Below are 129600 nucleotides of genomic sequence, written 5' to 3' on the forward strand. Positions count from 1 at the left end.
TCCATCAACACAGCATCACTGCATTGCACTTGTCCCTAATGTATGATTACTGTCCGTTTTAAGAAAGGTGTAAATATAATGTCAATTCCTCCGGCAAAAGCACCGTATAACTCCAATTCACTCTGTGTTTTAATTGACTGAAGAAGGAATGCCAAAGAACTTGTGATCAGCAACCAACCGACTAACACACTGTTTCTGCTGAAGTAGCCTTTTTTTGTTGGTTTACTCAATTGAGTCTTATTCTTAAGTGCCTAGTAGAGTAGTTTGCATAGAGACCCCAAAACAACATGATGATATGATGAAATTAGGACGACTGGTCTTTTCTGTTTTTCCGTGATAAAAATGTATAATAAAATACTAGGATGTATTCAGACAAGGGAACCTTTTTTCCTCTTTAGGCCTTTAAGTCATTTAGATACACTGTGAGTTGATTTGAATAGTTTGGGGTGTTTCCATATCCATGAAGGCTTTTTGTCTGTGAAAATTGTTAAGGGTTTTTCTGTTGTGAACGATAACTTTTTCTTAGTATTTAAGTTTAATTCTATGTTTTACATTTTTTATTTATACTGTAACAGCACATCATCTTAAATCTAGCAAAACACAAGTTCACTTTGAAATAAAATTAAATTGAAACACATGCATATAGATGCTGTTGTGCAAAAATGCCTGTGCTATCTAACCTGAAATAGTTATTTTTGTACGGTATTCTACTAATTGACTTACTGTATATGTACTTTCAACAAATCTATGATCGAGAACTACATATTTTAATGGCTGGGGAAATGATAGTAATGGTAACAACTCTAGAGCTCTAAGTATTTTTATATGTTGATTAATTTCACAGACTTGATAGATTCTTTTTTTACAGTTAGGAAGATTATTTTTTAAATTGGAAAGAAAAAGTTTGACTGTCATGCAGAGAAATACAATGTTTGTACTCATTGACTGGTGCTCAGTGAATAAATGTTTTGTTTGTTTTTTAAGACTGCTATTAATTTCATGTGGAGTTCTGCAACACACACAATCAATTACATTTGATCCTGTAGGTAAATAAACGCAATTGCACCAAATGGGCACTAGGTGGTAGCAAACCATCTCACTTTACCGATTGTTCTGTTGAAAGTGTGGCGAGGACGTGAACATCATAAAGAATAAAAAACATCAGCATAATTTGATATGAGCGTTCATACAGCTTCCTGGTTCTGGGTGGCGACATTTGAGAAATATTTCTGGTTTGTTGCTCAAAGGGTTATCAAATCTGTCTCACTGGATGACTCTGACTAGCTGTTTGTGACAGTATCTGTGCAATGACATGACTCTTCCGTGTTTCTCCTTTAAATTATTAATCAACCAGTCATTTTAATCATATTGATTTTTCTTCTCTTTTGTAAACAATGTTTTCTCTGAATGTTTCATTGTTTCCCTGAATCTAAAACCTTAATTGTTGCAGTACACAGCGCTGCTTTGTGCATACACTACCAGTCAAAAGTTTGGACAAACCTACTCATTCAAGGGTTTTTCTTTATTTGTACTATTTTTTACTTTGTAGAATAATAGTGAAGACATCAAAACTATGAAATAACACATATGGAATCATATAGTAACCAAATAAGTGTTAAACAAATCAATATATATTTTATATTTGAGAATCTTCAAATAGCCACCCTTGGCCTTGATGACAGCTTTGCACACTCTTGGCATTCTCTTTTTTTCAATACAGAAAGAGGGAAGGGGAATATAAAACTTACAGTAACATCTCCCTCAAGTTGGATCTTTCATCCCTCATAAAATCTATTGTATCCATAGTAATCATGTCAGGTTCAAGAAGTGCATTGGCTTGTAGTCATACGTTATTTCACATGTGACAGAGGAGGCCAGTTTCTCATGCGGCATGGCAGTGTGTGTGTTTGTTGTTTTCTGCATCATTACAGGCCTCTCTCAGGGTGTTAATGGGATGTTCACCTCCTGTCCCTACAGGTAGATCCAGAGTCCTGTGTTCATGACCATCTGCCCTCACTGTGCTCTGTGTCATTACAGAACCTGTGTGTGTGTGTGGAGATAATTTATACTCCCACCTGTCACCTGCCCTTGTGTTACTCTGCACCCCGCCACCCCAGACACCTGTCCAAGGCACTGACAAACTACAACAAACAACAGGGGATAATGTGCTCTCCCTGTACACTATCTACCATGCCACCTGATATCCTGCATGGTCCACTGTCATTACATCACTGTCCATTCAACAATGACAACAGTCTTCTCATTATCAAAGCAGAGCACAACCCAGCTCAGTCTCCTACATAAATGCATAATGGAGAAACTCTCCAGTTATTCTATCACTCCCCTAACCATAACATTCACCTTTCTATCCTGTAACTCTGTTGGTCGGATGAACGTTAGCCATGGAATAGTTTTTCAAGTTGAGTGTTATTGATGAAGTGGTGCCAATTTAAATCATGAATGAATGGATGACTGTGAATGGATTTAATCTTAGAAAGTCAAGTGACTCCAAATAGTATTGTGTTGTGTTTGTTTGCACCTCCCCAGCAAGGTCTGTTTTTCTGTCACTCTAAAGGCTATGTTTACTCAGCAGTCAAACAAACAGAAAACTGTGTTGGTCAACTAAAAAGGGCAGCATTCCACATTGATCCCCCTGTTTTTGGGGCGGAAGGGCCTGGGGGGAATTTGGTGCATTGCGTTCAGTCCACTACAACACACAGGCTGTATACTGGACAGCCAGGACAAGGCCTGTTGGCAAGTAGACCAGAGACTAGAGAGAATGTCCTGTCATCAATCTCTTCTGCCACTGGCCCAGGGAAGGGTGTAGAGGGGGCAGAAGGGGACTGGGTCAGATACTAGCTAGGATTGTGTATGTGGAGCCATACAACCAGTGGTAGGAGCAGATGGGAGAAATCACAATACAATTTTGAAGTCTTGAAGTTATTGACATTCATTATATGTCTGCTGCGTAATATAATACATTTTCAAGCTGATCTGATCAATAGGCTACCAATGGGTTTTAGTGTCCTCAATGTGACTGGATAATTATACATAATGTTTCTATAGGAATAGGCTACTCATTATTAAATTATTTAGACTAATGGATATGGTGAGGTTGGACAGCTGTGCCTGACATGTAAATAGCAGTGGATGGATAGGCATGCATTGTACGTGGCTACAAAATGGGATCAAATCAGTGCAAGTTAGAAGGGGGTGGGTAATAAGAGAGGGTTTAGGGGTGTTCCATGTGGGCGGGGTATTTTCGCGTTGTTGGCCAATCAGACAATTTTTTTCCTCCAAGCAAAGACTACAGAAGTTGAGTACGAGAAATTGCCGACTGACCAACAGCAAGTCAAGAGTAATTCCGTGCGACAATGGATACAATGCGCTCTTATTTAATATGTTGGGTCCTGTTTCTTGGAGCGGGAATTCAGATATCCATCGGTAAGTGATCCGGTCACTGCCGTATATGGCTTTAGACAGAATTGTGATTCTCAAGTTACATTTTCACACTTGTTTTTTGTTTTCAGGAATAGTGTTTTCAAAGATGGCGCAGGTCAGGGGTATGCGAGCTGTCAGGAATGTTTATTGTTAAGCGTATGGTCAGGCGAGAGGGGGAGCGAGAATAAAAAGTCACTTACACGAAAATGGCCTCAGTTGCCTGTAGTTTAGGACTAGGTGGTGGCCTGGCCAGACATGTATGTCCCGTTGTGTTGAAGTGGCTCATAGCCTATGTTGTCGAGCAAAAGAGAGAAACTCGACAATTGCTCTCGGTAGCCTATTTGGTCCATTTGTGGCGCGGTGAATTCAGTTTGTAAAGAATAATTGTTTATCTTCATGGCTTTCTTGTGTTTGAGTCGGGGGACAAGCAAAGCTGTAAACGTGGCAGTTTTATATTTGATACAAGGTGATACAAGTGCCAGATAAGTATTATCATGGAACAGCGATAACTACACTTGTCGAATACACAAAGTAGAAGACATTAGTCCAAAGACGACATTATCATCTAAAAGGTCGCTATATTGCCGATTGAAGCTCATTGATAAGGGCTCACGTGTGTCGATGGCTAACCCCATTTAGGGTATATGAAGATACGCTGTTAAATTGTTAATTACTGACTACCGAACGACATGTTTACCAGATACAAATCGTATGGACCGTTTGATACAGCAAATGGGAGACGTAGTTAGCTATCTATTCAAGAAATGTGTTGTTTTTGATAATTGAAAACAAGGAATTATTAGGCTACTAAACATTCTCAACGCGCGTGCTGATGTATCCATGAATGCTGGAGTCGCGTACAGCCTATGTTAACATTGTAACCCGCGAGTTGTCCGAGGCAACATAGTTTTTAGTTTTAGCAGCTTCTCGGTTGAAGCTCTGAGAGAGCCAAAATGCCTTGTAACACAGTATATCATTATCGCCATGTCTTATTCGAAAATCGTGCAGGGACGGATTTGCGTTTATAAAGGATGGATAGATGTAGCCTAGAGATGAGTCAAGGTCATAGGTAATGAAGCCACAACGTTTTTAATCAAATTCGAGATGCAGTTTAGGTAAAAGGGCAAATCCCATTCAAGGAGCACGCTTCTTGACACAAAGCATCCCATCTGTACGGGGAACGGTGATGCGCTCCATGAGTGCACGCTGATAGGCAGAGCTGAAAGCTGCTCATCCACACCCTCATACCTTCAATGTACAGATCACAGCCTATTCTCCAGCACTAGCATCCGTGTGTAGGATTTATTGGTGTAGATGACTAGAGGAGAGGAAAGCAGGGATATGATCAGAAACATTATCAAAATGTTTTCTATAATATGTCATATTTCATGTTATATGGTTAGGTCTCATTTCATCCATGACCATGTATATCAGAGTACTGTGCAGAGATGTGAATAGGTATGTGAGTGACATTTAGGAAATGACAGGCAATATGTAATTTCCATAATGTCACCCTCCTCAGTCATTCCACAATGTGCACAAACACCACTGTCACTTCAGAGCGATGGGATTCTGTGAACCAATTGAAAATGTCACATCAATTCACACAGCCAACGTTTAGATACTTTGTCAACCAATATTTATCATCAACAAAGGCTTTATGTGAATGAATGCTTCTGCTCCACATATAGAATAAACACTGTCAGGTTAACACTTATAAATATATAATTTCTTCATTTTTTCTTATTTTTGCAACAGCAGCCTCAAGGACACATATTGACCTCACAAAGGCTTTGTTAGCCACACAGAAAGCTTGAATATTTCAGCCACAAAGCATTTACCATCCTTTTTTGTGAATTGTATAGGCTGCCGTATCCTTGGCACTTCTGTTATGAAAAGAAGCTCAGTTGGTAGAGCATGGCGCTTGCAACGCAAGGGTTGTGGGTTCGTTTCCCATGGGGGGCCAGTATGAAAAATGTATGCACTCACTAATTGTAAGTCACTCTGGATAAGAGCGTCTGCTAAATGACTAAAATGTCAATTGGATCACTAAAATGTTGATGTAAATGAGAAAATAGTTCTGTCAATTTAGCTGGTAAAATAAGATTTTTGGACATTTACTTTCCCTGTCTCTAAATATTCAAATAGAGTGAAAGACAGGTTAGTTTGACACTGGTGATACTCTTTTTCAGGCTCTGTGCTCTAGTTTCTCTCTGTTCAATAGCTTTAGTCTCTTGAGGAAAAAGACAAGCTGTCAGGGCATTGCATATTCAGGTTTTATTCTCTGTGTATAGAACTACCTTGAGCCCAGTAATAGGGTATTAGGTAGCCTAATAGTAATGGGGCGGCAGGTCATATAGTGGTTAAGAGCTTTGGGCCAGTAACCGAAAGGTCGCTGGTTTGAATCCCAGAGCCAGCAAGGTGGAAAAATGTGCCATTCTGCCCTTGAGCAAGGCAGCTAATCCCCAACAACAACAACTGCTCCCCGGGCGCCGATGACGTGGATGTTGATTTAAGGTTGCCCCCCGCACCTCTCTGATTCAGAGATGAAATTAAGCTAAGCGGGTTAAGGCATTTATTGTACTTGGACCATCTTGGGAAATAATGTTTCCTCCGAAAGTGGTGGTGTTGGTTGGTGGACTATGGTGACAATATGGTGTACAAGGACAGGAGGTGTTGACATTTTAGGATTCCACAGTCACATAAATAAAATATCATTTTACCCTTGAGCAAAGCAATTAATATGAATTATAGATTCATATAAAATATGAATACAGGAGCTCTTTAGAGACTCAGACAACACAATTGGCTTCCTCAAATGCAATGACTGAGCTAGAAGAAAACAATAATACTTATGAAGCCATTGTTTTATACAGAAACTACTGTCCAGAGCAGGGGTGGGCTAACTCTTTGGCTCGAGGACAGGGCTCCAGACTAACATTTTCCCCTGGTGGCACTGGTGCCACAAACTTTTTCAGTTGGTGGCAACAGCCCATAATTTGGTGGCACACACAACATTTTTTGCAGTGATAGACTACATTTTAGTCATCTTATAAAGGAGCGGATGAAACGAAATTGGGATCGTTAACTTTTAGGAAAAAATCCCTAACCGAAGAACAATGTGTTTTTTTGGTTTTCACACAATTAAAATCACAGTGCAGTTATCACAAAGCTACCACCTAACAGGTCCCGATCATCATAAAGGGAAATACAAATTAAACAAATACCTAATGCAACAATGCTGTAACGTTAGTAGGAGGAGAAAAAGGCAAATATTTTATCTACTTTATTAACCGGAGCTGTAATGCACAAGGGAAAGCGAGAGGCTCAAAGCAGAGCAGCAGCTCAAATATGAGTGACAAGGGGAGCAGGGAGGGGGCGAGAAATGGCGCTGGTAGACTAACTTATTGCTAGTTATTGATCATCTCATCTGATTACATAGTTGCTGTCTTGACTGCATCAAACCGAGAGAAGCTAGTTAACTAGCAAATGTTAGCTAGGCTAATTGAGACTACATAACTTGAACGGTGCACTTTCTCCCCTTCCGAATCCTACAGTAAATAACAACTCCATTCAGATTATTAAGTAGCAGCCTACCTGTTGGCTCTTGGTGTTGTAGCCTGTCCTTCTCATTTGACTTTTAGTTCTGTCATTTTAATTCCATCTACCATTGATTAGCCAAGATATCTCCTAATAACTTGCCACAAGGAGACTAGCTGTATGACTAGCCTAGTGCTGGTTTGATGACTTATCATTGGAAAACAACAACAAGCTACACACGGCACTCTCGTGAAAAGCAGGAGCACCAGCAGCATCAATTATTAAATGTTCTTTCTCCGCGGGAAGCGTGATGTAGACCATCTGCATTGTGAATTCACTTGGAATTTTATAATTGATAAATGGCCATTTAAATGGCCATTTAAATGTTAAGATTTAACGTTAAGATTATTATTTATTTTTGTCACCTCCCTAGTAAAAAGTACACATTTTCTTTAGGAATGTAGTTGAGTTAAGTTGTCAAAAATAGAAATAGTAAAGTACAGATACCCCAAAAAACGATTTAAGTAGTACTTCAAATTATTTGTACTTAGTTACTACAGCACTGGCTGTTTGTGATTTTTCAGAGCACTTCAATTTATATGATTTGCAATGAATGGTGTGGGTGTATGAGTGTGTGCCAATACACCCCTGAAGGCAAACTTTGTGTTCCAGCTCCAAAATCAATCTAGGTTTGTGTTAAATTAGGCAATCTGTGTACTAGCAGCAGCTAGTCCGAATAAGCTCACACATACTGAATGACTTTGTCCCTAAAGTCATGAATGGGCAGAGAACAGGTCACGACCAGAGTGGTCACCCGAGACATCTGCTTTAGTCGGGGCTCGCCTCTCTCACACACACACACACATCTGTTGAGGACAAAAGAGCTGCAATCAGGGTGATGGAGCAGAGCAGCAGGGCCGAGCTGTGACCTGACTATGGAAATGTCTGTATGGGGGTTAGTTATAGTGTTAGCTACACTCTAAAAATTAGGGGTTCAACTGGAGTTCTTCGAAGATCCTTGAAGAACCTTGGGGTTCTTGGCAATGAAAAACAGCCCCAAAAGGTTCTTCAAATAACTTCTTAGGAGGTGGGGTTCATCGAGGAACCCCCTATTGTTGCTGGAGTTCTTCGGGGAAATTTGCAACTGAAAACACTCGTGCCACGTTTGAATGCGACAACAGTTAAAAAGGTAAGTTGGGTTTATGTTATGCTCTGAATATGTATCGAAATAATTGATATAATAATATAACATACTAATGAATAACGAAGACAATTATGGTTAGCTAGCTATAGTTCAGAATAATTAACGTAAATATTAGATAGCCGGGTTTGACCGTTGTATTAGCTACAGTAGCTAGCTAGCTAAAATTATGTCCTAACTAGGCAGAACTAGGTTTGTATTATTTCCTGAACTATATTCTGTCCCATATATTGTAGGTAGCATAGTGGTTAAGAGCGTTGTGCCATTAACCGAAAGGTCGCTGGTTCTTATCCCAGAGCCGACTAGGTGAAAAATCTGTCTGTGCCCTTGAGCAAGGCACTTAACCCTAATTGCTCCTGTAAGTCGCTCTGGATAAGAGCGTCTGCTAAATGACTAAAATGTAAATGTAAAATGTATATAGTTTCCATAAAGCAAACATGGCTTTACACTCATTAATGTAAGTTTTCAATCTAGAGCAGTTCTGACTTTTGTGAGAATGAACTGGCTAGCTTCGTTGACGCAAGCTAACTAAGGACGGTGACCTGTCCAGACAAGACTGAATCTGTCAATGTTGCGTATAATCTTTCAAGTCAGCCTGATCAAATATTGAACAATTTGTGTACAAAGATAGCTTGACATGTGATATTAGGCCTGTGTGGCAGTACTGTATTGGCTAGTGCTTTCTCCAATATGTTCTTCTCTTTTGCATTCAATTATATGTCGATGCCATTTATCTTTCAATATTTATTTAATATATATTTTTTTTAATGCTTGCAAGACTATTTTTTGACACATTTTCTCTTCCTTTGAAATTCTTATAGGACAGAACATGGACACAATGCAATTGGGATCAAGAAGAAGGTAAGGATATGTTGTAGGACAGCTGCATTTGAAGTGCATAGTTAATCTACGTAGCAGTCAATACAAACTTAAATCTATTAGCACACCAGTGTCTGGTGAGTTGGTTTTGATCATTTCATGGGTTTTCCTGGTGGGAACAGGGTATGTAGTGCCTTTGCATAGCCTAACTGGACTCTGGCATGAAACCTGATTCTGTTTCTTTTCAGAAATTCTGAAGTATATGGATGGTCAGTGGAGGATGTCTGCCAGAGGCTTCAGCAAAATCAGTTGGAGGACTACACCTCTCCTTTCCAAGGTTTATAATGTAAATATTTTTTTATCATAATTGCCTGCAAGGTCCAACCAAAACTTGACTTCCGCTTTTAACCCAACTACCGGGTAGCTCTTGTTGTGGAGGTCTTATAACTGCCTTGCTCAAGGACAGAACAACATTTTTTTCACCTTGTCGGCTGGACGATTGGAATGCTTAAACTGCTAGGCTACCTGCCAGTCAACACCAGTCAAAATGCTTGCTATGTATAACTGCCCAATATGCAACAAGCATTTTATTTTTGCTCATAAAACAGATTTGCCACATTGGTCTGTATCACCAGAGTGAGCCAAGGTTAACATGTGGACTTGGAAGTTGCATGAAAACATGTAAATGCTTTGCGTCATATAGGACACATATACAGTGAGGGGAAAAAAGTATTTGATCCCCTGCTGATTTTGTACGTTTGCCCACTGACAAAGAAATTATCAGTCTATAATTTTAATGGTAGGTTTATTTGAACAGTGAGAGACAGAATAACAACAAAAACATCCAGAAAAACATATGTCAAAAATGTTATAAATTGATTTGCATTTTAATGAGGGAAATAAGTATTTGACCCCCTCTCAATCAGAAAGATTTCTGGCCCCCAGGTGTATTTTATACAGGTAACGAGCTGAGATTAGGAGCACACTTTTAAAGGGAGTGCTCCTAATCTCAGTTTGTTACCTGTATAAAAGACACCTGTCCACAGAAGCAATCAATCAGATTCCAAACTCTCCACCATGGCCAAGACCAAAGAGCTCTCCAAGGATGTCAGGGACAAGATTGTAGACCTACACAAGGCTGGAATGGGCTACAAGACCATCGCCAAGCAGCTTGGTGAGAAGGTGACAACAGTTGGTGCGATTATTCGCAAATGGAAGAAACACAAAAGAACTGTCAATCTCCCTCAGCCTGGGGCTCCATGCAAGATCTCACCTCGTGGAGTTGCAATGATCATGAGGAATCAGCCCAGAACTACACGGGAGGATCTTGTCAATGATCTCAAGGCAGCTGGGACCATAGTCACCAAGAAAACAATTGGTAACACACTACGCCGTGAAGGACTGAAATCCTGCAGCGCCCGCAAGGTCCCCCTGCTCAAGAATGCACATATACAGGCCCGTCTGAAGTTTGCCAATGAACATCTGAATGATTCAGAGGAGAACTGGGTGAAAGTGTTGTGGTCAGATGAGACCAAAATGGAGCTCTTTGGCATCAACTCAACTCGCTGTGTTTGGAGGAGGAGGAATGCTGCCTAAGACCCCAAGAACACCATCCCCACCGTCAAACATGGAGGTGGAAACATTATGCTTTGGGGGTGTTTTTCTGCTAAGGGGACAGGACAACTTCACCGCATCAAAGGGACGATGGACGGGGCCATGTACTGTCAAATCTTGGGTGAGAACCTCCTTCCCTCAGCCAGGGCATTGAAAATGGATCGTGGATGGGTATTCCAGCATGACAATGACCCAAAACACACGGCCAAGGCAACAAAAAAGTGGCTCAAGAAGAAGCACATTAAGGTCCTGGAGTGGCCTAGCCAGTCTCCAGACCTTAATCCCATAGAAAATCTGTGGAGGGAGCTGAAGGTTCGAGTTGTCAAACGTCAGCCTCGAAGCCTTAATGACTTGGAGACGATCTGCAAAGAAGAGTGGTACAAAATCCCTCCTGAGATGTGTGCAAACCTGGTGGCCAACTACAAGAAACTGTGATTGCCAACAAGGGTTTTGCCACCAAGGACTAAGTCATGTTTTGCAGAGGGGTCAAATACTTATTTCCCTCATTAAAATGCAAATCAATTTATAACATTTTTGACATGTGTTTTTCTGGATTTTTGTTGTTGTTATTCTGTCTCTCACTGTTCAAACAAACCTACCATTAAAATTATAGACTGATCATGTCTTTGTCAGTGGGCAAACGTACAAAATCAGCAGGGGATCAATTACTTTTTTCCCTCACTGTATACAGAAAACACAAAGATTTGCTGACAGATAGGCCTAATGGTTCTGTAATTCCTGTGCCTGACTACATTGAGGAAAATGTGAATGACGATGACTCTGATCTCACGTGGGCGCCTGCAACTACTGTTATTGAGGCCTTGGACTTCAAAACTGAAGACCTGGTTAGAGGCCTTAAGAGAAACCTCTGCCTTTTTATGTTGAAGATCAGAGAGAAGCATTGTGTTCCTGCGACTGCAGAGCAGTATAGTGGAGGATCTTCATTCTATTTTTTTATTCATTTATGTCCCATTACAGTGATGCCTTGAAATTCCATCTTAGAAACATTCACATCAATGTAGATGGGGACAATGACTTGTGTGAGCTTTTAAACCAGACAGGTTTTTGAAGAGTGCATGAGAAGCATCAACACAGAGTGGATGCTGGAGCAATACTGCTGTGAAGAAATGGGAATGGTTAGACCGAGAGATACATCTGAGTGGTGAAGAACAGGACCGAGGCAGTTTTCAGTACATCCCACTACCTGACCTTTTGAAGAAGGTGGCACAAAAATGAAGATGTTTGGGCAAGTTTAAATAGAGAAGAACAACCTGCCAACGATGAAATCTTGAGTGATTTCACAGATGGGAATTTTTTCAAGATCAAGGCCTTGCTCACGCAAAAACAAACAATGTGGCTTCATTTTTATATAGATTAATTTGAGGTTGTCAATCCACTTGGATCAAAAAAAGGAAACACAAGCTTTCAGCTGTGTATTTCAAAATTGGCAATCTTGGCAAGAAACACATCTCAGCTGCAAAACATTTACCTCTCCACCCTGATACAACACAAGCTAATTCAGAAAGGAGTAACAAGTTATGATGAAGACTTCAAGCCTCTGCTTGATGATATCAGACTGCTGGAGACACAAGGTGTTTCTTTGGAGTGCAACGGAGAAAGCAAGGTATTTTGTGCCACCATTGCCACAATCTCCGCCGACAACCTCTCTTCCCATGATGTTGCTAAATTACGAGATCGATACCTTCCCCTATGGCAACTACGACAGATCATCCAGACCACCACGACAGATCATCCTGACCACCACCACTATCTGAGCATGTCCTGAGAAATCTGGCTTGGAGTGCATCTAAGAAATTCACCATCTTTAGTTTGCTTCCCCAAATGATTGGGTCCCAAATAGTTAGCTGTGATGCATGGGAAGTGTACCTGTTACTGAGAGACATTGTGGACATAATCATGACGCCTACCATCAGAAGGTCTTGGGTACCATACCTGGAAGAGAAAATTATGGAATTGCATGCTCTTTTTCAAGAAGTCTTCCCAAACAAGCGAACACCCAAGATGCACTTTCTGATCCATTACCCCCGACTGCTGATGGCATATGGACCATTTATCCATCTGTCGTGTATGCGCTTTGAAGCCAAACATCAGTACTTGAAGAGAATTCTACATGTCATCTGCAACTACAAAAACATTGCAAAGACACCAGATGAGACAATGCTGGGAGCAGTACCACTCTGCGCAGACACAAGAGATCCCAATTCGTGCCCTCCTGGTCTCTGTCACTTATCATTTGGGGAGCATCTGAATCCAGACCATGTCAGCAAAACAAAGTGCATCACTGTAGACAGCGTGTCATACAAGATTGGTGATTGTCTGGTGATTGGGATGGCGCACACTGAGGAGATTCTGGTGTTCTTCAAAGTAAACCACATATATGGCATATTGGGCAGCTGGTATTTGTGTGGAAAGCTCCCTCTAGTTTCAACAGCCATGCACATGCCTATGTGGTTGAGGACAGTCTCCAGTGGGCAGCCGTGGTGCCTGGGGAGGAACTGGCGTTCCATGGTCTGGACCGCTACCTTGACCCGAGGGGAGACTCACAATCCCTCTCCGGCATTGTATTTGCAGGTGATTTTGTCTAAAATATCCTGCGTCTTGTTTCAGCATTTAAACTGGTTGTGATCACGTCATAGCTTTTGAAATCCTGGTTCTTGGTTTTAAGAGGATGGGTCTTGGTCTGTAGACTTGGCTCCAGTCTTGACTCCAATGCAATATAATCCTGTAAAACAACTACTGCTATTAATATCTCATATCTAATAACACTTTCTCAACTTTACTCAACAGACCACCTCATCGATGGTGAGACACTCATGGGCTTGAATGACAGGATGATCGAACAGCTGTTTCCTGTCATGAAAACTCAAGTTCGATTTGCTAAATTAATTGGACATTTTAAAGAAGTATGTAACTGAGGTATGTCTCCCGAGTGGCGCAGTGGTTTAAGGCACTGCATCGCAGTGCTAGCTTTGCCATTAGAGATCCTGGTTCGAATCCAGGCTCTGTCGTAGCCGGCCCCGACCTGGAGACCCATGGCGCGGCGCACAATTGGCCCAGGGTAGGGGAGGGAATGGCCGGCAGGGATGTAGCTCAGTTGGTAGAGCATGGCGTTTTCAACGCCAGGGTTGTGGGTTCGATTCCCACGGGGGCCCAGTATGAAAAAATAAATAAAATAATGTATACACCCACTAACTAACTGTAAGTCGCTCTGGATAAAGAGCGTCTGCTAAATGACTAAAATGTAAATGTATTTATCAACTATTTTTCAATATAATTATGCCTTGTACAACAAAGCTATTGAACTTGTAATACCATAACAAGAATTCATACCTTGTTTCTTGCTGTATAGATTTTACAATCTGCTTTGTATTTGTAACGACAGGACTAAACATGTAAACGTATATGCTTCTATGTCTCAGCTCTCCAACAAGACCAACCCACCACAATTTTCTACCAGCCAACAACCAACAACCACCATCCACCAACCAACACGAAACTATGGCCCACAATATTCACCCTTCCTGAGTTCCCCACAGTCCTGCAGTGTGAACTCAACCAACAGAGTGAAGATTTCCACTCTCCCACTCATCGGTCCAAGTGAAGGAGCCAAATCATCCAAGTTTAATTTGATACCATGTGCACATATACAGTGGGGGAAAAAAGTATTTAGTCAGCCACCAATTGTGCAAGTTCTCCCACTTAAAAAGATGAGAGAGGCCTGTAATTTTCATCATAGGTACACGTCAACTATGACAGACAAAATGAGGAAAAGAAATCCAGAAAATCACATTGTAGGATTTTTAATTAATTTATTTGCAAATTATGGTGGAAAATAAGTATTTGGTCACCTACAAACAAGCAAGATTTCTGTCTCTCACAGACCTGTAACTTCTTCTTTAAGAGGCTCCTCTGTCCTCCACTCGTTACCTGTATTAATGGCACCTGTTTGAACTTGTTATCAGTATAAAAGACACCTGTCCACAACCTCAAACAGTCACACTCCAAACTCCACTATGGCCAAGACCAAAGAGCTGTCAAAGGACACCAGAAACAAAATTGTAGACCTGCACCAGGCTGGGAAGACTGAATCTGCAATAGGTAAGCAGCTTGGTTTGAAGAAATCAACTGTGGGAGCAATTATTAGGAAATGGAAGACATACAAGACCACTAATAATCTCCCTCGATCTGGGGCTCCACGCAAGATCTCACCCCGTGGGGTCAAAATGATCACAAGAACGGTGAGCAAAAATCCCAGAACCACACGGGGGGACCTAGTGAATGACCTGCAGAGAGCTGGGACCAAAGTAACAAAGCCTACCATCAGTAACACACTACGCCGCCAGGGACTCAAATCCTGCAGTGCAAGACGTGTCCCCCTGCTTAAGCCAGTACATGTCCAGGCCCGTCTGAAGTTTGCTAGAGTGCATTTGGATGATCCAGAAGAGGATTGGGAGAATGTCAGATGAAACCAAAATATAACTTTTTGGTAAAACCTCAACTCGTCGTGTTTGGAGGACAAAGAATGCTGAGTTGCATCCAAAGAACACCATACCTACTGTGAAGCATGGGAGTGGAAACATCATGCTTTGGGGCTGTTTTTCTGCAAAGGGACCAGGACGACTGATCCGTGTAAAGGAAAGAATGAATGGGGCCATGTATCGTGAGATTTTGAGTGAAAACCTCCTTCCATCAGCAAGGGCATTGAAGATGAAACATGGCTGGGTCTTTCAGCAAGACAATGATCCCAAACACACCGCCCGGGCAATGAAGGAGTGGATTCGTAAGAAGCATTTCAAGGTCCTGGAGTAGCCTAGCCAGTCTCCAGATCTCAACCCCATAGAAAATCTTTGGAGGGAGTTGAAAGTCCGTGTTGCCCAGCGACAGCCCCAAAACATCACTGCTCTAGAGGAGATCTGCATGGAGGAATGGGCCAATATACCAGCAGCAGTGTGTGAAAACCTTGTGAAGACTTACAGAAAACGTTTGACCTGTGTCATTGCCAACAAAGGGTATATAACAAAGTATTGAGAAACTTTTGTTATTGACCAAATACTTATTTTCCACCATAATTTGCAAATAAATTCATTAAAAATCCTACAATGTGATTTTCTGGATTTCTTTTTCTCATTTTGTCTGTCATAGTTTACGTGTACTTATGATGAAAATTACAGGCCTCTCTCATCTTTTTAAGTGGGAGAACTTGCACAATTGGTGGCTGACTAAATACTTTTTTCCCCCACTGTAAGTGGTTGTTGGACAAGTTGTTGTTGAACACACACACACACTAAGGCAACAAAATGCAATCTGTATTTAGCATCAAGTCTAAAATGTTGTTAGTTTACCTATGATACATTAAAAATGAATCAGTTGTTTTTATTTATTTAAAAACAATTGTAATGAAAAGCACTATACAATGTAAATGTATTATTTATTATGGTCTGACATCTCTGCAGAAATGTTGCAATTTTGTAATGTGTTTTCTTTGGTAAATTGTTTTGTAAGTATTAATTCACATGTGTGGTGCAACTAAATAAACAATTATTTAAATCAATATTGTCATTTATTCTAAAAATATTTTTTTAACAGGGAGTTTAAAAAAAATGAAACCAAAAAGGTTATTCCAAGAACCTTTTTCAAGGGTTCTTCGAATAACTTATAGCGGTTCCCCCACAGTTTGAAGAACCCCTAAAGGATACTCCAGGAACCTTTACTTTTTAGAGTGTAGTGCTAGTCGGCTGTACCTGCAGCAAAACTCTGGTATTTTTCATCCTATAACTTGTTCTCCATCTTCTTTTTAAATAGTGAGTCAACATGTTTTTAACACTTATTTCCATGACTGATCAAAACTCATTTTCTCATGCTCTCTCGTCTCTCTGCAGCAGATATGTAGTGAGCAATATGTTTGGAACATCAAATCACAATAAAATAGCAGTATCGAATCGCAATACATATCGCATCGGCACCTAAGTATCGTGATAATATCGTATCGTGAGGTCCCTGGCAATTCCCAGCCCTAGTCATTAGTGTGGATGGGTATTCTTGATTGTCACCTCTGAATCAAAGGTAATGGAGTTTGAGGTGAGGACTTGACTGGAGGAATTGACGGGTTGGTTTTTTAGCAACAAAACCGACGTGTGCGCAACTACAGTGGGGTAAAAAAGTATTTAGTCAGCCACCAATTGTGCAAGTTCTCCCACCTAAAAAGATGAGAGAGGCCTGTAATTTTCATCATAGGTACACGTCAACTATGACAGACATAATGAGAGAATTTCTTCCAGAAAATCACATTGTAGGATTTTTTTATGAATTTATTTGCAAATTATGGTGGAAAATAAGTATTTGGTCAATAACAAAAGTTTCTCAATACTTTGTTATATACCCTTTGTTGGCAATGACACAGGTCAAACGTTTTCTGTAAGTCTTCACAAGGTTTTCACACACTGTTGCTGGTATTTTGGCCTATTCCTCCATGCAGATCTCCTCTAGAGCAGTGATGTTTTGGGGCTGTCGCTGGGCAACACGGACTTTCAACTCCCTCCAAAGATTTTCTATGGGGTTGAGATCTGGAGACTGGCTAGGCCACTCCAGGACCTTGAAATGCTTCTTACGAAGCCACTCCTTCATTGCCCGGGCCGTGTGTTTGGGATCATTGTCATGCAGAAAGACCCAGCCACGTTTAATCTTCAATGCCCTTGCTGATGGAAGGAGGTTTTCACTCAAAATCTCACGATACATGGCCCCATTCATTCTTTCCTTTACACGGATCAGTCGTCCTGGTCCCTTTGCAGAAGAACAGCCCCAAAACATGATGTTTCCACCCCCATGCTTCACAGTAGGTATGGTGTTCTTTGGATGCAACTCAGCATTCTTTGTCCTCCAAACACGACGAGTTGAGTTTTTACCAAAAAGTTCTGACCATATGACATTCTCCCAATCCTCTTCTGGATCATCCAAATGCACTCTAGCAAACTTCAGACGAGCCTGGACATGTACTGGCTTAAGCAGGGGGACACGTCTGGCACTGCAGGATTTGAGTCCCTGGCGGCATAGTGTGTTACTGATGGTAGGCTTTGTTACTTTGGTCCCAGCTCTCTGCAGGTCATTCACTAGGTCCCCCCGTGTGGTTCTGGGATTTTTGCTCACCGTTCTTGTGATCATTTTGACCCCACAGGGTGAGATCTTGCGTGGAGCCCCAGATTGAGGGAGATTATCAGTGGTCTTGTATGTCTTCCATTTCCTAATAATGCTCCCACAAGCTGCTTACCTATTTGTTTGAGGTTGTGGACAGTCAATCAATCAATCAATCAATTTTATTTTATATAGCCCTTCGTACATCAGCTAATATCTCGAAGTGCTGTACAGAAACCCAGCCTAAAACCCCAAACAGCTAGTAATGCAGGTGTAGAAGCACGGTGGCTAGGAAAAACTCCCTAGAAAGGCCAAAACCTAGGAAGAAACCTAGAGAGGAACCAGGCTATGAGGGGTGGCCAGTCCTCTTCTGGCTGTGCCGGGTGGAGGTTATAACAGAACCATGCCAAGATGTTCAAAAATGTTCATAAGTGACAAGCATGGTCAAATAATAATCAGGAATAAATCTCAGTTGGCTTTTCATAGCCGATCATTAAGAGTTGAAACAGCAGGTCTGGGACAGGTAGGGGTTCCATAACCGCAGGCAGAACAGTTGAAACTGGAATAGCAGCAAGGCCAGGCGGACTGGGGACAGCAAGGAGTCACCACGGCCGGTAGTCCCGACGTATGGTCCTAGGGTGTCTTTTATACTGATAACAAGTTCAAACAGGTGCCATTAATACAGGTAACGAGTGGAGGACAGAGGAGCCTCTTAAAGAAGAAGTTATAGGTCTGTGAGAGCCAGAAATCTTGCTTGTTTGTAGGTGACCAAATACTTATTTTCCACCATAATTTGCAAATAAATTCATAAAAAATCCTACAATGTGATTTTCTGGATTTATTTTTCTCATTTTGTCTGTCATAGTTGACGTGTACCTATGATGAAAATTACAGGCCTCTCTCATCTTTTTAAGTGGGAGAACTTGCACAATTGGTGGCTGACTAAATCCTTTTTTCCCCACTGTATGGGGCAAAACAGACGGTTGGCTTAGATTTTTGACAACATGTAAACATTTGTCTCCAATGTTTATTGAAAACATAAATACATTTGCACAATGAGCACTTGTCTCTCAAATACATCGTTACAGTTGTTGGTTATCTAAATAGCTTTTATTTGTACATTTTTTTGCCTTATTAGCATAGACATGTCAGTCAAAACACCTCAAAACAAGACATGGTAATCAAGATCAAGATAAATCTAGCTGAAACGAACCACCTACAATTCCCCACATGGCAGCTTGTCATTGTTGGTAGCTATCTGGCCATCCAGCTTATTTAGAGAGAACATTTTTTTTTTAGATGTGAATCGCCCTTAAGTTAGAAAAATATTGAGCTGATTTTTAGGCCATATCGCCCAGTCCTAGCCCATCGCCTCTAAATTGTCGCCACAGCTGAAGAAAATATGCTGTAATTGTTTAAATATATATTTCTGCCAAGACGCGCTTTCAAATGGATACGATACAATACGATACAATATATTTTATTGTCCATTTAAATGGAAATTAATTTTGTGACGTCGACAAACAAATACACACACAATATCTTACATGCAGTACAGAAAACTGGAAAGTTAGTACACAAGTTAGACATTTACATATTCAAAGCCTCTACTGCCTAGTCGTTGGCTCAATGACTGGAAGTCTGTGAACAGCTAGCATGTCATTGTTACTAGGGGTGTAACGATTCGTTTTAACAACGATTCGATTTGTATCACGATTCGTGGTTGTCGATACGATTCAAGGACGATATTGGTTCATTTAGAACGATACGATCCGAAACGATTCAGTGACTTGAAATCGATTCAGTAACCTTTTAGCCAAAAATTCAACCAGTGTGACTGAAATAAATACCTGGATACTGGACAGTGCAGGTGAAGTTTCCTAGATTCCTGTTTCTTGTAAGGACCGCAATGGTGGCTTGATAATTTCTCGCTCGTCGGCTTCTCCTCTGTCTTCCGCCATGCTATGTTTTGTTGTCTTGGCACCTTTGCGCTGCTGCTGGCGCGATGACGTCACGGATAGGCAGACTGAATCGAGTAATGTTTAAAGCCTTTATCATTAAAAGTGCTAAGAAAAAACATCCATATAAAGTCTGACGTGCTTAAATCCAATGGGTTATTTCCTAGTATCGATACAATCGATTTATTACATTTTAAAACGATGTTAGATAGATATATGTTGTCCAAAAGGCCAACTCGCCGAGCACAGATCGATGTAGTTGGATCATAGGAATATAAATCGATACATCGATGTAGTAGATGGATCGTTACACCCCTAATTGCTACCGTTGCCACCACTGCTGAAAAAAATCCTAGGGTAAATACTGCTCAGAGGATAAAGAAACATGTCCCTCCCTGCTCTCTGCCTTGTTTTTGTCCTCTGTCCTTAGTGTGACCATTGGCCACTGTTTAGGGCCCCTGAAGTGCACACTTGGGCCTGAGAGAAGCTTTTTCCAACCAGGCCATTGACTAAGAGCTGCTGTAGCAACAGGCCCTACCTCTTCCCTCAGCTGGTGGAGATGTCTTGCATACCTCTCCTTTCTCTCCCTCTCTCTACCTCTCCTATTTCCACTACATAATTTCCTCTGGCAGTGTGCTTCTACCCAGGCATTTCAATCTGTCTGTCTGCTCCAACCTGCTGCTGCCGGCATTCACTTTTCCTCTCTAAAAACCTTTTAAGTGAGTTCTGGGCTAATAAATAATTATAATACATTTGTGGCTGCTTTATATTTGCCTATTTCAAATGTGTACAAGTGTAAATTGGATATATATATATTTTGTTGTTGTTGGCATATCCCAACTCTCCCGGAGACACCTTTTGGAGAGTGGGATCACGGCCAGGGTATGCCACTATCAACAGCGAAGCTGGAGCAATTAGGATTAAGAGCCTTGCTCAAGGCACATGTCGGCTTGGGGAATCGAACTAGCAACCTTTTGGTTACTGGCCCAACGCTCTAAGCACTAGGCTACCTGCCGCCCCTAACTTGCCCCAAGTGTGGTTCGGACTCATAATCATAGTGTCCCTCGTACTTCGGGTTAACTGCCTTTGCGGACTCTGCCACCAGTTTGTGATTGGGTTTATGGGCTTTTGACAGCAGTGGCTGAATTGGATAGTTTTTTTTAGGAATCCTGCTGGTTCAATGCTAGTTACTTGGTTTTGTTCATTGTGTGTATTGGAGTATTGTTAGTGGCTGTAGAGGTCATCCTGTTCCAGTGGGGCTGTCAATCATCCTCCTCTATAACATCTGGAGCACTGAGTAGGCCTATCCTCCCCCCAGAATTTGAGAAGGGAGCAGAAGAGAGAACGAGAGATGGGAGAGAGATTTGAGACAGTCAAGGCTACTGTCTGAGGGGAAAGGAACAGGCAATCATCCACGGCTCTCATTCCCTTTAGCTTGCCAAGGTCTCTTCTGCTGAGCACAGTATTACAGTGGCCATACTGATCCTATGAATACACCTCTATATGAGAACTGTTTTAGTTTATTTGTGCTGTTCTTTATTTGGTTGTCTCTATTCTGCTTTGTTCTCCTCATGACTTCAAGGCCAGGTTGTGTAACCTGTACACAGCCTCAGTACAGTGCCCAGTACATGTTTTCTCTTTCTCTAGATTGTAAACGTCTAGTTCTGCCTTGGATTTGTTTCTTTTCATTCCATAAATGGCTGACCCCATTTAGTCAACTGGTCGATGGTTTGGTCGATAGGCTGTTGGTCGACCGAGATTCTTTTAGTCAAGCAGTGGCAAATATACAGTATATACACTACCGTTCAAAAGTTTTGTGTCACTTAGAAATGTCCTTGTTTTTCGAAAGAAAAGCATTTTTTTTTGTCCATTAAAATAACATCAAATTGATCAGAAATACAGTGTAGACATTGTTAATGTTGAAATGGCTATGGAGCTGGAAACGGTTGATTTTTTATGTAAAATCTACATGGGTGTACAGAGGCCCATTATCAGCAACCATCAGTCCTGTGTTCCAATGGCATGTTGTGTTTGCTAATCCAAGTTTATCATTTTAAAAGGCTAATTGATCATTAGAAAACCCTTTTGCAATTATGTTAGCACAGCTGAAAACTGTTGTGCTGATTAAAGAAGCAATAAAACTGGCCTTCTTGAGACTAGTTGAGTATCTGGAGCATCAGCAATTGTGGGTTCGATTACAGGCTCAAAATGGCTTTCTTCTGAAACTCGTCAGTCTATTCTTGCTCTGAGAAATGAAGGTTATTCCGTGCAAGAAATTGCCAAGAAACTGAAGATCTCGTACAACGCTGTGTACTACTCCCTTCACAGAACAGCGCAAACTGGATCTAACCAGAATAGAAAGAGGAGTGGGAGGCCCCGGTGCACAACTGAGCAAGAGGACAAATACATTAGTGTCTAGTTTGAGAAACAGGCGCCTCACAGGTCCTCAACTGGCAGCTTCATTAAATAGTACCCGCAAAACACCAGTCTCAACGTCAACAGTGAAGAGTGGCGACTCCGGGATGCTGACCTTCTAGGCAGAGTTGCAAAGAAAAAGCCTTATCTCAGACTGCCCATCTTAATCTTTTCTTTTCATTAGCCAGTCTGAGATATTTACATTTACATTTTTAGTCATTTAGCAGACGCTCTTATCCAGAGCGACTTACAGGAGCAATTAGGGTTAAGTGCCTTGCTCAAGGGCACATCGACAGATTTTTCACCTAGTCGACTCTGGGATTAGAACCAGCGACCTTTCGGTTACTGGCACAACGCTCTTAACCACTAAGCTACCTGCCGCCCTGGCTTTATCTTTGCAACTCTGCCTAGAAGGTCAGCATCCCGGAGTCGCCTCTTCACTGTTGACGTTGAGACTGGTGTTAAAGTTTTAAAAAAGTATGTTTTTACATCCATTGAGAATGACAATACTTCCTCAATGTAGCCCATTTGAAAAATATTTCCAGCTCTCTCCTCTCTTTCGATAACCACTCGGCATGAAAGGGGGAAAAAATGTCATGCTCTGATCCAGTGGAAACGTCATAAAAAAGGCCTTCCTGATTACTTCTTATGCATTTACATTTACATTTACATAATTTAGCAGACGCTCTTATCCAGAGCGACTTACAAATTGGTGCGTTCAACTTATGATAGCCAGTGGGACAACCACCTTTTTATTTTTTTTATGGGGGGTGGGTTATGCCTTGCGCAAATAGCCTACAGATGTGTCTGTCTGTCTGGAGCCCAGAATTAAGGGCCCAGAATATTTTATACAATGTTTCAAGTTCGCTAGCAGGAGCTTCGGGGCTGGACCAAGTTAATAGTTGATACAATGTTTCAAGTTCCTTGCGAACAGGCCATGTCCAGCCCCGAAGCTCCTGCTAGCAAACATGAAACATTGTATAAAATATTCTGGGCCCTTAAGAGTGGGATTTATAGGATATTTATTTTTATGAGGATATTTTCTACCTGTGGGCTGCAATGTTTTTATTTGTTGGCTTTATGTAGGCTATTTTTACATATTGGCAATGGCAATAGAAGTTACTTTTAGATTTGTATCATTTTCATTTAGATAGCATTTTGATTAACCACATGACATTGATTTTGAGATATGAAGACTTTATTATAAATGAAATGAAACTGTTCGACGAAAATGTGCATATGAATATCATAACTGGCACGCTGATCATTAGAAATGGTACGATAACTTGGCACTCCAAAAGGGAAATGGTTGCCGAACACTGGTGTAGCCTATTACCGGCAACTTCTGAAGCTTAATGGCAGAATCTGAGAAGGCCAGCAGCAGCGGGAGGAGTCGGGTCGGGAACAGTTTTTTCTTCTTCTGGTTAGGCTATATTGATCTCTGGCTCCCTCCTTTAGTTATTTGTCTTAATTTTTAATTGCAGTGCTTCAAGCATCAGACAAGCTCAGTAGCCTACATATAGTTGACTTTATTCAAACATAGGGGCTGTGTATATATGGAAAAATACACATTTTAACATTTCGACCAATCGATTGGTGATTCTCAATACTAGCTACCTTTTGGGAAACAAGAGGAAAGATGGACTAGTTTGTAGCTAGAAAGCAGCTCCCTACAGATCTTTTGTTGTTTTTAAACTGCATGCTTTTAAGTTTAACACATTTTGATCAGTGCTGACATCAGGGTGTCATAACATCAGTAGTACCTTTCCGTCTATTGATAGGTCAGGCAGGCTTAAAGGGATACTGTGAGATTCTGGCATTTAAGCCCTTGTTATATTAACCCAGAGTCAGATTAACTTGTGGATACCATTTTTATGTCTCTGTGTGCAATATGAAGGAAGTTAGCAGTGGTTTCGCGAGCCAATGCTAACTAGCATTAGCACAATGAGTGGAAGTCTACAGGTACTAATTACTAGAGGGAGGTGTTGAGTGAACGGTTTATGGGGTTGTGAAAGAAACAGGGGAATGAAAGAAGAGTGCAGAGAAGGAAGGAGTCAGAGGAAGGGAGGAGAACCTGGGCCAGGCTGGTGAGTACAGTAATTGATGGTACATGGAGAGGACAGCCCCAGCCATCCATTAATTAATGAGTCAAGCACTCAGTGGAGAAGGACCCAGGCGCCCAACCACTCCAGTACCCAGGGAGAGAGAGCAGGCTCCAAGTAACTCAAAGTGCCTGCCACCTCGCATCTGTCTCCTGAGTGCCTGCCTCTTCCAGTGGACTGTGGTTGCGTCCCAAATGGCACCCTATTCCCCCATAGGGGCCCTGGTCAGTAGTGCACTACGTAGGGAATCGGGTGCCATTTGGGATAAAGTGGGACTCAGCGAGCCATGCAGGGGTCATCCTCAGTCCTTACATCTCCCTGGATGTGTGATGATCACACCAATTTAGAGGTTGTAGGGTACATGTGTAGGACATACATGAGGCCAAATCAAGCGGAGTTGTTGGCTGTGCTGGATTGATTCTGTTGAATCGATGTGTTTCGTCATCTTTTTATTAAACCTTGGTGCCTTATGGCTTTTTACTCTGCGCTCCAGTTGGATGTTGTCGGCTTTGCCTGACCCTCGATAACAGTTTTCTGAAGGCTTTTTTACTGCTCAAAGGACAATGTCTTTGCGTCAGTAAAAAAGCTCAAAGCCCAATTATTTTATTTTATAAGGTCTCAGAAAGCTCCTTTTGTTAACTTGCTAAGTCGTACACAACCCTATATTGATTGAAACCCAACTCTTCTTTGAATCTATGTCAAAATAGCACAATGTTAAGAGTTTGATAGATGGGCAAAGTTGTTTTGTAATGGGTTTTTTCTAACCTTTCTCTTTTGAGTGCAGAGTTTTAGGTCAATACTTTTGTTCTATGTTTTCAGCAGTCTCTGCCAAGCAGATAGATGAATGCCAGACCTGGGCAGAAAATAGTTATATTTTGTAGTTTATATGAAAATGCAACTTTTCAAATACTCTAGGTAGTTGAATATAAATGCAATGTTAAGTGTTGGTCCCATGTTTCATGAGCTGAAATAAAAGATCCTAGAAATGTTCCATATGCGCAAAAAGCTTATTTTGCTAAAATGTTGTGCACAAATTTGTTGACATCCCTGTTAATGAGTATTTTTCCTTTGCCAAGATAATCCATCCACCTGACAGGTGTGGCATATCAAGAAGCTGATTAAACAGCATGATCATGCCTCCCGAGTGGCGCAGAGGTCTAAGGCGTCACTATAGACCCGGGTTCAATCCAAGGCTGTGTCACAACCGGCGGTGACCGGGAGTCCCATAGGGCGGCGCACAATTGGCACAGCGTTGTCTGGGTTAGGGGAGGGTTTGGCCGGGGAGGCTTTACTTGGCTCATTGCGGGCCAGGTGCCTGCAGGCTGACTTGGGTCATCATTTGAACAGTGTTTATCCGACACATTGGTGCAGCTGGCTTCCGGGTTAAGGGGGCGGGTGTTAAGAAGCACGGTTTGGCGGGTCATGTTTCGGAGGACACATGACTCGACCTTCACCTCTCCCGAGCCCGTTGGGGAGTTGCAGCGATGAGACAAGATTGTAATTGGATCGCAATTGGATATCACGAAATTGGGGAGAAAAGGGGGGTACAAAAATAATAATAATAACCCCTTGCCATGCGGTAGAAGAGAGAACAGTCTATGACTAGGGTGGCTAGAGTCTTTGACAATTTTTAGGGCCTTCCTCTGACACCGCCTGGTATAGAGGTCCTGGATGGCAGGAAGCTTGGCCCCAGTGATGTACTGGGCCGTACGCACTACCCTCTGTAGTGCCTTGCGGTCGGATGCCGAGCAGTTGCCATACCAGGCAGTGATGCAACCAGTCAGGATGCTCTCTGGTGCAGCTGTAAACGTTTTTGAGGATCTGAGGACCCATGCCAAATTTCTTCAGTCTCCTGAGGGGGAATAGGCTTTGTCATGCCCTCTTCACGACTGCCTTGGTGTGTTTGGACCATGATAGTTTGTTGATGATATGGGCACCAAGGAACTTGAAGCTCTCAACCTGTTCCACTACAGCCCCGTCGATGAGAATGGGGGCGTGCTCAGTCAATTTTTTTTGTTCCTGTAGTCAACAATCATCTCCTTTGTCTTGATCACGTTCAGGGAGAGGTTGTTATCCTGGCACCACACGACCAGGTCTCTGACCTCCTCCCTATAGGCTGTCTCATCGTTGTTGGTGATCAGGCCTACCACTGTTGTGTCATCGGCAAACTTAATGATGGTGTTGGAGTCATGCCTGGCCATACAGTCATGGCTGAACAGGGAGTACAGGAGGGGACTGAGCACGCACCCCTGAGGGGCCCCCGTGTTGAGGATCAGCGTGGCAGATGTGTTGTTACCTACCCTTACCACCTGGGGACGGCCCGTCAGGAAGTCCAGGATCCAGTTGCAGAGGGAGGTGTTTAGTCCCAGGGTCCTTAGCTTAGTGATGAGCTTTGAGGGCACTATGGTGTTGAACGCTGAGCTGTAGTCAATGAATAGCATTCTCACGTAGGTGTTCCTCTTGTCCAGGTGGGAAAGGGCAGTGTGGAGTGCAATAGAGATTGCATCATCTGTGGATCTATTGGGGCGGTATGCAAATTGGAGTGGGTCTAGGGTTTCTGAGATAATGGTGTTGATGTGAGCCATGACCAGCCTTTCAAAGCACTTCATGGCTACAGACGTGAGTGCTACGGGTCGGTAGTCATTTAGGCAAGTTCTTGGGCACAGGGACTATGGTGGTCTGCTTGAAACATGTTGGTATTGCAGACACAGTCAGGGACATGTTGAAAATGTCAGTGAAGACACTTGCCAGTTGGTTAGCGCATGCTCGGAGTACGCGTCCCGGTAATCTGAGGAGTGGGAGGCCCCGGTGCACAACTGAGCAAGAGGACAAATACATTAGTGTCTAGTTTGAAAAACAGACGCCTCACAGGTCCTCAACTGGCTGCTTCATTAAATAGTACCCGTAAAACACCAGTCTCAACGTCAACAGTGAAGAGGCGACTCCGGGATGCTGACCTTCTAGGCAGAGTTGCAAAGCGTGCTAACATAATTGCAAAAGGGTTTTCTAATGATCAATTAGCCTTTTAAAATGATAAACTTGGAATAGCAAACACAACGTGCCAGTCCCTGCCACTGAAAAACATCCCCACAGCATGATGCTGCCACCGCCTTGCTTCACCGTAGGGATGGTGCCAGGTTTACTCCAGACGTGACGCTTGGCATTCAGGCCAAAGAGTTAAATCTTGGTTTCATCAGACCAGAGAATCTTGTTTCTCATGGTCTGCGAGTCCTTTAGGTGCCTTTTGGCAAACTCCAAGCGGGCTGACATGTGCCTTTTACTGAGTAGTGGCTTCCATCTGGCCACTCTACCATAAAGGCCTGATTGGTGGAGCGCTGCAGAGATGGTTGTCCTTCTGGAAGTGATGTGGAAAATAATCACTATACTTTATTAAAAATCTAAGTTCTTCCAGAGTTTTTGTATAATCAAGATTGACTTTATTACAATTCAACAAAGCCAGGCTGGTCTGCAGAGTAGCCTTTCTTCTCTCTCTCTGCTCCCCATCTATATAGTCCCATTCACATCCCTTCTAGCTCAAAACCCCTCCCTCTTCAGTTTCCCGCTCTCTATCGCTCCGCCCACTCCCTTTGTCTATGATGGCAGCTAAATTAAACTTTTATTCAGTTCAGAATCAATAGTAATACAATCAATCAATCCCTTATCTTGCAAAAACACTCATGTTTAGTTTAAACTCTGTTCAACCACAGCTCTCCCGAGCTTGACCTGAAGATTGATTGTTGGACATGACAGGTTCACACTTAATCTTTCAAACATACCCAAACCTACTCCTCTTCCCCTCCCGTCATGCTGTAATTACTCATGACTAGTCTAAACGCTGCTCAACTTTGGCTCCGCTCTCAGAACCTTTTGTTTGAGGAGAGATGCATTAGGCAACAGTCTGATTTCAGTCTCTGATAAGGTAAGACAGCCATGGATTTAGGTAAGAGTGAGCAATTCGACCCTAGGTCAGATTACCACTTCACACACACACACACAATCTTGCCTAGCAACAGAGAATCCTCATATAAACAGGTGTGTACCTTTCCAAATCATGTCCAATCAATTGAATTTACCAGAAGTGGACTCCAATCAAGTTGTAGAAACATCTCAAGGATGATCAATGGAAACAGGATGCACCGGAGCTCAATTTCGAGTCTCATAGCAAAGGGTCTGAATACTTATGTACATTTTATTTTTAATACATTTGCAAAAATGTCTAAACCTGTTTTCACTTTGTCATCATGGGGTATTGTGTGTAGATTTAATCTTTTTTAAAATCCATTTTAGTTCAAGGCTGTAACGTAAAGTTGCTTTCTCAGATCTGTATTTAAATAGGTTAAAAAAGTAGTTACTTTCTGAGATCTGTATTCAAATTATTTTCAAAAGTAGTCATTTCTAAAGTAACTATTTCGTCCCCCTTAAAAAATTGTTATCTTCCACAAAGCATAGTTAAAACTATAGTTTTCCCAGGTCTGATGGATGCCTCAGTCAGTGCCACAGGATAAATGATCGGACTGTCACTCTACCACGGCCCATTCTCTCTCACTTAACTACTCTCCTCCCCTGACTCTCTCTGCAGTACTGCTGCCATTACAACTCCCACTCAAGTACCGACACCAAGATCCTCTCTCTAGGAATGCAGCAGAGGTCGATTACGCCTAGCGTTCCTTTAATGGCCGCCCTCTCGCTCCCTCCCCGATCTTGTTTCAAGACAGAGATCTAGAGGTCCGTCTAGACGGCGTGCTATCCCACACTGCTTCTTTAATTGTAGCCTGTGGTTTGATGATAGGCCGTTTGAGGTTTGGCCTGTTGCGGCTCCGGTGTCTAGTGTGTGTCGCTATGTGTATCGCTGTGTGCGTTTTGTGTGTATCTTTGTAGTGTGTTTAGCCTATGTGTGTGTGAGATCAAAGGAGCGGTGTCACTCGCTGCAGCCTGAGTGTATTGCAGGGCCCACTACATCTGGTTTGTTTTAGCTGCAGCGCTGCATGGTGACACTGTTGTACACACACCTCCTCCCAGCCTCCCTGTGTAACCTGAGCTATGGGACCAAAGGCTGACTAATAAGAACTCTCTAGAGTCTGGACTCTCCTGTTGCAGTAAAAGCATTAGCAACACTTTCCAGCTACTTACTGTGTGTGTTGTAGCGTCTGTGGTTGCAACCCAGTATCAACCACATTGTGTAGGCTACTTACAAACCACAGCCGCTGTGATCACATTTATCCTGCAATTACTGCTCTGAAAGAACATCTTTACCTGTTGTGCACGAAGAATGCCAATTTTCATAAGGCTGGTTTATATTCCGGACAAACAGAGAAATGTTAAGGTGTTGACTTGGCTGTGCTCATTTCGTTATTTTGTTTTAATAGTTTATATAATTCAACGGGTTCTGTCACCAAAATCATTGACAATAATAACTAGTAATGAAATCATTATAATCAATAAACTCTTCAAGAATTGTGTGTGAGTCTGTGTGTCTGAAAACTAGCCGTCAAATTCTTGCTTCCTCTGTCCTTGTTTCCTCCACTCCTTGCCTCTGCTTGAAAGTGCATTGTAGCCTGAGGGGAGGAACCTTCACTACTCTCCCCCAATGTGCTTTGAGAAGGAGGTGAAGAATGGGGGAAACAAGGGGAGAATCTCAATTGCATTTCCTTGATTCCTCACGTCCTCTCTCCTCACTTTCTCAAAACCCATTGCATAAGAAGGTGAGAGGGAAAGGACCTCTGACCTTCTCATCCAATGGGTTTTGAAAAGGAGATGAGGAGAGAGGATGCAACGAATCAAGGAAATGCATTTGAACTCTCCCTAGGACAGAGGAAGCAAGTATTTGACAGGTATTAAAGCCCCCATGCAGTCTTTCAAATGTTATGTTTAAATCATCACTGTATGTCTAATAAATCACTGTTTATTTAATGAAAATAACTCCAAAATATATTTTGAATCATTTAATGTTCAGTCTGATCATGTGGGCATTAGGAAACAAATTGTAATATATTTACATACACAGCCCTGATTGGATGATAGGCTGTTCTAGAGTCCACCCCCTTACCGAGATGAACAGTCATTGGTCTATTATAATCAGATCAAATTGTGACGTCATGATGTGGGCCAAAGTTACATCCCACCTGAACAGGCTTTTTTATTTTTAAACAGCTCTTACACAAAAAGGGCATTATCATAATTTTCAAAATTTCTGAGTGTTATTTAGACTTCAGTAGGGCCAGGACGATACCAGTATCGTGATACTTGTTAGTATCGAGGCAAGGAAACAAAACATTTAGCAGATTTAACTTCTTCAGGAAAACAGCCCTAATGTTTGAAACAAACATCATTGTTGCATCCAGAGTCACATTTATAGCACACAATATTTTACATACAGCAGGTTTTTAAAGGTCAAAGAGTTCGGTCTGCTTCATGTTTTCATTTTTGTCATGTAAAAAATATTTTTGATACTGATATCGTCCCAGCTCTACCTGTGTGTGTGTGTGTGTGTGTGTGTGTGTGTGTGTAGTTTTGTTTAACTATCCTTGTGGGTACCAGAAGGAAAAATGCTATTTTAGGTTTAGGGTTACTATTAGGGTTAGGGGTTTGGGGTTAGGCTTAGGGTTAAAGTTAGGGTTAGACTTAGGGTTAGGGAAAATCTATTATTTGGTCCCCACAATGATAGAAACACAAAACTGAATGTGTGGAAATATCATAAGAAAACGGAAAATCTAGTTTTTAATTGCACTGCCCCTTTAACATTATAGACAGTACCAGACTGTCTGACTGTGCTACAATAATACCCATGGCATGTCCAGAAACGACCCCTAGCCCCTACTGCCCAGAGTCAAGACACTTGTGGAGATTTGAGAGGGATTGATGGGTGGTGACATGGTGAGAGCTCCACCTTACCCTCTGAAAGGCTTGGTGGAATTTTGGCGGTATTGCTTACACCTGTCCAATCCTCTCAGATCTCCACAAGTGTCTAGGGGTAGGGGCTAGGGGTTGCTTGTGGACAAGACCCCGCAACCCTTCAGGTGTGTGGTGGACCTACAGCATGACTTGGGGCATTGGTTGGATGTTTCATTCCATTGCTATACACACATGGATTTGCACAGGTGTAAGCTGGACACACCCACGCCACCCTATCAGTCTGTTAAGACAGTTCTGGGTATTTGAAGACCTGCTTTAAACAGTGAAAGGATATATTTACATGTCTACTATTCTGGACCCCAGGAAGAGTAGCAGCTAATGAGGATCCATAATAAATACAAATACAAATACACCCTTGCTTCATTCCAGCTAGTTAGATGTGCAACCACTGACTAATTATAGCTAGGGTATGTCTCTACTCTAGCAATAGATACTGTCGTGTTGGCTGTATGGCATCATTGAATAAGATTACCAATGGTTAGTTAGGTAGCTAGGATATATCAGTCAGCTAACCATTTACAGTAACAGCAGTTCATTAATAAGTCAATACACACTGAATCTTATGCAGAAATCGAGAAATCTTACTTTATCTTGGCACTGGCACGGTATGGGCAGCTATTAATCAATTAGATAGATTCATAGAATGTTAGAAGAGTGAACTCCTACTTTGAAAGGACAGGAAGTGTTTGCTGTGCACTTAACCAATGACAGGCATTCCACATTTAACCCCACCCACATGTGAAAATCGAAATAGCAAGTCGTTTTTTTGGTTTTATATGCAAAAATTATAATGATAAAAATGATAAAATGATAAAACATTACATGTTTTTTTGTTTTTTTATTCAGAAAGGAAAAACAAGCCGTTTTCACGTCCCCAATTGCTCAATTTTAACTCGGAAAATAAGACGATCAAAACGTACACGGACCGTAATCTTACCTCAGGAGTCTTGACATAATGTTGACCACAACATAGGCTAACTTTCTTGACTGCCGTAATAATAATAATAATAATAATAATATGCCATTTAGCAGACGCTTTTATCCAAAGCGACTTACAGTCATAACAACAGACACCAAAATGTTCCATATATTCTCCAGACCAACATTAATTCCCGCACTTTGGTTGTTGTTAAACTGCATGCAGTATTACACCAGCTCTTTATCACTTGACTGTCATTCAGAGAATCCTTTCCTGAATCAGCTGATGTAGCGCGATAATTTTCCCACGTAACTAAACAGCTGGACATCAAATGCACATCAAACAGCTATTTTGCATAATTATTGAAGAACCCTGTTAATGACATTATACTTTTTTTTATTCATCTTGTTAAAGTTACTCTTTCTGTTAGAAGCATTCAATTTTTTTCACACCGTAACATAGGGAGATACGAAATGTTACGAGGTTACAGTGCACTTCCCAGATCTCCATACAAAAAGAGTCCGACAGCAATATTCAGGAATTTTACAGGATCAAGTTCAATGTGTAATTCAATTGTATGATATAACGACAAACTGCAGTATCAAAAATGTAAGGAAAGAAAGGTAGTGTTTTATGTCACAATTTTTGCTAAATCTTTGAAGAATCCAAGCGTGAGAACGGGTTTAAACTAGAGATGTGAGAAATTAAAAACTTTGCTTAATGTTCAAACTGCATTATTTTTTAGCAGTTTTCTGTTAAAACAAGATACATTTTTTTTACAAATCCACGTCAATTTACAATCCAGATTAATGGTCCTATTACGTATGTATGACCGCTAGGGCTGGGCAATGAAGTTATATCTACCGCAGCCCTTTTACAGACAGAACGCAGCTACAGTAACATGTCGATAGCAACAATTGGTAACTTTTCAGACAACAAAAAAACAAAAAGTGACTAAAATTCTACTCCAGCATAACATTTTCTGTATTTTTTCCCTAACAATAAACGTCACTGATTGATGTGCAGCTGTTGTTGTTTTTAATGCTGTTTTTTATGGTATGGTAGCTAGATGGGTTTTATTTATACTAAATGTCTCAGTATATAACACACTTTTTAGGAGAGATTGATCTGCACACAGGCAGCAGGCAGGAGCTCAATATTATTTGATTGACAGTTCTAGGTGACCTAGTGATGGATGTTAGTCCCGCTTCAGAAGCCTCATTGCTTTACAGACAAGTAAAATGCCCATTCATATAGCCAGAGAAGGTTTTGTGTCAGCATTTAAAAATCTGTAGTGTAGCCTAACAGACAGACAAACAAACATGCCGTAGCTGAGGCATTTTCAAGGAGCCACGTTCCATTATGTATGAAAAGGTTCATCAATAAAGGCTACCGGTAGCCTACTGTAATTTCATATTATGAGGCAATCTGTATTCCTGCAACATCGGTGCAATGAATAGGCTAGGATATTCTACACGCAACAGACGGAACACTGAACAGACACTTGCATCATTAGCGAAGAGACTGAGCAGGCAGGCCAGTGCGAGGGAGAGGGGGAACGGGCAGGCGGAAACGTGCTCATACAGTGCATTTCAGAAAGTATTCAAACCCCTTGACTTTTTCCACATTTTGTTACGTTACAGCCTTATTCTGTTTTTGTTTTTTTACATTTATATATAATCCTCAATCTACACACTACCCCATAATGACAAAGCAAAAACTGGTTTTTAGAAATTCTTGCACATTTTATAAAAAAATACAAACAGAAATATTACATTTACATAAGTATTCTGACCCTTTACTCAGTACTTTGTTGAAGCACCTTTGGCAGCGATTACAGCCTTGCGACTTCTTGGGTATGACGCTACAAGCTTTGCACACCTGTATCTCCCATTCTTCTCTGCAGATCCTCTCAAGCTCTCAGGTTGCATGGGGAGCATCGCTGTACAGCTATTTTCAGGTCTCTCCAGAGATGTTCGATTGGGTTAAAGTCCGGGCTCTGGCTGGGCCACTCAAGGACATTCAGAGACTTGTCCCTAAGCCACTCCTGCGTTGTCTTGGCTGTGTGCCTAGGGTCGTTGTCCTGTTGGAAGGTGAACCTTCGCCCCAGTCTGAGGTCCTGAGCACTCTGGAGCAGGTTTTCATCAAGGATCTCTCTGTACTTTGCTCCGTTCATCTTTCCCTCAATCCTGACTAGTTTCCCAATCCCTGCCGCTGAAAAACATCCCCACAGCATGATGCTGCCACCCCCATGTTTCACTGTAGGGATGGTATTGGCCTGGTGATGAGCAGTGCCTGGTTTCCTCCAGACGTGACGCTTGGCATTCAGGCCAAAGAGTTCAATCTTGGTTTCATCAGACCAGAGAATCTTGTTTCTCATGATCTGAGAGTCCTTTAGGTGCCTTTTGGCAAACTCCAAGCGAGCTGTCATGTCCTTTTTACTGAGGAGTGGCTTCCATCTGGCCACTCTACCGTAAACACCTGATTGGTGGAGTGCTGCAGAGATGATTGTCCTTCTGGAAGGTTCTCCCATCTCCACAGAAGAACTGGTCTGAATACTTTCTGAATGCACTCTATGTTTTGGTATTCTGCATCTTGCAAGCCTTGCAAATTCACCAAAGTAGCCTAAAGTTAACCTTTTCCTCTGGTTTTATTTGAATTACACAACTTTCCCAGGCCTTTACAGCCAATCGGCTATAACACAGAAAATAATATTTTGTGATAACTGCACTGTGATTGTAATTAAATGGGTAAAAAAACTTATTTTCTTTGTTAGTGATTTTTCTTAATGTTAATGATCCCAACTTCGTTTTAACGTTTAAACGTTAACACCCCTAGTTTAAACATAGGTTTTGATTCAACTCATGAATTATATTGAATGTATCGATGTTCCCCCTTTTCATAGCTTAATGTATTCACACCAAAAAAAGGCTAATGATCATTAATTACATTGTAACAGCTCCAAACAGTTGTCCACTCCAAGAAATGCTCATGGCTACCTTAGTTTATAGAAAGACCCATGTCCATTCTGTTTCTGTATTCTGTGTAATCACTAACAACCTTTCTCTCTCTCCTGCTTTAGCGTTGCAGTGCCACTGCCAGTGGTGTAGTAACAGCACCTGCTACACGGACGGCCTGTGCTTTGTGTCCTTCGTGAAGTCGGGCAGTAAGATGGTGGCACAGGGGAGCATGTGTTTACCTGAGGCAGACCTCATCCCTAAGGACAGGCCGTTTGTCTGCGCCCCCTCGAAAAAGGAGAACACTGGGGTGGTCCCTGTCTGCTGCAACACAGACATGTGTAACAAAGACTCCGACCCCGGCGACTACTCGTTGACATGTAAGTGTCTGATATGGCTCGAAGTCTCATCTCTCACACACTCGCATGCCCAGTCCCAAATCCACCACTAGTTCATAGGCACCTACCTCATGTGCAGTGCAACTGTGTAGATCTGAAGGGAGTGGATAGGAAGTTGAATGGTAAAAATGTTGCCCATCATATTACCATATTGCTTATACTTTCCCAATCATTTCAGATTTACAAAAATGTTTTGGGGTAGGGGTTAGGAATGGGCAATAACACGGTAACAGTGACATCAAGACTCCAATTTTTCACTTTAGAGTGCATGTCAAACAAAAACCAATGACTGCAAAGTTAAACAAACCATACAACTCTATGCACAAGGACTACTATGCACAAGGACTACAATTTCCACTGAACATTAAAAAAAATACATTTACTCGAAGAACAGTGCAGATGCAAAGTTTGGTAACAGAATGACGGCACAAACCGTTTGGTCGACCGAGAGTCGTCTATTCTTTCGACCAATCGATTGGTATATAGACCCACCCTATGTTTGAATAAAATCAACTATATGTAGCTTGTCTGATGCCTTAAGCACTGCGATTAAAAATGAAGACACACAAATAACTAAAGAGGGAGTCAGAGATCAATGTAGCCTAACCAGAAGAGCAAAAAAAAATTCTCGACCCTCCTCCTGCTGCTGGCCTTTGCAGATTCTGCCGTTATACTCCTGAAGTTACCGGTAATAGGCTACACCAACAGTCGGCTTGCCTACGCCTAGATATAGAATTATTGTAAAATTAACTCTGTCCATAAGGTGTAGATAGTAATTATAGACCGGAAGTAGAGGCCTGGGCGTTGTTGTTCACTAATTTACTCCAAGTAGGGAAAGGATGGTGGGGTTGAAAAGTAATAAAGGGGAATATATATATATATAAAAAATAAAAAAAACATGGGGGATTGGAAGTGATGCAGACAATTACATTGATAGAAGATACAATCTATCTGCAATATTAAGCTGATCCATCCCCCCAGAAAAAAAAAAAAAAAAACCAGTCGGCAACATTTTCCATTTGGAGTGCCACTTTATCGTATCATTTCTACTGATCTGTTTGCCAGTTATGATTTTCATGTGCACATTTTCGTGGAACAGTTTAATTTAATTTATAATAAAGTCTTCATATCTCAAAATCAATGTCATGTGGTTAATCAAAATTCTATCAAATTAAAATGATAGAAATCTAAAAGTAACTATTGTCCATTGCCAATATGTAACAATAGCCTACATAAAGCCAACAAATCAAAAAACTTTGTAGCCTGTAGGTAGAAAATATCAGGATAAAAATATATATCCTATAAATCACATTGGCTACGCATGGCCTGTCTGCAAGGAACTTGAAACATTGTATCAACTATTAACTTGGTCTGGCCTGAAGCTGGTGCTAGAAAACTTGCAACATTTAATAAAATATTCTGGGCCCTCAGTTTCCTGGGCCAGTGAGCTCCGGAAAGACACAACTGTAGGCTATTTGCGCAAGGGATAAGAAGTAATCAGGTAGGCCTATTTTATGACGTTTCCGCCGGATCAGAGCATAACATTTTATTCCCCTTTCATGCTGAGTGGTTATCGAAAGGGAGAGAGCAGGAAAGATTGTTGAGGAACTATTGTCATTCTCAATGGATGTAAAAACAGACTTTGTTTACTTGCTGTTTGAGGCAAAGAAAAAATTACTTTGAGAAGCTACACAGTGATGGTGAGTTAAGACAATCAGAAATAGTATCAGATCCCCAAATGGGCATTTATAAGTCTCTACATTTGCGCACAAGCCAGATAGCCTAGGCCTTCTTCTATGCGTAATCAGGTGTGTGTCCTTACTGAAGATTGACAGGAGCACTCCAAACAAATGAATAAATTGAAAACTCATAAATGGAATGAAATGAAAACAAGTGTAGCCTAGGTTGTGCGCTCTGCAAACAACGTGTCCACTCCTACAATGACAACGGTAAGACTGTAATTACCGTAACCAAACAAACATTGTAGATTAGAAATTATGGGAATTAACAGTGAATGTACTACTGGTGATACTGGTGTGCCATCCTCGTGGCCGCCGCAATGGATTAGTCCACTCAGACAGGCATGAGTCAGACGGGTGTCTCGTGTGCCATACATTATTTATATATATTTGCCACTGCTCGACTAAAATAATCTGGGCTGACCAACAGCCAGCCTATCGACCAAACAATCGAACAGTCGACTAAATGGGGTCATCCCTAAAAAAAAATCTGTATGTTTAAGCAAGATATGTTGTTTTGCATGGGCTGCATCTCAATCCACCGTATCGGCCGATATCGCCCTTCCACATCTGCGGTGACAAGTGGCAGAGCTGGAGGGGTGTTTGTCAGACCTAGACATCCCGAAAATCGGTCTTCTCACGAAAACGTCTGTAGCGTCCGAACAGTTTGGCCTACAAACTACTATGACATCTCTGGCAAGATGACTCTCACGAACACGTACTTGCTCACAAGACCAGTACTAGTTAAAAAAATGAATGGATGTATATATGGAGATAGTTAGTGCCTAAAATAAGGGGTTAAATGCATATCCGTGTTTCCTGATTTCTTATATCTCTCAGGTATAGGACAGACACTTCAGAACAAACGTCCTTTTGATTAGTTTTTTTGGCTATCTGTTGTTCCATGTAGTGAATCTGTTATTCAATGCATTTCTATTGGCTAATAGCATTAATGCCAAATTCAATGTTTCATCAAATAAGCTGCCGGCTTAGACAGGGTTTAGACTCTAGAGGGTTAATCTGTGATAAGGAAACTGGCTCTATATGTCACTGAATATTGTTTATGTCTGAGGCAATGTCCCTGCCTGGACACGCTGTCAGGTTTAGCTCTTGTGGTCAGAAAGAAGCACCTCACTGCTGCCATTCTTGGTCATGGGTCTGAAACTGCCTCCATGCTGTGCTTTTCAGTATGATATTCAGCAGATATTCTCTGTCTCGCCATACTGTCGTTCAGCTGTGTCACAGCAATAGCAGAGCCATTAGTAATACTTCCTCTGTATGTGTGCAGCTGTGAATATTGGAAAGATTTGACAGGTAGTGGCCAGGCAGTTGAACGGTTTAAAAGCTCCAGAAGCATGTTTTGATTCGTCATAATGAAGTCCCACGACGGCCCTTATTCTGAGAACAGAAAGCGCCTGACTTAAAGTACCATTTAATATTTGATCACCCTCACGTCTCAGCGCTGTGTGCAGATTACACTTTTCTGATTCTCAGCAAGTCAATCTGAGAAAGTCTAGCCAGTATTGGGAAATGCTTTTGTTGTTTCAACAAGGCTGTTGCAATGTTTTCAAAGGAATCCTATCAGTTCCTGCTTTATGTTATCACTCCCAAAAAAGCTGTGTGTATTATGTAAGGAAGTTGTTTTGATGGAAACTGTCTCTTACGGACAGACTAAACATCAAGTAATGAGTATGACTGATTTCCTGCGATTGTTGACTCAAACAGAATTGTTCTGCTGCTCTATGTTTGCTACATACTTAAGACAGAGACGGCCTGACGGCTTATCGTTGAAGTCGTTTGTGGGGACATCAAAATGAGGGGTGTTGTACAAAAAAGTAATCAGCGATTGGAACACCCCCTCCCCCCTTCTTAGTCCCCACAGCCCGTACACCTCCCCTGAGCCCAGTGGCCCTGGCGGCCGTCATCGCGGGGCCGGTGTGTGTGCTGTGCTTCGTGCTGCTGCTGGTGTTCTACGTGTGCCACAGCCGCTCTGTCGTCCACCGCCGTGTGCCCAATGAGGAAGACCCTGCAATGGACCATCCCTTCCTGGCCGATGGCCACACCCTCAAAGACCTCATCTACGACATGACCACCTCAGGCTCCGGATCAGGTGGGTTTTGTAGTTTGATGTACATTCATCACACCATTTGTGAGATACATTTTCAACAGATTGCTGAGCTTAGAGGAGGTGTAGCATGATCTACTACAGTACGCATAATGCTCTGTACAAAATGTCCAGTTTTATCTTCATTAAGATGTTCCTGAAGCTAACATAATGGTGTCCCATCTCCTTACCAATACAGGTTTCACACTTTGGAGTGCTATAATCTCCCTTAGGATTGATTTAAGTGTTCCATCTAGAGGTGGATACTTTGGAGGCTTTGGACACAGCTATATCAGCCCAATGCACAAGTCTGTCATTTACTGACTGGTTATGTAAGTTGTTCTGAAAAGGCTTAGAAGTTGTTTCCATAGAGCTGCAATACTGACCTTGCGAGCGCTTAGTTTGTCATCTACTCAGTGGGTTGTATTGAAGAAGTTGTTCAATACTCTTCAGTTGTTACATTCCAATAGAGCGGTTCGCGAAATGAGAGCCAATATGCTGCTGGAAATGATCTTCGCTATGAATGATTCAGTGAATGATAAGGAGACGTGTGTTCATTAATACATCAGTTTAGCAGCCGGCTAGACTGGGACATAGTGCTACCAGACAAGGACCGTCATTAAATCAGAGAAATATAATCTAATTAATGCTTACAATCACATACAGTTGAAGTCGGAAGTTTACATACACCTTAGCCAAATACATTTAAACTCAGTTTTTCACAATTCCTGACATTTAATCCTAGTAAATATTCCCTGTCTTAAGTCAGTTAGGATCACCACTTTATTTTAAGAATGTGAAATGTCAGAATAGTAGTAGAGAGAATGATTTATTTCAGCTTTTATTTCTTTCATCACATTTCCAGTGGGTAAGAAGTTTACATACACTCAATTAGTATTTGCTAGCATTGCCTTTAAATTGTTTAACTTGCGTCAAATGTTTCGGGTAGCCTTCCACAAGCTTCCCACAATAAGTTGGGTGAATTTTGGCCCATTCCTCCTGACAGAGCTGGTGTAACTGAGTCAGGATTGTAGGCCTCCTTGCTCGCACACGCTTTTTCAGTTCTGCCCACACATTTTCTGTAGGATTGAGGTCAGAGCTTTGTGATGGCCACTCCAATACCTTGACCTTGTTGTCCTTAAGCCATTTTGCCACAACTTTGGAAGCATGCTTGGGGTCATTGTCCATTTGGAAGACCCATTTGCGACAAAGCTTTAACTTCCTGACTGATGTCTTGAGATGTTGCTTCAATATATCCACATAATTTTCCATCCTCATGATGCCATCTATTTTGTGAAGTGCACCAGTCCCTCCTGCAGCAAAGCACCCCCACAGCATGATGCTGCCACCCCCGTGCTTCACGGTTGGGATGATGTAGCTCAATTGGTAGAGCATGGCGCTTGTAACGCCAGGGTAGTGGGTTCGATCCCCGGGACCACCCATACCTAAAAATGTATGCACACATGACTGTAAGTCGCTTTGGATAAAAGCGTCTGCTAAATGGCATATTATTATTATTATTATTATTATTATTATTATTATTATGATGTTCTTCGGCTTGCAAGCCACCCCCTTTTTCCTCTAAACATAACGATGGTCATTATGGCCAAACAGTTCTATTTTTTTTTCATCAGACCAGAGGACATTTCTCCAAAAAGTACGATCTTTGTCCCCATGTGCAGTTGTAAACCGTAGTCTGGCTTTTTTATGGCGGTTTTGGAGCAGTGGCTTCTTCCTTGCTGAGCGGCCTTTCAGGTTATGTCGATATAGGACTCGTTTTACTGTGGAAATAGATACTTTTGTACCTGTTTCCTCCAGCATCTTCACAAGGTCCTTTGCTGTTGTTCTGGGACTGATTTGCACTTTTCACACCAAAGTACGTTCATCTCTAGGAGACAGAACACATCTCCTTCCTGAGTGGTATCACGGCTGCGTGGTCCCATGGTGTTTATACTTGCGTACTATTGTTTGTACAGTTGAACGTGCTACCTTCAGGTGTTTGGAAATTGCTCCCAAGGATGAACCAGACTTGTGGAGGTCTAAAACTATTTTCTGAGGTCTTGGCTGATTTCTTTTGATTTTCCCATGATGTCAAGCTAAGAGGCACTGAGTTTGAAGGTATGCCTTAAAATACATCCACAGGTACACCTCCAATTGACTCAAATGATGTCAATTAGCCTATCAGAAACCATGACATCATTTTCTGGAATTTTCCAAGCTGTTTAAAGGCACAGTCAACTTAGTGTATGTAAACTTCTGACCCACCGGAATTGTGATACAGTGAATTATAAGTGAAATAATCTGTCTGTAAACAATTGTTGGAAAAATGACTTGTGTCATGCACAAAGTAGATGTCTTAACCGACTTGCCAAAACTATAGTTTGTTACCAAGAAATGTGTGGAGTGGTTGAAAAACGAGTTTTAATGACTCCAACCTAAGTGTATGTAAACTTCCGACTTCAACTGTAGGTCAAAGCTATCATCATAGCCTCATCACACACTCTTACATCCAACCCTTTTGATGTGTTAACATGTCATGTGTGGCCATCATCCTCTGTGAGTGCTTTTACATTAACTGTCCATAGAACTGGAAATTATCCTTGATAGGACAATGGAAGTTTGCTTAAAAAATGTACCCTCTATTGAAGTGAGGTCGGGACAGTATTTGTTTTTCTCTGCCCATCGAACTGGCACCAACTTGCTGGCTATTCTCTCCGCTCATTGAGTTTAATGCCCAGGTTTAAGAGAATGGAAAGAATGCAGACCAGCCGGAACGTGGGCAGAAGCACTCTCTATACTGTTTTATGGACATCTACACCAGATGAAACCAGACAGACAGAGGACCTCCAAATTAGAGAATGAGAGGACACTGAAGACAATGTTAATTTGTTATATTCTCAGAAACTTTTTGTTATACGTCTTTGAAACAGAATAGCTGCAGGTCTGACTTGTTGATTATGTTGTCTTACTGTACATCTGTCTCCCTCAATGTTCTTGAAATCTGGTTTTGTGTACACATTGGATTTTATCGACAGAAAGACACGTTCCATTTTGGTGTGTCTTTTCCACACAACCACTATCACAGTTGCAAGTTCCTCTCTCATGGCTGTATAAAACTGCTTTCAAACTTATCCTAAAACCCTTGCCTCATGATAACTGTGCTCTCTCTCCATCCCCCCCTGCAGGCCTGCCCCTGCTGGTGCAGAGGACCATAGCAAGGACCATTATCCTGCAGGAGAGCATCGGGAAGGGGAGGTTCGGAGAGGTGTGGCGGGGCCGCTGGCGAGGAGAGGAGGTGGCCGTCAAGATCTTCTCATCTCGGGAGGAGCGATCGTGGTTCCGCGAGGCTGAGATTTACCAGACGGTCATGCTGCGCCATGAGAACATCCTGGGCTTCATCGCCGCCGACAACAAAGGTCAGAGGGCACATTGGGCCAGGGTTGTGTTCATTAGGGAGAAAACGTTTAGAAACAGTAAGGTACTTTCTGAACTTGTCCAATAAGAGCCCAGATGTGTATGTTCTGTTGCAAAATGTTTTGCTACAGTGTGCCCAACTGAACATGACCCAGTACTGGTTCTATTTTCTATGACTTCTATAATGCTCTTAATTTTGTGTCAGTGTACCTAGAAGCCACACATGCCTAAAGCAGCTGACAAGCAGAACTGTGTATTTGGCTGGGACCCAGACAGTATTGTCAGGATGCTAGCAGGCAGCCTTTCACTGATGAGATAATCTGTTGTAAATGCAGGCATTATGTAAAGTGTTTCCCTGTGGAATAGGATATGGTAGCTCACTCGCTCTCCTTGCTCTCCTCTAAGATAACGGCACATGGACCCAGCTGTGGCTGGTATCAGATTACCATGAGCACGGCTCCCTGTTTGACTACTTGAACAGGTACACGGTGACAGTGGAGGGCATGATTAAGCTGTCCCTGTCCACCTCCAGCGGCCTGGCTCACCTGCACATGGAGATCGTCGGCACGCAAGGTGAGGAGGACCAATCAAATGTGGCACATGTATCCACATAACATACATATAGAGTTATGAAATGTAGTGATTTTACTCTGCACTCAGCTTTTCCTTTCTCTGTATAGCTCTCTCTCTCTCTCTCTCTCTCTCTCTCTCTCTCTCTCTCTCTCTCTCTCTCTCTCTCTCTCTCTCTCTCTCTCTCTCTCTCTCTCTCTCTCTCTCTCTCTCTCTCTCTCTCTCTCTCTCTCTCTCTCTCTCTCTCTCTCTCTCTCTCTCTCTCTCTCTCTCTCTCTCTCTCTCTCTCTCTCTCTCTCTCTCTCTCTCTCTCTCTCTCTCTCCCTCTCTTTTTACTCATTACCCTCTCCCCCCTCTCCCGCCAGGTAAACCAGCTATCGCCCACCGCGACCTGAAATCTAAGAACATCCTGGTGAAGAAGAATGGTACCTGCTGCATTGCTGACCTGGGATTGGCTGTCCGCCACGACTCCGCCACCGACACCATCGACATCGCCCCCAATCACAGAGTGGGAACCAAGAGGTGACTGGCTGCACAGTAGGGCTGACCCCATTTAGGCTTTTGGTTGACCAAGATTTCTTTAGTCAAGCAGTTGAATTTTTTTTTTTGTAGACACCTGTCTGATACGTGCCTGTCTCAGTGGACTAATCCATTGCGGAGCCCACTGGGATGGCACAAGTCCATCACTCTAAGACCTCATGTCCACCAGATGCATCAAACTCTTGGCGTTCTGGCGGAAGTCATTCATTGTCAATGGAGCAGTCCGCAACACTACGTTGGGGGTGCTGCACTAGGCTGTGGTGCGTCCTGTGTACCGCATGCGTTCAATATTTTCAACTCGTGTGTTGCTTTACCGTACGGAAAATGCGGGCTAGGCATCCGGCAAAACAAAACGCATATGCTTTTTGGGCATAAGACATGTGATACTGAAATTGTATATTGTAATATTATGTAAAAAGAATGGTGCAATAAAGATCATATTATTTTATAACAAATGCGCTTTCTCCTGCGTTGGATAGTGGTCGCTGTCCGCAGTTCTGTAACAATCTTCAGTGCGCCTTCAAGGCCACTTTAAAATGTGAAGTTTTGTCACACAACACAATGCCACAGATGTCTCAAGTTTTGAGGGAACGTGCAATTGGCATGCTGACTGCAGAAATGTCCACCAGAGCTGTTCCCAGAGAATTGAATGTTCATTTCTCTACCATAAACTGAATCCAATGTTGTTTTAGAGAATTTGGCAGTATGTCCAACCGGCCTCATAACCGCAGACCACATGTAATCACGCCAGCTCAGGACCGCCACATTCTGCTTCTTCACTTGCGGGATCGTCTGAGGGGGGGGTGCTGAGGAGTATTTCTGGTTGTAATAAAGCCCTTTTGTGGGGGGGAAAATCATTCTAATTGGCTGGGCCTGGCTCCCCAGTGGGCCTATGCCCTCCATGGCCCACCAATGGCTGCACCCCTGCCCAGTCATGTGAAATCCATAGATTAGGGCCTAATGAATTTATTTCAATTGACTGATTTCCTTATATCTTTGAAATCGTTGCATTTATATTTTTGTTCAGTATAGTTGATTTTATTCAAACACATATGGTGTGTGTGTATATGTAAAAATACACGTTTAAAAATGTTGACCAATTGATTGGTCGAAAGAACAGACAACTGTATCTTTTTTTGTCAGGGACAGCCCTACTGCACAGGGAAACCATTGTCTGGGGGGGGATACACACATGCGCATTCATGTATTATACTTATGCTAAAATGTTTATTCTAAATGTTTATTCTCATGCTAATGTTTTATTATATTCCACTGAGCCATTTACTTTGTTTTGTATTCTTATGTTTTATTATTTCTTATTATTGTTGCGTTGTCGAAGGAACCTGCAAGTAAGCATTTCGTTGGACAGTGTATACCATGTGTATCCCGTATACGACTAATACAACTTGAAACACATATAGACACACAGATGGAGAGAGAAATATGACGTAATTTGACATCTTCTTTAGATTAACTATAACTCTACTTGAGTGCAGGTTACATTGTTTTTCTCTGATCCCTTAATCCACACGGCTGTGTATGCCCTTACTAGTGTGCCGTCAGGGAAAATCACATCTGAGTCATTGAGCCTGTTGATATTAAATGCCTGTGAGTGATAGTGAGAGAGCTGAGGAGTGATGGGGGGAGAGAGAGTGCTGAGGAGTGGATACAGCTTTATCACTGAAATCTTAAACAGCTCCGTAGAAGGAGCATGTGTTGGCAAAGGATTGCTATCTGATCTGTTTGGCCCATTACACTTCTCAGGTAGAAGTTTAAAGATTCTCCGGTACTTTTGTATACTTTTTAGCCAGTAGTTCTGAAAGTAGAGCTCATGAGCCAAAAGTGGACCCCAGAAATGGTGTACTATGTCACATATTGCTCTCGCTCTGCTGTGTGCATCTTGCTAGCTGTCACTCAAATGATAAGGAGCTAAAGCTCATTGGCTAGAACTCGAATCGCTAGGGGGCTGGCCCACGTGGGGGGGAAATCTAGGGGAAATGGCACAGCTTCCAGAAAAGTCGCTTTCAAACTAGGGATTTTCTAATTGAGGTAAGACAGTAATTCTGCTCAAAGATTATGCCTGAATGAACTACACATTGACAGCCCAAAGCGGGAGGTTTAAAAATACTTAGTAGTCGCCAAAGTTCCGGAGCATGTCTTTTAAAGTATTGCCTGCATTACTTGTATTTGCTACACTAATGCCATTTCTCACAAATGTACATTATTTCTGTCTTATAATTAAGAGGACAATGTGTCCACTCCAGTGTAGTTTCCAGTGCTAAAAGGAATGAGCAAGGATGTGAGATTTGATGTGTAAAATAATTGATGAGGGTGCAAAAATGGTTGTTTAAAACAATGTATACCTGCATCAAGCTAAGGCTATACAGAGGGATGGATGGGACTGTGAGGGAGGAATGTTGATCCTGATGTGTTGCATCGCGGGGCGTGTAGAGCAGTGGTCTCAGCAGACACTAGCAAGCATTGGGCAGGAGCATATCACAGCCAATCCCCTTCACTGATTATGTCGCTCTGTGCGTCTGCTGCCAACCTTCCCTTCAACTCAGGCACACATACATGCACACTTACTCACACACACTCATGCGCACACACACTCGGGCCTCCCACCACGCACCGCTGCACTGCAGTCAGTGACAGTGTGATGGGGTTAATGTAAGTCCTGAGTGTTGCCTGGCTTTGACCATTCATGTGACTAACCTACTACAGCCCTTCTCTCTCTCTCTCGCTCTCTCTCCTGCCCTTTGCGCTGCCACTCTCCTGACTACACTGCAAGGCTTGCCTCGATCAGATCATCACCTAGTGAAGGATTGGACAATAGACTGAGACTGTACAGGGATGTTTAAGTCAGCATTTTAGACCGTCATTGGAGCTTTGGATCAGAAAAGGTCAGCGTAGAATATTCATCTTTAGAACATTCATATTTTAAAGCAGCATAGAACATTTCATATTTTACAGAATAGTACCTCGAAACTAGGAGGGCATTTGTTCACCCTGGTCACTCAGGATACTCTTTGAGAATGAAGAGTGAATAAAGAGATCATGTTGTCGCCCTGTGTCTGAAAGGATAAAGATAACTGTCTGGTGAATGTCTCCTCAGGTACATGGCACCTGAAGTCCTGGATGACTCCATTAATATGAAGCATTTTGAGTCGTTCAAACGTGCAGACATCTACGCCATGGGCCTGGTGTTCTGGGAGATCGCACGGAGATGCTCAATAGGAGGTGAGATAACACAATGCTCCTTTTAGCTCTTATCACACAGTGAGTCGTTTTGGCCCCAAGGACCTCGGCTAATTTCTGAAAGCATCATGTCTGTTACACAGTTCAGCCTGCCACTGACACAAGGCCCAACGTTTGAGATCTAATGTGGGACTCACTCTGTCTCTAGTTTAGTCTGTCCCTCTAAGGCTTGGAGTCATCATATTTGCCATTCTCCGATATTTTCAACACTTTGTCAGAATTTGTTCCTAGATTGCCATTGGCCTGTATTCTGTGTAAGCGTGTGTCTAATCTAATCCCGTGTCTGTTGCTCCCCAGGTATCCACGAGGACTACCAGCTGCCCTACTATGACCTGGTCCAGTCAGACCCCTCGGTGGAGGAGATGAGGAGGGTGGTGTGTGACCAGAAACTACGGGCCAACATCCCCAACAGGTGGCAGAGCTGCGAGGTATGACATACTATGCACTTCTAGTCTTGCTTCACTTCCCTTGGGAATATCATCCGTTTGTTTCTCTCCCTCTCTCTGTTTCTCGGTCGGTCTCTTAACTGTCTGCCTCTCCTCGGTCTCCGCTTTCTTGCTTTCTCTCTCTCTCCTCTCTCTCCCCCTTTGGTTTCCTGCCAGCAGCCTTCCCACTTCATCATCCACTCTCTCTCTCTCTTTATTGATGCGATTTTTATTGCTTGGAAACAGACAATTAGATTACATCCAATTTGCAGTCATAAAGCATCGTAATCGGATCATCATCCCCTGCAAGGTTACAATGGCTGCTGCCAGAGCCTAGGCATCCCAGGCCGGCTGTAAAACAAACCACTGGATTGATGGCCAGGCTGGTGAATATTAAATGGCCCATCAGTCTATTTGTTTCACTCTGTCTGCGGTTGGAGAAAAGAGGCAGAAAATGTGCGGTTTTAAATCACTCAAAGCTAATTAGCTAAATTAACATGAGCACATCGGGGACACATTCAGAGATATGACTAGAAGACCCATCTTTCTACCCGTCTCTGCTGCTCCTCACAATAAAATCTAGAGATGGACTGGTGTTCTTTCAGCAGTGTTGCTCTCACTCTCTCTCTCTCTCTCTCTCTCTCTCTCTCTCACTCTCACTCTCCACCTGCCTGTGTTGCCAATGCTAAAAGTCTTGAAAACATTTTCCCAGCTTGGCTGCGTGAGTGCATACATACAGATGTCGGATCTTAATATGACCCATTTCGTCACAGGAGGAAAATAATCCTAAAGCAGGAGAATTTGAAAAAATATTGAATATTTAGAATTGCCGCCAGGGGGCAGCTGGAAGCAGTGTTTGTAGGCTATACAATGCACTGCAGTACCATACCTAGGGGGCTATGGTTTGGGGAAGGCTCTGCAAACCAATGAACCTCACACCATCAAGTAGCATCAAGTATGTTTACGGCTTGCTAGAGCATTGTGAACTGCCGTAACGCAGTGGTCTGATCAGCACGCTTTGGCTCCGAGCATCAGGAGTTCGCGCCCATTGCTGGGCAATCGTTTTGACACTTTGTATGAATGGAAACTAATGTTGGTGTAGCCTACTTTTATTATTTAACCAATCGAAAGGCAGCTGCCTACCTACCTCCAAAGGCACCTACCTTAGTAGGTAGCACTTTTCCAGTAGCTTTCTGCCATTTGGGAAGGAATTCAAAGGCAGCATCATGTGATAACACATTCACATTCCACCGAGTGTGAGACGTTTGTAGCCACATTGTAGCCACTGTAGCAGCGTGAGCAACTAGTGCTAGCAATTCAGTGACCTATCCCAAAATGGAAATATCTGACACGAATAACAAGTAAACAAGTAACATAATTGATCTCCTCAGTACCAGTTAATGAATGAAATTGACACCAACCAGAATAATTATCCTACAGTATAGGGTCTTCATCTCGCATATTGCTTGGTCTGCTGCTCCATCGTTGTGGATGTGACCGGTAAGCTTGCATGCATGATATCTTAGTCGTGGTCAAAAGTTTTGAGAATGACACAAATACAAATTTTCACAAAGTCTGCTGCCTCAGTTTTATATACTCCAGAATGTCATGAAGAGTGATCAGATGAATTGCAATTAATTGCAAAGTCCCTCTTTGACATGAAAATGAACTTAATCCCCAAAAAAACATTTCCACTGCATTTCAGCCCTGCCACAAAGCTGCCATCATGTCAGTGATTCTCTCGTTAACACAGGTGAGAGTGTTGACGAGGACAAGGCTGGAGATCACTCTGTCATGTCTGATTGAGTTAGAATAACAGACTGGAAGCTTTAAAAGGAGGGTGGTGCTTGAAATCATTGTTCTTCCTCTGTTAACCATGGTTACCTGCAAGGAAACACGTGCCGTCATCATTGCTTTGCACAAAAAGGGCTTCACAGGCAAGGATATTGCTGCTAGTAAGATTGCACCTAAATCAACCATTTATCGGATCATCAAGAACTTCAAGGAGAGAGGTTCAATTGTTGTGAAGAAGGCGTCAGGGTGCCCAAGAAAGTACAGCAAGCGCCAGGACCGTCTCCTAAAGTTGATTCAGCTGCGGGATCGGGGCACCACCAGTGCAGAGCTTGCTCAGGAATGGCAGCAGGCAGGTGTAAGTGCATCTGCACGCACAGTGAGGCAAATACTTTTGGAGGATGGCCTGGTGTCAAGAAGGGCAGCAAAGAAGCCACTCTCCAGGAAAATCATCAGGGACAGACTGATATTCTGCAAAAGGTACAGGGATTGGACTGCTGAGGACTGGGGTAAAGTCATTTTCTCTGATGAATCCCCTTTCCGATTGTTTGGGGCATCCGGAAAACACCTTGTCCGGAGAAGACAAGGTGAGCGCTACCATCAGTCCTGTGTCATGCCAGCAGTAAAGCATCCTGAGACCATTCATGTGTGGGGTTGCTTCTCAGCCAAGGGAGTGGGCTCACTCACAATTTTGCCTAAGAACACAGACATGAATAAAGAATGGTACCAACACATCCTCCGAGAGCAACTTCTCCCAACCATCCAAGAACAGTTTGGTGATGACCAATGCCTTTTCCAGCATGATGGAGCACCTTGCCATAAGGAAAAAGTGATAACTAAGTGGCTCTGGGAATAAAACATCGACATTTCGGGGCCATGGCCAGGAAACTCCCCAGACCTTAATCCCATTGAGAACTTGTGGTCGATCCTCAAGAGGCGGGTGGACAAACAAAAACCCACAAATTCGGACAAACTCCAAGCATTGATTATGCAAGAATGGGCTGCCATCAGTCAGGATGTGGCCCAGAAGTTAATTAACAGCATTCCAGGGCGGATTGCAGAGGTCTTGAAAAAGAAGGGTCAACACTACAAATATTGACTCTTTGCATAAACGTAATATAATTGTCAATAAAAGCCTTTGACACTTATGGAATGCTTGTAATTATACTTCGCACATCGACTCGGTACTGGTACCCCGTGTATATAGCCAAGTTATGATTACTCATTGTGTACTTATTCCTAGTGTTATTATCTTTCTATTTTTGTATAAATGTTTTATCACTCTGCATTGTTGGGAAGGGCCCGTAAGTAAGCATTTCACTGTTAGTCTACACCTGTTGTTTACAAAGCACGTGAAAATAAAATGTTATTTGATTTAAGGAAGGGTTGGTCAAAGTGAGATAATCAACTAAAATGTCCAAATCCATCTTAATCTTGGATTATCCAGATTTTAGATCTTCTTGAGAATCTTCAGAGAAAGTGTACAATAGTATACAATAGTAACATCTGACAAAAATATCTCATAACACTGAAGCAGCGAACTTTGTGAAAACCAATACTTGTGTCATTCTCAAAACTTTTGACCACGACTGTACAGACTATGATTTTTTGAGATAGCTAAATAAGCTATTTTACTGACTGTCTAAGAATGATCAATAGCCAGAATAGTGGGGTTTCACTGTGAAGCTAATATTGCATTAGAGCTGATAATACTTTTTTCGAATGAGTAAGCTTGCGTATTAAATGACACAGATGTTCAAGATAACATGCTTTTATATTCGTCGATAACTAATATTGAAAGGTGATATGATGCAATCTAACTAGATTAGAAGGCCTAGACTACTTCATCCTAATGTAAGATAAATGCATTGGATACAAAACAAATACTGCCATGTGATAACAGGATAACATATCCAATATAAATGCATATCATACAGGAATATATGTTCAATGGAATGAATACAGCATAGTAATATTATTGCTGCCTTTCTCTCTCCTTGCAGGGGATTAGACAGATTATCTGCAGTCACCAGATGCCCAAACCTCTAAACTAGAAACGTGTAGATATCAACACTTTGAATAAATGTTAACATTTTTATTGGTATTCCTGTATCTGTGCAAGAGTCTTTAAAACACAGTCCACTGTCGAATAAGTAATTCCCAAGTGAGGGATATCCAGGAGATGAACCTCCAACATTCATAAGCTTGTTCAGTACATGATGGCAAATTTAGTAATGACAGCCAAAGTTGTTATTTCTTTTCATAGACAGGACAGGAGTTTACAGGTTTTTGTTCCAGCTCTACACAAACACTTAATTCAACTACACTGAACAAAAATATAAAAGCAACATGCAACAATTTCAAAGATTTTACTGAGTTACAGTTCATACAAGGAAATCAGTCAGTTGAAATAAATTCATTAGGCCCTAATCTATAGATTTCACATGACTGGGAATACAGATATGCATCTGTTGGTCGGAGATAGCTTAAAAAAAGGTAGGGGCGTGGATCAGAAAACCATAATTTGCCTCATGCGGCGCGACACATCTCCTTCGTGTAGAGTTGATCAGGCTGTTGATTGTGGCCTGTACCATAACCCTACCGCCACCATGGGGCACTCTGTTCACAAGGTTGACATCAGCAAACCACTCACCCACACGACACCATATACCTGTCTGCAATCTGCCCGGTACAGTTGAAAACCGAGACAGTTTTTGACAGTTTGTGCAGACATTCTTCGGTTGCGCAAACCCACAGTTTCATCAGCTGTCCGGGTGGCTGGTCTCAGATGATCCTGCAGGTGAAGAAGCCGGATGTGGAGGTCCTGGGCTGGCGTGTGTTGTGTGACAAACTTCACATTTTAGAGTGGCCTTTTATTGTCCCCAGCACAAGGTGCATCTGTGTAATGATCATGCTGTTTAATCAGCTTCTTGATATGCCACACATGTCAGGTGGATGGATTATCTTGGCAAAGTAGAAATGCTCACTAACAGGAATGTAAACAAATGTTGTGCACAACATTTGAGAGAAATAAGCTTTTTGTGCATATGAACATTTCTGGTATCTTTTATTTCAGCTCATGAAACATAGGACCAACACTTTACATGTTGTGTTTTATATTTTTGTTCAGTATAATGTGTTCTAAATTTGAAGACTGGCACACAGTGCTATCCCCGGGACAGAAATCACGTCTGTATTTTAGAATGAGCTTCATAAGTTACAATGTCTTGACAAATCTGCATGATAAACAATAACATGGATGAATCTATCTAACATTGGGATGTTGCACACTCCTGAATAATATCCTGGGATATGGTGATTATACTGTTTGCTGAGAGGTTCACAACAAGTTTTTACATCAGCAGGGTGTCAGGGTGGGATGTCCTTCAACCTGGAACAAGCAGAGACAAGGGGGATAAATGAATCTCACTTATCAAATGTCAGTGCTGGTTCAAGTTGCTGAAGCTACAACTACCTTTATTAATGTGCAATCGTTTTGTTAAGTTTAGCATATTTTTAGGCTTGGTCAAGTTGTTTACAGTAAGTAGAATAACTTAGCCTCTAATTTGAACTAGTAACACCAACCTCAATGGTGCAACACAATAGGGGAAGGGAAAGTGGCAAGATAAAGTTAACTAATGTTAGCTAGGTAAACATACACTGTATGCAGCTGGCTAGAAAAAGATTCATCATGAGAATGCACAAATAACTTGGCTGGCTAGCAAGCCACTAGATTGAACAGAACACCGCTGGCTGAATTTCCTAAGTTTTGCGCCAGATATTAAAATCTCTTCGCTCCAAACGAGTCGAGCAGGATATTTTTTTGTTGTTGCTTGCCAAGCCAATGGAGTGAAACCCAATCAGGTGCCCACTTTAGTCCCTGAAATCAAATTGGGAAAAAAAACAACTATTTTTTACATGTCTTTAGCTGGCTAGCAAATTCACCAATTCATGATTTAAAAACTGTCCGGTTCTTCACAATTGACACATTGCAATCTACAATTTAGTTAGTTTAGTTGTTAATCAATAAACAGACGATAAAGCAGGATGAGATCACCTACTAGCTAGCTATCGCATCCGACGTGTTAGCTAGCTGGCTTGGCAATGGGCTGATAAACACCAGTTTCTCAACATTTTAATTCAGTCAAAGGTTTGGACACACTTACTCATTCCAGGGTTTTTCTTTATTTTTGCTATTTTCTACATTGTAGAATAATAGTGAAGACATCAAAACTATGAAATAACACATATGGAATCATGTAGGAACCAAAAAAGTGTTAAACAAATCAAAATATATTTTATATTTGAGATTCTTCAAAGTAGCCACCCTTTGCCTTGATGACAGCTTTGCACACTCTTGGCATTCTCTCAACCAGCTTCATGAGGTAGTCACCTGGAATGCATTTCAATTAACAGGTGTGCCTTCTTAAAAGTTAATTTGTGGAATTTCTTTCCTTCTTAATGCGTTTGAGCCAATCAGTTGTGTTGTGATAACGTAGGGGGGGGGGGGGGTATACAGAAGATAGCCCTATTTGGTAAAAGACCAAGTCCATATTATGGCAAGAACAGCTCAAATAAGCAAAGAGAAAGGACAGTCCAGCATTACTTTAAGACATGAAGGTCAGTCAATCCGGAAAATGTCAAGAACTTTTAAAGTTTCTTCAAGTTCAGTTGCAAAAACCATCAAGCGCTGTGATGAAACTGGCTCTCATGAGGACCGCTACAGGAAAGGAAGACCCAGAGTTACCTCTGCTGCAGAGGATAAGTTCATTAGAGTTATCAGCCTCAGAAATTGCAGCCCAAATAAATGCTTCACAGAGTTCAAGTAACAGACACATCTCAACATCAAATATTCAGAGGAGACTGCGTGAATCAGGCCTTCATGGTCGAATTGCTGCAAAGAAACCACTACTAGGGCACCAATAAGAAGAGACTTGCTTGGGCCAAGAAACACGAGCAATGGACATTAGACCGGTGGAAATCTGTTCTTTGGTCTGATATGTCCAAATTAGAGATTTTTGGTTCCAACGGCCATGACTTTGTGAGTAGGTGAACGGATGATCTCCGCATGTGTGGTTCCCACCGTGAAGCATGGAGGAGGTGTGATGGTATGGGGGTGCTTTGCTGGTTACTCTGTGATTTATTTAGAATTCAAGGCATGGCTACCACAGCATTCTGCAGCAATATGCCATCCCATCTGGTTTGGGCTTAGTGGGACTATCATTTGTTTTTCAACTGGACAATGACCCAACACACCTCCAGGCTGTGTAAGGGCTATTTTACCAAGAAAGAGAGTGATGGAGTGCTCCATCAGATGACCTGGCCTCCACAATCGCCCAACCTCAACCCGATGGTTTGGGATGAGTTGGACCGCAGAGTGAAGGAAAAGCAGCCAACAAGTGCTCAGCCTATGTGGGAACTCCTTCAAGACTGTTGGAAAAGCATTCCAGTTGAAGTTGGTTGAGAGAATGCCAAGCGTGTGCAAAGCTGTCATCAAGGCAAAGGGAGGCTAAAATATATTTTGATTTGTTTAACACTTTTTTTGGTTACTACATGATTCCATATGTGTTATCTCATAGTTTCGATGTCTTCACTGTTATTCTAAAATAGTAAAAATAAAGAAAAACCCTTGAATGCGTAGGTGTGTCCAAACTTTTGACAGGTACTGTATATGAAGGTAATTTGTTGAAAATGTAACAATTTGGTGAATAAATAAACATTATACTTACATTTCAAAGTTATTCCTTATTCTTCTGGAAAATGTTATCCCAAGCTGGGACTTGCACTGAGGTAAAGGCTAGAGCTGCCGCTTTCAAGGAGCGGGACACTAATCTGGATTTATAAGAAATCCCGCTACACCCTCCGATGAACCATCAAACAAGCAAAGGGTCAATAAAGGACTAAGATCGAATCCTACTACACCGGCTTTGATGCTCGTCGGATGTGGCAGGGCTTGCAAACTATCACAGATTACAAAGGGAAACCCAGCTGCGAGCTGCCCAGTGATTTGAGCCTACCAAACGAGCTAAATGCCTTTTATGCACGCTTCGATGCAAGCAACACTGAACCACCATGCATGAGAGCACCAGCTATTAGGGATGACTGTGTGATCACGCTCTCCGTAGCCGATATGAGTAAGACCTTTAAAGCAGGTTAACATTCACAGACCAATTTACCAGGATGCGTACTCAGAGCATGCACTGACCAGCTGACAGGTGTCTTCACTGACATTTTCAACCTCTCCCTGACCCAGTCTGTAATACCTACATGTTTCAAGCAGACCACCATAGTACCTGTGGCCAAGAACACTAAGGTAACCTGCCTAAATGGCTATCACCCATTAGCACTCACATGACATGCTTTGAAAGGCTGTTCATGGCTCACATCAACACCATCATCCCAGACACCCTGGACCCACTCCAATTGAGATACTGCCCCAACAGATCCATGGATGTAAGTGAACTGGCATTGTAGTGCCAGGACAACCTCCCTCAACATCAGCAAATCAAAGGAGTTGATTGTTGACTTCAGGAAGCAGAGGAAGGAACATGGCCCGATCCACATCAACAGGATTGCAGTAGAGAGTCTACAGTTTTAAGTTCCTCGGTGTACACATCACCGAGGAACTGACTTGGACCAACAACATAACCACTCCTGTCAAGAGGGTGCAACAGCGTCTCTACTTCCTAAGGTGGTTGTACAAATTCGGCATGTCACCCCAGGTTCTCTCCAAATACTACCTCTGCACCATCGAGAGCATCCTGACCGGTTGCATTACGACCTGGTACGGGAATTGCTCCGTCCACAACCGCAAGGCACTCCACCGGGTGGTGAAGACGGCCCAATACATCACTGGGACCGTGCTCCCACCCATCCAGGACACCTGAGAAAGGCCTGCAGTATCATCAATGATTCTAGAAACCCCAGCCACGAGCATGAGGTCTGATACCAACAGGCTCAGAGAAAGTTTCTATCTACAAGCCATCAAACTGCTGAACACTTGAACTGGACTGACCACCTGCACTGACTCTGTGCACCTTAGCACACACCCACATTTATGCTACACACACACACACACCACAACTGCTGCTACCAGACTCGTATTATGATTGCAAAATACTGCCCCAAAACGTGTAAAATATTGTACTATAAATTGTGCCTTCCTGTATTATACTTATGCTCAAATGTTTATTCTATTCTACTGCCATTTACTTTATGTTCATATTCGTATCTTTTATTTCGTATTGTTGTTGCATTGTCGAAGGAACCTGCAAGTAAGCATTTCGTTGGACGGTGTATCCCATGTGTATCCCATACATACGACTAATAAAACTTTAAACATAACTTAATTAACCACAATCAACATTTTACAATGGCAACTCAGTCTTCAGACTTGAACCCCATTGAAAACCTTTGGATTGAATTGAAGAGGGCAGTCCATAAGCGCAGACGAAGGATCTGGAAAGATTCTGTATGGAGGAATGATCAAAGATACCTCCCAATGTGTTCTCCAATCTCATAAAACATTATAGAAAAAGGCTCAGTGCCATTATCCTCAAAAGGTGAGGTATTGGAAACCAGGGTGCCAATTAATTCTGACCCTTTTTGAGAAAAACAAATATTAGTTAAACAAAATCTCTGAGCAGTTGTATCAGTATAAAATAATATACAAAGTCATCTTTATTAATGATGCAAATATTGTTGGACCTGACTTTAGCAGCAGCCTTTAGTTTAGATAATTTGTTTATCTGGATGTCTAGACAGGTCTGTTCTAGCCAGGGCCACGATGTGTTTATTTTATCCTGTGGCTGTCTGCTCTCTACTAAGCAAAGCATTCACACAGACTGTCGGCTCTAAAGCGGAGGGCATATCTGTGACATATAGACAATGACACTGAAACGCAGTATTGGTTCAAGAACTCTGTTTATTATAATGCTGCCACGCATCTTCAAGAATCCTGAAACAAAATAATTGTGCATTCCATGTGCCGACAGTGCTTTGATATAAAGGCAACAAAGTTGAGTGTTTGTTGCGCACGGCAATAATTAAACAATGTAACTCAATAACTATGTTTCTACCGTGTATAAAGCTGCCAATTTAAAGGTACATGCTCTAGCAATGTGAAATATATTATTAGAAGAATGACTGACGTGTTGGTTGAAGAATAATCATAAAGGTTAACCTACCCAATGTGTTTGTTTGAAGCTCTGCGTTGTTTCCCTGTTGATGTTCCGGTGCGCATGACAAAAATATCTGAGTCAATTAGGAATATTTATTGCTTAATGGCAATAAATAACCTAATTAATTAATTATCCAAGGGGTTAAGAAGTTATAAAGTTGTTTAATGTTGATATATCCACGAGAAATGATTCCTTTATGGTAAAAATGTATTTTGGATTATCGTTTGGAACATTCCTAACGGAAGGGGCTTCCTGGAAAGAGTACTTAGGTGCTCATTTGGCCTTTGCCTGAGAGAGAGCAGGTTGGGCAGTTAACAGGTTGGCAAGAGTAGAGCCATAGAGTGATTCCTCATGAAACCAGGACAAAAAAAAGACCACACTTTTATGGATTTTCACGAAATTTAAATCCATAGAATTGTCGTTTTGGAGGAAGGATTGTTGACATTTGTATCTAAAAATAATCAATTGACATTTATGACCTCCTTTAAGACTCCATAATGTTTCATCTGTAGGTGCTACAAAGCAAAAATTGCTGTCATGTGAAGCTTTACTGCTTGCTCTGTAATATGAGTAGCATTTTGATTTCAATAACAATTCTTACCTTAATTTATGAATATAGGCTGTAGCAGTCATTACATTTTGTCAGCCGGTTATTGTCATGCAAAAGTCTGCCGGTCCCACGGTATAATTGACCATTAATTAACAAACACGTTTAGCATCTCCAGGCCTCGACACATACAAGCCGCTGATGCGCGCCTTTGGAACATCTACATTTTAATAAATTCTAAGAAATCAATTTAATATACACCATCACAATAAATCAATTTTAGTCAGGTCTAAAGAAACATTATGATATGAAGAACATTTATTTCAGAAGAACAGAATATGAGTTGGCCTACTGCATCTTATCTGGCTAATCTCCATGCCATAGGCTGTAGGCTTGTTCATTTAGCTGACAATATATGCTTAAGTCACGTGCCATTATTTGTATATCATTTTATAGTAAGAAGAATATAATTGAACTTACCTGAAAAATTTGAAAGGATGATTTTCCCATTATGGAGCGAGTGCCCATACAGTGCATTCGGAAAGTATTAAGACCCCTTCACTTTTTCTACATTTTGTTTTACGTTACAGCCTTGTTCTAAAATGGATTACATAGTTTTTTCCCCTCATCAATGTACACGCAATACCCCATAATGACAAAGCAATAACTGTTTTTTAGAAATATTTTCTAAAAATAATTACAATGAAATATCACCTGAAATATCACATTTACATAAGTATTGAGACCCTTTACTCAGTACTTTTTTGAAGCACCTTTGGCAGCGATTACAGCCTCGAGTCTTCTTGGGTATGACCCTACAAGCTTGGCACACCTGTATTTGGGGAGTTACTCCCATTCTTCTCTGCAGATCCTATCAAGCTCTGTCAGGTTGTCGCTTCACAGCTATTTTCAGGTCTCTCCAGAGATGTTCGATCGGGTTCAAGTCCAGGCTCTGGCTGGGCCACTCAAGGACATTCAGAGACTTGACCCGAAGCCACTCCTGCGTTGTCTTGGCTGAGTGCTTAAGGTCATTGTCCTGTTGGAAGGTGAACCTTTGTCATCAAGGATCTCTCTGTACTTTGCTCCGTTCATATTTCCCCTCGATCCTGACTAGTCTTCCACGCCCTGCCGCTGAGAAACATCCCCACAACATCCACCACAATGCTTCACCATAGGGATGGTATTGGCCAGGTGATGAGCGGTGCCTGGTTTCCTCCAGACGCGACACTTGGCATTCAGGCCAAAGAGTTCAATCTTGGTTTCATCAGACCAGAGAATCTTGTTTCGCATGGTCTGAGAGTCCTTTTGGTGCCTTTTGGCAAACTCCAAGTGGGCTGTCATGTGCCTTTTACTGAGGAGTGGCTTCCGTCTGGTCACTCTACCATAAAGGCCTGATTTGTGGAGTGCTGCAGAGATGATTGTCCTTCTGGAAGAGTGACCATCAGGTTCTTGGTCACCTCCCTGACCAAGGCCCTTCTCCCCCGATTGCTCAGTTTGGCTAGCTCTAAGAAGAGTCTTGGTGGTTCCAAACTTATCCCATTTAAGAATGATGGAGGCCACAGTGTTCTTGGGGACCTTCAATGCTGCAGAAATGTTTTGGTACCCTTCCCCAGATCTGTGCCTCGACACAATCCTGTCTCGGAGCTCTACGGACAATTCCTTCGACCTCATGGCTTGGTTTTTTCTCTGACATGCACTGTCAACTGTGGGACCTTATATAGACAGGTGTGTGCCTTTCCAAATCATTTCCAATCAATTGAATTTACCACAGGTGGACTCCAATCAAGTTGTAGAAACATCTCAAGGATTATCAATGGAAACAGGATGCACCTGAGCTCAATTTTGAGTCTCACAGCAAAGGGTCTGAATACTTATGTAAATAAGGTATTTTTATTTTGTATAAATTTGGAAACATTTCTAAACCTGTTTTCGCTTTGTCATTATGGGGTATTGTGTGTAGATTGGTGAGGATTTTTATTTATTTAATCAATTTTATAATAAGGCTGCAACGTAACAAAATGTGGAAAAAGTGAAGGGGTCTGAATACTTTCCGAATGCACTGTATGACGTGGCTACATTGAGTGTACAAGTGATCACTAGAAACAGGTCCTATATGCTAGATTTAGATTTTTTGGGCAACTTTAGTTGTGAATGATACAAACCATAGAATGTCTTAGAGATCAAAACATACTGTATATGGGCTGCAAGGTGCGACTACAGGCTATTGATGATTTGACAAAGAAGCAAGAAAAGCTTGTGCTCTGTTCCTTGCCTCAGGCTGCACAGCTGTTCTTTCATCAAGTGATTGTATTTTCACCCATCAGACTATTCTCAATTTAATCTTCTGTACTAATATGCAAAATTAGTCTAGATTTAGAATGGGCCATTATCAAAGGGGCAGGGGAAAAATACATGTAATCTGTATGTACTCGAATAGGGAACGGCGGTCCATTTTGTAGGCTACTTCGGTGTTATAGTGGAGCATGTGCTTAATATGAGCAGCTGAGAAATAAATACAAGGACACATATTTCACTCCTTGCATCAACCACTGTTTGAGGAGCATGCTCTCGCTGCCCAACAGGTGATATTCCACCCAAACTCTATATGCCATGGGCTCTCCAACCTTGTTCCTGCAGCTACCCAGTGCTTAATTTGGGAAACCAAATTTCACTGAACTGTTGATAGCTTGTCTGCGTGCTCGAGAAAGGAATAAAGGATAGAGAGGAGGAGATGGAAACGCATAGTGGTGAGATTCTGTATAGCCAATTATGAAAATAAAAAAATTCCCTATAACTAGGCTATTCAAAATCAAATAAAATTCACTAGTTGTAGGCTAACTGTAATCTGCCCTGCACAATTAATGAACCAACAGCATCGCCTAGGGCTATACGTTCTCTCCCAGACTCATGGATATACATTTTGGAGCGCAGCATAAGGTAACCAGTCCATCCAGTATGCATAATAATACAGTCCACACTCAAAGGCTAGACCAATTATGTATCAAAGACATCTTAAATCAGTTTTGTTTTATGTTTTTCTGCCATGCATATACGCAGTAGGCTATGTATTGTATAATGGCACAATCAATTTTAATTCAGGGTTTTTTTTCGGACTTGGGCTCATAACCCTATGCATATGCATCTAATATGCATATGGGTGTTTTGAATTAATCATCACCTTAGAAAGCACTGTCCATTTCGTTTACGCTGTTTCAACCTGCTGTTTAACTACTTTCTTCAAATTGAGCATCACAGTGAGGTGAGTTTTAAAAGTACAAAAGGCTGTTTTGATGTGATTTTCGATTCCATTTGCACTGTTCTCGAAAGTGACAGCAAATGTGATTATGCATGTAATGCTTTATTATAAAGGTGCATTTTTATGGTGAAAATGTTCTTCCCCAAACTTGAAACTCACGCACAGCCTATGTATGCCAGTTAGGCATGTATGCCAGTTAGGCTCTACACCAGTTATAAAGTGGATTCATGTGCTTAATTTTAAGAAGTTATTTGGCCACTTTAGTTATAATACAAACCTTATCAAAACATATAAGTCTATGTGCTAGGTTACCTAGTGACCCTCAGTCTGCTGCTCTCTCCCTCCACTGAGACCATCAGATGCATGCATCATCAGCACAGTAAAATAAAAAACAAATTATTTAAATGTTTGCTCACTCAGTTGTGCTTCACAAGTAATACAACAACGGATCTATTACCAGTCTGATCAAATATCCTACCTCAAATTTTGAAATATATGTATATTTTTTAATTGCCCGAACAACAATGCATTGGCAGGGCAATTCAAGCAAAGCCAATATGCGGTGGTAATGTATTGGACCTATAACTTACTGCAAAAACCTCATTGCTACAGAACTGTTTTTAATTGGTTAATGTTGCATAGGCTTATGTTTAAGTCATGTTCAAAAAAAGTCTGAGCGGTAGTCTAAGGCACTGCATCGCAGTGCTAACTCTGCCACTAGATCCTGGTTCGAATCCAGGCTCTGTCGCAGCCGGCCGCGACCGGGAGACTCATGGGCGGCGCACAATTGGCCCAGCGTCGTCCAGGGTAGGGGAGGGAATGGCCGGCAGGGATGTAGCTCAGTTGATAGAGCATGGCGTTTGCAACGCCAGGGTTGTGGGTTCGATTCCCACGGGGGGCCAGTATAGAAAAATATGTATTCACTAACTGTAAGTCGCTCTGGATAAGAGCGTCTGCTAAATGACTAAAATGTAAATGTAGATCTCGACTTATATTTTGACTCAGTGATCTAGACTCAGAAAAGGTTGGTGACCACTGATCTAGAGTTTTATTGTTAACACTCAATGTTTCCTTTACTGTGACAATTGTGATCGAATCAACGCAATATTAGCCACTTTCAATGCAACATACCGAAACAAAACAAACTATGCAAGAGATTTTGTTGCAGGCAGAACGCATTGGAGTATGATTCTATTGCATTGACACGGCTCACAGACCGTTGTGGCATTAACAATCAGAGCTGCTGTAGGCTAATATGCAAATACAGTGCTATCAAAAAGTATTTGCCCCCTTTCTAATTTTCTCTACTTTTGCATATTTGTGATACTGAATGTTATCAGATCTTCAACCAAAACCTAATATTAGAAAAAGGGAACACAAGTGAACAAATAACACAACAATTACATATTTATTTCATTTATTTCATAAACAAAGTAATGCAACACCCAATTCCCCTGTGTGAAAAAGTAATTGCCCCCTTACACTCAATAACTAGTTGACTCCAACCAAATGCTTCCTGTAGTTGTTGATCAGTCTCTCACGTCGCTGTGGAGGAATTTTGGCCCACTCTTCCATGCAGAACTGCTTTAACTCAGTGACGTGTGGGTTTTCAAGCATGAACTGCTCGTTTCAAGTCCTGCCACAACATCTCAATTAGGATTAGGTCTGGACTTTGACTAGGCCATTCCAAAACTTCCAATTTGTTGCTTTTTAGCAATTTTCATGTAGACTTGATTGTGTGTTTTGGATCATTGTCTTGCTGCATGACCCAGCTGCGCTTCAGCTTCAGCTCACAGACGGATGGTCTGACATTCTCCTGTAGAATTCTCTGATACAGAGCAGAATTCATTGTTCCTTCTATTAAGTCAAGTCGTCCAGGTCCTGAGGCAGCAAATCATCCCCAAACCATCACACCACCACCACCATGCTTGACCTTTGGTATGATGTTCTTACTGTGGAATGCAGTGTTTGGTTTTCGCCAAAGAAAGGGGGCAAATACTTTTTCATAGCACTGTAGACCATTGCCATATATGGATCTGTGCCATTTACTTTGAACTGGACTGTGTTTACAGCATGATACAGGTAGATGCGCTTGTTTTGAGATCAGAGCGAGAGCTGCATGTAGCCACGTGTGCACATTTTGTTCATATCCTTTGCTAGTTAGTGAGTTATTAGTCCAATTTAAATGTAAATTAACCCATTTATAGATAATTTGTAGTCAGCAATAGGGGAGTGATTGCTTCCTACAAGAGCACAAAACGTATACATTTATAGCCATCTTTAAAAAGCGAGTTTTTTCTTTTCTTCTTAAAGGTCTAGGTTTGTATTTTGAGACAGGCTTGAATAAGCTAAGTAGCCAATAGGCAGAGAGGGTAGCATAATTTGTCTGATTCTCTGTAATAATGGTATGGGAATAATAATGCATTTTATTTCGTAAAGTGGTTTCTTGCATCAAACACCACAACATTTTCAGTCACCTCCTTGTCTGAAGGGCAAGTGGATAAACATGTCAAGCCCTGCATGTTTTTTTTTCAAAAGTCTCATGGAATGTAGGCCTACATTGAACGCCACACATTGGCTGCTACTGTAGGCTGAATGATAGAACAGCTATTTCCATGTTAAAATGTTATGGGATGCATTTTCTCCATTGTTTTTGATGGTAGGCCACTCTGGTAGGCCTACATTATGATCAAATAGCCACAGTAACCTACATTACCACTGTTAAAACTGTAACTTAAAGCGGGTACAGCCTCAGTGTTCACAGTAAATGCGCGCTGGAAGTTGCACAGAATTTTCACAACGTTCAAGTTTGCGGTCAACAAACCTGAAATGTGCTCAGTGCCGAAAAAAATGTGTGGCCACATTAGATACAAGTAAAAGGAAGGTTGTGATTGGTTACATTGCTTACTATGCCAATTTCTCTGTATAGAATGGGCCATAACTTTGAAACAAGTAGAGATCCCACTTTTGATATGTCTGTAAAGTATATTATGTTCAACAGTATATTTTTCAATATTCATAAATTAATGTTAGAAAATTGTTGTTGAAATCAATACTACTCATATTACAGAGCAGGTGTTAAAGCTTCATGACACCAATTCTTGCTTTGTAGCACCTACAGATTAAACTTTATGGAGTCTAAAATGAGGCCTGGGTAAGGCCAACATGTCATAAATAAGCCAACTTTGATTAATTATTTCTCAATTATGCTTTAAAATACAAATGTCATGTCAACAATCCTTCCTCCAAAGGACCATTCTATGGATTACATTTCGTAAAAAACAAAAATAAATCATTTTTTTACCTGGTTTCGTGAGGAGTCACTCCATACCTGAGTTTTGTTATAGGCAAAGAGTTGTTTCCTGAATAGTTTATTTGCTACTGAGAATATCTTTGATTTATCCACGTCTTTATGTCAAGGTCCTGTTTGTTATTTTCTGTACAAAGTCTATTGGCCAATTTGTCCTGCACCTTGTACAAAATCTTAATGAATGCCTTTAATCGTCCCAAACCACCCCCAAAAAAATGTGGGGCCTTTTTTCCAACTTAAGTATTGTTTGGTTCAGTGGACCTAACGATTGCCTGAGAATATGAAAAGTGTTCAGTTCAAATCAAAGTTAGGTCAAATGCATAATGCACCTAATATTGTAAATAAAAGCCTCTAATAGAGGGGACCACCAGAACATCCTCTCTCTCTTCACTGTTCGATCCGCCAGAAGGTTTTGTGTCCAGGCATACTGCTCAATACAGCCCTGAATTCAACACCGAGACTCACTGACAAAGACCTTCGGCGGCCCTCGGGCGATTGATGAATAGGGATGCAGTGGATTGGTATTCAGACCTGTGCCCTGGATGTTGTAAGTCTGACCAGCCTCTTCAAGGTCAGAACGCTGGAGCTCCTCTGTGTCTCCATTGTCTTTGCTGGGCCGTAGAGACGTCTGGACCAGGGGTTTAAGTCTTCATTCAGACTGCTGTTGCAGATTCAACACCATGTCTATGAGTAGCGTCTCTCTATCGCTGTTTCTCTCTCTCTCGCTCTTTCGCTCGCTCTCTCGAGTTCTTTCACAACAGCTGTGATTCCATTACTTTTTCCACTTCAAAGAATGACATTGTGACATTGCAATTGCCGCAGACATGGTGTATACTCTGCGATTGGTGGGGGCAGCTAGACCAATCCATATGTATATCTCAGTGCTCAACAACGTTAAAAACAAAATATGGATGTGTTATTGCTGTCCTGTGATGTTGACTCTGTTTCCCCTGCCTCTGTCCCCTCCCCAGGTGCTGCGGGTGATGGCTAAGATCATGAGGGAGTGCTGGTACTCCAACGGGGCGGCCCGCCTCACCGCATTGCGCATCAAGAAGTCCCTGTCCCAGCTCAGCCAGCAGGAAGGCATCAAGATGTAAACTAGAGACAACACCACCTGACTGTCTGGACTCTCGGTCCCCATCTATGTGCTGTTCTCCTCGTCTCCTCTTTCTCTGAAGAAGGAGGGAGGGAGGTGATGGTACAATCAGGTGGGTGTGTTTATCCTTCTATGACTCATTCCTTCAAGGCTGATTGGAGAGATTGCTTCTCTGCTCTCCTCTGAGATGGCACTAGGACATGGGTTGATTCCAGTGGATAACTTGGATAATACTCTGTCTGGACTCTGGATGCAGAGACACAGCCCCCTGACCCTCCTGTTGGTTTGCCTGACTGGTTGCAACAAGCCCTTCTTTCTTACCCCCAACAGACGCTACTGGACTTTATTGGGACCTCCTGTAGGAATTCCATTGAAAATATTCTGAATCAATTAAATTAGTTGCATTGAAAGAAAATATAAATTTTCAAATACCTCTCTCTGGTTATTTCTCAAAGTACTGCCATCAGTGTCTATTTAAGTGTTTCATTCAAACAGGATTGAGTATGCATTTATTTCTTTCACTCAACATCTTGTACCTTTAACATTTATTTTACAAATGCCAGTTCCATATTTGTGTATACTTTTGTCAAGAAAAACAGGATATGACCACCATTAAGACTTGTGAAATATGCAATATTCTATTCATTGCTATGTACGGGTAACTGCCAAAATAAAGGAAACACTTGAGTAAATGAGGGATACAAAGTATATTGAAACCATGTACTTCCACACAGGTGTGGTTCCTGAGTTAATTAACCAATTAACATCCCATCATGCTTAGGGTTATGTATATAAATTCCCAGTTTCCCATTATTTTGGCTGCCATTGCTAGTAGAATAGATCTGACTTTGAAAGAGGGGTTTCAAAGGAGTATGGGGGGTTTAAAGGGTGTGTAACCAGATCTCAACCTAATTGAACAGTTATGGGAGATTCTGGAGTGGCACCTGAGACTGCATTTTCCACCTCCATCAACAAACCACCAAATGATGGAATTGCTCGTGGAAGAATAATGTTGCATCCCTCCAATAGAGTTCCAGACACTTGTAAAATCTATGCCAAGGCGCATTGAAGCTGTTCTGGGGGCTCGTGGTGGCCCAACGCCCTATTAAGACACTTTATGTTGGGATTTCCTTTATTTTGGCAGTCACCTGTATATTTGTTTCTTACAGTGTAAATATGAGTCAGTCAGAGGAGGCTGGTGGAAGGAGCTATGAGGATAGACTCAATGTAATGGCTGGAATGGAATTAATTGAACTATCAAACATATGGAAGCCACATTTGGCTCCTTTCCATTTATTCCATTACAGACATTACAATGAGCCCGTCCTCCTATAGTTCCTCCCTCCAGCCTCCTCTGGAGTGGGTGTGTATGCTGTACTCTATTCCTATGTATTTGGTGTGTGTGTGTGTGTGTATACAGGTGTACATTCAATGTGTACATATACCTAAGCTGATAGATATACTGAACAAAAATATAAACGCAACATGCAACAATTTCAAAGATTTTACAGTTCATATAAGGAAACCATTCAATTGAAATAAATTCAATAGGCCCTAATCTATGGATTTCACATGACTGGGCAGGGGTTATTTTATTTCAGTTCATGAAACATGCGACCAACACTTTTACATGTTGCATTTATATTTTTGTTCAGTATAGATGTATACCTCTATTTTATACAAAGCACTCTTCATTCTTTCAACCATAACCATGAAGTGCTCTGAATCAAGGAGGTTCTCTGAATAGGAAATAATGCAGTGGAGATCAGGGTCATATTCATTAGTTCACCAAACGGAAGAAAATGGACTGAAACAGGGTAGGACTACCTGAACTTATCCAATAAGACCTGCTTGTTTTTGTATTCCGTTGAGTAGTGCTACGATGTGCACTAATGAATACAATTAAGCAACGCCATGATACCAGTTTACTTTTCAATCTTAGTAGGAATCAATCCTGGACGGTCTTCAGGGAAAGCAATGATGGAGCTGCATTATAAACACTATTTCCTGTATATTTGTATTGCTTTTATGTGAATGGGTTTTCACATATCTAGGGGCATAACATTTCAGACAAGAATTTACATTTGGATATCTTAGATATGTGTACAGCTCTACCTTTACAGTGAGAAAGCCCCATGAGACCTATAAAGGTCCTGTAGTCGATCTTTCATTTGTTGCATGAATGAAAGACAGAACATTTTACTTTATTAGTTGGAGATTCATTATGCTGCTAAACATACATATTTGATCATGTGACCTCGCTTATTATTTTCCAATAGGACAGAACACAGAAAGGATCATTAAACGAGTCAAGGAAATTCTGTAGGTCATCTGAAGTAGACATTGTTTCATATCTCTTCAGTAGCAATAAGTGCACTTCTGAGCATTGTTGCATAATTACATAAAAAAATAGAATCTACAGTAATAGAATCAACTATAAAGTATAGTGAGGAGAGGTCAGATGAATGCTTGTCAAGTGCCATGGCATTTAGATTTGACCAGTAGGGTTATACATTTTTTTTATGAAAATGAAAACCAGAGGAACGTGCTGTATTCATATCTGCTACTGTGTTATTGTTTTTAGCACGTTTACATCATAACCTGCTTCAACCAACCAAAACACCCTTGAAATATTGTGCCATGCATTGAATGCATAATTGGTCAACTGGTCATTACAGAACAGTGTTGTGGATGAAAAACAATGTTTGTTTTTTCACATTCGTCAGACTTAAGGTGAAGGATATTGCTGCTACGATATACAGTGTATGTTGAACCAAAAAAAGTGTTATTTTACAGTGGAACAAGAAATGCAACTGTTGTCATGACTGATCCGACAATTTTATTTTCTACATTCCTCTGTCTCATCAGCAGCCTTTTACTTTTCTGATTCTATGCTAGAAACATCCAGGTATTTATCTTGACAACATAAACAGCCTCTGAGTCCCTACCAGCAAGGACTCTCCTAACTATGATCACTATCTGCTAGTCTAGCTTTCACCAGGAACCTTGCATTTGCCCTCTCCCAATGTCAAACTGTTTTACATTTTGATATTTCCTTTCCCAATTGTTCTGCAATCTATAAATGTGGTGTGAACTGTACTGTGTGCTATACTGTGTTTTAAACCTGTATGTAGAGTGCCTTCAGAAAGTATTCATACCCTTTGACTTATTCCACATTTTGTTCTGTTACTGCCTGAATTCAAAATGGAGTAAATTGTTTTTTCTCACCTCCCTGACCAAAGTCCTTCTTGCCCGGTTGCTCAGTTTGCCTAGAGCTGGAAGTCCGACCACAGTCTGGGTAGTTCCGTATTTTCTCAATTTCCCAATGATGGAGTCCACTGTGCTTTTGGAAACTTTCAACACTAGAAATTGTTTTGTGACTTATCACAGTTCTATCTCGGAGATCTACAGACTTCAAGGTATAGTTTCTGCTCTGACATGCACTGTCAATGGTGGGACCTTATATAGACAGGTTTGTTTCTAAATCCAAGGATGATAAAAGGAAATTGGATGCATCTGAGCTCAATTTGGAGTGTCATAGCAAAGGGGTGTGATTACTTATGTAAATGAGATTACTGTATTTCATTTTCAATACATTTCTAAAAACATGTTTTCACTTTGGCATTGTGTGTAGATGGGTGAGAAAAAAAATCTCTTTAATCCATTTTGAATTTGGGCTGTAACAACAAAATGTCGAATAAGTCAAGGGTATGAATACTTTCTGAAGGCACTCCTCATTATTTTCAGTGGGTAGAATTGAATCCCCCATTCTGCCGGTAATGCAGTATGTAGCCATCATTACACAAACATGATTACGGTCGTCACCTCTTACTGACCTGAACTCAAGCACTCATTTGCTAAAGGAGAAGTGCCCTGCGGCGGTATGTACTGAATGAGATGCTCTGATTAGCAGAAGGGGAAAAAGACAAGTGAGGCAGGCAGCAAAGAATACATATTTAGTAGTGGGCTTCTGATGCAACCACAACATTGGAAATTGATATTAAGCTCTGCTGTGTAGTACAGATTGTGAAATAGAATTAAAGAAAAAGAAAAATACACTTCTGGTAAGCAAGCCATTGTGAAACGTACAGTATTTGATGGAAAATATGATAACCTGAAGATTCCCTGGTCATCTTTATCACATATTGCACAGTAGCTGCAAAGTAGCTGCAGTATGTGCTAGTACATGCTGGCTCCAGCACAAGAAAGCCTTCTTATTTCTCCCAGTGCCTATGTTTGACTTCTGTAGGATATTATATGGAACCATGTTCAAAGTCCAGCACATGTGCTCCCATGATTCTGCTGAAAAGAGAAGGAAATGAAACAAAGTTTGATTGAAACAATCAAAAAATGGAAATGATACCTCCTCTCGGCACACCAATGTTTTTTGTTTTTTTAATTATTATAATTTACCTCAATGTACATAATACTTTTATCTTCCACTTTTGAAATTCTATTACTATGAATTGTCTAATTAAAAAAAAAATAATGCAAATTTCTTTGTCAGTGGTACTCCGTGTACTGTGTTTGTTGTGCCCATATGTTTAGGAAGTTGTCCTACTGGCTCGGTTTGAACAATCTCTTATTTGAGAATTGTTGATATTTGAAGAATGTTTTTCTTCTCTTTAGAATCCTTTGGAGTTGTAGAGAAAGCCCTTGTACAGTTTCATTTATACCATTTGTTTGGAGGGTCATGTCACACCACTTATCTTTTCAGAGGTGTGCATTCTCTCCTCCTTAAGATACAGTACATGTATGTTGTAAAGTGTTTAAAAGAATGAGCGCTCGACATAGGAATTCAGAGGACATTGACTATTATTTCAAGTTCATGTATAGTGAAGTAGGACGTTTAGTGAATAAATATATACACATTTTCTTACCTTGTGACATTTGTTTTTTTTTCCTCTCTTTCAAAGAACCCATCTTCTGTGAGTGTATACATAAAAAAATCACTAGTCATTCAGTTGGTACTGCAATATATTGAAGAATCCAGACAAACTAGAATGTAAATGCTTAATATACACTACCGGTCAAAAGTTTTAGAACACCTACACATTTTCCATATTGACTGACCTTCATGTCTTAAAGTAATGATGGACTGTTGTTTCACTTTGCTTATTTGAGCAGTTCTTGCCATAATATGGACTTGGTCTTTTACCAAATAGGGTTATATTCTGTATACCCCCCCTCCCTTGTCACAACACAACTGATTGGCTCAAACGCATTAAGAAGGAAATCAATTCCACAAATTAACTTTTATGAAGGCACACCTGTTAATTGAAATACATTCCAGGTGACCACCTCATGGAGCTGGTTGAGAGAATGCCAAGAGTGTGCAAAGCTGTCATCAAGGCAAAGGGTGGCTATTTGAAGAATCTCAAATATAAAACATATTTTGATTTGTTTAACACTTTTTTGGTTACTACATGATTCCATGTTATTTCATAGTTTTGATGTCTTCACTATTATTCTACAATGTAGAAAATAGTAAAATTAAAGAAAAACCCTTGAATGAGTAGGTGTTCTAAAACTTTTGACCGGTAGTGTAAATCTAAATGGTATAGCTATGTTATCAAATTATTCTAATGTCAACACATTTTCCCCTTTACATGCTCCCCCCACCAATAGATGGGGTTGTTTCCTAAAAGTAGCCTACATGATGGCCACAGGGATTCTTGCATCTGGTGTGAGGTGCTGTCTACTACACTATTCCATACTATTGCACATGCAAAGATTCAAGTACTAGTACTGTAAATGCATTCATTTGACTTTGACTACATTTGGTATGCCATTATGGGTGTTTTGTTTAATTGTGTCTTCCATGCTATATCAGTTGACCCCTCAGGTGTTCAAACTTTTTTTATGATGTCTGGAATGTAAATATGTTATAAGTGCTCAGGGGCAAATAGGGAGGCTCTGTCTCTCACGGTCTCTTTAGAGTCTAGGCATTCCCTGTAGACCCTGTCTGTCTGTTGGAGATCCCTCTGTTCTGACTCACTGTAGTCAGGCTGAGAAGCTATTGGCCTGGCCAAACATCAACCCATCTCTTATCTCTTGACAATTCATCAAGTCATCTCTTGAGTTCTGGCCATCCAGACGTCAATTCAGTGTTCCTTTATTTCTCAAGGCCAACAGGGCTCTAAGGGAGTGTGTTCTGGTGTGATACTCTATCATCAATGATTGGACGCTTGAAGGGTAAAGATATCAGCATGATTGGTTTCCATAGGAGGTGTTACGAAATTTAATTTGAGCTGTTCGTTGTGACTATGTCTGCATGCTATTTGAAAGGGGAGATCATTTTTAAAAGGTGGAGAGAATCAATCGAAAGTTCTGATTGAAATAATAATAATTTTGCCCTTTAACTAATCGGATCTATCCATCCCTCTCTCTCCCATCCTCACGTCAGTCATGGTAATTTTTCTCAAAGCCATATTTCTGGAGAGAGTGATAATGGTGGTCAGTGGGAATAGTGAGAGCAGGGAGAAACATTTATCACCTTAAACATTTTTTGCTGATACAATCTCTGGTGATACGATCATTCACAGAGGTAATTCACTTCTGGGATCCTATTTTGTGCTTCATTCCCATTCTGGGGAGAGTTATGTTCTGACAGTTGGGGAAAAAGTCAATTTCCCCTCAGGTTAGTTCTAGTTCTCCATGCCTTAGCCTACTTCCACTGGTTTTATAACAACATATACCTCAAATGTACTTATTTTTCAAAATACTTTGTGAGACGCATTGGTTAAAAAACAAAAGTCAAACAGATGCTCTCTGTTCCCCTTGATGACAAATTGATCGACTGCAAGTAAATTATCTGTCACGTCATGTGTTCACCTCCAGCCCACTGTTGTCAAAGACAAACCTTACATTTCCAATCCACTTGATTGCTTCACTGTTTATTCATTGATCTCTGTCCTTGCCTCTCATTATTCTCTCTCCATGACACCATCTCTATCTCTGCATGTATCTTTTCCTCTATTTCTCCTCGACTTGTCCAGCGTGTTTCGTAAAGGCTTTGATGGTAGTGATTAATGCTTGATGTACATGCCACCCACATTTCTAACTGCACAGTCTAGACATTGAGTGGTTGCGTAAAATGCAAGCCAAGGATGTGTTTGGTATTCCTTCTGCCATGTTGTATCCCACATCCTCTGTGCAGCCATGAATGTACCCACGGTGCACCACAGACCCTTAGTACTCTGGGGTCCAACCTAATGAGAAAAATCCCAGGGTCAAGATTCAATCTCTTTTTGCCACTAGGGTTGCATTTAGTTCCTGAAGGGGCAGAGTGCAGGGAGGTTTTCATTCACACTTTTCAACCGGCAACTGTCCCATTTGTATAGAGGTCTGTGAGACTAGGCAATTCCAATCATACTGTAAAGCTAGCACACGGTTATGCCTTTCCCCAATACAGCAGGATTTGGAAAGCTCCATCAAGCTATTTTCAGTTGGGATTTTGTTCCATTATTAAATTATCTTGCTCTTTCTCGTTGAGTCCTGTTTGGCCGGATTGTTCACTAAACTGGGTAATATTATGCATACTAGATGACGCATGAATGAACACAGCTATCACAGTGCACTGCCAGCTATGTCCAAAGCCATGTGTGAAGACAATTTTTATACTCTCAATGGTATTATACAGTAGCAGTACTTTTATATAGAGAAATTATAGCTTACTCAGAAAACTGAGATTTAGATTGAACCAGTGGATCTAGATTCAAGGTGACTCAGTCAATCTCCCTTAACAAAAATGTGTGCAGTTGAGGGGGACTCGAGGACTGGAGTTGGAAAACAGTCCTAGAGCAAATTATTCTAGTACATTTTGAAAGTGGATGAGATTAATCATGTAATGCAGGTACACACACAAACACACACATACTAATGCATACACTAGCACGCACGCACACAAGTTGTATGGACTACTGAGCTTGATTGTGTTGTAGATGCAACAGTGTCCTATTCCTTTGATACAGATGGTTCCTACTGTGAACAAATATTTGGAATCAGAAGATTACATTCAGGGTGCTGTGTAAATAGCATGTAATCGCATCATTAAGCTATTGGTGGCATTATGCAAATAGCTGCAGGGGTTTGAGAGTAATCCTCTGAGTCACTGACTGCTGCTGCTGCAAATGTAGAGCTGTTTACTAGGAAAATATATCTCTAGAAAGTCAGCCTGCCTGCAGTTGGAATGTCTGTACGGCCCACTAGTTCTGCATTCAGAGAACTGTTTTCTTTAATGAGTGTGGCTTACAGTTATTTAACGTTCTGTATTTACAGTGCATTCAGAAGGCTTTTTCCACATTTTGTTACGTTACAGCCTTATTATGGGCTACCGAGTGGCGCAGCAGTCTAAGGCACTGCATCTCAGTGCTTGAGGCGTCACTACAGACCCCCTGGTTCGATTCCAGGCTGTATCACAACCGGCCGTGATTGGGAGTCCCATAGGGCGGCGCACAATTGGCCCAGCGTCGTCCGGGTTTGGCCGGTGTAGGCCGTCATTGTAAATAAGAAATTGTTCTTAACTGACTTGTCTAGTTAAATAAAGGTTAAATAAATAAAATATATAAAATGGAGTAAATTGTTTGTTTATTTTCCCTCATCAATCTACACACAATACCCCATAATGACAAAGCAAAAACAGGTTTTTAGATTTTTTTTTTGGCAAATGTATTACTAATAAAAAACCTGAAATATAACATTTACATAAGTATTCAGACCTTTTACTCAGTACTTTGTTGAAGCACCCTTGGCAGTGATTACAGCCTCGAGGCTTATTGGGTTTGACGCTACAAGCTTGCCACGCCTGTATTTGGGGAGTTTCTCCCATTCTTCTCTGCAGATCCTCTCTAGCTCTGTCAGGTTGGATGGGGAGCGTCGCTGTACAGCTATTTTCAGGTCTCTCCAGAGATGTTTGATCAGGTTCAAGTCTGGCTGGGCCACTCAAGGACATTCAGAGAATTGTCCCGAAGCCCCTCCTGCATTGTCTTGGCTGTGTGCTTAGGGTCGTTGTGCTGTTGGAAGGTGAACCTTTGCCCAAGTCTGAGGTCTGGAGCGCTCTGAAGCAGGTTTTCATCAAGGATTTCTCTGTACTTTGCTCCGTTCATCTTTCCCTTGATCCTGACTAGTCTCCCAGTCCCCACCGCTGAAAAACATCTCCTCAGCATGATGCTGCCACCACCATTTTAATTGATTTTTTAAATTGTACCTTTATTCAACTAGGCAAGTCAGTTAAGAACAAATTCTTATTTACAATGACGGCCTACACCGGCCAAACCCGGACGACGCTGGGCCAATTGTGCGCCGCCCTATGGGACTCCCAATCATGGCCGGTTGTGATACAGCCTGGAATCGAACCAGGGGGTCTGTAGTGATGCCTCAAGCACTGAGATGCAGTGCCTTAGACCGCTGCGCCACTCGGGAGCCCAAGGGATGGTGCCAGGTTTCCTCCAGACGTGACACTCGGCATTCAGGCCAAATAGTTCAATCTTGGTTTCACCAGACCAGAGAATCTTGTTTATCATGGTCTGAGAGTCCTTTAGGTGCCTTTTGGCAAACTCCAAGTGGGCTGTCATGTGCTTTTTACTGAGGAGTGGCTTCCGTCTGCCCACTCTACCATAAAGGCCTGCTTGGTGGAGAGCTGCAGAGATGGTTGTCCTTCTGGAAGGTTCTCCCATCTCCACAGAGGAACTCTGGAGCTCTGTTGCTCCCCCGATTGCTCAGTTTGGCCAGCTCTAAGAAGAGTCTTGGTGGTTCCAAACTTCTCCCATTTAAGAATGATGGAGGCCACTGTGTTCTTGGGGACCTTCAATGCTGCAGAAATGTTTTGGTACCCTTCCCCAGATCTCTGCCTCGACACAATCCTGTCTCGGAGCTCTATGGACAATTCCTTCGACCTCATGGCTTGGTTTTTGCTCTGACATGCATTGTCAACTGTGGGACCTTATATAAACAGGTGTGTGCCTTTCCAAATCATGTCCAATCAATTGAATTTACCACAGGTGGACTCCAATCAAGTTGAAGAAACATCTCAATGATCAATGGAAACAGGATGCGCCTGAGCTCAATTTCGAGTCTCAAAGCAATGGGTCTGAATAAGGTATTTCTGTTTTATATTTTTTATAAATTAGCACAAAAAAATAACAACTGTTTTCGCTTTGTCATTATGGGGTATATTGTGTAGATTGAGAATTTAATTTTTTTAATCCATTTAATAATAAGGCTGTAAGGTAACAACATTTTGAAAAAGTCAAGGGCTCTGAATACATTCCGAATGCACTGTACCTGTTGTTTGAAGGGTGAATTTAGCTTTTTAAATAACTAATTGTCGCTCTGGATAAGAGCGTCTGCTAAATGACGTAAATGTAAATGTAAATGTAATTGTTAAAAAGCTCTGAAGGATGTGTACAAAACACCCATTTGCAGAATTGAATGTGTGGCACACACAATTCAAGGAAATGGGTGAAGATCAAAACTGATAAAATCCATTGGAAATTATTGAACTAATGTGATATAGAAAATCAATGGTTTGTGTGGTACACCAGTACAGCCCAGCAGCTTGCCTCCAGAGCACAGAATAACACATCTGGCTGCATGTTGAACATCATACTGACACCTAGTGGTTTAAAGTCTTCTATGATGTATCAGTATTCCTGTTGAATGGGAAACGTGAGCACTGGAAGCTTGTGGTAAGACATATTACATTAGGATTCTGGGCAAAGAGCATTGTAGCGACCTTAACTTGTAACATTTGGAAGGAACACAATTTATTTCCAGACTAATCACTTTATTAGGTGATATTTACGCTCTATGTTAATTCAGGATACTGTGAATTTTGTTTTTGAAACAATGACCACACTCTACACCTGAATTCATTAGCAAATTGCATAGATTATAGGCTACACTACCTTAATATATATATATTTTTTTTTACATTTTAGTCATTTAGCAGACGCTCTTGTCCAGAGCGACTTACAGTTAGTGAGTGCATAATTTTTTTTTCATACTGCTCCCCCGTGGGAAACGAACCCACAACTCTGGCGTTGCAAACGCCATGCTCTACCAACTGAGCTTCACAGGACTAATATAGAGAAAAGACATGCACCAAAATGAATTTTAAGAGACATAAAGGTTCTACAGCTGCACCATCGAGAGCATCCTGACTGTTTGCATCACTGCCTGGTATGGCAACTGCTCGGCCTCCGACCGCAAGGCGCTACAGAGGGTAGTGCGTACGGCCCAGTACATCACTGGGGCCAAGCTTCCTGACATCCAGGACCTCTCTACTAGGCGGTGTCAGAGGAAGGCCCTAAAAATTGTCAAAGACTCCAGCCACCCTAGTCATAGACTGTTCTCTCTACTACCGCACGGCAAGCGGTACCGGAGCGCCAAGTCTAGGTCCAAGAGGCTTCTAAACAGCTTCTACCCCCAAGCCATAAGACTCCTGAACATCTAATCAAATGGCTACCCAGACTATTTGCATTGCCAAGTCTAGGTCCAAGAGGCTTCTACCCCCAAGCCATAAGACTCCTGAACATCTAATCAAATGGCTACCCAGACTATTTGCATTGCCCCCCCCACACACATCCTAACCGGTGTCCCGCACATTGACTCGGTACCGGTACCCCCTGTATATAACCTCGCTATTGAATTATTTTTTACTTTTATTTCGTATTATTTTATATTGTATTTTATTGTGTGATTTTTTTGGGGGGTATTCTTTCTTAAAACTGCATTGTTGGTTAAGGGCTTGTACGTAAGCATTTCACTGTAAGGTCTACACCTCTTGTATTCGGCGCATGTGACAAATAACATTTCATTTGATTTGAAAGGGAAACTGTTGCCATGACTATAGTATGTCCACAGTATTACAGGCTTCTGATCTAAACTTGTGCCTCAAATAGAGATACTAAATGCTCCAATGGCAGCGATATTAAACACATACCAGACAGTGGGCAATAATACAGTATCCTGAGTGAGTTGTGCTCAGATAGATGCTGCTCTTCCAGCTGACAGTGTTGTTGACAGAGCAACATGCAGGCAGACAGGCAGGCTAGGTGTTAATAGACAAAGACAAATGTCTGGTCCATGTCTTTTTTTATTCTGTTGGGTCTCACCTTACCGCTGGCTCTTCATCTACGAGAGGTGACGTGAAAGCAAACACTTTGATACCGAGCCATTGTGGTACAGACTGAGGCTGCTCTCAGGGCTGGTAAATCGTTCTGGATAAGAGCGTCTGCTAAATGACAAATATTTAATGTAATGTTTCCCGGACACAGATTAAGCCTTGTCCCGGTCTAAAAAGTTATTTAAATGCATGCTTCAATGCATGCTTTTTGGTCCAGGACCAGCGTTAGTCTGTGTCCGGGAAACTGTCCGAGCATGCATGTTTTTAATGTAGAGATGCTATTCCATTTCTAGTGGTCTACCATATGAGACTCGCTTTTTACTCAAATGAGTCAAAACGTGGGATAGTGACCCTTCCCTGGTGATGTGCAGAGAACTCTCTCTCTCTCTGCTGTCAGTTGTAGGGGGGAGGTAGGGGTGAGGATCCTCCCTCCTGGGTCCCCATAGTTCTGCATGCTGGGCTGCTGCAGTCCTGGAGGACAAATAGAGTAGATAAATGAATGAAAACTCACAAAGGTTACCATCTATGCACTGTATATTGTGTATTTTGTTTCGTAAGGTTGACGTAAATAACGTGGCCAGCAATACAGGGCATATCACGACAATACCACTGTCGTCCAGACTTCTCTGCCACACTGCCTGACTGCTATAGTGAGAGCTGAACTGAGTGACATTTGGGTTGAGTGAGGTCAGAATCTGAGCATGTATTAGAGGAATGAATATGAATAAGCAGCATTTCTCTTCAACAGCTCAGTTTCAATTGGTCCACTCAGGGACATAGATCTTGGTGCAGCACTGAACTAGAACATATCACGTTTTAAACCTCAACACAGAAAACACATGGAATATTAGTGTCATTATGTTTTACTCTTCTTCCCTCCAGAGCCAGAACATGAAATATTAATACCCATATTTCCAGGTCACTGACTAGAGGGGCTAGTGTGTGTGTGTGTGTGTGTGTGTGTGTGTGTGTGTGTGTATGTATGTGTCAAAATAGCAAGGATGTGTTCAGAGAGTGACATCATCAGCCAGAATGGATCCAAGAAGCAGACCCAGAGTTAGTCCAAAATTGCACCCTATTCCATTCATAGTGCACTACTTTTGACATGAACCCTATTTGTAGTGGACTATATAGGGAATAGTGTGCCATTTGGGATCCAGAATCAGAAAAAGAGAGTCAATCACTGTACTGTATGAGATCAGAGACAGTGTTCCTTTCTGACCAGATTCATTTTGGAGGACTGGAGTAAGCTGAGAAAAGTTCCTTTGTAATGTGCTATGTATAAATGACTGCACTGAGTCTGGAATAGTGGGAGATGAAAGGAGAAAAGGAAATAAGTTGATGGGGGAGTGGGAGATAAAATAGAGAAGATGTGGGGTATTGAGTAAGAAAAGAAAAGGGATATTGAGTGAGGGGAGAAAGAATGGGAGAGGGACTAGAGGTGGAGGAAGTCCATATGGGACTCACCTGGAGCTGTCATTGGGTGTCTGGTGAATGACACATTAAAGATGTCTTCGGGAAGGGGGGAGGGGTACATGCGTCAGCGGATAAAGAACCCCGCCCCACAGCAGAACAACATGCCCATCATCAGCAGTAGCCTGCAAACACAGACAGCAAAACGTACATAATACACGTTCCTTAACCATCAATTCGTGGCCTTACATAGCCAGACTAAGAGATAAAAGAAAGAGGTCATGAAAGGAATAAGAAAGAGCTTCAAGGTGTTCTGACTTTCGGGAAAATAGACTTTCAGGCATTGAGTCCACTGTGATATCAGTGGCAGTCGTTGAAAGAACTCATGGGCTCAATTTACTGGACTGAGAGGGTTCATCCTTGACAGTCAGACAGTTATACTACACTAGTATATGAATACCTTAATAGCCCAATATTTATATTAATTGGATTGGCTCTGTCTCTGAATGTTTGAAAAGGCTGAGGGACCTTTCTTTGTCTGTTCTGTCTGCATAAAGTCCTTTCATAAGCCTTGTTTATACCTGGTGCTAATGTAGCACATGGGGATGTGTGAAACTTACTCCTCAGCCTGAAGTGTCCCCACTTGCGCCAGCGAATAGCTACAGTAGCTTTCCGTGTGGCGCCGACAGGTAATAAGACGCTTCAGGAGGGCGGTCACGTGCTAGCAAGGCAGAGATCCCGAGTTCGCGCCAAATCGGGAGGAAGTGGTACTCACTAAGCAAGCAGCGTGACGTCCTCTACAGTGGTGCTGTGACCCGGATCTACAGTTGCGCTCAGGTCAATGCTGTGGTCGCTGTTGTGTAAGTTTAAGGGGTGAATGTAGCATATGGGGATGTATGAAACTTACTCCTCAGCCTGAAGTGTCCCCACTTGCGCCAGAGAATAGCTACAGTAGCTTTCCGTGTGGCGCCGACAGGTAATACGCTTCAGTAGGGGGGTCACATGTGCTAGCAAGGCAGAGGTCCCGAGTTCGCGCCAAATCGGGAGGAAGTGGTACTCGCTAAGCAAGCAGCATGATGTCCTTTACACTTACATGCATCCTTTGTCCTGATCTTATCCACATTTTGATTGTGCCCATATTTTCAGATGTGTCTACACATGGTATTAAAATGTATCTCATATTCATCCACTGTGTCCACATAGTGATAATATTTATTTATTCAGTGGTGATTTTAGCATGTAAATCTTGGTGGGGCAAACAAACAAAAACATTTGGGGGATGCATGCCAGCAAAGCCACTAAACAATACTATTGTACTATAACGGTGACAAACTGTTCCCACAAACTGTTAGGGCCTACATAAAGCTGTCCCAACAGCAGAGTCCCAACAGCAGCCCCAACAACTTACCACTGCTACATCTGGCTATCAGAAGAGCCTTGTCTGGCAGCAAAACAGATCATTCAGCCTCATTTACTGATTTTAAAAAAACCATTGCTGATATGGCTGACTTGCTTAAACAAATTGAGATGTACAAACTATGGCATACGGGGACGACAAGTGGATAAGAGGCAATCCGTAATTTCGATTAAGACATTAATGAGCGAACTAGGACGGACGTAGTCAATATAACTATTTGTTCAGCACTTTTGAAATGTACAGTGACAGAATTCAGAACATGGGCCGTTCTTACAGTATTCTCCCTGTACACCAAGTCAGAACTGTAGGATAAATAAAGGGGGCATATAAGCAGACAATGAAAGCTCTTACAATATTCTGTGATTACATTTCTCTAAAACAGGCCATTGACTACATGTGCACCACCAAGTCAGAACAGTAGCCGAAATTAAGAGGGGAAAATATACCAAATTATTAGGGTGAGGCACATGGGTTACTAACAGTTTACTACACAACATTCACTTAATATGACTTTCTTAGCTACAGTATACATATCTCTCTGGCATATTACATCATTTATGCAGCATCATACAACATTTTTGGACTCACCTTGTTGTGCTGTGCTCACTTGATCAGGAAGGTGGCGCGGCGGTCCTTCGTGGGCTCTATTTTGTCATCAAACTTTGGCATCAAAGTCTGGCATTCTCTGGATTTATGGTGCTTTCAAGACAACTGGGAACTCTGAAAAAAACCAGGTTGAATCATGATGACGTCAGTGATCTTCAGGTCGTAGCTCTAGAAAGAGGTCCGAGTTCCCGACTTACAATTCCGAGTTGGATGACCGTTCAAAACGTATTTTCCCAGTCGGAGCTTGTTTTTTCTCGAGTTCCCAGTTGTCTTGAACTCACTGAAGTCAGATTTCCCAGTTCAGAGTTAACAGTTGTTTTGAGCGCAGCATAAATCTTGCTTGATTGACAGCATGGCCAATATTGAATGTTTATCATTTTAAGCTTGGAAAAGAGACCCTTAAACCCAGACTTGGGACCACAAAACCACTCCACTGAATAGCAGGCTAGTGATTGCTTTGCAATGCTGCAGTTAGCCATTGATTCCTTCCAAACCACTCAATGTTGAATTTGCGATTTCCAACTTGTTGTGTAATGTTTATGGCCAATGGCCGATGAGCACCGATACGTTTTACCTATACTTTCTCTTCATTATTTATCTTTGTATGACAAGGATTAAAAAAGATTTGCCAGTAGATTGTCAACTTGATTCATGATGACTGCCAGCTAAGATTTTGAAAGTATGATGTTGACATGATCAATCCAATCAAAGCTACTGTAGATATAACGTGATTTGACATCATTTTAACTATGGCCAATGACCTTGAGTCTTCTTGGATGGGCACTTCTAATGTAACTCTATGGCAGCACCAACGGGGCTTGAATTTTCGAGCTCTACCCTTTTGGCGGTGACGTAGTGTCCCCATGAGTAACAGAACACTGAGCCAATCACGACGCAACTAGAAAACATTACCAACCGCTACACTCTGTATTTTCCGCTGGCTGTCCCACCACCACAGAAAGCACTGAGCTAGGCTGAAACTCTTGCATTTTGGAGCTGGCTTACTCAAGAAAGCAAAAAATAGACCATGTTTGCATGCGGCTTTATCAACTCTTTATCAAGATTATTTTTGCATTCTTGAGTAAGGCAGCTCCAAAATGCAAGTGTTTGCAAACTGAAATGTGACACGTATTAATGCCAAAATAACATGCAAAACAGGCAATCCCCCCCGCCCCCTCCAAAAAAGGGGGGGTTGCCCCACCTGCCCTGAATGACGGGTCACCACTGCATAAGACAATGGTGCCACCTGTCAATGGTTTTAGAGGGCGGGATAATTCCGATTTTAAATGGTTTCACTGTCCAGATCTGTCTACACTTGTGAGATATCCAGACACAATGGGTGCCTAACTACCTCCAGAGGTGGTCAGGAAGATCTGATCACAATCAGAACACAATGCGTCTTTTATTTTAATTGTTTTGTTCTTCATCCTAAAATATAGTACAAGGACCTTTCTCTCAAACTGGTGTACTGAACTGAAGAACAACCCAAAGTCAAGTCAATGTTCCCTCTAAACTGCGCGCATTGCCGCGCACCTCCTCCAGTACTGCTGTGCTGAAGAAATGCCATGCGGCGCAGAGACGCAAGAGATTAGTTTGCACTATATATATCAACGTTTTTTCTCTGATCGAATCAACATTATATCAGTCCCTTTTCAATTAAACAAAACAAAACAAATCTAACTTTGCAAGATTGAGTCTGTGATTTTGTTATAGGCAGAGCCAGAGCACAACAGTGTATAATTCTATTGGCAGGGGTATGTGCTTTTCAGATCAGACCGTAGAGCCGCGTGTGTGTACATTTGTTGATATTCTTTGCTAGTTAGCAAAGTTATTAGCCCAGCTATAGATAAGTATAGGTCAGCAATTTAGAGTTACTTCTTCCTACAAGAGCACAAAACCTGTAGGCTACATTTCAAGCTGTCTTTGAAAATCCAGTCAGGTAAAAAGCATATGTCTTAATTAAAGGGGCAGTGTTGTATTTTGAGACAGGCTTGAATATGCAAATACGCAGAGGGGTAGCCTACATTGTCTAATTCTCTGTATGTTAATAATAATTAATTTTGTTTTGTAAAGTGGTTTCATACTACACAATACAACGCAATTTACAGTCACCTATTTGGCCCATGGTGTTACAGACCAAGTAAAAAAATCATTAATTAATGTCAAGCCCTTCATAATGTAAAAAGGTTTTTAAAAGTATCATGCAATGTAGGCCTGCATTGAACACCACATATAAGCTACTGTAGGCTATATCAAAGAAATCAAAAGCTATTTCCATGTGAAAATGCTATGGGATTTGCTCCATTGGTTTTGTTGGTAGGTCTACATTATGCTCAAATAGCCTATTGGCTACTGTCTAAAACTGTAAGGGTACAGCCTCAGTGTTCACTGTAAACACGCACCGGAAGTTGCACAAAATTCTCACAACGTTCAAGTTTCCGCTTACAAGACCTAACATTTGCTCAGTGCCCCAAAAAATTTGAGGGAGCATTGGTCAAGATGAACTTCTACGCTACACACACCACAGGCAGCCCCTTAATTGGGGAGGATGGGCTCATAGTAATGGCTGGAACGGAGTCAATGGAATGGTATTGAACACATCAAACACATGGTTTCCATGTGTTTGAAACCATTCCATGTACTTCATTCCAGCCACTATGAGCCGTCCTCCCCTCAGCAGCCTCCTGTGACGCACACACACACACACACACACACAGAGCAGTTTCTACAATGACTGAATTGCATACTAGGATAATGTCATAACAATAAAGCATTTCACTGTGAGCCAGTGTAGCTATTTTAAGCTACAGCAAGAAGCCCTCGCATGAGGGGCACGGTCTAAGTAGAAACAAAGGAGTTCCCAAAGGACCACAAACTCTATGAACAAACCAATGTATTATGCATAAATGCACACAAGTACATGCAGGGGGCAAGTTGGTGAGAGCAAGAGAGAGGAGAGGAGGAGATAGCGAAAAATACAGAGAGAAAGTAGATTGAGAAAAAGAGAGAGAGGAGGGAGGAGAGAAGTTAGACTGGCAGGCTAGTCTTGGGGGAACTCACCAGAAGTACCATAGTCTCTGGATGGAGAGGGCTCGGACACAGCACCGCGTCCCACAACAGTCCTCATATGACCGGCATCTACAACACACACACACACACAGAGGAAAATGTTTTTCCAATCACCAGCATCTAGAATACTGACTAAGAGAAGGCTTTTGTGCAAACAGTATAGTCCTCCAACATCCCTATCAAAACACATTAAGACAAATGGCAGTTCTCATAGGCAGAGTTCAATTTACAATACTGAGGGAAAAGTCTGAGAAAAATACCAAGTGGCCCAGTAAAATAGACACGTCAAGCAGATGAAATCTGCTCTGCGGTCTAAGATGAATATTAAGTAAACTATTGAGGTTGCACTGAGTTTAGTTCCACGTCCATTCATTTCAGTTTGTCTTGAGTCCCTGAGCTGAAGTTGGATAGCTATCTGAACCCCCTGCAGATCAATTGGCAGCATCTGTATACAGGAGAGCTGATGATGAATTGCTCTCTGTGACTTGACTAGTGTGTGTACGCCGCAGACACACACCCTGGCCCAGACACAAAAGGTTTTCTACGTCAAATATTGGAACTTTTAGGTAACAATTAATCATACTTAGTAAAAAATCACAAATAATTTTTATTGTAGGATAATCTGTTAGTTACAGTGTGATGTTCTTTTCTCTGTTGATGGGGTGGGGCTAATTGTGTGAGGCAGAGATGTGATTTGGCAGTTCCAGTCTTCAGATCTGCCCTGCACAGAGAGCAGCAGTGTCTGATGTTTTTCAAGGGCATATAGCAGCTTCAGTTTTAAACATGGAGGAGAGATTATTTATGGATCATTACAGATTTCAGAGAAATGTTCATCATCCACTGAGCTGCACTGAACGTTAAATCCTCTGGCTAAATTGACGGCAATCCACTTACATGACAAATCCTCCTCAACATTTGAAATACTCCCTCTCCTACTGTCAGTATTTTGTACTGTATTTCAACACCAGCAGTACTAAAAGGGTGAGAGCTACATTCCCAGCTTTCAGCATTAAAGTGATACTTCAGGATTTTGGCAATGAGGCCTTTTATCTACTTCCCCAGATTCAGATGAACTCGTGGACACAATTTGTAGGTCTCTGTGTCCAGTATGAAGGTAGTTTTGTGAGCCAATGCTAAATAGCATATGGGTCTCTGCTAGCATTCTAGCAGATACTCTTAACTTCCTTCATACTGGACACAGAGACATAAAAATGGTATCTACGAGTTCTTCTGACTCTGGGGAAGTAGATAAAGGGCATCATTGTCAAAATCCCGAAGTATCCTTAAGGCCATCCAGTACACAAGTCATTAGCAACACATCACTAGGGGCCCGATTCCGACTTAGGAAATTATGCCTTTCTTGCGCACTTCTCAGTAGTTGGTATTCAGACTTACCTTATGAAGGTGTGTAATGGGCATTGCAGGTGTGGTTCCCTTGCGCTCACTGAATAAATGTAATTCAACAGCTGTGAACTCTCCCACTTGCTGGCCAACAGTTTTTCTCGTGGCGTTTTCATTCAATAGGGTTTTCAGTACATATATGTTAAGCCATCCCTTTAAATACGGTGTACGTTTAATTAGAATTTAGTCGACAGACTAGAATACATCGAGAGAACAGGTTCAGAAAATAGGGATCAATGAAAGAAAGCCATCTAAATATATACATATTCGTCTCCGTTTCAACACCAACTAGTAGATTTAAAAAATACTCCGATCTTGTAGATTATTCATGCACATTTTAGGGTTAGGAAAGTATGTATGAATCATAAAAAAATGCTGGTTTGGAGAACCTTTAGCGATGAAATATATTGATGAATCAAAAATAGTGGTTTGAGTCATTCTGAAAATTGCCACATTCAGTTTTTAACCCATGGTAATGTTGGAAGATTAGTGTATATAGAATTATAATAGGGAGAATAGTGTACAATAGTAGGCTATACCCTCGTCTATTGCCTACGCTAACAATGGAACTGTGTGATGACACAGCCAAGTATTGTGCCATGCGTTGGGTTCAAACTGTTACAGTTTAGTCTGCACTCCGCTCCATAACGATTGAATTAGCCTAAATGTCTTTTTTTTCTATTATCAACTGTTACTAATGATCCTCAGCAACAACCACATGGCCGTGACGGTGTTCACAGAGTAAGCAATTGAAGGTAAACTAAACAATGTAACTAAATGGAATGATAATGTAGGCTATACCAGCTGAAGGGAATATGTGTTGTTATTAGGCCTACTGAATGTCGATACTGATAGTGGCTAATATTTAACATGATAGAAATAGGAAACAGAGAAAGTCGGCGTAGCCTATAATTAAGACATTCGAAAGTACCCATCCCTGCAAGTTAAAAAGCTGTACAATTACAATTCTGCATAATGGCACAGCATTTCATAAACTTTACTGTGGGAAAGTTGATATGTTGATATACTTCAGTTTACTGCCATATGACTGGTTTCACATTTGTCTCCAGTGATTATAAGGTAAAACAGATCTAAAACAAGTGTAATTTATATTTACAATTCCTTTATCCAAACGGATTACTCATTTACCTAGCTCCTTTCAATAGTTCTTATCAAGTTGTGAATTACAGTGCATGGAGAATACTGTTATTTCTATAAAACTAAATTAAGTAGATGCATTTTCCACTTGGAACCGGTAGGTTCTCTCAAACTTATTCATTGTTTCCTCTCGCGTAAAGGTGGTGGAATTATGAAGGAATGAAGTCAAGGTCAGAATACAGCATATTTGTAAACACACCTCCACCACACCTTAATTTCTTAGATCTCCACCCAAACTAATAGCAGGTCAATAGTATGCTATTCTCATGCTTAAGTTCAAGGTCAAAATACGCAAACAGTGCATAAAAAGGGAATAACGTTCCATTTACGCTCGCTTAACTCGTGTCAGATTTGGGGCCTAGGAAAGGGCATTGAGCTGAGCCAGCATTCTCTTAGTAGTGCACTATAATTCCACACAGTTTGCCTGCACTATACTGTATTTCAATAGATTTGTGTGTGCACTTTTTTTATAGAGGCAATGCAATCCAAATCCCCCAGTCACTGCGATAATGATCTCCTCTCTCTCCCACCATAACTCATTCTGACGCACCACCACTGTAGAGCATTTCTTAAAGCATAGTGGCCAGCCTAGTGGCCAACATGTCTTTATAATTTCAAAGACTTGATCTGAAGACTAATGCTTAGCCCATTTGTTAAATGATTTAGATCGAAATCAAAGATCTTCTCCAAGGTGATTTCTCAACCCAGTGGATGCTGTATGCGATTTTATTGGGAAAAGCTACAGCTTATTCTTTATTTCTCCTTGCCGCTTCGACGGCATGCTATTTGAATGACAGCCAAAATCAATCTTCTATTAAAGTGCAGTCATAGGCCGGTATTGACTCATTATAATTTTACCAATCTGAGTGATCTCTCTGTATTCATCCACATCCAGGGACCATTTTATTGAATCAAACACAACCCGGCCTTTATACAAGCCAGAGGGAATCAATAGACTGCACTCCTTAAGTTCACAAACAGTTTAATTTAAATGAAGGTTGAAAAATAAATATGAAGATGTGTTGTAAAATATGAATGTCTTAACAATTAATATAACGTATGCTGCAATGAAATGTTGTCTGTGTCCAGATCATTCTGTTACCCATGTGTGTGTACAGTATACTTACATGAAATAGATGGGGTAGCCTCCTTCAAAATACCAGCAGTACTTCTTGGAAGCTGTGCACTGTCCATGAGAAGAAGAAAACTGGTCATTGATTTATATTTGCTGGTAGAAGATCAGAGGGCAAGTCAGAGGGAAAATTAAGTGTTGGGCATTTAAGTAGGAAACTTGTCCACCATGTGAATTCCTTATAGTTTTATTTATCTGTGATGTGCCAGATGTGACCACCAAACAGGACTTGGTTGGCTTGTCATTAACACAGGTATATAAAATCACTTTATATTTGATGAACCAAACGTATATTACATGCAATGCTCTATGTTCAGAGGCCAACTCAAGATGATTGTAAACCACTGACTGCAAAGTCCAGACGAGACCAGAACCCACTCTGCCAACATACAGTTCAATGCAGCCTCTGTCAGACCAGGCCCAGCGCCTAATGTATAACAAGACTCTAAAATGAGGTACTGGAGAAAAACAGGCTGTGGACTCTCACTATTACTGCCCTCACTAGACATAATCACACTATTCCCCATGTGTTCTTTTCTGAGGCTCTGGCTTCTATGATGATGAGGATGAGACATCCCCTTTGTTTGATGTCCATCCATCACCATGTAAGGCATGTGTGAGCTGTGAGGCGAGCCAGCTAGCCTTGTTTGATGTGAGTAATTGTGGGAAACACTCCAGCCTAGATCTGCCAGGTGGATGTTTGTGTCCACGGTCAATTGCAGCTATCAGGGTGTCCCTTCCATTTACACTCATGGCAAGTGGACACAAAGGCAGCCCCTGAGCAGGACTGGAGCTCGCCTTTGGTCATCAGCAGAGGAGCTGGGCTCACGAACAAGACCACAAAGAGCTGTTTGTCACTGCGGTTAGCAGAGGAAGAGATGCCTGTGTGTGTGTGTGTGTGTGTGTGTGTGTGTGTGTGTGTGTGTGTGTGTGTGTGTGTGTGTGTGTGTGTGTGTGCGTGCGTGCGTGCGTGCGTGCGAATGAGTGAACTGTAGGTGTGCGTGAGTGCATGTGTCTGTTTGCATGTGCAGTAGGCTTTGTAAAATGGTATTGTGTGATCTATTTATTGTATCTTATTGGATGGAACCAAATGGTCAGAGGCAAGACAAGGCCAAACAAATTAATATTGTGGTATATGATACGATCCGGGCTGATGTAAATATGAGTCCAGTAAGACTGTTATGAATGGTGAGTTTCTCTAAATATTGTTTCATTTCAAGAATATAATATAGATATTAATACATTATGCACAGAATATAATTCAATATACCACGGATTTATGTAACCTTACATAACTGCCTAGCTTTCATAGGCCTGAATAGTTCTCAGTATCCCACAACTTCTGCAGCAGCAGGGCTCAGTGTTTTGTTGATGTTCAATTAACCCCAGGGCTATAATATTTGAGAGACCAACGAGACAGTTCCGAAGCTCGTCATACCATGGCCTAAACGTTTTAATGGAAGCAAAAAAAGGACAACAATTATTCACTTTAACATTTAATTTATTTTCTGACTAAATATCACTCACCTCATCTACTAACCAAAACAGAAATATGATTCCACACAGAACTGCCATCATTCACGAAATGTTAACTCCGCTCACGGACAGTAGCCTCCACCTAAATACCGTGATAGTCCAAAATTCATCAGACATGTTTAGAAATCACTCTTTGACCATCTCGTCGCATAGCGCGTTTGCAGTTTGGTGAGCCACCGGCCACGACTGTCCGATGTTAATGCGCTGTCAGTCGGTGCCATTGGTCGATACGGCTTCAGACAGTCAAGCAATTGGAGCTGATCTCTTCTTCACAGTTGAGTTTGTCACTATCTTTTGCATTAAATCGTATCGTACGTAGCGTATTCTTTTCACACATATACGTGTCCACTCTGTACACATACGCATAAAGATGATAATAAAGTATCCCGAGGAAAACTGCAATCAAGGTCGCAGAAACACTGCTTGAAAGCACTCGCAGACCATTAAACATTTTACATTTACATTTTAGTCATTTAGCAGACGCTCTTATCCAGAGCGACTTACAGTTAGTGAGTGCATATGACTCCACACTGTCACAAATTCAGTGTCACAACATTTTGATCACACAAATCATATGCAGACAGATCCAACAGTTTTAATACTGATTTATTTAGTTAATCCATAGAAATATATTGAATCGTCAAATTCTCTGTTGATGGCAGTTGGCACATTTTTGAACTAACAAAACTATACAGAACTATACAAAACATTGCTGTGTTCCTGAGCATATCTGTCCAGAACTTGTCTTGGGTCTTTGTGCAGTGTGCAGAGTTGATAAGCGCTTCCCTTCCTATCAGTCAGAAAATGGTGCAGTGTCATAAGTGGCTATTATGGCTGGGATGCACTGCGGGTGCTGATCATTCCAAATGCACATAATAGGAACCGTTAGGTCTCCAATGCCTTACACAAAGTAACTTGAAACTAGACCAATGACCAGGAAATTCATAATTGACATACAAATTATTAGTATATGCTCTAACATGACATCAAGAACAAATACATTAACACACATACAACAACTTCACAAATTTACTGGGAACAATATTGCAATGCAGGTAACAATGTTGTCCTCGTTGAATGAGTAGCTAGTTCCGCACTGAATTTAAACTGGTTTACATTCAAGCTTGATTTCCTTACCTACCCTTTTCTGAATTGCCTTCGAAGACCTTTGACTCGTTAGTGAATAAACTGCTTCTGTCAAACAAAGTAATCCGAACTTTTCCGCGGTGATATAACTGTGAAACAACTTCCATAACGGTCTCACGTGTTTGTTTGTTTTTTACTGCTTATGTGTGCATAGAACGTGGTGATTGGTGAATCAAGTCCACTCACGTGATGGACGTCTCGCGGGCAGTTATGTGGTTGGATTTTTTTGTTATAAAAACAAATAACGACATGCTGTGACACTAGGTAATGATGATGTTTTCGTTTCTTTACATAAAATGTCCACGTATGATTACATATATGTACAGTACCAGTCAAAAGTTTGGACACACTTATTTTTACTATTTTCTACATTGTATAATAATAATGAAGACATCAAAACAATGAAATAACTCATATGAAATCATGTAGTAACCAAAAAAGGGATAAACAAATCAAAATATATTTTAGATTCTTCAAAGTAGCCACCTTTTGCCTTGATGACAGCTTTGCAGACTCTTGGCATTCTCTCAACCAGTGTCATGAGGAATGCTTTTCCAACAGTCTTGAAGGAGTTCCCACATATGCTGAGCACTTGTTGGCTGCTTTTCCATCACTCTGCAGTCCAACTAATCCAAAACCATCTCAATTGGGTTGATGTTGGGTGATTGTGGAGGCCAGGTCATCTGATGCAGCACTCCATCCCTCTCCTTCTTGGTCAAATAGCCCTTACACAGCCTGGAGGTGTGTTGGGTCATTGTCCTGTTGAAAAACAAATTATAGTCCCACTAAGCGCAAACCAGATGGGATGGCATATCGCTGCAGAATACTGTGGTAGGCATGCTGGTTAAGTGTGCCTTGAATTCTAAATAAATCACTGACAGTGTCACCAGCAAAGCACCCCCACACCATCACACCTCCTCCTCCATGCTTCACGGTGGGAACCACACATGCGGTGATCATCCGTTCACCTACTCTGCGTCTCACAAAGACACGGCGGTTGGAACCAAAAATCTCAAATTTGGACTCATCAGACCAAAGGGCCGATTTCCACCGGTCTAATGTCCATTGCTCGTGTTTCTTGGCCCAAGCAAGTCTCTTCTTATTATTGGTGTGCTTTAGTAGTGGTTTCTTTGCAGCAATTCGACCATTAAGGCCAACAGTTGATGTTGAGATTTGTCTGTTACTTGAACTCTGTGAAGCATTTATTTGGGCTGCAATTTCTGAGGTTGGTAACTCTAATGAACTTATCCTCTGCAGCAGAGGTAACTCTGGGTCTTCCTTTCCTGTGGCGGTCCTCATGAGAGCCAGTTTCATCACAGCGCTTGATGGTTTTTGCGACTGCACTTGAAGAAACTTTAAAAGTTATTGAAATGTTCTGTATTGACTGACCTTCATGTCTTAAAGTAATGATGGACTGTTGTTTCTCTTTGCTTATTTGAGCTGTTCTTTCCATAATATGGACTTGGTCTTTACCAAATAGGGTTATCTTCTGTATACCACCCCTACCTTGTCACAACACAACTGATTGGCTCAACTAAATTCCACAAATTAACTTTTAAGAAGGCACACCTGTTAATTGAAATGAATTCCAGGTGACTACCTCATGAAGCTGGTTGAGAGAATGCCAAGAGTGTGCAAAGCTGTCATCAAGGCAAAGGGTAGCTACTTTGAAGAATGTAAAATCTAAAATATATTTTGATTTGTTTAACACTTTTTTGGTTACTACATGATTCCATGTGTTATTTCATAGTTTTGATGTCTTCACTATTATTCTACAATGTAGAAAATAGCAAAAATAAAGAAAAACCCTGGAATTAGTAGGTGTGTCCAAACCTTTGACTTGTATTGTATGTGTTTCTGTCATTGTCTGGGCATTGTGAACACAAAACTCCCCAGGTTCGCTTGTCAGTATTCCCGCACCACACACTAGACTACTGCAACACCGTTAACCCCTGCCATAGCCCCTCACATTAGTGCCACAAAAGAGAGAAAATGATGATGTGCAGGTTCGCAGAAAAAACGTTTGCTGTTTTTCGATATTGATTAGAGATTGTCAAGGATGCACAGAAATTCCAAAAATATGTGTGGAGTTTTTAGTTCAGATTATTTGTTTGCAATATGTGATCTATAGGCTAAGAGAAATTACTAACTGTTTTTTCGATTGTGGGGTTTGAATAGTGTGAGAAGACGACAACATATTTGGTAAGAATCACAACATATTGTACAAAATATTTCTAGCTCTTGGGTGTACAATTTTCAATTACAGCGTTATTTAATCTGCAGTTATTCTTCTACTATTTATTCTATTACCAAATAATATTTACATGTTAATAGTATCTTCTGATTACAATTATTATGTCTCACCTTTTATTAGCTTCCAAAATGTAAGTAGGTATATGGTATATCTAGCTGTAAGATAACACATTCTGATGGAATGGCTTGTCCTGCATGTGAATGCAAGGAGGACTTGGACCTCAAAATAGGTGAAGTGCATTGGCAAAAGAGTTGAGTCCTCATTCAAAGACAAGGGCAGTGTGAATACAAAGAGAGCTGAGATCTTAGGCTCTTTTTTTTTTACCACAGAGTTCACTTTAAAGAGGACTGAGATCGGTAATATTAAAGAGGACTATATGTGAAAACACCCTAAATGTTTATGGTTTATATAAGGTCTATGGTTAAGACTCCTTTAGTCCTGACCTAGATGAAGGTCTGAACTCTATTTTAAAAGTACTGAATTAATTCTTCATTTAATTTCGTTGTAATAATCTTCGAACGAAATGCTTACAACGGACTACAAGATAGCCTAGGAAATTCGTTCAAGCAAAGCTATCTGCTACAGTGCTGTCCTTGGTTGCGCTTATCCTCCACGACTGTAATTGCACTTTGAATACACTAGAGAGCGATGTTGCCACAAGATCCCAAGCTAATGACCCTGAAATTAATATGGTGATCATTTTTATAAATAAATTGAAAATCTGTACATGTGTGAGTTCTTCAGTGGGTTTTCAGTGAAGTATTGTGTTTGAAGTAGTCTGTCTTGGTCTTTGCTGGTCTTCTCTGTGTCTCTGGATCTGATACAGTCAAAACGGTGGGTTCGGGCCCATTCCGTTTTATACTCGGTGGACTCGGCATCGACTCGGACTCGGGGGGCTTCATACGGGCCGAGCTCTTCCCGAGTCAGGCAGAATCACATTAGGCTACTCTTGGTTCAGGCTAATCTTGCCCGATTACCTTTTTCAGAAGTAGGCCATATGTGGTTTTTATTCGGCAGGTAATGGAAGAATAAAAAAACGAATTAATGTAATAATTTCACCTTGAATTTGCTGGATCATTTGCAAGCTAAAATTCGGCCCATTAGGCTATTAGATGGAGAAGGACCGGTAGAATCTATGCTATAAATTAATTAGATTTTACTACAGATTTTATTTTAAACCCCACTCACACTAATTCTATTAATTTCAGTCCTTCGGACAATCCTGGCTTAATATAATGGCAATAGCGATTTTTAGACATATAAATTACTGTGGCCACGTTAATTATAGGACGACTTGGAATAGCTACATGATCCACGACTGACAGCACATCTCAGTGTCAAAGGCTATAGCCTATTTTTCTATAGTAGGCCTATCTGTAAACGCCGATACATCCTGACAAAATACACCATATGAGTGGCCTAATGTAATTTTCTGGACCTTGTAAACTGTCGAGAATAAACCGCTAACTGATCCAAATGGTTGTATAATCAGGGCTTTATTTCGGCAAGAAACACAAAAGGACGTTTGAGCGGTTATTCAAATGATCCTACATCATTGCAGTTTACAGCCTAGACAATAATTGTGTACTAACAATAATACATTCCTCATCGCACTGTGATGTTGTAGCCTAGGAGGTATAATAATTGTATTTTCTAAAATCGTAGGCCTAGCAATAGTGGCGTGTGCCCGGCGACCGCAGAGCGCAGCCTGGAGGAACGCATGTCTTCCATTTGATAATCTGCTACGTAGGCTGAAGGAGTGATGCAGCCTACAACCATGTATGTTGAATTATTGCAGTAGCCTATTAAACTCGTACAAATTTAGTCTATAGCCTATTAAAATAGCTAAATAAATAACGACCATCACAGTCAATGGAATAAATAATGGCGCTAGAAACGTCATGATTGTGGGTTCGATTCCCAGGGCCACGAACTGAAAATGAATGCATGCACACTGTAGCTTTGGATAAAAGCGTCTGCTTAATGTCACATTTATTATTTTGCCCACCTCATATTTGTGAGACATCGAACATTTTCCTGCATGGAACTTTTGACAGTAGCTATGGGCTGTCTGCGCATTCTGAGAAGACAGAAGAAAAATAAAACAGCGTATCTAAACCGGGTAAGTTATTAATTGTATCACCAACTGTGTAACTTTGTAATAGTGTTTCTTTGTCATAACCCAAGGTTGCATGCCACATTTTTGCTGAACCGAAACTAAGTTTAATTCAAGATTGAGACCTCACATCACCAAGTCAACAACAATATGCTACTATTTCCTGTCTGTGTTACAAATCTGTGATTGTAATTTTCAACATAGCAAATAGCAGCATATATTGGCAATTGCCAACATCAATGCTTGCTGAAGTATCCATAACAGGGAGCTATCATTACCACTAAAAGAACCAAAAACACACGATCCAGCAACGGTTGCCTCTGCTGCCCGAGCCGTCTACTTCGCAGCTCGAGCAGGACAAAAAGTTCAAAACAGGTAATTGTAGCTATTGTATTTGTAGTAGTGTTGCTAATTACATTGTGACATTGTAGCTAGTTTCATTTCTGGACTGGTCATGGTTGTCAAAGTTTGTCGGTTATTAACGTCAGCTAACGTTAATGTTAGCTAACTATTAAAGCAGAGGTCGCTAGCTTGCTAAATCAATACGTTTTTAGGGCCTTCCTCTGACACCGCCTGGTATAGAGGTCCTGGATGGCAGGAAGCTTGACCCCAGTGATGTACTGGGCCGTACGCACTACCCTCTGTAGTGCCTTGCGGTCGGAGGCCGAACAGTTGCCATACCAGGCAGTGATGCAACCAGTCAGGATGCTCTCGATGGTGCAGCTGTATAACTTTTTGAGGATCTGAGGACCCATGCTAAATCTTTTCAGTCTCCTGAGGGGGAATAGGTTTTGTCGTGCCCTCTTCACGACTGTCTTGGTGTGTTTGGACCATGATAGTTTGTTGGTGATGTGGACACCAAGGAACTTGAAGCTCTCAACCTGTTCCACTACAGCCCTGTCGATGAGAATGGGGTCAGTCAGTTAACATGACCTTTATGAATTGAATTATGAAGCCTTTAGGGTACTAGGGGTTATCTAGCTCCCCCTAAGAACAATGTCTAATTGGTATGTGGATGATGGTCATGCTTAGGCGAATACCCCCCCGGGTGCCAGTTACCCCGGGAGGAGATTATGGCATAGGGTTTCTCACAAGTGTGTTAACACCATTTCATCAGTTTTATTTAGAAATTCTTTAGTAAGTAATACTTCAAAGCTAAGTCTAGTTGTCTTATTTTAATTATTTTAATAAAATATGGGGGGGAAATTGTGTTGCACATGTCACTATTAATATTCGCACTGAGGAGATTTGATGTAAAGTCCCTCTTTTTAACTCACCTGCACATTCATTTTCTTCGTTTTTTCTTTGTTGTTCCTTTTCCTTACAATCCATTATGTACAATTGCACTAAATATTGTTTGAATAATGCAAGATTTAAAATCCCAGCAGTCTTTAAAATGACATTGCTTTTATTTATTTTTAAATGGTCATTGGAATATCATATAACTAATAACATTGGAATATAACATTTAATAACAAAAACTTAATTAATTCAGTGTAACATTGATGTGGCAACTCATGCTCTGCTATTGCAAGATTCAAATTTGTACATACGTCACAAATGAAGCTATCCCCAGTAAAATTGGAGCACAACTCATGAGCCCACCTCCTGCACTGCTCACACCTAATCCATTACCCACCTGTGACTGAAAACAGCTCCTCACAGAAAATACATTCCGCATCCCCTTCTTTGGTGGCTGATGTGGCTTGTGTTGCAACAACCTTCTTTGAGACAGCCTTTTTTGGAAGAACCTGCTTCGTTCTTACTCTCTCTCTTTTCTTATTTTTGATGTTTCCGTCAAGCCTTTTCCTCCAGCAACCTTTTGTAAGGTGAGGCTGTCAGTTCAGCCGCAGACTGAGGCTTCCTCTTCCTTGGCCTCGCCTCCTGGAGCCTCAGCCTGGAGGACAACTCCAATAGAAATGCTGCAGCTGTTGGTTGTGGGTTTAAGCAAAAACAAACAAACAACAAGAAAACATGAGTGTTGGTACAATAAACACTCATTTCTAATCACTCTATATTGAACTATATATTACCAAGATTTGGAGCAAGGGTAGGCTGCAGGGTGGAGGTTATGGCGTTAAGAGTTGGTGGTGGTGGTGGCGGTAGAGTACATGCTAATCTTACCGGCAATGGACTCCGGCTCCTCTGTAACCTCAGCGGCCACGAAGTCCGCCTCGGTGAAAATGGCTCCCAAGGATGAACCAGATTTGTGGAGGTCTACAAATTTTTTTCTGAGGTCTTCGCTGATTTCTTTTCATTTCCCATGATGTCAAGCAAAGAGGCACTGAGTTTTAATGTAGGCCTTGAAATACATCCACAGGTACACCTCCAATTGACTCAAATTATGTCAATTACCCTAACAGAAGCTTCTAAAGCCATTACATAATTTTCTGTAATTTTCCAAGCTGTTTAAAGGCACAGTCAACTTAGTGTATGTAAACTTCTGACCCACCGGAATTGTGATACAGTGAATTATAAGTGAAATAATCTGTCTGTAAACAATTGTTGGAAAAATTACTTGTGTCATGCACAAAGTAGATGTCCTAACCGACTTGCCAAAACTATAGTTTGTTAATAAGACATTTGTGGAGTGGTTGAAAAACGAGTTTTAATGACTCCAACCTAAGTGTATGTAAACTTCCGACTTCAACTGTACATATAACTTGAAATATATAAGAATTGGCCATTTTCATATATGTGACATGTACACTGCTCACAAAAAATAAAGGGAACACTAAAATAACACATCCTAGATCTGAATGAATGAAATAATCTTATTAAATACTTTTTTCTTTACATAGTTGAATGAAAAAAAAAATGGAGGTCTGGATTTGGAGTCACCCTCAAAATTAAAAGTGGAAAACCACACTACAGGCTGATCCAACTTTGATGTAATGTCCTTAAAACAAGTCCAAATGAGGCTCAGTAGTGTGTGTGGCCTCCACGTGCCTGTATGACCTCCCTACAACGCCTGGGCATGCTCCTGATGAGGTGGCGGATGGTCTCCTGAGGGATCTCCTCCCAGACCTGGACTAAAGCATCCGCCAACTCCTGGACAGTCTGTGGTGCAACGTGGCGTTGGTGGATGGAGCGAGACATGATGTCCCAGATGTGCTCAATTGGATTCAGGTCTGGGGAACGGGCGGGCCAGTCCATACCATCAATGCCTTCCTCTTGCAGGAACTGCTGACACACTCCAGCCACATGAGGTCTAGCATTGTCTTGCATTAGGAGGAACCCAGGGCCAACCGCACCAGCATATGGTCTCAAAAGGGTCCTGAGGATCTCATCTCGGTACCTAATGGCAGTCAGGCTACCTCTGGCGAGCACATGGAGGGCTGTGCGGCCCCCCAAAGAAATGCCACCCCACACCATGACTGACCCACCGCCAAACCGGTCATGCTGGAGGATGTTGCAGGCAGCAGAACGTTCTCCACGGCGTCTCCAGACTCTGTCACGTCTGTCACATCTGCTCAGTGTGAACCTGCTTTCATCTGTGACGAGCACAGGGCGCCAGTGGCGAATTTGCCAATCTTGGTGTTCTCTGGCAAATGCCAAACGTCCTGCACGGTGTTGGGCTGTAAGCACAACCCCCACCTGTGGACGTCGGGCCCTCATACCACCCTCATGGAGTCTGTTTCTGACCGTTTGAGCAGACACATGCACAATTGTGGCCTGCTGGAGGTCATTTTGCAGGGCTCTGGCAGTGCTCCTCCTGCTCCTCTTTGCACAAAGGCGGAGGTAGCAGTCCTGCTGCTGGGTTGTTGCCCTCCTACGGCCTCCTCCATGTCTCCTGATATACTGGCCTGTCTCCTGGTAGTGCCTCCATGCTCTGGACACTACGCTGACAGACACAGCAAACCTTCTTGCCACAGCTCGCATTGATGTGCCATCCTGGATGAGCTGCACTACCTGAGCCACTTGTGTGGGTTGTAGACTCCGTCTCATGCTACCACTAGAGTGAAAGCACCGCCAGCATTCAAAAGTGACCAAAACATCAGCCAGGAAGCATAGGAACTGAGAAGTGGTCTGTGGTCACCACCTGCAAAACCAGTCCTTTATTGGGGGTGTCTTGCTAATTGCCTGTAATTTCCACCTGTTGTCTATTCCATTTGGACAACAGCATGTGAAATTTATTGTCAATCAGTGTTGCTTCCTAAGTGGACAGTTTGATTTCACAGAAGTGTGATTGACTTGGAGTTACATTGTGTTGTTTATGTGTTCCCTTTATTTTTTGGAGCAGTGTATTTCAGACTTATATACACATATGTGCATATATGTATAATACTTACATTGCATTTGGAAAGTATTTAGACCCCTTCACTTTTTCCACATTTTGTTACATTACAGCCTTATTCTAAAATTGATTAAATAGTTTCCCCCCCTCATCAATCTACACACAATACCCCATAATGACAAAGCAAAAACTGTTTTTTAGACATTTTTGCAAATGTATAAAAAATAAAAAACTGAAATATCACCTTTACATAAGTATTCAGACCTTTACTCAGTACTTTGTTGAAGCACCTTTGGCAGCGATTACAGCCTTGAGTCTTCTTGGGTTTGACGCTACAAGCTTTGCACACCTGTATTGGGAGAGTTTCTCCCATTCTTCTCTGCAGATCCTCTCAAGTTCTGTCAGGTTGGATGGGGAGCGTCGCTGCACAGCTATTTTCAGGTCTCTCCAGAGATGTTTGATTGGGTTCAAGTCCGGGCTCTGGCTGGGCCACTCAAGGACATTCAGAGGCTTGTCCTGATGCCATTCCTGCGTTGTCTTGGCTGTGTGCTTAGGGTCGTTGTCCTGGCGGAAGGTGAACCTTCGTCGCAGTCTGAGGTCCTGAGCGCTCTGGAGCAGGTTTTCATCAAGGATCTCTCTGTACTTTGCTAGAAAGTATTGTAAGTACAGTAACAATACATCCTCTATTTAAAATAATAATATTAGCTAATACATGAACTTGTATTTAAAAACATACCTTCTCATTATTCATCTTTACCTCAGATGATATAAAAGTTTACAATCATGTACTATGTACTATGTTTCTATAAAAGGGAATACACATATAAATAAGCCTGTTTTAACCTTTAAATAACTATACTGGACAAAAATATAAACCAAACATGCAACAATTTCAAGAATTCTACTGAGTTACAGTTCATATAAGGAAATCAGTCAATTGAAATAAATTCATTAGGTCCTAATCTATGGATTTCACATGACTGGGCAGGGGCGCAGCCATGGGTGGGCCTGGGAGGACATAAGCCCACCCACTTGGGAGCCAGGCCCACCCACAGCCAATCTGAATGAGTTTTTCCCCACAAAAGGGCTTTATTACAGACATAAATACTCCTCAGTTTCATCAGCTGTCCGGGTGGCTGGTCTCAGACGATCCCGCAGGTGAAGAAGCCGGAAGTGGATGTTCTGGGCTGGCGTGGTTACACGTGGTTTGCGGTTGTGAGGCTGGTTGGATGTACTGCCAAATTCTCTAAAACGACGTTGGATGCGGCTTATGGTAGAGAAATGAACATTCCATTTTCTGGCAACAGCTCTGGTGGACATTCCTGCAGTAAGCATGCCAATTGCACGCTCCCTGTGTAATGATCATGCTGTTTAGTCAGCTTCTTGATATGCCACACCTGTCACGTGTATTGATTACCTTGGCAAAGCAGGAATGTTCACGAACAGGGAAGTAAACAAATATGTGCACAACATTTGAGAGAAATAAGCTTTTTGTGTGTATGGAAATATCTGGGATCTTTTATTTCAGCTCATGAAACATGGGACCAACACTTTACACGTTGCGTTTATAAATTTGTTCAGTATAAATTACCCATCAACCACCTAATGGTAAGCCAGCTAACGGTAGGCGCTAAACTAATAGCAACTCTATAGGCTTGACAGGCTAGCGTTAGAGCAGTTAGCTTAGCATTAGCGTAAACAGATTTTCTCAAAAAATACAACTCTGTAACATATAACACTTGGGTGGGGAGGTATCAGGGCCTAAACCATGTAAACGCAGTAGAAAGAAACCAGAGGAGCTATAAATCAATAAATTCAAACCAGAATATTATCTGCCGCCATTTTTTCTTATGTTATTCTATCGGCTAGCCTTGTATAGCAGGAAACCCAGTCATCTCTATGTCAAGATCACAGTTGTCACATCAATTTACGCATTTAAACTTTACAATTTCAACATAAAAGGTAAGTATCACTCAGATAACCATTTCGACTCTGACATTTCTTTTATAGATAATGTGCTTGTGTAGACCACACACCTGTTTTTGTGACAGGCGTCTTCTTCGAGTGTTTAGGGGAGGGGAGACGCAAACCGCTGTGCTTCTGCGACCGCTGCTCGTGGTAACAGGCATAAGTAATTCCTGGAATACATTTCAAAGCATTAAATGCGTTGACATTTTTTAAGTCGCTCTGGATAAGAGGGTCTGCTAAATGACGTAAATGTAAATGTAAATGTAAATAATGTTCTGAGAACATTTTGCATGATGAAAATACATATCCATATTGTTATATTTTTGTATTGGGTTCTGAGATGTATATATTATTGAAATATATGATCATATATTTTAAATTATACAACGGGTGGGTCTAATCCTGAATGCTGATTGGTTAAAACCGCATTCCAGACAATCGTTGTTGAAATATCAGAATTCTCAACTCATCATGAGGGGACACAGTTGCTTGCAGGTCTAGGTACCCACACCCCCCTCCCTGTTTTACAGCTAATTTCCTGCAATTCTACACATTTTGCTATAGGGTGGAGGGAAATGTTTGCCGTTTATAATATTATATCTGAGTGAGACACAAACAAAATCAATGGGGGCCCCCCAGCAGGTAATTCGACCATGATAACAAGATAGCTGGCCACAAAACTTGACTGACTATCAGTGACTTGGATAACAAGAGGATAAACTGCTGATGCACAACCACATTTGGAAATTTCACCTTGTGTAGTCTACTATTCTAACTCGCAACAGTAAGTTGAGACCCCGATCTATAGCCAGTTGCCCATCGCTGATCTACAACCATCAAACTGCTGAACACTTGAACTGGACTGACCACCTGCTCCGCACCTTAGCACACATCACAACTGCTGCTACCAGACTTTTATTATACTGCTCAATTTAAACACTTGCCCCCCATCCCCAATACACATCTAAATATTGGACTATAAATTGTGCCTTCCTGTATTATACTTATGCAAAAAGAATACTGTTTTATATTCGATTTCCATTTACTTTACGTTCGTATTCTTATTTTTTGTACTATTTCTTATTGTTGCATTGTCGAAAAGGAACCTGCAAGTAAGCATTTAGTTGGACGATGTATACCATGTGTATCCCGTACATATGACTAATAAAACTAGAACGTGAAACTAGTTCACCCAAATTACAAAGATACATGTTGGTTTTCTAAGCAGTCTATGGACAAGATATGACAGCAATCCATGCTTTGGATTCTATCTGGGCTTCATGTCCAAATCATCTTAAAGTATCAAAACAATTATTTTGAAACTATAAATGATTTGGGCATAAATGCTAATAGGTACCATTGTCTTGCATTGGATTTGTGCCAAACATGCAAAAAAGTTAGCGTTTAAAAAAGTGTCCAGGGAAACAAAATCAAAGCATGGATTGCTGTCCATAAACGTCTTACAGGAAACCAATATGTAATTTGGGTGAACTATCCCTTTAACAAAAGTATATGATAAAGATGACAATAGACAGTAACAGAAGCAAGATAAATATTATTATTTCATGAATTGATTCAGATTATCATAATGTGAACTCCTTTTGACGCAAAGATCCTGATGAAATGTGTGGATGATTCAGTTCTCAGTGAATTGGTTAAAAAAAAGTTTTAGTGGAAAGCAACCAATCGAAGCAAATGTGTCAATTTTGAGATTTCAAATAGATTAGAACATCTTTCTAACATTGTATATCTGTCATTGAACAGTCTACTCCCCAGGGTCTTGTCACTGGTACAGTGAATGTGCTACTCTGAGCAACAATCATGAGGGTCTCCCCAAGCAAACTCCAGCAGATGGCCATCTACACCACCTTGTTGGCTGGTGTTGGCTGCTGCATGATGTATTACCTTCTGCAAGTTAAGTATCACTTAGGTCTTGTCATGTTTATCTTCATATCATGACCTTAGAAAAAGAGGCAACATATAACATGGATCATAATACAAATATAAATGTGTAAATTAAGACAAAGTCCTCACCTTAGACTTCAAAGGTAATTCCATAATACTCATACATTGTATTTCTGACTGCACTTGTTTTCTTTTCTAGAGAACTTCTCCAGGTCGGACCACCACCGTCTAGCCCTGGAGCAGCTGGAAGCCAACCAGACAGCCATGGACATTCTGGGAGCACCACCCCCGAAGGTCCACAACATCCACCTGTCTGACCGGCACAACCATGTGGAACCCTACACTGCTCTCTGGGGGTCATTCCTCCTGTATGGGAGCCAACTGGCAGCATCACCGTTATCCATCCCTGTTTGCTATACATATTCATGTTACTTTATGTTTCAGATCAAAATCCTAGTGACAGGTTGTAAAGATGGTGGCTACCTCAACACATCCTCAGTTAAAGACCCCAAACACTTGGGCAGGTAATCTTCAATATTATTCTATAGAAAGACACTCAGAGGAAATTGATTGATCCATAGAATGAAAGTCTACACTGACCTTCAAAGTACATAAAGGCCATTTGACCCAATACAATTGAATGCATCTTCTCCTTGGCGGCACTAAGCGGAATTTAAAGCAGGCAGTGCTGTAGAGGGTTAGTGTACTGACCTCCTCACCACCATCAGAAAAGACAGGACTTGACATAGCCAAACTGGTCTTCCTGATCTGCTCACCAGTCGCCAGAACTAGTGCGATGAAGGTTGAACTGCTGCACTTGTCCGTCTCCTCATGTCAGTCGCAGACATGTAGCCATAGTTATCAACTGAAGAGTAGACAGTCATATATTTTTTTAAAGCACAAGAGTGCAATGCCTTTCTTTGTGACATGCATTCCTTCAGCACACCATTGGACCTTGTTTTGACAAAGGGCATACACAAGGTTTAAAATCACCACAGAAATGTCATTGCTTTGACCAATGTTTATTGATGCTTTGTACATCCTTAAGACATTTACATACATTGTACATACAGGTTTATATACTGTACAAGAAGGAAATAAGTGCTATGTCCATTACATGTCATGCATATTCATTATAAACAGTACTGTCCTGAGCAAAATGTACATGCCTTATGAGAATGAAGGTACTGTAAAGAGCAAATTAACAGTAAATGATTAGTCCAAAGCTATCATATCTTTATAGCCGGTACTTTGAAAAAAACGAACATTTAGTCAATGGTTCCAGTTGTACTATACAGAATCTGTGACAAGAAATGTCTCCCAACTATGAAAGGGAGTTTTTGTTCTATTGTTGTCAGATTCATTCGGACATTATTATTTATTCACAGTGAAAATGAAATATGTAAGATGGAAGTAAACAAAAAGGAAATAATCACAGTGATATAGATTAATACAAGTTATGATAGCAAACAATTGTACTCATGAATGCTGAACATACTGCATGAATATTAGGAAAATAATGGCAAAAAAGCAAAACATGAACGACATTGACAGAATGTGAAAGAATGGCACCAAACAAAACTTCAGTAGTTCATTAAAATTTCATTAAAATTTATAAAAATGTGACGCAGACAGAGACAGTTTGGCTTGTGAGTGAAGACAGTGTGGTGTGGTAAACAATATACAATCAAATCAGTAAAGATCCCATCTACAGTTGGAGTGCTTATAGGCCTACCCTTCTATCAGAAGATGGTCTTCTGTGGGGAGCTGAATGGCTCCTCGAACGTGAACCGCTTGGAAACGGCCTTCGCATCCGGAAACAGAGTCTCAGGGTTGGGCACCGCTGGCCGGCACGGTCCTATGGTGTAGGCTGCTACTACCATCAGCTCCTCTACCACAGGACATTCCTCCTCTGAGGATGATGAGGAACAGGAGGATAATGAGGAAGGGGAGGGGGGGTAGGAAGGGGGGGCAGGCTTGGTGTGTGCCCGTTGGCAGATCTCGCTGGTGAGATTCTCTTCCGTCTTCTCTTGGGCTTGCTCCTGGAGCCAGTGATGCCTCAGGCACTCTTCAGCAGAGGCACGAGACCTTTAGGTAAGATGGAGAGGGATGTATCAGTATCACACATTGTTTTCTGTTACATTTTCAATCAAATCAAGAGTATGAAATTCACTGTTGTGCTTTTATCAAGGTCTTCAGTTGAGTTGAAACATTTACATTTTAGAGCGACTTACAGTTAGTGAGTGCATACATTTTCATACTGGCCCCCTGTCATGTGACAGTAGGATTCTTGTTTTAGGAACTACCAAAATCGCTGAAGACTAATAGTTTGTGAATAATAACAATGGTTTGGGATGAAATCTCACTTGGGCTCTTTGATGAGGAGTGACTGGATGAAGTGGATGGCTGAGGCTGAGAGGGCCTGGAGTTCATCCTCTGTGTAGTCGATGTTGATCTGGGAGATGTTGAGGAAGGTCTCCTGCTTGTCTTCTCCAAGAAATGGTGACGTCCTCGTCAACATCATGTAGGCCAGCACCCCTATGCTCCTGGATTAGCAAAACAAAGCATAGTAAATTATCTGTTGCCATTGGAGAGAAAAAATGGAACCTCCTTCATTGCTAACTCACAAACATATAGGTTGAGATTTTACTTGTCTTACCACATGTCAGTTGCTGTGCTGATTGGTTCATAATTTAGAATCTCTGGGGCTGCCAACAAGAGTAAGACGTGTGATCATCAAGTTGTTTTTGTGTCAGAATTTATTTGTATGTTCAATAAAAATACAATCAAAAGGGGTTTGCACTCACCGACATACTCTGGGGTGCCCATGATCTCCCTAAGCTCCTGGTTCTGACACAGCCTTCTGGAGAGGCCAAAGTCCACTATCTTTATATCCCCCAGAGGACAGGCACTGGTCAGCAGGATATTCTGAGGCTGAGAGGAGGGACAAGACCATTCAATGGGACAGTGAATGAGGAATATTGAATCAGTGTTTCCTCTGTTTATTCTGTCATGATGTTATGGAGAACTGTTTAATCTGACCTTTCTTTCCAAAATGTTTCAATGTAATGCTAAATGGAGAACAAAATCAGTCAGATATCACAAATACAGCCTCATACTATGTACCTTGAGGTCCAGGTGAACAATGTTGTTCCTGTGTAGGAAGGCCACGCCCTCCAGGATCTGTCTCATTAACCATTTGACCTCCTCCTGGGTGAAGGCCTCGTCTCCCTCGGCAACACACTGGTTAAAGATCTCCCTTCCCGCCGCACTATGGACACAGACAGCAAGTGAGAGGTTATTGGAATGATGGAGAATGTCCCTGAGGACACTGTAGTGAAAAAGACAAATAGGATACTAACAGTCTCTCTACATAATCAACACTTATTCAGCGATCCATAATTCAAACTGAAGAATAGAGTTCATTCAACTCAATGGTTTTAGTAAAATAAAACACTCAAAACAGTGTTTCTGAAATTAATGAGAAACACATTTCGAATTTAGAAAAAAACAGTGTCCTTAGTTGTCCTCTTTGTCCCTGTTTATACACAATATGCCATGTGAGAGGATGACCAGTATTTGGTCTCCAACTCCAATGAGACAGAGCTCAGTCAGTGACCTGATTTTCAGTCTGGTATCCCAGTTCAAAGCGGTTGAATTTCAAATTTGTTTACTAGTTTCAAGGACAGAAAAACAAGAATTAAATTGAGGGTGGTGTATGAGCAGTGAGGTAGGTAGGTGTGTGTGTGCGTGTGCATGTGAGTGTATAGAGGTCAGTGCGTGCAAACAAGTGTGAGTGTGTGTACTGCGGTTGATGAGTGTTTGCGCAAGTGTGTGTGCAGTGAGGTGTGTGTGTGTTTTTCCTCTGGTCTAGGCAGCCAAGGTGATTAACCCCCTGTTGCACAGCAGCCACCCCCCAGCTCCTCATGTGTCGTCTGACAGAACTATAGAGATCCCACACCGCTCTGGGTCCCTCCCTCTACCACAACCTGCCCACTTCCTCATTTATCTGACTGCTATGTCCCCAGAATATCTACAAAAACAACCAAGTGTCAATTGCAAATGACACCTCTAGCCCCATTCAGATCCTAGATAATTATCAATACAGTTCCGCTCTATTTACATTTACATTGTAGTCATTTAGCAGACGCTCTTATCCAGAGCGATTTACAGTTTTAGTGAGTGCATACATTTCCTACCAAAGTGGAAAATGCCCCATTATCTATTGTATTGTAGAAGTCTCTGACCAAGCCAAATAGTATGAGATCATCTCAATTCACAATGATGACCCTTTTTGAGAGCATTTCTGTTTTGTTTTTCTCATGCAAACAGACCACTCAATAGGGCAGAGAGCCAAGTTTTCACTCACTGGGCACCTTCAAAAGAGAGATTAAAACATTAATACAACACAAACAAAACGTAATCTGGTCAGAACTATAAATATCTCAGCGTGAGTACTGCCATTGACCTACTCAGCTGACAATCATCTGATGCACAGAAAACGCATACAGCAGCCCCAACACAACTCGCAGTAAACACCAGTTAGCCTTGAGCTAGCCTCGAGTTAGGCCCATCTCCCGGCTATCTACCTCTCTGTCAACCGGACGGGACCTCCTAGTGTCGACAAGGAGCCCCGCCGATCCATCACGACTCGTCTGCGACGTAATCGTCTGTGATTTCAACAGGCTTCCCGTTGCGACGACCACGAAGATCCATCTGCTAGCCCCAGCCCGCTAGCACACGCAATCAATCAGCCGTGCTTCCTGCTCGCCTGTGCTGTAGCACCAATTCGATCTGCTCTCGGACTCACATATTGCTGTTCACTGGACCTTATGATCACTCAGCTGCACAGCTGATGCCTGCTGGACTGTTCCTTTACACAGTACCCTGTCCTGTTTATCTGTTTACTCAGCCCAAACTTTCATCGCCATTACCAGTTGTTGTCTTAGCTCTCTCGAATAACACCTGTGATTGCTTTATGACTCTCTCCCATGTCAATATGCCTTGCCTATTGCTGTTCCAGTTAGTTCTTATTTACAATTTCACTGTAAAGCCCCAAGTCCCTCTCAAACTGCCTCAAATAGCTCCTTTGTTCCACCCTCCATACACGAGGAGACCGGCTCAATCGGTGCCTCCAGTGATGCTCTCTCTTTCATTGTTACCCAACGCTTAGGTTTACCTCCACTGTACTCATATCCTTCCATATCCTTGTCTGTACATAATGCCCTGAATCTATTCTACAACGCCCAGAAATCTGCCCCTTTTATTCTCTGTACCCAACGCACTAGAAGACCAGTTCTTAAAGCCTTATTCTAGTCCTCCTGATGTAGAGGTTAACCCAGGCCCTGCAGCCCCCAGTATCACTCCTACTCCCCAGGCGCTATCATTTGTTGACTTCTGTAACCGTAAAAGCCTTGGTTTTTTGCATGTTAACATCAGAAGCCTCCTCCCTACATTTGAGTTATTCACTGCATTAGCGCACTCCGCCAACCCTGATGTTCTAGCAGTGTCTGAATCCTGGCTTAGGAAGGCCACCAAAAATTCAGAAATGTCCATCCCCAACTACAACATTCTCCGTCTAGATAGAACTGCCAAAGGGGGTGGAGTTGCAATCTACTGTAGAGATAGCCTGCAGAGCTCTATCATACTATCCAGGTCTGTGCCAAAACAGTTTAAATCCACCTTTCCAGAAATAAGTCTCTCACTGTTGCCGCTTGCTACAGACCCCCCTCAGCCCCCAGCTGCGCCCTGGACACCATATATGAATTGATTGACCCCCATCTATCCTCAGAGTTCGTACTGCTTGGTGACCTAAACTGGGATATGCTTAACACCCCGGCCATCCTACAATCCAAACTAGATGCCCTCAATCTCACACAAATTATCAAGGAACCTACCAGGTACAACCCTAAATCCGTAAACATGGGCACCCTCATAGATATCATCCTGACTAACTTACCCTGTAAATACACCTCTGCTGTCTTCAACCAGGATCTCAGCAATCACTGCCTTATTGCCTGCGTCCGTAACGGGTCCGCGGTCAAACGACCACCCCTCATCACTGTCAAACGCTCCTTAAAACGCTTTAGCGAGCAGGCCTTCCTAATTGACCTGGCCCAGGTATCCTGGATGGATATCGATCTCATTCCGTCAGTAGAAAGGATGCCTGGTTCTTTAAAAGTGCTTTCCTCTCAATCATTCAAAAAATTCAGAACTAAGAACAGATATAGCCCCTGGTTCTCCTCAGACTTGGCTGCCCTTGACCAGCACAAAAACATCCTGTGGCGTACTGCATTAGCATCGAATAGCCCCCGCGATATGCAACTTTTCAGGGAAGTTAGGAACCAATATACACAAGCAGTTATGAAAGCAAAGGCTAGCTTTTTCAAACAGAAATTTGCAAAAAGTTTTGGGACACTGTAAAGTCCATGGCGAATAAGAGCACCTCCTCCCAGCTGCCCACTGCACTGAGGCTAGGAAACACTATCACCACCGATAAATCTACAATAATTGAGAATTTCAACAAGCATTTTGCTACAGCTGGCCATGCTTTCCACCTGGCTACCACTACCCCGGCCACCAGCTCTGCACCCTCCGCTGCAACTTGCCCATGCCCCCCCCCCAGCTAATCCTTCACACAAATTCAGATGTTCTGAAAGAGCTGCAAAATCTGGACCCCTACAAATCATCTGGGCTAGACAACCTGGACCCTTTCTTTCTAAAATTAGCAGCCAAAATTGTTGCAACCCCTATTACTAGCCTGTTCAACCTCTCTTTCGTAACGTCTGAGATCCCCAGAGATTGGAAAGCTGCCGCGGTCATCCCCCTCTTCAAACTGTTACAGACCTGTATCCATCCTCCCCTGCCTTTCGAAAGTTTTTGAAAGCCAAGTTAACAAACAGATCACCGACCATTTCGAATCCCACCGTACCTTCTCCGCTATGCAATCCGGTTTTCCGAGCTGGTCATGGGTGCACCTCAGCCACGCTCAAGGTCCTAAACGATATTATAACCGTGATCGATAATAGACAGTACTGTGCAGCAGTCTTCATCGACCTGGCCAATGCTTGGCTGTCAACCAACGCATTCTTATTGGCAGACTAAATAGCCTTGGTTTCTCAAATGACTGCCTCGCCTGGTTCACCAACTACTTCTCAGATAGACTTCAATGTGTCAAATCGGAGGGCCTGTTGTCTGGACCTATGGCAGTCTCTATGGGGGTGCCACAGGGTTCAATTCTCGGGCCGACTCTTTTCTCTGTGTGTATCAATGGATGTCGCTCTTGCTGCTGGTGACTCTCAGATCCACCTCTACGCAGACAACACCATTTTGTATACATCTGGCCCTTCATTGGACACAAACAAGCTTCATTGCCATACAACACTCCTTCCGTAGCCTCCAACTGCTCTTAAACACAAGTAAAACTAAATGCATGCTCTTCAATCGAACGCTGCTTGCACCAGCCCACCCGACTAGAATCACTACTCTCGGCGGGTTTGACCTAGAGTATGTGGACAACTACAAATACCTAGGTGTCTGGTTAGACTGTAAACTCTCCTTCCAGACTCACATTAAGCATCTCCAATCAAAAGTTAAATCTAGAAATCAGCTTCCTATTTCGCAACAAAGCCTCCTTCACTCATACTGCCAAACATGCCCTCGTAAAACTGACTATCCTACCGATCCTGGACTTCGGCGATGTCATTTACAAAATAGCCTCCAACACTCTACTCAGCAAATTGGATGTAGTCTATCACAGTGCCATCCGTTTTGTCACCAAAGCCCCAGATACTACCCACCACTGTGACCTGTATGCTCTTGTTGGCTGGTCCTCACTACATATTCGTCGCCAAACCCACTGGCTCCAGGTCATCTATAAATCACTGCTAGGCAAATTCCTGCCTTATCTTAGCTCATTGCTCACCATAGCAACACCCACCCGTAGTATGCGCTCCAGCAGGTATATCTCACTGGTCATCCCCAAAGCCAACACCTCCTTTGGCCGCCATTCCTTCCAGTTCTCTGCTGCCAATGACTGGAACGAACTGCAAAAATCTCTGAAGCTGGAGACTCTTATCTCCCTCACTAACTTTAAGCATCAGTTGTCAGAGCACCTTACCGATCACTGCACCTGTACACAGCCCATCTGAAATTAGCCCACCCAACTACCTCATCCCCATATTGTTATTTATTTTGCTCATTTGCACCCCAGTATCTCTATTTGCACATCATCTCTTGCACATTATCATTCCAGTGTTAATACTAAATTGTAATTATCTTGCACTATGGTCTATTTATTGCCTTACCTCCATAACTTTCTACATTTGCACACAATGTATATATATTTTATGTTGTATTTTTGACTTTGTTTTGTTTACCCCATATGTAACTCTGTTGTTGTTTTTAAATCGCACTGCTTTGCTTTATCTTGGCCAGGTCGCAGTTGTAAATGATAACTTGTTCTCAACTGGCTTACCTGGTTAAATAAATGTTAAATAAATAAAATAAAAATAAAAGAATACTCATCCTGATATTTACCCTATTTAGCCACAATTCCATGTCTCTGATGGTATTCAATTCTCATGAGTATTTCAAATATCCCCTCTTAGATTTGTGCATTCATTGATTGGACTGGTCATGAATTATGGGCCAGTGAACACATACTGCACATGCGGTTTCAATTCGATAGGGAAGTTCAAGGCAAAGTTCGCAGTTATTATATATGTTTTTAATATAAAAATAAATAAAAATATTCAATGTCTGGAATGCCATGAACAACATGGTCATAGGTCTAATTAAAAACGAGTCACTCTAGTGCACAAAGTCAGTAGATGAGCAGCTGGTCCTAATGGTAGCAAGAAGCAGCAGGGTTCTGACATCCCTCTAGCCTGCTCTACTCAGCGAAGTGTGGCATAGCTACAGCAGGGTTTAGGGTTAGCTGGATTACCCTCCTACTCAGGCAGAGGGACTGGTGGTCTTTCCAACTTACTGCAGTTTTTCCAACTTACTCCCTGATTCCCTGCAGTGGGGCTTGTGGTATTCATCGTTAGGAATGCGAGTGACGACTTTCTGCAAGCTGCTCTTCTCAGCAGAGCAAAGCTGAAGGAGATCGGACCTAGAGCTTGATGTCGCTAGTGAGCTTGAAGAGGTCATGCCGGCAGGTGTGTACACTACACACACACACACACTCGTTAACAGTGAATGGGTGTTCATGTAGGTGTACACACACATGTAAACAGCAGCTGTTTGTAGTAATACTTACTACTCAAGCACCAGGACCATCTCTGTCAGGGTCTCGTAGACTTGGTGCAGGTTGATAATTCTGTGGCTAGGGTTGGTGAGCTCCAGCACAGCGATCTCATGGAGCACGTCCACTCTGCAGTCCTGACCCTTCCTCCTCTTCCTCAGGAACTTGGCTGCGTACTCTGTCCCTGTGCTCTTCTCCATGCATCTCTTCACTATGGCAAACTTCCCCCTGGAGACAGATGGGGGACTTAACGTTACAAATATTGAAGTACAGGCTTTAATGATGAGCAAACTGCCCCATAGGACTACAGTGTGACTAAAAAGTAATGAATACGTTTGAGAAGGCCAACTATAGTGATACGATGATAGTGATTGTTGATGGCGATTACGCATTTTGGTGGATAATCAAGATAGTAATTTACATCACACATTGCTTTGTCCTCCCTTAATTAGAAGCATTACACCTGAATGCAGGTAGACGTAGAGTGAAAATGAATTGTTGGGAAATGGGCAATAAGGTGACAAGCCATCCATAGTTGTCATGGTCACTGAATATGCCTTCTTCTCCCTGCATTCCTTCTTCATTAAATCATTAGTAAAACCAAGGCGACCTTCAAGCTCACCCAACCATTGATTTTAAATGACCCACTTCAGTGCCCAGACAGGGAGCCATGCCGTGTTAATCAATGACCTCATACAGCATTATTGGCTGGCTAGTGGTCATGTTTTGGCTCTGGGCTTGATGCTCCAATGACTACCTCTACCCTCACATGCAGTGAGATTCAGCAAACTATGTCTTCATACATAGACCTCCACATATAAGGACTGTAACAGACAATGAAGTCACCATTTACCTAAGCTATCAACCATGCCCAATACTATAACGTCATTACAAGTTGTAAATATGGTAGTAGGTTCAGAGTAGTGCCATGCATGCCTCAATCCCTAAATCCAGTTATTCAAAGCGGAGTCTTTCTAGCCTTTAACCCAGGCTGACGTTGTTAACCCTTGCTGCTGCTGCTGATAAACCCATTAATGTCTTTAGTAGGGAACAGGTGCATGGGCTCTATACTGTGTGCGTGTGAGAAAGTGATTATAGGGCAGAAGGTAGGTGGGTTAAGGTGAAAACCCACTCAGCCCAAACAGGATCACACTCACCACAAATGAATGATCTTTATTGCGGTTTACCTGACTATGGGCAGCTTTCCCCAGACACATGTTCAATGGAGAATTTCCAAGTGCTTTTTAAGTCCAGGACTACACTAGCCCTAAGTGTTTATTGGGCTACCTGGAAAAAGTGGCCCAGGAAAATATAAAATAAAAAGACTCAACTTTCAGCTCATTCACAAGAGGTCTGAGCTCACTCAAACTCATAACTAGGGCCAGGAGTTTTGGGGCACTTTGAGTCACTCATTGTCCACTATTGTTGCTGCAGGTAGGAAATCCTAGGAAATGTAGTAATTGACACAAGCTGTCTCCAACAAATCTGGTTGTGCGCGTGTTTGTCGAGGGGGATTGTCTAAGCCAGAGGAGGCATAGCTCTGCGAATCTCAAAAGTTCCAGTGCAGTCAAAAACGTGATTTTCCTGTGAGACACACACAAACACACAGAGGTCAGTACCGTTTAATATGAGGGAGGACGCTATTTATTAAAATGAGCATGGCCTTATTTATATGACAGCATATTGATGACTGTCATTCATATTACATTTCACCCAGCTCAATGTAACGTCAATAGGTTTAGGCTACTACATGATACATACATTTTCCCTACACCCATCATGAGGTTGGTAAAACCTAGCCTATGAATGAAAGTTTACAATGTACGCTAGGTGCACAGGTCAAGAGAAATTTGAGTAATCAAGGTGACAGACATTGACACATTCAATACCGCCTTGCACACTCTTGCCTGCATCTAGAGGATCTAGGGTGTAATCATTAGTTCAACAGTTGCAAACGAGAGTTTCCATTGGACAAATTCAGGTATGTTTATCCCCGTTTGAGAAATGTTTTAACAGAATCGGCAGAATAACTACACCCCTGATCACATGCAAACACAGTTCACTTTCATAGCAGCCTTTGATCGTTGTATAATTTATTCTCGCATCTACGCGCTCTCCTCACCTTTTCGCTTCGCTTGTGGAATTCAGAGCACAACACATCAGCTGTCTGATGCCAAACCTTCATATCATAACTGCTAACCGCTACACACAGCCTACATCATTGTCACCATATTATAACATCATAGTCAGCATAGCTACTAGAACTAACACGTTAGTAAACCCAGTTGCAATAAATTAATTAAACCAAAAGCTTAAAATTGACTTGGAAGAGTTCCAGTATTGGCTAGCCATAGCCAGCTAGCTAACATAGCATCCCTATCTGTTTGAGCAGGCTAAACTAGCTAGCTGCATTCGCTAGCTAAGCAAAAAAAATACAAATAATATATACACACTGTGACGTCACGAGAGGCTACACAGCTTTCAGCGGGATTGCTCAAGTAGTGCAAGGAGACAAGGTTCAAACAAAACAAGGATTTTATTAAAGGTCTTGGGAAATTAACGAAAATATAACCAAATTCTGTTCTCTTGTGGCTCTTTAAGGGTTAACAGTTCAGGGATGTCTCTTCCACATCCAAAATCATAGTTCTCACTCGCTCAGATAACTTTTCCCCAGCCTTACTGTAGTCCACGTTGCAGCTAGTGGCCAACCCAGCAAAAAGTCCTTCCCAATGTCTCTCCCGTAGTTCCACAGGCGAATATATCCAAAGGTGAGTATTTCCCAAAGGTAAGTATCTCCAAATCCTTATATTCCTCATGGAAGTGGACGTGCAGCACTCTTGTCCTCCAGAGAGCCCAGGTTGGAGACTGTGTTACTTCACAACCCACACACTCACTCTCAGTGTGTCTCTTCCCTTCAAAACCTCCAGCTCATCAGCTCCTGATCTGTTTCAGCTGCGTGGGAAGATTGGCCATAGAGGGGTGGAGTTCCCGACCATACCAGCAGATGGAGCCATAGCTGTCTGGGTTTGCAGCCATCTCAGGGGGATGTAACGTCCCTCCAGGACACAGCCTCTCGTGACATCACACATCCCCCTCCTCGGGACCGACGTCCTCGTCGGGGTAAAGGCAGCGAAGAAGGCATCACGCCGGGAGAGGGCGTCCGCATTGCCGTGGTGCTTGCCAGCCCTGTGGACAACAGAAAAGTTAAACGGTTGCAAGCTCAAAAACCATCTGGTTACTCTACTGTTTGATTCCTTGTTCTTGGCCATCCACTGCAGAGGGGCGTGATCAGATACCACCATGAAACGTCGGCCCAGGAGATAGAACCGAAGGGACTCCAGGGCCCAGACTACAGCCAGACATTCTTTCTCCACCGTTGAATAGTTCTTCTCTCTGGGAAGTAACTTTCTGCTTAGGTAGAGAATGGGATGTTCTTCACCTTCATGTGCCTGGGTGAGGACAGCACCCAGACCCACCTCCGAAGCATCCGCTTGGACAATGAATTCCTTCTTGAAGTCTGGTGCCACCAGGATCGGACTGGAGCAGAGTGCTCGCTTCAGGTTGAGGAAAGCCGCCTCCGCCGCAGGGTTCCACTTCACCATTCGTGAGTGGCGTTTGGTCGTCAGCTCCGTCAACGGTGCAGCTATGGTAGCAAAATCTGCAATAAAGCGTCTATAGTAGCCAGCGAGGCCCAAAAATGACCTTACTTGCTTCTTGGTGATGGGCTGCGGCCAGTCCTGTATGGCCCGCAGTTTGGCTTCCTGTGGTTTGACCAACCCCCGCCCAATGGTGTACCCCAGGTAGTTTGTCTCACTGAAGGCCAGCTTGCACTTCTTCGGGTTTGCCGTGAGCCCTGCTTCCCTGAGCGAATCCAGCACCGCTTGTACCCGGGGTATGTGGCTGGCCCAATCCGGACTTTGTATAACAACATCATCCAAGTAAGCCGCTGCGTACCTCTTGTGGGGCGCAAGGACTCGATCCATCAGGCGTTGGAACGTGGCAGGTGCCCCGTGGAGACCAAACGGAAGTCGGGTATACTGGTAGAGCCCCTCCGGGGTGGCAAAGGCTGTCTTCTCCTTGGACGCCGGGGTCAGGGGTACCTGCCAGTAGCCTTTTGTGAGATCAAGAGTGGTTAGGAAACGAGCATGCCCCAAGGAGTCTATTAAATCATCGACACGAGGCATTGGGTATGCATCAAATTCAGACACTTCATTCAACTTTCGATAGTCATTACAAAATCGTACTGAACCGTCTGGCTTGGGAACTAGTACGATGGGACTTGCCCAGGCACTGTGGGACTCTTCGATTACTCCCAACTCCAGCATCTTCCTTACCTCCTTCTGTATAACCACTTTACGAGCCTCTGGCACGCGGTACGGGCGCTGGTTTACCGTTCGTCCAGGCATGGTGCGGATCTCATGTTGGACCACCTCTGTGTGACCGGGAAGGGAGGAGAAGACATCCTGGTTCTGCTCCACGAGTTCCAGGGCCATCTGTCGTTGATGTGGGGACAGATTTGGACCCAGCTGAACCTCTTCTCGCGCCGGTTCCTTGGTCTCTGTGGGGGGTAGACAGCTGAACATCGCCTCTCTGGCGTGCCACTTCTTTAAAAGGTTAACATGATAAATCTGCTCAGTTTTTCTTTTATCTGGTTGCCTCACCTTGTAGTTTACTTCTCCCACGCGTTCAATGACCTCATATGGTCCTTGCCAGGTTGCCAGGAATTTACACTCAACGGTTGGCACCAGGACCAGCACTCTGTCCCCCGGCTTAAACTCCCTGGGTTGAGCAGATCTGTTGTAGGCGGCTTGCTGTTGCCGCTGACTGGCCTCCAGGTGTTCCCGCATCATGGGATAGATGGCCTTCATTCTCTCCCTCATAGCCCCGACATGGTCGATCAGTGTCCGCTGTTGGCATGGCTGCTCCTCCCAGGCCTCCTTGGCGATGTCGAGCAGTCCTCTGGGTCTGTAGGAAAGCAAGAGCTCAAAGGGTGAAAAACCAGTAGAAGACTGAGGTACCTCTCTCACCGCAAATAATATGTATGGTAACAGCTGATCCCAGTTGCGCCCATCTTCCCCTACCGCTTTCCGCAGCATGGATTTTAGTGTTTTGTTAAAACGTTCGACTAGACCATCTGTCTGGGGGTGGTAGACCGAGGTTCTCAGCTGTTTGATTTTCAGTAAAGCACAGAGTTCTTTCATCACCCTGGACATGAATGGAGTCCCTTGGTCCGTCAATATCTCTTTTGGGATTCCCAGACTAGTTGAGAGACGGAACAGCTCCTTGGCGATTTGTCTGGATGTAGCCTTCCTCAGCGGAATGGCCTCCGGGTACCGGGATGCATAGTCCAGAATGACCAGAATGTATTGATGTCCCCTGGAACTTTTCGGTAAGGGCCCGACTATGTCTAATCCAATCCTCTCAAAAGGAGTTTCGATAATGGGCAAGGGAATGAGCGGGTTTCTATATGTGGGCTTTGGCGCAACCTGCTGACACTCAGGGCAACTACGGCAGTAGTTCTCTATCTCTTTGTGTACTCCTGGCCAAAAGAAACGTTGCATGATTCTTTCCTTAGTCTTCTCTACCCCCAAGTGGGCCCCTAGCGGGTGTGTGTGTGCTAGGTTGAGTACTGTGGCCCGATAGGGCTGTGGCACGAGGAGCTGTTCATGCACTTCATCATTTTTCTTGACTATCTGATATACTAACCCCCGGTTTACTGCGAAATGGGGGTAAGTAGGGTTTGTCTTATCACCTAACACTACACCTTCTAATACCTGCACATTTCTTAAGGCATTTGCAAGAGTAGGATCTTGTAATTGAGCCGTACCATACTGGCCTGTGAGAGGGGGAAGCTCTTGGGTGCCTGGGACGTCTTCTTCACTGGAGAACGGAGCACTTTCCTGGGCTGCGTTCTCTTCTCCCGTATCCGGACCAGTCTCTGTGTCGGTCTGGGCACCTGCCATCCCTATCAGAGCCCGGGCGGGAGTGAGTAATTCGGAGGATTGCACCGGAGCCTTCCCAGGATGAGTCTTGCCTCTCCGTTTCCGAGGTACTCGGGTTATCCTCTCCTGAGACTCTCTCCAGAGTGGGTAAAAGGCTGGGCAGTCTCGTCCAATTAGGACAGGGACGGGGAGGGAATCAACCACCCCCGCCGTCGTGTGTATGGTTCCCCGTGTGCTGGTCATTGTAAGTTCAGTAATGGGGTATTCTCTGGTGTCTCCATGGACACAGGAAACTGGGAGGACTTTCCCCGGGGTCAGACACGTTGGGCCCACCAAATCCTTACGCACCAGGGTGACCCGGCTACCAGAATCCAGTAAGGCCTCCACATCATGGTGATTCACAGTTACCGGGCAGGTGGGGGGTCGATCTGGGCCGCCATCTACGACTCCCAAGAGCGAGGCAAAACGGTGTGTGGGTGCTGAGCTGGAGGACTCCGCAGTGGGCATAGGTTCATCGGCTGGTTTCCCACACTGCCAGGAGATATGTCCCATCTCCCCACACCGGTAACACTGTCGAGTTTCCCCCTCCTGGTGTACTCTTCTGGGACCCGCCTGGTTTCTGGCTCCCCCTGGAGCCGGGATAAGTCCTGACGTGGCTGGGTTCGAGACCTTGGGGTCCTTTGGACGGGTTCTTCCCATTTGTGGTGGGGCCGCACTCCTGGGGTCTTTTCGGGAAGCATTCAGCATCTCCGCTGTGGCCTGGTACTTTTCCACAGCTTCCACGGTCAGATCAGCCGTGGTCAAGGCCTGTTGACTGATGAACCGTTTTGCCTCATAAGGCAGGGCGCGTAGGTAACGATCCACCACAACGGCCTCCACCACCGCTGCTGCTGTATTCCTCTGCGGATCCAGCCATTTCCTTGCGATTCGGACAAGTTCATGCATCTGCGCCCGAGGAGGTTGGTCTGGTTGGAAGGTCCAGCTGTGAAAGCGCTGGGCCATACCAAACTTTGTGAGTCCATATCTGCTGAGGATCTCAGACTTCAGGGCATCATAGTCAGTAACCTGGTCAGGGCCCGGACAGCATTCAGCGATTCCCCGGTTAGGAAGGGGGCTAACAGACCAACCCACTGTTGCTTGGGCCAGGCTTCCCTAGTGGCCGTGGCCTCAAATGCATGCAGGTATGCCTCAATGTCATCGGTAGCTCCCATCTTAGATATAAAGTCACTTGCCTTTATTGGGCGGGTATTTTGGACAACCCTCTGTCTCTGCAACTGCAATTCCTCTGCCTTCAGAAGGTTGGCTTTCTTTTGCTCCTCCAAGAGAGCCACGGTTGCTTGCATCTGGGCTTGCTGGCCAGCAACCAGGGCTTTCAATATGTCCTCCATTTCAGTCGGCGGGGAGCCTACGGCCAACTTGGAAAACTGGGTGATCAAACCTTCGGTATCCTCCTCTGACATGCACTATTAACGCTTGAGCTGCCTGTATTCTCCACCATCTGTGACGTCACGAGAGGCTACACAGCTTTCAGCGGGATTGCTCAAGTAGTGCAAGGAGACAAGGTTCAAACAAAACAAGGATTTTATTAAAGGTCTTGGGAAATTAACGAAAATATAACCAAATTCTGTTCTCTTGTGGCTCTTTAAGGGTTAACAGTTCAGGGATGTCTCTTCCACATCCAAAATCATAGTTCTCACTCGCTCAGATAACTTTTCCCCAGCCTTACTGTAGTCCACGTTGCAGCTAGTGGCCAACCCAGCAAAAAGTCCTTCCCAATGTCTCTCCCGTAGTTCCACAGGCGAATATATCCAAAGGTGAGTATTTCCCAAAGGTAAGTATCTCCAAATCCTTATATTCCTCATGGAAGTGGACGTGCAGCACTCTTGTCCTCCAGAGAGCCCAGGTTGGAGACTGTGTTACTTCACAACCCACACACTCACTCTCAGTGTGTCTCTTCCCTTCAAAACCTCCAGCTCATCAGCTCCTGATCTGTTTCAGCTGCGTGGGAAGATTGGCCATAGAGGGGTGGAGTTCCCGACCATACCAGCAGATGGAGCCATAGCTGTCTGGGTTTGCAGCCATCTCAGGGGGATGTAACGTCCCTCCAGGACACAGCCTCTCGTGACATCACAACACACACACCTAGCTCTCTCGTCTCCATTTTTGAAGAAATTAATTTGTTCAAAACTGTTCAACTATTGTCTCTCTCGCTCTGAGTCAACTACTCACCACATTTTTATGCACTGCAGTGTTAGCTAGCTGTAGCTTATGCTTTCAGTACTAGATTCTCTAATCATTTGATTGAATGGACAACATGTCAGTTCACGCTGCAAGAGCTCTGATAGGTTGGAGGACGTCCTCCGGAAGTTGTAATAATTACTGTGTAAGTCTATGGAAGGGGGTAAGAACCACGAGCCTCCTAGGTTTTGTATTGAAGTCAATGTACCCAGAGTAGGACAGAAACTAGCTGTCCTCCGGCTACACCATGGTGCTACCCCAGAGTGCTGTTGAGGCTACTGTAGACCTTAATTGCAAAAATGTGTTTTAATCAATTATTTGGTGAAGTGAATATATTTAGTATAGTTTTATCTAAAAATGATAACTTAATATTTCACTATTTACATTTTTCTGAAAGTCACTGATGGTCCTCCCCTTCCCCCCCTGAGGAGCCTCCACTGGACACACACAGGCTTTCAGAAAGTATTCACACCCCTTGACTTTTTCCACATTTTGTTGTGTTACAGCCTGAATTTAAAATTGATTACATTTAGATCGTTGGTCACTGGCCTACACACAAAACCCCATAATGTCAAAGTGTAATTAAGTTTAGACATTTTTACAAATTTATTAAAAATGAAAAGCTGAATGTCTTGAGTATTCAACCCCTTTGTTATGGCAAGCCTAAATAAGTTCAGGAGTAAAAATGTGCTAAACAAGTCACATAATAAGTTGCTTGACCTCACTTGGTGTGCAATAGTGTTTAACATCATTTTTGAATGACCACCTCATCTCTGTACCCCACACATACATTTATCTGTAAGGTCCCTCACTCGAGCACTGAATTTCAAACAGGAAGGTTTTGCAATGCCTCGCAAAGAAGGGCACATATTGGTAGATGGGTGTAAAAAAAAGAAAGAAAAAAAGATGACATTGGGTGAAGTTATTAATTACACTTTGGATGGTGTATCAGTACACCCAGTCACTACAAAGAGACAGGTGTCCTTCCTAACTCAGTTGCCAGAGAGGAAGGAAACTGCTCAGGGATTTCACCACGAGGCCAATGGTGATTTTACAACATTTACAGAGTTTAATGGCTGTGATAGGAGAAAACTGAGGATGGATCAACAACATTGTACACTTAAAAATATAAAATGTAACATGCAACAATTTCAAAGATTTTACTTAGTTACAGTTCATAAGGAAATCAGTCTATTGAAATGAATTAATTAGGCCCTAATCTATGGATTTCAAATTAAAGGGAATATAGATATGCATATGTTGGTCACATATCTTAAAAAAGGTGGCCGTGGATCAGAAAACCAGTCAGTATCTGGTGTGACCACCATTTGCCTCATGCAGAACAACATCTCCTTCGCATAGAGTCGATCAGGCTGTTGATTGTGGCCTGTGGAATGTGGTCCCACTCCTTTTCAATGACTCTGCGAAGTTGCTGGATATTGGCTGAAACTGGAACACGCTGTCGTACACGTCGATCTAGAGCATCCCAAACACGCTCAATGGGTGACATGTCTGGTGAGTATACAGGTCATGGAAGAACTGGGACATTTTCAGCTTCCAGGAATTGTGTACAGATCCTTGCAACATGGGGTCGTGCATTATCATGCTAAAACATGAGGTGCTGGCGGCGGATGAATGGCACGACAATGGGCCTCAGGATCTCTTCACGGTATCTCTGTGCATTCAAATTGCCATCGATAAAATGCAATTATGTTCGTCTTCTGTAGCTTAGGCCTGCCCATACCATAACCCCATCACAACCATGGGGCACTCTGTTCACAGCGTTGACATCAGCAAACCGCTCGCCCACACGACGCCATACACGCCATCTGCCCGGTACAGTTGAAACCGGGATTCATCCCTGAAGAGCACAGTTCTCCAGCGTGCCAGTGGCCATCGAAAGTGAGCATTTTCCCACTTTAGTTGGTTACGAAACTGGTGAGGACGATGAGCATGCAGATGAGCTTCCCTGAGACAGTTTCTGACAGTTTGTGCAGAAATTCAAACCCATAGTTTCATCAGCTGTCCGGGTGGCTGATCGCAGACGATCCTGCAGGTAAAGAAGCCGGATGTGGCGGTCCTGGGCTGGCGTGGTTAAACATGGTCTGCGGTTGCAAGGCCGGTTACACGTACTGCCAAATTCTCTAAAACGACGTTGAAGCTGCTTATGGTAGAGAAATGAACATTCATGAACATCTCTGGTGGACATTCCTGGAGTCAGCATGCCAACTGCACACTCCCTCAAAACTTGAGAAATCTGTGGCATTGTGTTGTGACGTGACAAAACTGCACATTTTAGAGTGGCCTTTTATTGTCCCCAGCATAAGGTGCACCTGTGTAATGATCATGCTGTTTAATCAGCTTCTTGATATGCCACACCTGTCAGGTGGATGGATTATCTTGGCAAAGGAGAAATGCTCACTAACAGGGATGTAAACAAATGTGTGCACAAAAATTGAGAAAAATAAGCTTTTTGTGCATATGGAACATTTCTGGGATCCTTTATTTCAGCTCATGAAACATGGGACCAACACTTTACATGTTGCGCTTATATTTTTGTTCATACATATATATATATACACATATATATATATATATATATATATATATACATATATATATACATATATATATATATATATATATATATATATATATATATATATATATATATATATATATATATATATATATATATATATATATATATATATATATATATATATATATATATATGAAATTTCAGCCTGTTTTGATGAGATGGAGTTTTTGCCTGCCTGTTGACATCACCAGGCGGTTAATTAGTTAATAGACCAATAAGAGAGTTGAAACGTTGTATGTAGGAGTCTTTACTCATGCAGAATCAAATCTGCCTCAAGGACCCATAAAGTCAATCAGGATAGATTTTCCTCCATCCTGGAAATGTTTGAAAACCTTTGAAAAACGTATTCTCATGAACCATAAATCCAGTATGTTGGCCCATGGTACATCTCTTAACTTAGTTCGAGAAAAGCTAAGGGATTGGTTTAGAGATGGCTGAGTTATTTATAAGTAATTCTAGTGTCAAAATTTACTACAAAGTGTAAATAGGATAATTTTGCTCATAAAGTCAGTCTCGTCTAAAACTGAGTTTGGAACATCTGTGCATCACAACGGGTAAATCAAGGTTGGGTTTTGATTTGACAATGTCCATTTGCCAACTAACATGGAGTGAACAGCTGCAGTGATTGCGCTCAATCCAATAGCATAGACAGTATAACAGACCTGCCCAGCAGCTCCGACTGTTTACATAATACAACACGTCGCAAAATGTTTTACTTGAGAATTACTGCACCAAACACCTTAATTGGGTGTAAAATTGCGCAACTAAAACATCCTCGTCAAAATGTATTGCATATTTAGTTTGTCATCTTAGATTCATTCTGGGGATTTTGGTGAAGTGAAATAGGCTTCCGTGTCTACAGTGTCTCATAGGGGACAAACATCATTAACCAAACATGGAATCGGTCAGGAAACACACCTCCAAGTCCGAAATGTCGTTTTTCTAATGAGTAACAGAAAAACATAAGTGCCCATCGGCGTGTTCAGTGGCTCTTTAGAACGTGTCATCGCTATCATGGACATCCCTAAGTGAACCACACTGAATTTGGAGTTGATATCTAAAACAACAACTAATTCTTTGCATATGTAACGCGAATGAAAACAATAATCTGCAATCATCTTCTCCTCATCTACATCAGATTGACTCCAGATTTTCAATCAGGATAGATTTTCCTCCATCTTGGAAATGTTTGAAAACCTTTGAAAAAGGTGAGCCGTTGTTGCTCCTAGATGTTTTCACTTCACAATAACAGCACTAACAGTTGACCTGGGAAGCTCTAGCAGTGCAGAAATTTGGCGAACTGACTTGTTGGAAAGGTGGCATCCTATGACGGTGCCACTTTGAAAGTCACTGAGCTCTTCAGTAAAGCCGTTCTACTGCCACTGTTTGTCTATGGAGATTACATGGCGGTGTGCTCGATTTTATACACCTGTCAGCAACAGGAGTGGCTGAAATAGCCTAATCCACTAATTTGAAGCGTGTACACATACTTTTGTATAAGTGTAGCTGAAAATACAATATTTTTGGTTATGGAAAAGATGTCACAGCGGTTTAGTTTATATAATTATTCTCCACACTATACTTGCTTGTTTTGTCACAAACTGAAATTAGGCAAACTATTAGAATTTTAGCAACCGGGAAATGGCGGACCGATTTTCTGCATAGTGCACCTTTAAGGGAATTAACTTACAGTAGTATTGGACTTGGCCAACTAGTTTACAACAGAACAAGTTACCCATGGGCAAATATTGTACTACTGTATCTTGTCTCAGATATCCAGATAAACTATGAACAAATGATGAATACATAACAGTATGCCTATCTATGAGTGCCCATGGTTTTGGAATAGATTCAACACTTTTGTTCATACTTTTGCATTGACAAATCTCCCGTGCCACTATGTACTATAGCTTGCTTCAGTTCTCTTTATGTTTAGTATGTCAAGGGCTAGACTCACTTGCCAGTCTTGCACTTACAGCTGGGGAAAGGGACTAGGCAATGAGTATCTACTGTATCTTTAATGCAATTGTATTTATGTCATCCTGACAGTTTTGACTTGAAACGATGGACTCCTCATGTTTTAGCATGAAAATGTCAAATGCCTAAATGTATGTTAAAAACGCACATCCTTGATAAATAAATGACAAGATATTCATACATCCAATGGATGGTGCCTGAGGTTACCCACTTTGAACATTGATTAAAAAGGACAACCATGCACTATGATCTACAAAGTATCCCACGTTGGAACATAAGTATTTATACACCCAGGCAGAGAATAACAAAAAGTTAGGCCTACTGTATGTTTTTTAAAGGTCCAACCTGTTAACTTACTACCTACAATGTTCAACTCACCTGCCTAGCTCTTTGCCAGGTATAACGTTGTAGAGTTCCTGAAATGACTCGGTCCTGATTGGGGTTTTGATGTTGTCTAGAAGAAGCGCAGTGGCTCCCTGGTTCGTCTCGGTCTGACGGAGGCATCTTGTGCAGCTTCTTGTGTCGGTGACCCTAGGACTGGGTGGTGGTACCATTCTCTGTTCACTTGTTGAATATTCTTTAATATAAAGATGCGTTGTTGAGAGTGCAACAAAATTCCCGTTCTTTTGCGTTTTGGAGAAGCTTCCAAGTAAGGGCATTTATGACCAAACCTAATTTTGTATTCTAGTCAACCACTCTGTGTCAAATGAGATACTTAAATGTTATCCGCAGTTGTGAGGCAGTCATGCATAGACAGTTGTTTGACTGGCTGTTCTGTAACGCTCTTGGCAAAAGTCAATTTAGCACAGAGGCAGTAGCTGATATATCTCACCCATAGACATAGATAGACACCGCATCATTGTATCTGTCCTATTATGGCGTCTGTGAGAGCATGGGCAGCGCTCTCCATTTTGAAGTAGTCAATTTTCTTCTTCTACTACTTCTATGAGTTGGCAAACAAACTGAAAGGGTCCATACTGCCACCTGCAGGGTATTGTTTGAACAGGTATAAAGCCACAGATGGCGATTTACTGCCACCTGCAGTTATGGAATGTTTTCTCACAAGTATAATTCATTGGCTGATCCCTCCTGATGACCCGGATGGAATCATGTGATCCTTCCTCAAACCACAGGAAGTTCCACCCATTTGACTACTTAAAAATGGTGAAAGTCCTCAATGATGCTTCCCATGGTAAATCAGACTTTTGGGCACTTGAGTCCTCTATCTATCTCTATGATTTCACGAGAACGCACTTCCGGAATGTTGCCGAGTTAAAGGGGCAATCCTTTTAAAAGCTGACCACTAACTAAAATGTTATATTCTTCAAGAATCAATAGGTGCATCTTCATTTATAAGTCCAACAATGTATGTAGCAACAGGGTACCACAGTATGAGTAATAATACCCATAAAACCTAGCAGTCAAACAATGAAATGGTTCCAATCGTTTTTTCCACCATTCATTTTTCCCATAGGGGATTTTAGAAACACTTAAAGTAAGGGCTGTGTTTCGTGTAGGCTTACCCTGGTGTGACTTTTATCAATATATTAGCCTGCATTTACCCCCCAAAAACGAAATGCTAATTAGCTGCTAATGTGTAGTTCATAAAGAACTACAAATGCCTTGATGATCTGGACGAGATTGCCGAATTGAGGCAAAGGTAAGAATCTCTGGATTAACTATCTACTGTTAGCTAAATTTAATAATGAATAAATTGGCTACATTTCTTTAAATTGGCAATGATGTTAAATGTCTTGTGCAAGTTTTAAATTGATACAATACCTGTTAGTAAAGGTGTCAGCTGGATATGACGTGCAGGAGCTTGCAGGGATTTGTAGTCTTGCATAGCTACGTTGATGCTAATTAGCATTTTCGAATCTGAGAGTAAATAGAGCCAAATATATTGATAAAAATCACCTTGTCCGAGAGAGATTTACATGGTTATCAAAACATCCAGCCAGGGTAAGCCTACACGATACACAGCCCTTATTTTAATTTCTAAAAATATTATTTTTGTTTCTAAAATTCCCTATGGGAAAAATGAATGGTGGGAAAACAATTGGAACCATTTCCCTGTTTGACCACTAGGTTTTATGGGTATTATGACAACTCCAGTGTGGGGCTCTACTTCAGATTGCTCCTTTAATGAGGCGGGCGGGGTCTTGAACTTGAGCTCATGTAGCCAGCCCAGCCTAACCCTGCATTCATAACCAAGTGGGAAGGGGATATTTACCACTTACGACTGGGGAAAAATCCACTTGAATGCTCCCCCCAAACTGGTAAGTAGGCTACTAGTTGGAAACTCATCTATCATCCCTGAGCTTCAACTTCTCCCACATGCTGACCTCTGACGTCACGTACTAAGGAAATTACCAAAATAACAGCATTTTCGGTAGTTAAATTCAACAACTAAATATTATTTATAAAAAGCAATCTATTAGTATGTTTTTTTTAACACTGTAATTTGTTTGCAAGCATGATAGCTGTACTTTTAGTTTATGGGTGATGAAGCTTGTTTGCCATTAGCCAATCAGTGTTTCTTAACGAGTTCAAAGCACATGAATGCATCCAACTGGTATTTACTACTTCCCAACTGGAAATGACCACCTTCCCACTCATAAAACTATTAGAAGAAAGGTGCTTTACAAAGTTATTGTTTATTGACATTTGTTAACAGTACTATGTTCGAATTGAAAGCGCAGCCTGAGAATTACTGCATGTGAGCCCAACAGACAACCAAAGAATACTGTCTGGCAATGAAAATCTATGAGGAAAAAGTGGGGAAAGACAGTGAAACATGTAGACCCGTGAGAGGGTTTCTGAGAACTAAAGAATGGTCATAAAACGTTCACTAGCTGCAAACAATATCTTAATGGAGAAATATCGTGTGAGATTTTCAAAATAAGCAACAGATTATTGTTTGAAAATTGCATTGCTTGTTCTTCACCACAGGAAATGTGCATAGCATGAGACACATTTTCAACAGTAACTTAAAACATTCTGATACATATACAGTGGGGAGAACAAGTATTTGATACACTGCCGATTTTGCAGGTTTTCTTACTTAAAGCATGTAGAGGTCTGTAATTTTTATCATAGGTACACTTCAACTGTGAGAGACGGAATCTAAAAAAAAAATCCAGAAAATCACATTGTATGATTTTTAAGTAATTAATTTGCATTTTATTGCATGACATAAGTATTTGATCACCTACCAACCAGTAAGAATTCCGGCTCTCACAGACCTGTTAGTTTTTCTTCAAGAAGCCCTCCTGTTCTCCACTCATTACCTGTATTAACTGCACCTGTTTGAACTTGTTACCTGTATAAAAGACACCTGTCCACACACTCAATTAAACAGACTCCAACCTCTCCACAATGGCCAAGACCAGAGAGCTGTGTAAGGACATCAGGGATAAAATTGTAGACCTGCACAAGGCTGGGATGGGCTACAGGACAATAGGCAAGCAGCTTGGTGAGAAGGCAACAACTGTTGGCGCAATTATTAGAAAATGGAAGAAGTTCAAGATGACGGTCAATCACCCTCGGTCTGGGGCTCCATGCAAGATCTCACCTCGTGGGGCATCAATGATCATGAGGAAGGTGAGGGATCAGCCCAGAACTACACGGCAGGACCTGGTCAATGACCTGAAGAGAGCTGGGACCACAGTCTCAAAGAAAACCATTAGTAACACACTACGCCGTCATGGATTAAAATCCTGCAGCGCACGCAAGGTCCCCCTGCTCAAGCCAGCGCATGTCCAGGCCCGTCTGAAGTTTGCCAATGACCATCTGGATGATCCAGAGGTGGAATGGGAGAAGGTCATGTGGTCTGATGAAACAAAAATAGAGCTTTTTGGTCTAAACTCAACTCGCCGTGTTTGGAGGAAGAAGAAGGATGAGTACAACCCCAAGAACACCATCCCAACCGTGAAGCATGGAGGTGGAAACATCATTCTTTGGGGATGCTTTTCTGCAAAGGGGACAGGACGACTGCACCGTATTGAGGGGAGGATGGATGGGGCCATGTATCGCGAGATCTTGGCCAACAACCTCCTTCTCTCAGTAAGAGCATTGAAGATGGGTCGTTGCTGGGTCTTCCAGCATGACAACGACCCGAAACACACAGCCAGGGCAACTAAGGAGTGGCTCCGTAAGAAGCACCTCAAGGTCCTGGAGTGGCCTAGCCAGTCTCCAGACCTGAACCCAATAGAACATCTTTGGAGGGAGCTGAAAGTCCGTATTGCCCAGCGACAGCCCCGAAACCTGAAGGATCTGGAGAAGGTCTGTATGGAGGAGTGGGCCAAAATCCCTGCTGCAGTGTGTGCAAACCTGGTCAAGACCTACAGGAAACATATTATCTCTGTAATTGCAAACAAAGGTTTCTGTACCAAATATTAAGTTCTGCTTTTCTGATGTATCAAATACTTATGTCATGCAATAAAATGCAAATT

At 42.1% G+C, this 129600-nt stretch overlaps 2 protein-coding genes and 1 pseudogene across 3 annotated transcripts; 1 reads left to right on the forward strand and 2 right to left on the reverse strand.

The window, feature by feature from the left end:
- The first annotated feature begins 3330 nt into the window (after nucleotides 1-3330).
- On the forward strand, nucleotides 3331-70531 carry LOC311147089 (TGF-beta receptor type-1-like). Its single transcript, XM_084183716.1, has 9 exons — nucleotides 3331-3444; nucleotides 35153-35407; nucleotides 39038-39274; nucleotides 42454-42684; nucleotides 43088-43255; nucleotides 43618-43774; nucleotides 46908-47032; nucleotides 47348-47478; nucleotides 65531-70531. The coding sequence occupies exons 1-9, from the start codon at nucleotides 3375-3377 to the stop codon at nucleotides 65654-65656; spliced, it is 1500 nt and encodes a 499-aa protein (XP_084039842.1). The 5' UTR covers nucleotides 3331-3374; the 3' UTR covers nucleotides 65657-70531.
- Nucleotides 70532-78113: 7582 nt separating this feature from the next.
- Nucleotides 78114-89553, reverse strand: LOC311146243 (WW domain binding protein VOPP1-like; annotated as a pseudogene). The gene is made up of 5 exons: nucleotides 89506-89553; nucleotides 87974-88032; nucleotides 84279-84356; nucleotides 79250-79380; nucleotides 78114-78253 (listed from the first exon to the last, which is right to left on the reverse strand). The product of its transcript is annotated as a WW domain binding protein VOPP1-like (transcript).
- Nucleotides 89554-104882: 15329 nt separating this feature from the next.
- Nucleotides 104883-125700, reverse strand: LOC311146244 (serine/threonine-protein kinase 17A-like; the record flags this gene model as incomplete). Its single annotated transcript, XM_084182745.1, has 7 exons — nucleotides 104883-105228; nucleotides 105507-105686; nucleotides 105800-105848; nucleotides 105948-106074; nucleotides 106267-106411; nucleotides 112403-112615; nucleotides 125525-125700. The coding sequence occupies 7 exons, from the start codon at nucleotides 125698-125700 to the stop codon at nucleotides 104883-104885; spliced, it is 1236 nt and encodes a 411-aa protein (XP_084038871.1).
- Between the last annotated feature and the right edge of the window lie 3900 nt (nucleotides 125701-129600).

This window comes from Coregonus lavaretus (genome assembly GCF_964263955.1).
Source record: "Coregonus lavaretus genome assembly, chromosome: 19".
Taxonomy (NCBI): domain Eukaryota; kingdom Metazoa; phylum Chordata; class Actinopteri; order Salmoniformes; family Salmonidae; genus Coregonus; species Coregonus lavaretus.

What these genes read in the sequence shown, in the direction of transcription:
- LOC311147089 (XM_084183716.1), top strand. Translation starts at nt 3,375, where the DNA reads ATGGATACAATGCGCTCTTATTTAATATGTTGGGTCCTGTTTCTTGGA. An exon ending in GGGAATTCAGATATCCATCG is followed by an intron (nt 3,445 to 35,152) that starts GTAAGTGATCCG and finishes CTCCTGCTTTAG; the next exon opens with CGTTGCAGTGCCACTGCCAG. An exon ending in ACAGGTGGCAGAGCTGCGAG is followed by an intron (nt 47,479 to 65,530) that starts GTATGACATACT and finishes TCCCCTCCCCAG; the next exon opens with GTGCTGCGGGTGATGGCTAA.